The sequence below is a fragment of the Myxocyprinus asiaticus genome, chromosome 35 (assembly GCF_019703515.2).
Source record: "Myxocyprinus asiaticus isolate MX2 ecotype Aquarium Trade chromosome 35, UBuf_Myxa_2, whole genome shotgun sequence".
In the NCBI taxonomy this organism is placed as follows: domain Eukaryota; kingdom Metazoa; phylum Chordata; class Actinopteri; order Cypriniformes; family Catostomidae; genus Myxocyprinus; species Myxocyprinus asiaticus.
The window spans coordinates 23,399,412-23,524,154 of record NC_059378.1 but is presented as its reverse complement, the minus strand read 5'-3'; the positions used below and the strand labels follow the sequence as shown (position 1 = coordinate 23,524,154).

Genomic DNA, 124,743 nt, shown 5'->3' with positions numbered 1-124,743 from the left:
GAGGACCAGTTGGTCTCCATATAAACAATTTAACCTTTAACATTTGTTGGAATTCAGGATTTTGTAAAAGGGATACATTATAGCACAAACTATATGATTTCCTTTTCTCCATATGTGGCAACACCTCTAAACACACCAAGGTGTGATCTGAGACTAAAATATTTCCAATTGAGCAATCAACAACAGATGAAATGAGGGACTCAGATATATATATATATATATATATATATATATATATATGTGTGTGTGTGTGTGTGTGTGTGTGTGTGTGTATATAGAGTAAATCTTATGGACTGATGAAAATAATTTATAGTCCCTACCAGATGGGTTCAAAAGTCTCCAAATATCTGTAAGACCAAGATTTTTACACATCCTGTGAAGCGACAATGTTGCTCTAGGTGGCTTGCACACTTTTGCTTCACTATGATCAAGGACTGAGTCCATCAAAAGATTAAAGTCTCCTCCCAATATTATATCATGAAGGGTGCCAGCGACTTGCAACATCCCTTCAAGATCTATAAAAAAGCCCTGATCATCAACGTTAGGTGCGTAAATATTAGCCAAAATAAGACCTTGCCCCTGAATTTCAGCTAAAACAATAATGACTCTTCCTAATTTATCATTAATATGTTTGAGACATTTTAATTGTAGATGCTTACTTATCAGTGTAATGACTCCCCTGCTGTTAATTGAGCCAGCACTAAAGAGAATATGTCCACCCCATATCTTCCCAAATTTTTCAGCTTCCTGCGAGGAAAGATGTGTTTCTTGAAAAAAACTATATCATATTTCTTATGCTTAAGAAGAGAAATAACCTTCCTTCATTCCACATGGAGAGAGACAATCCACTTGACATTTTGACATATGAGAAAAAATAGATTGTGTGTCAAAAACTAAATTATAAAGACCAACATTAGTGCAACAATCAAACCCCGAACTCCCCCCAGAACCAAACAAAAAGAAAAAAGAAAAATGTGCGCATTAAGCCCCTGCATGACAGCGCCAACTGGTGTCCATCCCTCTAAACTCAAACAGTCCATGTACACCCACAAGAGCCCCCACAACAACTTTGCTGTCAGAATGCTCAAGTCTGGTTTTTCTATTCAAATTTTGTGAGACAGAATTACACAAAAAAAGATAATCTATAAAAGAAAACTCCAGCTAATAGGCAGAATAAACACAAAGAGCATGTAGATTAATCCACAAAATTGTCCTGAAGGTGTGTTACTCCACAAAACAAACTCCAGCCACTAGGCGGAACCAGCACAAAAAGAAACAAAAAAGGCACTCAGTTTCCTGAATGTTCAGTGAGCCGGCCTACTCGGCTGCTACATGAGTGCAACAAATGACCTAATCACTTCATTGTCTTTCAAGAAATACTCCACAAAACAAACTCCAGTCGCTAGGCAGAGCCAGCACAAAAAGAAACAAAAAAGGTGCTCAGTTTTCTCAAACAGTCAAGTGAAGTTTCAGTGAGTCGGTTCACTCGGCTGCAACATGAGTACCACAAAATAACTTACTCAGTCCATTGACTTTATGAAGGACATCGCTTGCTGTGGGCATGCAAATGTTTTATGGCCATCCTTAACACCTATTCTCAATTTGGCCGGGAATATCAGTGCAAAAGTGACCTTCTGTTGATGTAAGAGTTTCTTGCATTCCTTGAATCGATCACGTTTCTCTCTTGTCGAATTCGCAAAGTCTGGGAACAAGAAAATGCTGTAGTTCTTCCAAAAAAGCCTTCCTTTACACCTCGCCTCGCGTAACACAAGATCTTTATCGGATGATCTCCCTTAGTGGATCACCGAGCCGGAACTCTGTGAGCTCACTTGATTTCCGGCTTATGGCCTGTTATGTCAAGCAGATTCGGAAAGAGCCTGTCCAGGATTTTCACCATATCCTGACCCTCTTCGGCCTCAGGAATTCCGATGATTTGGATGTTATTCTGCCGGCTACAGTTCTCCATGTCCTCCAGCTTCTCGCAGACACGCTCCAAATCCACCTTGGTCACTAGTGGATTATCGGATAATTCCCTCTCCTATGACTCCAGATAATTGATCCATTTCTCGATCCGTTAAATTGTTTAACTTGGGTCAAATGTTTTGCGTAGCCTTTTTCTGCCTCCTGCAGCAAAGCACCCCCACAACATGATACTGCCACCCCCATGCTTCTCGGTTGGGATGGTGTTCTTCGGCTTGCAAGCCTCACCCTTTTTCCTCCAAACATAACAATGGTCATTATGGCCAAACAGTTCAATTTTTGTTTCATCAGACCAGAGGACATTTCTCCAAAAAGTAAGATCTTTGTCCCCTTGTGCACTTGCAAACTGTAGTCTGGCTTTTTATGGCAGTTTTGGAGCAGTGGCTTCTTCCTTGCTGTGCAACCATAAGGTTATGTCCATGTAGGACTTGTTTTACTATGGATATAGATAATTGTCTACCTGTTTCCTCCAGCATCTTCACAAGGTCCTTTTCTGTTGTCCTGGGATTGATTTGCACTTTTCTCACTAAACTACGTTCATCTCTAGGAGACAGAATGTGTCACGTTCCTGAGCAGTATGATGGCTGCGTGGTGCCATGGTGTTTATACGTGCATACTATTGTTTGTACAGATGAACATGCTACCTTCAGGTATTTGGAAATTGCTCCCAAGGATGAACCAGTCTTGTGGAGGTCCACAATTATTTAGGTCTTAGCTGATTTATTTTGATTTTCCAATTATGTCAAGCAAAGAGGCACTGAGTTTGAAGGTAGCCTTAAAATACATCCATAGGTACACCTCCAATTCAGTACACCTCCTATCAGAAGCTAATTGGCTTATTGTCTAAAGTCTTGACATCATTTTCTGGAATTTCCCAAGCTGTTTAAAGGCATAGTAAACTTAGTGTATGTAAACATCTGACCCACTGGAATTGTGATATAGTCAGTTAAAAGTAAAACAATCTGTCTGTAAACAATTTTTAAATAAAAATTAAAAGTAAAAAAATTACTTGTGTCATGCACAAAGTAGATGTCCTAAACGACTTGCCAAAACTATAGTTTTCTAATATTAAATCTGTGGAGTGGCTAAAAAATGAGTTTTAATGACTTCAACTTAAGTGTATGTAAAGCGTATTCAGCTGTACATAAATAAAATACACATACTGAATATAATATAACGAGAAGGGCTTCTGTTAAATAGAAAACAAATTGAATGGTTTTTATAAAATCTGTTTCCTTTTCTCAGGATCATTACAAGTCTGCTCTCTTTATCTTCAATGGAATGTTCTACAATGACACACGGTTCCCAGAGTGTCGAGACATCAGCAAGTAAGACCAGGTGTTAAAGGGATAGTACACCCCAAAATGAAAATTCGCTCGTCATTTAATCACCCTCATGCCATCGCAGATGTGTATGACTTTCTTTTTTCTGCTGAACAAGGTTTTTAGAAAAATATCTCAGCTCCGTAGTTCTATGCAATGCAAGTGAATGGTGACCAGAACTTTAAATGTCTAAAAAGCACATAAATGCAGCATAAAAGTAATCCATGTGACTCCAGTGGTAAACTATATCTTCTGAAGTGATATGATCAGTATGGGTGAGAAACAGATGAATATTTGAATATTATAGTCCTTTTTTTTTACTGTAAATATCCATTTTCACATTCTGTGAACATTTGTTTTTGGTGATTTGCATTCTTCGTGCATATCGCCTTCTACTGGGCAGGGAGGAAAATTGAATAGACATAAATATTGATCTGTTTCTCACCCACACATATCATATTGCTTCTGAAATAAAATGTTTATATGAAATATACTCTTAATACTTATGAAGTGGCCAAAGTTGCTCTCTCAAATCAGCTAAATGCCATTTTCACAGATATTTAATTTGTCTATTTGCTGAAGGACCACATGCGAGTGGGCCAGAATCAGAGACTTCCCAGATTTTAAGACTACTAAGATTGTGAACACTTCTTTCTACGATCTGAAGTTGAAAGTTGGGTACCCGTATTCCTACACCCACCAAGGTGATTGTGAGCATGTCGTCATCCTCACTGACATCAGGTCAGCCCTTTTCTCATTTCATGCTTCTCTTTCAAGAGAATCGGGGATTGATGTAACAAAGTAACAGGTTTTTGAAAGTCATTGTCATGGATTTAATAGCATATGAACAGTAGAGTTAATTTGATTTGTTTCCATCCTGTATGCTGTTAGACTTGTGAATCAGGATGATTGTTTAGACAGATGGCTCTACCCACTCATTACTCACAAGCATAGAGTTGTGACCCAGACGTGCTCTGTGTGTCACCTTTATATTAGCAGGTAAACAGTAAGTTTATATTGCCTGTTATTAAATGTTCTAATATTTAATTAGCTTTGTCACATTGACAGGACTTCTTTTTTTTTTTTTTTTTATTTTTTTTGTATGGCAGATGGATATCAGCCAGTGATGCTCTTTCCCCCACGGACCCCTGTCTGTTTTTTGACCAGTGCTTTCGAATGTTCAATTATGATGAAAAAGGGGTGGCCAGGTATATTCCTTTTTCTTTAGTGATAAAACAGCACTGTAAACCCTAATAATTTAGCAGAACTAAAAAAAATGAATTTTTTTAAATTAATAAACTCCCAAGTTTAGGTTAATTTAACTTTCAGATTTTGATTTTGTACTACACATGCATGTTTATTGCTCTTGACTTGAAATATTGAGTAAGCTAACGTGAAATATTGAGTGAGCTAACTCGTACATTTTAATGGTACTGGACTTTAATTGAACTCTTTGAATTAATTTATTATTACCATGTAAGCTCAACTTAAAACAAGCAGAGGGAAACTATCTAACTAGTACTAGCTAGAACACTATGCTTTGATTAGCATAGCAATTGCTCAACAATTAAAGCAATATACTGTAGAAGAATCATATATTTAACCTGTCCTCAATCTAAGCTCAAGCTCCACTATTCACCGTAATGGTAACCCCCAAAACATTAACATAAGAGAAACTCAGGGGCCTGGGTAGCTCAGAGAGTAAAGACACTGACTACCACCCTTGGACTCATGAGTTCAAATCCAGGGTGTGCTGAGCCAGGTCTCCTAAGCCAGTGTTTCCCAACATTTTTTCTGCCATGGCACACTTTTTATGACTAAATAATTCTACAGCACGCCACTATCCCACATAGGTTAAAAATCGTCAATATTTTTCCTTTTCAAGAACTTGTCCATGTTTTCTGTCCGTCTTAGTAGCGTGTTTACTTGTAATGTTTGAAATTCGGCTATGCAAAAAAAAAAAAAAAAAAAAAAAACAAGTCACATAGGTAGGCTATGCTGTGTGAGGTCACAGGTGGCAAGAGCGCAAAGTAGGTACTGAAAAAACAACAAATTTGCTTCTTTTCTAATTTGTAGATTTGTTCTTGCAATGCCACAACAAATTACAGGGATGCAAACTCATGAGGGGCGAAAAAGGTAAGTTTCTAAGTACTGGTCTGCGAACATTTTCTGGGGATATTCTTTTTAAAGAATAAGCTAAAAGCATCAATTCCAGCTATTTTACTGATTCAAGTTTATTCAAGTTTACAATTGTGCAGAATTAGCTGCAAAACAAAGAGTATTTTGGTGAGGCTTGCTTCTGTTTCACAAATTTGTTCAGTTTTATTAACTGATTAGTTCAGTGACCCATTCTGGAAATGTCACTAGGTGGCGACAAATGAGCGTCTTATGTACAATGAGTGAGTCAGTGAATCATTTTGAGTCATTCATGACCGAAATTTACTAAGAGACTTTATAGTGTTTAAGCATTAAAAGAACAAAGCAGATCTATAGTCTTCCTTCAGTCTGAGCATTATTTTTCATCCAAAAAGACAACAATAATAGTGAGTTTCAATAACGTCCTTACCTTCTCCTTTATTAAATCTTGCATGGCTACAAATCTACTGATTTCAGTATAAGAATTATAAACACAAAGCAGATCTACGGTATCATTTTCCTACAGTAGCCTATTTAAACAGCTGAGCATGGCTTTTATCAGAAAAGACTACAATAATAATAATTCTGAGTTTCAATAATGTTCTTTCGTCATTGTAAAGCGCATTTCACATGAGTTGAGTCGAGCCGCCGCATTGCCCTCCACATGACAAAAGCTGCAGAAAGCGTCACAGAGGGGCGATTTTACGAGTTTGCCATGTAAAAAAGCGGGAGGTGTGCACAATAAACATTGAAAACATGTATTTGGAAGAGAGATAAAAAGCTTGCAGTTGCTTTGATAGCAGAAAGTAATAAAAGGTCTCGTTTATGTTTAGGTCTAAGCGTTTTCTTGGTGAATTTAAATTAGTTCAATAACTGAGGCCTCTGATATTCATAAATGATAAGGTAATATTTAATTAAAAGAAATGATGAGACATTCAATGTCTCTTCACAAATTTGGACAGTTTTTAAATATATCTTGTTGCTAAATACTCTCAAAGACATTATTGGTGAAGCAAAAACGTGTGTGTGGAAAAACACTTTGGTGTAAAGTGGCATCACTTCATAGACTTCTACGTATTCTGCCCTTAATGCGTATCAATATCAGTCACTTTTGCACATTAATCATTGCTCTTCACAATCACAAAAGCAAATTTCTCCGAAAGGTGAGGAGTTTGGATCCCTGAAATTATATATATTTTTTTCATGCATTTATTTATTTTGTGGAATTTTATAATTTTCCACGGCACAGCTGACAATCTTTGGCACAGTGGTTGGGAAACACTGTCTTAAGCAACCAAATTGGCCTGGTTGCTAGGGAGGGTAGAGTCACATGGGGTAACCTCCTCGTGGTCGTGATTAGTGGTTCTCGCTCTCAATGGGGTAAGTTGTGTGTGGATCATGGAGAGTAGCATGAGCCTCCACATGCTGTGAGTCTCCACAGTGTCATGCACAACGAGCCACGTGATAAGATGTGTGGATTGACTCTCAGAAGCGGAGGCAACTGAGACTTGCCCTCCACCACCCGGATTGAGGTGAGTAACCACGCCACCATGAGCACCTAGTAAGCAGTGCAATTTGGGCATGCCAAATTGGGGTGAAAAGGGGATAAAATAAATAAATAAATAAATAAACATAAGAGAAACTCTTCTAAATAACACAACAAAATATTAAACACTAACAAGTCTCCCCCTTTACATTAATCTTGCACAAAGACACATTATATAACACTTTATTTTAGCCTTTACTCATTTTAGGGTTGAGTGAGAAAATGAGGGAATGCTGCAAGGCTGTCTTTCATTTTCTTAAAAATACAGGATTAGATCGTAAAATATAGTTGTTGTTTTATTTTATTTTATTAAAAAATATATTATTATTATTATTATTATTATTATTATTATTATTATTATTATTATTATTTATGTAACCTGAAGTATGTAAAACCCTGATGTTACATACTCCGGTACAATAGGTGGCGGTATGCACTTATACACATTTGTTTGTGATCCGCCATTAAACGGAAAGAAGAAGAAGACACGCTCTCTCGCGATATCTCAGTTGTGTCCTTGATGCAGCGTCAGAAATGGGCTACTGGGACCTAGAAGAGGGCAAGGACTGCATCGCCAAAACATGGATCACCACGAAAATAGCCACCGCCATCGGTCAGTCTGATGAATATCTGGTCTGTCGGGTTTCTAACGGACTAAAAACTTTGGAGTTTTAAACGCCAACAACTTGTGTGCCCTCAAGGCTAAACTGGTAGCATGTACGCTATCTAGTCTTATAAATTATAATAATATAGGCTACAATAACAAATAACATTTGTATCATTAATGTCTCGTAACAGTCTCGTTATCTGCATATAACTTAACTATTAGCTGGTCTGTTGTATTATGAGCTTCTCTGGCTTCAGGCCAGGGCTGCTCTGACTTTGTTAAAAAGCGTGTGTATCTGCTTGCTCATCCGAATATTCATACTTGACACTTATTTGGTGTTGTGATCAAGAGGAGTGGGTATCGAGATATTACTAGGAAAAACAGAGCAAAGCTTGTTGGTCTTTAAAACTGTTGTTTTTTCTGCAGGGTTGGTCGGTTCTGCCTACCACATTGTGGCATATCAGCCTGAGACAGCTGTTGAAGCTTTGACCAGAGCAACATCAGGCACTGTCACCATGGGTATGAGAGAAAACATATTTTATAATGAAATACTGCTTCTCATGAAAAACTATTTTAGTCATTCCAGATGCTATTAGTTCACACTGCTATTGTGTTGTCACGTATTTGTGGTATATAAGGGATAGTTCACTCAAAAATGTAAATTCTCATAATTTACTAACCCTCAAGCCAACCCAGATGTGAACGATTTTCTGTTCTGCAGAACACAAGCAAAGATGTGTAGAAGAGTATTTAAGCTTTGTAGGTACATGCAATGCAAGTGAATGGGGGTCAAAACTTTGAAGCTCCAAAAAGAACTTAAAGGCAGCGTAAAAGTAATCCATATAACTCCAAGCACTAGTAAGTTTTTTATTTTTTAATTATATTTATTTATCACACATTAGCACATATACAGTGAAATTCTTTTTTTTTTTCACATATCCCAGCTAAGCTAAGCTGGGGTCAGAGTGCAGGGTCAGCCATGATACGGCGCCCCTGGAGCGGATAGGGTCAAGGGCCCAACAGTGGCATCTTGGCGGTGCTGGGGCTTGAACCCCCAACCTTCTGATCAGTAACCCAGAGCCTTAACCGCTGAGCCAGCACTGCCCCTGTAAGTGTAATCGAGCTTGAAATCGTGAGTGTGCCTAGAGACTGCAATGGCAAGATGTACAGTAAAGGCCCAGATATACTTTATACGAAATTGAAGAACGAAAGGGTGTGATGTCATTTAGAACATAATCTGGGCAAAAATAAGTTATAAGAGAGAAAAATAAGTCCGGAGAAGTTCATATTCATTCTTCTTTCAGAGGGAAAAAGAAGTTCTAAACAGCCGAGCAACAGTATACTGTTTGCAAACATTCTTCATACACCTGCCACACCGCTGTGGGAGGTGTTTAGAAGTACATTTAAATATAAGGATGCTACATGTAAAACCTAAACTAATGTGACATTAAAATGTGTTATCAATAACCTAGTTTCCATCCACTTTTCATGCTGTTTTGTTATCGACAAAGTGAAAATGCGTAAAAATTTTTATAGAAATTTGCCGTCTTCTGCCTGTTTCCATTCAAATAGCCTTTTATCGATTAAAAATGGTGTGCGTGATGACGTCATACTTAAACACTTTGTCGCATAAGTTTTGGTTCTTCACAGCCACCGGTTCCAACCCGAAAGCGAATCATCATGGCCCTTTTCAAGCTGGCAACCTGCACCAAGTAGTGGGGGAAACTTTCAGACTTAGTATAAGGACCATCCATCAATATATGCTGTGTGCACAGCTATTAAAGAAAAATTTATGTGGTGTAATATCAGGGTTTACATATGATACATTCCTGATATTCAATAGGCTATTTTGAACAACCATCTAATCTAAAGCATCGCCATCACAACTGCATTATGTCCCTCATATCTGTCAGGCAACAATTAATGACCAACTGAACTTGATTGTCATCTAAAATTAATTTAGTGTCATATTGCAATTTACATTTTCTGAAGAAACTCAGCAAATGCAATCCGAGGTAAAGAGGGTTAGATTTAAGATATTTAAAAGGTTTAAAATGTTCAAAAGCTAGTTTTCTGAAATTGAACTCAGTATTAAACAAATAGTTCTGATAGTTTATAGTCTTGAAAAAAATGTAGAACATTCTGAGAATGTCATTCAGCTGACTTTTTTCATCTACAGAACAGGGTAAGGCTAATTTAAATTTGTGTAAAGAAAAGGCAAGTACAGTTGAAGTCAGAAGAAAACATTCCCTGTCTTAGGTCAGTTAGGATCACTACTTTATTTTAAGAATGTGAAATGTCAGAATAATAGTAGAGAGAATGATTTATTTCAGCTTTATTTCTTTCATCACATTCCCAGTGGGTCAGAAGTTTACATACACATTGTTAGTATTTGGTAGCATTGCCTTTAAATTATTTAACTTGGGTCAAACGTTTTGGGTAGCCTTCCATAAGCTTCTCAGAATAAGTTGCTTGAATTTTTACCCATTCCTCCAGACAGAACTGGTGTAACTGAGTCAGGTTTGTAGGCCTCCTTGCTCGCACATGCTTTTTCAGTTCTGCCCACAAATTGTCTATCGTATTGAGGTCAGGGCTTTGTGATTGCCACTCCAATACCTTGACTTTGTTGTCCTTAAGCCATTTTGCCACAACTTTGGAGGTATGCTTGGGGTCATTGTCCATTTGGAAGACCCATTTGCGACCAAGCTTTAACTTCCTGGCTGATGTCTTGAGATTTTGCTTCAATATATCCACATAATTTTCTTTCCTCATGATGCCATCTATTTTGTGAAGTGCACCAGTCCCTCCTGCAGCAAAGCACCCCCACAACATGATGCTGCCACCCCTATGCTTCATGGTTGGGATGGTGTTCTTCAGCTTGCAAGCCTCACCCTTTTTCCTTCAAACATAACAATGGTCATTATGGCCAAACAGTTAAATTTTTGTTTCATCAGACCAGAGATTTCTCCAAAAAGTAAGATCTCTGTCCCCATGTGCACATGCAAACTGTAGTCTGGCTTTTTTATGGTGGTTTTGGAGCAGTGGCTTCTTCCTTGCTGAGCAGCCTTTCAGGTTATGTCGATATCCACCTTTTTTCTATGTTCCGTGATGCTTAGCGAGAAATATGGGTGTTACTTCCATTGTCAAGTTAACATACAGTTGTGCTCCAAAGATTGCATACCCTGGCAGAAATGGTGAAATTTTGGCATTGATTTTGAAAATATGACTGATCATGCTTTTATTTAAGGATAGTGATCATATGAAGCCATTTATTATCACATAGTTGTTTGGCTCCTTTTTAAATCACAGTGATAACAGAAATCACCCAAATGGCCCTGATCAAATGTTTACATACCCTTGAATGTTTGGCCTTGTTACAGACACACAAGGTGACACACACAGGTTTAAATGGCAATTAAAGGTTAATTTCCCACACCTGTGGCTTTTTAAATTGCAATTAGTGTCTGTCTGTAAATAGTCAATGAGTTTGTTAGCTCTCACGTGGATGTACTGAGCAGGCTAGATACTGAGCCATGGGGAGCAGAAAAGAACTGTCAAAAGACCAGCGTAACAAGGTAATGGAACTTTATAAAGATGGAAAAGGATATAAAAATATATCCAAAGCCTTGAAAATGCCAGTCAGTACTGTTCAATCATTTACTAAGAAGTGGAAAATTTGGGGTTCTCTTGATACCAAGCCAAGATCAGGTAGACCAAGAAAGATTTCAGCCACAACTGCCAGAAGAATTGTTCAGGATACAAAGAAAAACCCACAGGTAACCTCAGGAGAAATGCAGGCTGCTCTGGAAAAAGACGGTGTGGTTGTTTCAAGGAGCACAATACGACGATACTTGAACAAAAATGAGCGTGATGGTCGAGTTGCCAGAAAGAAGCCAATGCCACAAAAAAGCCCGGTTACAATATGCACGAAACCACCTTAACACGCCTCACAGCTTCTGGCACACTGTAATTTGGAGTGACGAGACCAAAATAGAGCTTTATGGTCACAACCATAAGCACTATGTTTGGAGAGGGGTCAACAAGTATTGTGCTCCTTGAAACAACCACACTGATTTTGTTTTTCAGTGTTTTTTTCAGTATTTTTTTAATGATGCATGGAGTTTTTCTACAGCACTTGAATAGTCAGATTCATCTGCTACACCGTTACCTATAGACGATACACTTGTGTTTAGCATGTTAAAATGATTTGATTTGATTTCCTCTTTGCTATCCTTTCAGCCGCAATGGGTGCCATCTTTGGTATGACCACCTGTTTAAGTGCACAGGCCAGAGATGCACCTGATGACCCAACTAACTATTTCATTGGTGGATGTGCTTCGGGTGTTTTCCTCGGGGCACGGAGTACGTATTTCAAACACAACACTATTCATGTTTTTATATTGACTTGAGATCATTTGGTTTTGCACAGAGTCTTTTAACAAAACGTATTTGTTTCCGAGTTAAAAAATGAAGAGCTTCTAATTAGTTTAGCTGTTTTTTATGTTTAGCACACAGTGCTATCACAGGTACCACAGCGTGTCTTGGTCTGGGAACTGTGGCTATGCTCACCAAGGTTGGAAAAATGGAGGGCTGGAGAATAACAGGACCCCCAAAGCTGTGATCTCTGATGTGTCCTTGAGTATTTTATGTGTTTATATTGTATAATGCTCCAATAAATGTATTGAGTAAAAATAAAACCGTCTCTGTATCTGTAAAAAAATTTAAAAACAAAGACTACCAGGAGTTTTTCTCAAAAAGTCTTTGCAACACACGTGGTAGTCACTGTTCCTGGATCAGTACTGATTTATTCGATATTCTCTCTTTGACCAAAGTATAACAGAAGAAATTTCCACACAACTGTATAGTGTCTCTTTAAGTCTAAGAACAATGTATCTCATAATATGCTGACAAGCACTACACCGTCAATCTCAATAATTTTGAGAAATGGTCAGATGTCTGGTGCATTTATCTTATATCCTGACAGTTATTTTATTATACAAATTCATAATTTAATTCCCTGAAATTATCCTTTTTCTATATATATATATATATATATATATATTATAAATTCCCAGGGAAACATGTCCTGGGAAAACTTCTCACTCCTCATGTGTCTGAATTTCTGATCTCAACTAGTCTGTTCTTGTCTATTATGGTAGTTTCAAAGTCTATACTGAATGATCAGGCCAATTTATTTGAAAGTTTAGTACCAGAATCATAAGAACAATCATGGTAGCTAAGTAGAGTGGGGTAGTTCCAAGCAGAATTACAAATAAAATGACTTAAGTTCTGACTGTGGAGGGTAAAGTTTTTGCAGGAAATAGTGCTTTGGCATGATCACTTATCAATGGAACGCACCCTATGGGGAATTCTTATTGCAGCCACAAGGTGGAGCTGTTCCACTTTCCTAATTTGATAACCGCTAAAACAATATTCACCAATCTAAATATGAATACGTAAATTAGATTACTCTTAGAGTTAATAAAGAGCCCGAGTTTAATTTAGTTCATCTGGGCCTCCATTAGAGATTTGTCCGTTTCCATTTGTTCTATTCAGGGAGTATGGTATAATCACGCACAAGTTTGTTTCTGGGGTGGTCTTTTTTTTGGCACAGAGATGTGTGTAAGTGAAACTCAGAGCTGTAAATTAAACAGTAGTGTCTGGGTGCCTCCTTATGTATGTGGGTTAAAGACCAGAACAGCTCCATTATCACCAGAATCAACACTGTTCCAAGGTGTTAAATTTTTATTAGAGACCCTTTGCATTCACTGGACTACATTTACAGGTGATTAGCACACCAGTTACTGGGAGGCTTTTAAATTATTAATGAGATGTGAGAAACAGCTGTTTGCAGTTTATTTGGTCTCCGCAGTTGGAATAAGCTGGGAAAACACAAGAATCTTGGAGGTTGATTTGTTTGCTTTGGCGTTTTCTCTGTTGACAGCCACAGAGACAAAAAGTGTTGATTGTAACCATGAGGCTAAAAGCCACATGGAGTAATTAGCAGACATGTCCTCATCTGGACCCTAAAAACAATCTGCGGATAATTTGATAACACAGAACTTGCGAAAACTTCTCTGTTAAGCTTAGCAAACCTACAGACCCAAATGGACTATGTCTGTATAATTATTTATTCCTGAAATAATGGCAGTTTGGAATCACGTAACAGATGTTTGGACAGTTTAAATTCGACAAAGACCTTATTCACAGTAGCGCCATCTTTGAGTTTTGACGGGATTGAAAACGAGGCTGTGAAGCCGCCTTTTCACTGCATTCGACAAACAACAGACGACAGACCGGAAGTCATTCATTTCCAATGGACAGTCACACAAGGGATGCGTGGGGTTGCGACATTTTCGGATCTGATTTGAGCTTCGGCTGCCTTGAAAAATTTCAACTTGTGCAACTAGACCATATGCGAACGCCCGACCGGATGTGAGGTATTCATTCAAAACTATCAGCGCAAAGTGAGAAATATTAATGGATTTTGACCTAAACTTTATTCTAAACGCCTGCTACTTCTGTATTTTGGACAATTATTCATGTAGAAGTCAGAAATGATTGTTTACATTGCAAATACATCACAAAAAGCTTTTGTAATTACAGTTAATGTGTGATTAAAATGTGTAAGTGTTTAATTTTTTTCTGCACACGCACGACCTACATATTTAAAATCACATCTATGAATTTCTACTTCCTATTTGCTGAATTATGGTTGTTGTTGCTGTTAATTATCATAATAATAATAACCATCAAAGTATTCATAATAAATAATACCATTAATAATAAATACTGAATGAATATTTATCATGAATTTCATTGAGTACAACCATCTGCTCAACAAAATCACACACAGTAATGTCATTGTGAGGTAAATCATTGGTAGCTTCTTCCTCAATTAATAAAATCCATTGCGTGCAAATGGACAGTTCATCATGACAGTTACTAGAGGAATATGACAGTCGTCAGAGACAGTGAAAAGGCAGCTTGAAGGATACTTTCCCCATCACTTCAATGACATGCATTGTATACAGCTTTCAAAAAGCTCGTAGTTCACATCCAATTTTTTACAACTCATGTCATCTGGAGTTTTTTGACTTTCTTGGAAATGTATTTTTTCATGTTTTGTCAGCGGACTGATCCGAAAACACTTTAAACAACTGTACAACTAATAGAAGAGACTGTAGTCTATCCCTCACAGCCTCGTTGTGATTCCTGTCAAAAATCAAAGATGGTGCTGCTGTGAATAAGTAACAACCATATGCGCCAGAAAATCTAGCATGCCGCCATCTTGAAAACTGAACTTCCAGTTTAGCATTTTCTGCATAGATGTGTATGGTGTTGATGTCAGTGTAATTACCTAAAGACATGGATTTACAGGTTATAGAGTTGCCAGAAAGAGTACTTCCTTCATAAATACACAAGATCCTACCTTAAAGGTGCAGTATGTAAGATTCAGAACCCTTGTTATTAATGACACTTGTGGCCGTTAAGTGAACTGCAGCCTGTAGCTCATGATCGCACGCACACCATAGGGAACAAAACAAAGAGACAGAACGTGATTCACTGGCTTCATGGTGACATGAGGTAGCATAATTAAATTTACACAGTTATTATTGTTTTACTACAAACTTTGAGATTGCATATTATATTTGACTCTCCAGTGCTGGAACAGGGCTAAAACAAAGTGTGGCTATAGGTCTGAATATGCGCGACTCTAGTTTTAAGTAATCACTTTTCTTTGCATGATACATTGACTGCATTTATATGATAGCCTATGTCGGCGTTAGCTAGCTAGCCAGCTTTATCAATAGCTGTTAGCTAAATTTGGTGGATGATGACAGTAGCTGTTTATAAAATAGACTGTACATCATAAATATGTTGACACAATTCAGTATTGATGTGATTCCATCACAACTGTCATTTTGATATATCAATGCACTATTGTTTTATAATAATAGAATGTATATATTTTCTGTATAACCAAGTTACGTTACACTAATGAATGGAGCTTTTTGCATTATCTTGAACATTGTCAAGCATTCATTTCATGTATTATTGTAGTTTACCTTGCTGAATAATTACAGATTAACATTATGTCAGTTACTGTGAATCAGCATACCTGACTTTTAGTATAAAGAGAAGATCGTTGAAATTATTTGAAAGTTACGAAGCAAGGTAGCTTGCAATTCATCAGCGTTAGCAGGCAAGGTCAAGTTAGCTAAAATTACACAGATCAGTCCTTATGGCACTATATTTCACATGGTTTGCAGTTATGTAAGCTTACCTGTCCAATAAGAAGAATGCCAATTCAGGGTCGGTTTTGATCCCCAAAACCTAACGAAGGTCCCTCCAGGAATAGGGCTGCAACTAATGATTATTTTGATAGTCGACTAATCTAATGATTATTAGAACAATTATTCGACTATTCTGTGATTATTGTAACGATTAATCATTAGCTCTAAACCGACTATTCAGCTTGTGCCTCGACTCATTGTATTAAATGTGCTTACTAACAATAAAGAGGACAAAATTATCTTTTAAAAATACCTCTACATGACATCGTGTATTTGTCTTTTTATCCATTTAAAATTGTCTAAAAATCCTTAAAAAAAGATACATTTACTTGAGAAGTAACATATAAGATATTTAAACTTGCTTTAAGAGAATGTATCTTAAATATAAGTGTATTGTGTATATAAGTGTAATTTTTCACTTGGTTATACTTCTGCGAGTGCAGTTAAGACAAAATATACTTATATTCAAGATCTGTTCTCTAAAAGCAAGTCTAAATATCTTATATGCTGCTTCTCAGGTGAATGCATCTTTTTTTAAAGGATTATTAGATATTTTAAAATATTTGTATTTTTAATATTATATTCAACATTCTCAGATTAAAAAAATATATATATTGTGCAGTATAGCTGCTAAAGTAAATGTATGTTGTTGTAAAGGAGTTTTAGATATTTATATTGGAAAACAAGCCAAAACAAAAACAAATAAAAAATGTATTTTGTTGCAGTGTATAATGGGGCGAAGACTACCCTCTCTCACCTTTCTGTTCACTTCAATCCATCTTTAACTCTCAAAAAAACAAACTCTCTCTTATTAATAAAGCTGCGTTTTGCCAATTTTCTTCACGATAAGAAATGCACAGTGACGTATATTATGATTCAATAAGTTGCCATCACGTTATAATCTAGCTGCATTAAGCGTGCGCACTCGAGGGATGAGCATCCCCGCAACAGAGTGTACCTCAGCCGGGTGCAGTTTCAATCTCTTCCCCCTTAGATCGGGACACTTTGCGCAACTCATAGAAGAGGCGCTGACCGCACAGAGAAATGCCAGTTTCCTTATTATTTTAACTTTAATAAAGCTATAATGCATTAAATAGAACTGCATTAAAGATGTAATGCCGGGGTGTTTCCTTTAAAGACACTCGACACGCAAATTTTGCTTAAGCTGAGCATCAGCTCTGGCTCTGCTTATTCCACAACAAGAGTGCTTCTGTATTTACTTATTTTGTATTTTTGCATTATAATTCCCTCATACTTTGCGATCTACATCACCTGAAACTGTTTGGAAAGTTTAGAGTGCGTCTGGTCTGTGAGATGTGTTTTCTTCCTCTTCTCAATCAGGCGCAAGCTGCAGTGCTGCTCTTGTTTGCAGTCATTAGAGTTTCATATGATCTTATGCTACGTTAAGATCAAACGATAATTCGACAATGAAAATTATTGTTGACGTTGTCGATAACGTCGACTAATTGTTTCAGCCCTATCCAGGAATCAAATACCCTGCTGATGTTCACTCTAGTTTTCCCAGACGGGAATGTTTTTTTTTTTTTTTTTGGCTTACTCTGAGTTTGCGTAGGAGTCGGTGTTGTGCTGGGAGCCGGACGTTTGCTGGATTCCATTTCTAATATAACATTACCTAGTGTTGCAGTTTGTTGTCGCTGTTTAATAGTGGAAGCACTGAGGCAAGGCTCTCGGGAGCACACATAAACATCACATCCTTTGGATTTTCCCGGCAAAAGCGACCCACTCCCTTCCCATGAAAATCAGTCTACAGGCTTTAATAGGCAACCTAGGAAGTCTGGGAAGGGCTCATTTTTTAAGTTGCGTTACAAGCCGTTCACACATTGGCAAAAAAAAAAGGTGAATATTACATGAAAAAAGTTACATATTGCATCTTTAATGTTGTGGACGTACTGATATGCCTCTGTGCTCATGAAACTCAAAGAAACAAAACAAAGTCAGTTAAAATATCTCTGTACGACAACTCTGACCATCTTCTTATGTCATTTACCCATCACATTATAGTTAATGTGAGCAGATATTTTGAGTGTTAAACTGGGATGGGGGAAGGGGTGCTAATATACTTACATGTGAAAGTGTAAGTTTTATTTTATATTCTGTTTTACAATTTTAATCACATTTAAGCCTTTTAAAAATGTGGGGGGACAAATAAATGTTAAAAGTACAAACGTAATTTTCTTTAATGTTATGAATTTGCATATGAAATAATACGAGCTGTCACTTTTCCAAGTTACCTACACTTTTTAACACAAATTATTAACAAGTTGAAATCTAAAAAAAATATTTTGTATTATATTGTTTGAAAGTATTATTTCTTCAATTCCATTTGGTGCCACTGTTGGCGCAAATAATATCACATTTCAGCTTTAACACAAGCAGCTGACTGTTTTATGAAGGGCCGGTCCTGCAGTTTCTTGTGTCCTCTTCCATTCTAATGAGTTTGCAGGAAAAAGAAGCTGATGTGAATTTTCATTTGCCACTCTGCTTTTATTGATTAGCTCCCTGGCTTGAATTCCCTCCTAATGAAAGCATAAGTTGAAATGGTTCATCTTCAACAGAAGTGCTGAATTTCGAATCAAAATGCTGCATGGTTTGGCTGAAAGACTGTATCCATCTCCCAGAGCATTAGGAGATGCAAGAGAGCTGCTCACTCAGCATTTTAAATGTGGAAATGCCTTCTGTCTCAGCGGAAGCCCAAAAACAGTTAGCATCGACCCAGAGCTCTTGTGCGTCATGGGCATCATTCTTTTGAGTCAAGGGTCCAATTCGGCAGTTCCTCATTGCAATAAACTGCTCTGTATAACAGCAGATCACAGGAATGAGAAAGAGAGAGTGGCATTCACTGAGAGCTCTATTCTTCATAAACTATCTGCTCAACTCTGACCCAAGATACACACACTTAGCATTAATGGAGGAGATGAACTTTGAGAAATATTTCTGATATCAGTGCGCATTAAAAGCTTCTCTACATTATGGCTGGCATGTTGATAAGCCATTCAAGGGGCCTCATAATTACAGCAAGAGTTACTCTGGGACATTTATTCAGCTGATTCATACAGTCACATTGGTCCAAGATGTGCCTTTACTGAAACATTTTTCAATAATGAATAAAGATCTATAGCTGCTTGTGTCTGGTGATGTTTTGCTGTGGGTGTGTGATAGACAGAATTATTGACGTCTTCTGTCTAGTTAGCCTAATGGACATGATAAACTAGATGCCCACTGAAATTACATCTAGCGTGTACATTTACTGAAACCATAAACTTCATTAAAATAGAGACACTGTCTGAGGTAGCATCCTTTAAAGATAGATTGCAATGATGTAAGAAAATCTGAAAAAGATTTAAACCCACAAAATGAAAATTCTGTCATTATTTACTCATCCTCATATCACTGATTTCGGTCGCTGATTTCAGTACAATAGCAGTAGATAGTGACTCATTTTAAAGCATAAACAAGCATCCAAAAGTGTCAAAAAAGTAGTCTATGAGAGAACTTAAGCTGTTTTGTGAACAAGCTTCTGTCATGCACTTATTAACATGTAAAGGAGAGCTATGGCAGAAGCCAAGATTTTCAGTGTGAAAAATCACACGTGAATCATATTCCAGACTTGGTATATGACCCATGTACAACTTTTAAGATACTTGTTGAACCTCCTGAGACCCAAGCGTGACTGCTGTGTGCATTTTTCATTTCCCTTTTTGATTTGTAACTAGTAGAACCTAATAAACATGCAAATAAATTAATTAATACATTTTAGAGCAAATAGTTTTCCTAAATATTGATGGTAACATATGTGGATAGCGGGACTAAGTTGTGAAATTTTAAATAATACCAAGCTATGGAAAGATTTTATTTTTATATTTTTTTCAGATTTTTTATTATGTTTCAAGGAGTGTTGTTTATTTTATTTTTTCTTTCTTTCTTTTTCTTTTTCACCCAATTTGGAATGCCCAATTCCCAATGCGCTTTTAAGTCCTCATGGTCATGTAGTGATTCGCCTCTATCCAGGTGGCGGAGGATGAATCCCATTTGCCTCCGCGTCTGAGACCATCAACCCGTGCATCTTATCACATGGCTTGTTGAGTGCGTTGCCACGAAGACATAGCTCGTATGGAGGCTTCACGCCATCCACCGCGGCATCCGCGCTCAACACACCCCACCGAGAACAAACCACATTATAGTGACCATGAGGAGGTTACCCCATGTGACTCTACCCTCCCTAGCAACCAGGCTAATTTGGTTGCTTAGGAGAACTAGCTGGAGTCACTCAGCACGCCCTGGGATTCGAACTAGCGAGCTCCCCAGGAGTGTTGTTTATTAAAGTTTTTGAGACGTTACAGACATTACATCAGAAATTAGCATAAATAATTCTCATTCAAAGTAATGGACAGCATCATCCAATCATTGCCAGCCATGTTTAAATAAAATGATACATTATAAATTCTGAATCTATGTACTGATTACCATTGTCCCATGTCTACCAAACATGAGTGGTCCAAACATCATCTGCAGCCTGAAACTGAACTTTTGATAGGAAGTTTGAACTGAATGCACTTAGCTGCATAGGAAAGATATAGGGTGCTTCCTTGCTCCCTATTTAGTGAATGATTAACCTCCAATGTGCTGTCTGTCTGCGCTAGTCTCAGAACAGTTTAAAATGCATCCATCTAAATCCATATAAAGCCTCTGAAAGCAACATTTTTCAGCTTTTGGATGAACCCATTGATTGTCAATGTGATAATGCACAGTTAATATAGGATTTCTAAGGAAAAAATGTGCTAAGTACACATTAGTGTACATTTTGTTTTGCAGCATGGCGTTTCGCGATAAATTACTCATATTTTTAAAATGGCATATTAGATGTAACGAGAGACTCTAATCTTTTGATTTAAACTGGTTTCAATGTATCAGCTTAATAAGGTTTTTTACCAGATGTAGTTTTGTTGGCGTTCTCCCAAATACAATCTCAGCTGTGATCGGTGCCATGTTGTTTTGTCAAATGACTCTGCATGACAAAGTTTAACCCTATACTGACAGCCCACAGTCTTCTGAACTGAGATCAGTTGGTTTAAATTAATTTAAACTATGCGTTGTGTAAAGCAAAGCCAAAATACAATGTCCACTCATGTGGACGCGGGGTCACACGAGGTTAAGCTTTAAAGTGAGTCACTATGAACAATCCCTGGAAATCAAGGATCGTAGCATTTTTTAAAACATCTCCTTTTGTGTTCCGCAGATAAAAGAAAGTCATATGGGTTTGCAACAACATCAGGGTGAGTAAATGATTGTAGAATTTTAATTTTTGGAGGAACTATTCCTTTAAATCCATTCTTGCATTATTATGTTGGTAACAAATCTCAGTACAGAAGGGTGTGATGGAGTTACCTGCAATGAGAACTTGCATTGCATTCTGATGCCAATCCCTATCTTAAAAACATTACTGACCAATCCTACCCTAGCAATTGTTGCTGTCCTCCAAATAATCTGACAAGCACTTTTCTAATCTAAGTTTATGGAAATCTATAGTCTGTTTTGACCTTTTGTAACATTTTGTAATCATGTTACTGCATAATTATTTTTAAAGAGAAAAGGCAATGCTTTGCAATGTCACACTTCATTCCAGTTAATGTAACAATATCATCCATTAAATTCTTCCTACTTTATGAACACATTTTACTGAAAATAATGCTGTTCATGGAAATCTTCAATTCATTGCTATAGGATGTTCCTTACAGCTTGTCTGAGCAAGGAACTACTACAAATCAGCAAAGGGTCAACTGCATTCTGAAACATTTTTGAATCGAACAAAGTATGGAATTGAGCTGGTGTAGCTAGAAGAGTTTACATTCTTGTGAAGAGTATGTTTCAAGCCTATGGAAACTAGAGAGCTGTAAGGTGCAAACTTTGACTTTTGGTTGGAATGTTTTATAGTGCCCCTCACAGAGGAATGAGAATGAATGGCTGTGCATCTCAAAGGGTGAAAGATAAGGAAATAGAGCACTGTTACTATAAATACCAAACTATTATGATTATGCCCATTCAGATTCACCTTTCACATTAAATTTAGAGTGTGCTGTTGACTGGAAGACAACATATTTTCACTTTAATGCAAACTTCAGTGAGTCTATGCAATGGCATTTCAGCCATTCATGTAGGGAACTTTCCAGTTGTAGTAGTAAACATAAGCATATATGTGGCATTGTTGGATTTAGCATAGCCCAAGTTGTCTTGTTTTACTTAGTTTGGGTTTTAAGTGTTATTATACAATTGATTTATTGTGCTTTTAAATACACTGTCCAAAGAACCAAAATCATCCACATCTCAGTATAAAAGAAGAAGTTTGTTTATTTTGAGATAAACTCAAGAGTGAGAAATTTATGAAGTTGGTCTTTAGCTAATAAAACTTTAAACCAAGCCAGTTCCACAGCTGAATAATTTACGGAATGCTGAGTGTAGGGAATCCAATACACTGAAACCAAACTTCTCAAATTTGACCACTCACAACCCACACCCGTCTGAACGCACATATTCTCACACACAAACATGTGGGATGCAACATCTCAACAGCAGAAAATGATGAGGCATATGTCCCTGCGGGTGAGATTATAGCTCTTTAAAGGCCTCTCTTCTCAATCATGGGCCATTTTGTAGATATATATATTCAGTACTGACAGCGGACTTCTTTTCCAGAACCCCTCAGATCAGTTTGTAATCACTGGAGAGGATACCATGTAAAACTATATTCAGTCATGCAATAAAGAGAACTCACCTTAATGTTTGACCTTATTACAATTTATGCCTTTGGTCATGCTGAGTAGATGTGCCATGCATCCATTTACCAACGACAATCACATCTGTTCTTCTTGGTCTTGTTGACGATTTCTTACCTTGAGTGTATGCAGTCTGTTTGGTGATTTTCTAGGCCAGTGTAATATTATTGTCTCCTTTGGCTGCCTGGCAGCATGAACTTGTGCTTACTTTAAAAATGCCAAGAGAATCCTTTCAGTGTATGTAAACATTACTGTGAATTCAGAAACAAAGCATAAATCTCATAAAAAATTTGTCAACTAATAGGAGGGATAATATGGTACAAAATGTTCCTAAAGCAGAACAGATATTAGATATTATTGCTGCATTGGTGTACAAATGCTTTTTAAAGATTTGGCCTTAAGGAATGCCTTATTAATAATGGCCTGTGTTAAGATAATTATAAATCTGTCATCATATTCTCATGTGGCAAAGTGATTCGACACTGATACCAAAAACATCTGTTTCATGCTGTTCACAATAGGACTAACACAGACTCTTTGACCCTTTTTGCAACACAATATCACTATAAATCTGACTTTATCTCTGAAAACGCCTAAAGACTGTTGAAGATGAATAGCCGAGGAACATCTTTAGATATAATCATGATTTCTTAAGAAGGTTCTTATGGTTTTGTGCGATAAAGCAGAAACTGAGATTATCACTGTAAGATTAGCAAACAATTCTAAGGAAACTTCTTATAAACTCTATAGAGTGTTTCTATCGTTACACAACCAGGGTCGGTGGAATTCATTTCCATGATGTGTGCAAAGTGTCACCAGGATATGATTACAGGGACAGTCCCGCTAGCGCAACCTATGGTTGTGTATTCCTGAAATGGGTCAATGATGATGGTATGTGTCTCACTCCTTAAATTAGCTGTTTTTTATTCAAGTCAAAAATATTGTGTAGTATGTCAGAATCAACCTGACTTTATAAAGTTACACCAAAGAAAGTAAGTTTAAGGGCCAAAAGATCAAACTGTCAAGATTTTGGCAGTTTTCTGTCTGTGTCTACCCCTGTGTGATTGTGAGTTGGTCTGTTCCGGTGGCATGGCAACTCATCCCTGCTGATTACATCTCACCTGCCTCTCATCATCTCGTCTCCAGTCTGCTGTACTTAAACCCTGGGTTCTCGGTCACTCTTCCCCAGATTGTTAGTCTACTGGAGTGGTGCTAATGCTGATTTGATTCTAGTTATGCTGCAAATTGCTCTTAGTATTTGGTCTTGTAGTTATTGGTTTTATCCTGTGCTCCAGGTTCACTATTCATCCAGCCAAACTGTACTCTATCTGTTACCTCATTGGTTATCCTCTGCTCCCTATCTAGCCTGCTGCTCTGCTCTGCCATTAATCTCCAGCCTGCTTTGTCTTCAGCCCTCATCCCTGTACTTTGGGTATGTTTACATGACAACAATGTACTAAAAATGGAAGTGTTTTTCCTTTTGCATTTTTGAAGTTTCACGTACTGACGACAACGTTGTCAAAATGATCCCTGTTCACGTGGATCTGTGAACACTAAAAATTCTGTAATTATGCATGCCAGGCCAGTAGTTGGTGACGTCACTTGTAAAGACATTGTGCACAAGCATTCTTCCACAGAGCAGTGAATACAAACAATGAAGATGGTGATCGCAGGTTGTAGTAGTGATTCAGTAAATCTATGCTTTGCTGGAGAAGTGTCAAACTCCATCTTGAGCAGCACAAACGCAGTCCTGTAGTCTGCCATTGTAGTCTTGAGTGTCTCACTGAACGCTCAGTACGCGTGCACATGATGTCATAGTTTTCACATTTGCGTTTTTGTGTTTACACGGAGACTATAACACTTTTCCACAATTTATTCCAACTTGTCCCTTTTCTTAAAAGCAAAAATCGAGGTAACAGTGAGGCACTTACAATGGAAGTGAATGGGGCCATTTGCTTTTATAAAAGCACTGTAAAAAAATTCCTTTATGAAAAGGACATTGTGCAAAAGGAAGTGCTTGAAAGAAAGAAAAAACTTACTGTAAGTTACTGTAACTTTCTTGTCAGTTACACAAGCTCACTCCCAGTGAAGTCCATAGAGCTAAACAAGTTTTAACAGGTCTCATTCTATACACTCTTGATCTTAAGTTAACATCAGTTTTAGGACAATGAAAGCACTTTTACTCAACATGAGCAGCACAGTGATGTTGTCAGTATGGTATTAACATTAGGAATTTGCACAGAAGCAAGATGCAATCCAGTGAGCAGTTTAGGGTAGGTTTTTCCTGTAATCTGCTCCTGAACTTACATTTACATGTTTTGTTGTAATTTTATGCAATTGATCAATTAAATGTATAATACGGTCAAAACAATAGTTTGATATTTTTATATGTACCTGTTACATTTTGGTTCCATCAATTGTTTTGTGCTTCATATCTGTTGCTTGAAAGCCTATATGCTATTTAATCACAGGTTCTCATTGTAACAACTTGTCAGTGTGACAATAATATGCCCCACTATTGACCAAACAAAAGTTCAACGTCTGTGTAATGAACTGCATCTGTTCTCTAAGGCAATGATGGTGGAAATGTTCAATAGCCAATAGAAAAAAAATGACAACTAGACCCCTATGTTGACTTGATTTTAATTCTCCAATAAAATTAGGTTTAACACTAATCCATGGAACCAGGAAGTAGACTAAAATGTTCTGAAGTGTTCATTGTTTGCCTGTATGTGTTTTTTATTTTTTTATTGCTAAACCAGCTACATTTTTTGCCATCATGGCAGCTATGAACCAGTATTTCACTCAACTGAAATTGTAAATAATATTTAGTTACTTTATTTTACAGTGATCTGGGCCAAGAACAATGTGACCCCTGAGCACAATGAAGATTTATGGGGAAATAGGCAGTAAAGTTGCTTCCCAATAACAAAGGACATAATTAGAAAATTACTGCTGTAAAGTAAATGAAAATAAGGGCTAACATCCTGGAAATTGTATGACATGCTCTTTTCCTCATATGGAATTTTCTCACCTCATTAAAGCGGAAGTGTGTAATTTTTAAATGTTAAAATTAGGGCTGTTGATCTAATGCATTAATTTAGTGTGTTTAACGCAAATAATAATGCCCCAGATGCATATGTAAATACCATAAGGAATGCTCCAAACATTGGAGCAATGCAAGCTTGATATGAAGTATGGGGCAGGCAGCTTCAGCTGAAAAGGCAGTACCTCTCGTCAGTCCAACATACCTCCCAAACCTAAAACTACTAAATCTAACCAGTAGTGTTTTAAAAGCAATGTTGACAAACACATTTACTGATGCAACCACGTCATTTTGTGTCGGGTCTATGGCACTTTCTTTTCGAGCGTTCTTGGCTGGGCTCGAGGCTGGGTCTCCGAGTCCATTGTTCAACACACTGTCGGGTGAGTTACTGTGGAAATTAAACACACTGGAATAAATGTAGCTGGGTCTGTATGACAAGCATTAAAATGTATCCTTTTTGAAAATGATGCTTTAGAGTAAAAATGTTTTTGTGTAATGAAGCAGTGTGTGAGTAAATGGAGCAAAAAATAAGTAATAAACAGCCATAGTGCCCGTGATTTGTGTGAAAGTGAATAAAAAGCACAGTTGTTGTAGCGCCTCTAGTGTTTATTTAATCAGGAAACTGCAGCAAAACGTAGAAAGCATGACGTTAGCCAAAATGTAGTCATAATAACGTTAATTCTATGAGACGAGGTTGGAATAATTAGACACTGCTAGAGTAGATTGATCTCGCAGTGATCTCTGAAACGGTAGGTTGACATTTCTTGAGATAAACTCGGACTGTGCATGCTGAAATTTGAAGCACTGCCACTTGTGGCTGAAGCGGGAAGTGTTTTTGAATGTAAAGGCAGGTGTGAGCTCCAATTTCCAGGTGAAATGCCCACAGAGAGGTGAGTTGTTTTTACCTCCAAATTGCAGTGGTCACCCATAACAATTAGTTCCTGGTTTAAACACAACACAAAAACCCAGGTCTCTTAATCTGCTGACGCAACATGCTTCTGGTCGTGCCACAGGAGAAGGTAAACATGTTTGAACCAATGCAAAATTGTCTAATGGGAGATGACACTTGTCAGTAACTTGATATGATGGAGCTAATGCCAGGGTTCTGGAACATTTGGAAGCAACTGGCCGACTTCCTGTGTGATCATTGGCTGGAGAGGTGCTGTCCATTTACATACAACTTTTGTTGTTTTCAACGCTAATGCTAGATGGTGGAGATCATTATGGGTCTAGTTGTTTTTCTGTCTCCTGTAAATGCATCTCCCAAACATTTTCAAGCTCTAATGGTAACAGTTATTTCATTAGCAGGCTATATTTGTGAAACAAACTCCTGGTTGTGGCTAAACGTTCCATTTTTCTTACTACAGATGTTAGCATCCTGCACAGCTGTGAGACCGCACTCATGGTTTACTCTAGTGTTTACACCACTTCAGCCCTCTTCCCAGCCTCACCTGCTCCCTGTTCTCTGGCCAAGCCTCAATCTGACCTCCTAACAGAGAGAGGGAGGTCTGTCTCTTCATCTTAATAATGGATGTTAAACTGATGGAGGTGATTAAGGGTGTTGGAATGTTAAAGTGTTCAGTTCCCCTTGGGCCTCCATCTACAGTGGCTCTTTAACTGTGTATGCTTTCCAAAAAAATGAAACAAAATGTTCAGCTTCTTGTGTATTTTGTTTTTCCAAATCACAACAGGTCATTGAAATGCAAGCGCACAGCGTTTCATTTGTGTTACTGCAGTAGGCAGGGGCGGACTGGGAAGAGAAATCGGCCCTGGATTTTACATAGAAACCAGCCTAAATGTTGTTGGGTGGGGGCGTTGTTGGTGGTTTGGCATTTCAGCTTATCGCCCCCAGTTCAGCCCAGTTTGGCCCTGTTTCGTGGCCGGCCCACCGGGAAAAGTCCCAGTTCTCCCTATGACCAGTCCGCCTCTGGTAGTAGGGTTATCACAATACCATAATCACATCTTACAATACTATACCAGCTAAATTATCATGATACCAAGTAGTATCACTGTACCATACGATAGTGTGTTAATTCTTAACACAGTTTGTCAGTTTCTCATAGCAAAGGTGGTTCTTGGAAAACTAGCCATTCTACTTGTTGCTCCAGAAGTGGTGAAAATAACTGATGGATGAACTGGGAGAAGGCTCAAATGGACTAACTTGTTACCTAATACATTCTTAGTTTGATGTAAAAAAACAAAACAAAAAACCTTCGCTGCATCAAAACAGCCAGTTCCAACGGCAATGTCTTTAAGCTTCAAACTTTTTTTTTCCATTATTTGAATGTTGGTAACATAAAAATACGTATATTTTAATGTTGAAAAGACTGTTTTGTGCAACTGTTTCATTATTACAATTGCTTCAGCCCCTCTCTCCTAGTAAACAGCAGTGGTTTGATGGCACGCCTCACGGACGTGATCAAACTGATCTAGGCTGCACTTCCCAAAAGCATCGCAAGATTAAGTTGATCGAAAGAACCATTGGTGCCAGTAGTTTCTACGATCTACTTAGGCTTATGATGCTTTTGGGAAATGCAGCTGAACATAATTGAGAAGTTACCACCACCATACATTTGTAATTGGGAAAAAAATAAAAAAATAAACGAATGCAATGTTCGATTTTTCAGAGAAATGGAAAATTTTAAGATAAAGAAAATGGGGAAAATGTTGAGATAATTTAGGTTAAATGAAGTGGCACTAACCCGTGTGTATTCTGCAGAGGCAGTAAAATGTGTCCGAAGGTGTTTAATAAGGTTCCCCCTTTGGCTTGAAACAGACATTCACAGCAGATGGGTTTTCCCAGTCTCATCAGGCAAAACCCAAAATAATTCCAAATCTTGATACGTGAATTGTGTGTTTTTTTTTTTTAAAAAAAAAGCTTCTCACTCTCCAAAGTTTTATTTAAATTCATATTATCCATTAGAAGACACAACCACCAAATTAGGGATTCAGACGTGTGTGTTTAAAGCATGGGAAAACCACACATTGAAAAATGAACAATACCATATAAGGGGCAAATTGTAAACCGCATTTTGCACTCTTAAAAGGGCACCGTGTGAAGGGGATGCCACTCCAAAAGACTGCATTTTTAATGTTATTGCAGACATAGGTCTGATTCAAATGAAGGTTTTAGCAAAAATATTTACTTCTGCAAATACAACATAACTTACGGTACTACAGTTTAAAAAATACTGTGGCACCAGCAGTATTTTGAAGCTTTAGTATCGCGATACTACTGTAGCACCAGTATACCGTGCAACCCTATACTGTAGTACAGTACACAAAATGGGAGTTTTCCTTGCTCCAAAGCGAGATTTTAAAGGAACTGTTCACGTAAAAATCCATACAACTTGGATGCTAAATACATTGGTTCTTGTGTATCTTGTGACAGATTATCATTGGCATCAAGCCTGACACAATCCTTCACGTGTTTAATTTTTGGTCTGTTTCTTAAACAAAGATGGCGTATGGCTTCAGAAGACTTTGAATATAGCACACAAGTCATATGGACTACTTTTATGAGACTTATGGTGCTTTAGGAAGCTTAACAGTCCCAGTCTCTATTCACTTTTATTAGATGGAAAAGGTCAGATTCCACAATACAAAAAAAAAAAAAAAAAAGCATACGGCGTTGGAACGATCTGCGGGTGAGTCAATTACAATTTCCTTTGTTGGCTGAATTATTTCTTTAACTAGAAACTTGTTTGTATTGATAATTACACAATTTTCACAGAACATCAAAAGAAAAATCAGCCTCTAAAACTTTCTAAAGGAGGGATTCATCTGTAAATTATTCAGTCTAAGAAAGGAAAACCAAAGGAAAGCATACATAGCACTCCCAATAGCAAAGTCAATATCCCTTGGCTTTAAGGGAATTTATAAATGGACCATGCTCACAATGGCCCCTGTCAACCAAAATGGTTTAACACCACTCCCCAGAGATCTGCCATAAAGTTGAATTAGCTTCCATGGGAACAGTCAAACAATCACTTTCTTTAGATGAATAATAATCTAAGCATGTTGAATCAAGACTTGTCTAGGAGAAAGTGGTCATTTAACGCTTAAATGCATGGTAATTTTCCCAAGCACTCTTACATATTCAGATCTTTAGAGACCCGGCACGTACATCTATCAAAAATGGATGTACAAAATGCCCAGATAGATAGTGTTAATTAAGAAAATATTTAAGACACTTAGAAAACAAATAGATATATTTTGATGTTCTTTCATAAATTAAAGTGATAATGCAACAAATCATAGCAAATCAAGAACAGGATTCATTATTTTCACACTGAAATTGTAAAAAAAAAAAAAAAAACTGTGTAACGACACCAACGTGGGAGCTGTGATGAACCCAGATACGGGAGTTTATTTCAAGAGAACACAGGTGAAACAGGAAAGTAGTGTATTCAGAATATCACAGGATAGGCATAAAGACAATAATCTTCAATTAAACACAGGACAATGGCAGTAGGCACAGATCCATTATAGGTAACAATACACGGCTCTTGCCAAAACAGGGGAACTTAAGCTTCAAGCTTACACTTGACATTGCGTAGTTACGCATATGGGGAGTGCCTTCATACACGACCTAGTTGAAACCTCTCTACAATAACGGCAATATTCTAATATTGGCTATTGTGTTTGAGCCCCGCCTGTTTTGGCGCGAAACTGTCCGCTATAAAAACAGGTGCAGACACCATTTCCTCAGAATTTCTTCCTTCAAGACAGCGATCATCTCGTCTAGAAGCCCTCTATCTTCGCCGTCGATATACACAAGTCAGCGGGTGGAATCTTCGCAGGAAAACATTCCGCTCCCCTGCAGTGTTCCAGCGAACATCACTCCGCCTCGCTGACTGACGCTTCGCTGGTGAATGGGCCTCAGCATCCTGATTCCCCGCAGCGCTTCGGCAGGGTTTGTGTATCCTTTCAAAGCAATTGTATATTGTGTATTGCATACTGTGTGATATAAATATAAATATATATTAATTATATATTTATATATTTATATATATAAAAGAGTCACTTACGTGTTCGCGTCTTTTTAAAGATGTCGTTCCATAAGTGTTCCTTGTGCGAGAGGCACATCCCGCCGTCAGATCAGCATGAGAGCTGCGTTTACTGTCTGGGCCGCACCCATGCAGAGTCAGCTGTCATGGAGACAGACTCCTCTCACTGTGAGGGCATGAGTCTCAAGACGCTTCGCTCGTGAATCACCCTCGTTCTGAGGGATGATTCAGCCTCAGTTGCCCTCCCACCCGCCTCTTCTGTGATACCCGAGGATTCTACGCTATACGTATACGCTATGTGCGAGACGAGCTCCAGCCTTCTGAAAGAGCGGGCGCCCTAGTCTCGTGCAGTGGTTCTGATGCTGGGGATAATAATGACGATGTCATTATGTCTCTCGCTGCATCAGGAGAGTGGTCAGGGGATGAGGCTGCCGCCCCTCCCCCCAGCGAGGGTGAGGAATGTGCATGCGTCACTGACAGGGAGATGCTCCGTGTTCTTACAAGGGCGGTCGAAGAGCTTCACATTGAGTGGTCTCCCCCAGAGGAACCCGAACAGTCTCGCCTTGATGCATGGTTCCAGCAGTCCAGACGCCGTCAAACGGCAGCGTCCCGCAAATCTGCCCCATTCTTCCCCGAGGTTCATAACGAACTATCCAAATCCTGGCGTGCGACCTTAAATGGCGCGCTCGCCAAGTGACGCCATCCTCTTTAATGTGGATCACGGGGAAGAAAACAGTTATTAAAGCGGCACACCTCTGCCCAGCGAGTAACAGCCAAACCGTGTTGACAAATGTCTGCACTGGCGGGAAAAGCTTTCTCAGCAGCAGAACAAGCTGGTTCAGCACTCCACACAATGGTGGTGCGCCAGGTATTTCAAGCCAAGCTCCTCAGGCAAATGGATGAGCCCAGCTTCGATCCAGGGATATTCAAAGAGCTAATTTATTCAAATTAGCGCTGCATACCATGAAAGTCACTGCGCAGGCCATCGGCAAGTCCATGGTCACCCTGGCAGTTCTGGATCAACGTATATGTCTGACCCTCACAGAAATGAGTGATAAGGAAAAAGCCACTCTTTTGGATGCTCTAGTGTCTCCAGCCGGCCTCTTTGGTGGCTCTGTGAATAAGTTTGCTGAGCGTTACGTCGCGATTCAGCAGCAGTCACAGGCTATGAGATACTTTATGCCCAAATGGAGTATATCACAGCCGGTTAGCCCTCGCTCTGTTTCGAGCCAGCGCCCGACTAAAAGCCCCATACCTGCTGCCTCACTGGCACCTGCGTATCAGCACGTGCAGCAAAAGAGCTCCTGATGGGCACAACCCTTTAAAGCGGAAAGCAGGGCCCGCGGTTCCCTCCGGGTCTGCTTCAAAAAAGGCTTGATTGGAGACACAAAACACTGTTCCCCATCTCCCCACTATTGTTTGTAGGGAAAGAAATATTGTTGTTCACAATATTGTTCAAAATGTTGTTTCTGTGTCTTGCACTCAAATATATGCAATAAAAAATGCAATAAGTGCAAAAAAGAATACAGCATTCGTTGCAAATGCACGAGATGCTCACACATTCTCAATAAAGAGCCCCTTTTTTCCTCTTCAAAGCACACACATGAGCGTCACATCATATCATACAGTGAGCAAACCAAATTGCCCTCTGCCCCATTACCCGGATGTGTGGCAGGCCTAATGGGTATTTCAGAATGGGTGCAAAAACGATCGAACATGGTTATACGATCCAATTTTGCACACCAGCCACCCTGTTTCAACGGCGTTCTGTCTTCCACAGTTTCGTCCGAAGACGTGCCAGTGTTACGAGCCGAAATACACAGTCTCATCGTGAAAAACGCGATAGAGATTGTGCCAAATTGTCAAGCACAAAGAGGGTTTTACAGCCGTTATTTTCTTGTTCCAAAGAAAGACGGCGGGCTTCGGCCAATCCTGGATCTGAGACATTAAAATCGCGCACTCATAAAGCGGCCATTCAAAATGATTACTCAGAAACGGATCTTACTGCATGTATGCCCACATGATTGGTTTGCGTCAATAGATCTGAAGGATGCGTACTTTCATGTCTAAATTGTACGGCATCACAGGATGTTTTTGAGATTCGCGTTTGAGGGAACAGCGTAGTCCTGCCCTTTGGACTGTCTCTGGCTCCTCACACATTCACAAAGCGCACTGATGCGGTTCTCGCCCCTCTGAGACTGAGCGGCATATGCATCTTGAACTACCTTGATGATTGGCTGTTACTGGCGCAATCAGAGGCTTTGTTATGCCAGCACAGAGACTTACTGCTTCAGCCATTCTACACTGTCCATCTCAGTTAAAACTGGGGAGAACACTTCCACTGAAACTGTTTCAGAAAGCATTGGGATTTATGGCGGCGGCATTCCATTAGGTCTCTTACACATGAGACCTCTTCAGTGCTGGCTGAAGCGCTGTGTGCCACGACGTGCTTTGCGCCACGACGTGCTTTGCACCAAGGGCGCATGCGCATCACTATATCCCGCCGCTGGGATATACAAGTTGTCACGCAGCACCTAAAGCAATCAGTTGTATTTATAGCCTTAAGGGATTTTCAATCAGAAATATAAAACTGTCATGTCCTGGTTCACTCAGAAAACATGACAGTTGTGGCATATATAAAACGCCAAGGTGGAATTCAGGAGACTTCACCCTCAAACTGTTTTGAGGATTTGGGAAATATCTGGCAAAGCAGAAATCAATCTATTTGCCTCAGTGGAGAATACCCACTATCCCCTCTTATACTCGAAGTCCCAAGTTGTCAGGTGGAAAGTGGTGACCACGGATGCTTCCAACACAGGTTGGGGGGTGGTGTGCGATGGACGCCTGACTTTCGGCATCTGGACAGGTGCGAGGAGGGTGTGGCACATCAACCGCTTAGAGCTATCGGCTGTAATTCTAGCCTTAAAGGCTTTCAGTCAGAAATAGCGAGCTGTCATGTCCTGGTTTGCTCGGACAGCATGACAGTTGTGGCATATATAAACAGCCAAAGCGGAATTCATTCACCGCTATTGTTGAGATACCAGGCGAATGGAGACTTCATCCTCAAACTGTACTGAGGATTTGGGAAATATTCTGCAAAGCAGAAATCGATCTATTTGCCTCAGTGGAGAATGCCCACTGTCCCCTCTGTTATTCGAAGTCCCAAGCCCCGCTGGGAACAGATGCAATGGCACACAAATGGCTGGCAAAATGCAAATATACATTTCCCCCAGTATGCCTTATTCACTCTGTCATATGCAAAGTCCGAGAGGACGAGGAAATGGTTCTATTTGTTGCGCCGAAATGGCCCAACCAGCCATGGTTTCTGGAAATGATGGAGATGCTGTACAGCTTGCTCATCATGGGAAATACCGCTGAGGAGGGATCTTCCCTCAGGCGCAAGGCACAATCTGGCATCCCCAGCCCCATCTGTGTAACCTGCATGTGTGGCCCCTGCGCACTACACACGCCAGAACTGATGCGTTCAGTCATGAACACCATTTTACAGGCCAGAGCACCATCCACGAGACGCCTCTATGCACTAAAATGGAAGGTGTTCACTGATCGGTCTCTTACATGGCAAGGACCCAGTAAACTGCCCTATACATGAAATTCTAATATTTCTTCAAGAGCGATTAGACGCAGGACTCGCCCTGTCAATGCTCAGAGTGCACGTGGCAACTATATCTGTGTATCAAGCACATGAAGCCAGCACCTCTATAGGCAACCATGATTTAATCATAAAGTTCTTTAAAGGCGTAAGACGATTAAACCCAACTCGGCCGGCTACAATCCCAACTTGGGACTTAACTTTAGTCCTAAAAGCTCTCGCAGGGCCCCCCTTAGAGCCTTTGGACTCTGTAGAACTGCGCATGCTCTCCGTTAAGACCACACTCCTGCTGGATCTGGCCTCAGTAAAATGGGTCTGTGACCTGCATTTACTATCAGTCAACAATTCATGTCTGGAGCTTGGCCCCGGTCTTTCAAGAGCCACTGTCAAACCCAGGAAAGGCTATGTACCCAAGGTCCTAACCACGCCCGTCAAAGCGCAGGTGGTTCACTTTCAGGCCTTCTTCCCTCCTCCATTTAATTCAGATGAGGAACAATCATTGCATTGTTATGCCCTGTACGGGCACTACATGCATATGTTGAGCATACTTGCCTGTTCAGACTGTCTGATCGTCTCTTTATATGCTATGGAGAATGCACAAAAGAAATGCCTGTCTCCAAACAAAGGCTCTCTCACTGGATTGTCGATGCAATTACACTGGTTTATGAGTCGCAGGGTAAGACTTGCCCAGTTGGTGTTAAAGCACACTCAACTAGAGGCATGGCCTCCTCATGGGCATGGACGAATGGTGTGTCCTTACAAGATATATGTTCTGCAGCAGGATGGTCCTCTCAAAACACATTAGCAAGGTTTTACAACCTAGACGTGACGTCTCTTTTTATCACAAGTCCTCTCTGTTTAGAGCACTTGCTATTCATTAGCCAAATTTATATATACTTATGCCCTTCCCTTTAAGTACGGACTCCACATCATTTGCATAACCGCCTGCATCAGGCCGTTATAATTTACCATAAAGATGTAAGCACTTTCATTATAAATATACTCCCTTCCCGACTGGGTTCATAAGGAGTTCATTCATACTATATGACTAGTTCATATATTCATTATGAGTGCTCTCCTCCTGGCCATCACGAGGATCACTCAATGCGGCATATTCATGTTGGTCGCCGTCCCACAAGACTGCGCCGCCATGTTTCTTCTCTGGGAAGTTATGTCGTGTAGTGCGGCATGATGGGATTCTGTTCCCCATATGCGTAACTACGCAATGTCAAGTGTACTTGATGTCGTAAGGGAACGTCTCTGTTACGTACGTAACCTCGGTTCACTGAGACGAAGGGAACGAGACATTGCGAACACTAGCCGCACTACAGGACTCAGAGTTCTTGAGGCACGAGTGATGCGCTCCTTGTTCTCAGTCAGAAATTCTGAGGAAATGGTGTCTGTGCACCTGTTTTTATAGCGGACAGTTTCGCGCCAAAACAGGCGGGGCTCAAACACCATAGCCAATATTAGAATATTGGCGTTACTGTAGAGAGGTTTCAACTAGGTCATGTATGAAGGCACTCCCCATATGAGTGACTACGCAATGTCTCGTTCCCTTAGTCTCAGGGAACCGAGGTTACGTATGTAACCAAGACATTTCTTCTTTCAACAGGGGAGCTTGTTTGCATCACAAGGCTAGAGGTTCACACAGTGTTAACTGTCACATATCCAGCACTGACACAGCAGGGTGAAGTATAATAAGGAAGTAACACTCTGGCAAGGAGTCATTCATAAATGTCTGTGTAGGAGTCACTCAGGCTTCACGTTAATCGTTAATCTTGTGAGAACACAGCAGTTCATCAAAACACGAGTGGGGTAAATACTAGTAAGTTGGCATGCCATACACTCGGTATATTCAAAGTCACTTATCTTGAGAATACTGAACAGAGCGTCGGTGAACAGATTGGCGACATGCAGAGGTACAGCAAGTCACATGAGCAGAGGGAGAGTCCATGGTGCCTACAACAAGGCTAGACGCTGACTGAGGTGAGAGTGCGGTTTAAGTGCGTGTCCAAACGAGGTGAAGATGAGCTGCAGGTGTGAGTGATTAGAACGCAGGCCAGTGAGAGCGAGTGACTAACGGTGAGGGAGAGCCCGGTGCCGTCGTGACAACTGGCTGTCAAACACATATTGAGCTACATATAACACATAATCTACACATGTGTAATGTATGTGTATCTTATGTGTATTTTCTTAGGCACTTGTTAAGTCTAAATAGATGCACAACTTAAGCAAATAACAATAGTCATATCATACTTTTCATGTGTTGTACTTGCTACAAGTTTACTTTGATGTTGTTTCTTCGTCAAATAGCATTGTCGAATGTAAATCAAGTCAGTCACTGAAACATCAATGCCACCTTGAGTAAGAAATAACAATAATGTATAATATGTATGTGTATATGCATATAAAATACTAATAATTCACTATTGTTTATCGTTCTTTGTTGCACAGAAAGTCAACGTGATATAGTATTTATGTAGTATGAATATAATACTCATTTCTCTTATAATACACAAAGAAATAAATATCCTGTTGTAGTCAACTTAAATAGATATGAAATAATTATAAAAAAATATAACTTAGTGAAAAAATAAAAAAAATAAATAAAAAGAAACCCTGACACTCTTTCATACTTCGGGTCTCTAGAGACCCTATACAATTTTGCTACTTAAACCATTATATATATATATATATATATATATATATATATATAAACAAAAAACAAAAAAACCTTGCAATTATGGCATTTATTTACTTTTTTTTGTGTGTGTGTGTGTCACTATTTATAAGAGATAGATTGATGAATACTAAAGAGGATTAAAATAATGGATGAGGTACAGAGGGTGGAATGAGGTCCAGGGTCTCTAAAGACCCAAGGTATGCGTTTAAGGGTTAACTGAGTTAATAAACCTTGGATATAGTGTTTTTATTTTGTAGCATTTAAATGTCTGTAGGGCTTTGAATCCCTCTTTCTCAAGGCTCAGATGTTTTTGCTCTGTTCTACGAACTACTGTCATTCACTTTGATATCCTATTGAGTTTAAGACTGGCTGCATTAATAGGCCTACAGGGACTGAATAGTGGCAGCCGAAAGCTTAGATTTCCACAGAATTGCAACACCTACACATCCTCTGGACCAGGCATGATAGTTTATTAAATATTTTGGCTAATTTGACAATGATTTCATCAACCAATAAGAGTGTAGTACTTTCAGCTCTGTTTTACACATTTTATCATATTTCTAAATTTAGGTTTTAGACTTTGGTTCTGTGTAAATGAAATTCTGCATCAGAACCGCTTTTGTCATCATGACGCACAGTACATATCTCGGCTGCACTCAGGAATCAACACATAATCACTGTGCAGTGTAGAGGATTCTATTAGTGGTTTAATATACACTCACTGTGCACTTTATTAGGAAGACCTGTACACCTACTTATTAATGCAATTATCTAATCAGCCAATCGTGTGACAGCAGTGCAATGCATAACATCATGCAGATATGGGTCAGGAGCTTCAGTTAATGTTCACACCAACCTTCAGAATTGGGATAAAAAAGCGATCTCAGTGATTTCGACCGTGGCATGATTGTTGGTGCCAGATGGGCTGGTTTGAGTATTTCTGTAACTTCTGATCTCCTGGGATTTTCACACAAAACAGTCTCTAGTGTTTACTCAGAATGGTGCCAATATTAATTTAATTTAAATCCAATATAATTTCAATATATTAATAAAAAGATTCAATGTGTTTAAAAAGATGTGTGATTAAAAGTGTGAATATTGTTGTCTCCTTTAAAGTGCTTGATATCAAATTAACAATGGACATGTATAAAAAAGGAAATAATGACAATTAAGAAAAAGATCATTAAGAAAAAACACATAATAGGATAGATCTCAGATAATCAGGCTAAAAGTAAATGAGCAGTCTGCAATGGGCAGAGGGTGGAGCTCATGTGTGTGGATATGTGTGGAGGTAATGGAGGAGTGAACCCCCCCAACCTCCCTCTAGACACTCAGCCCTCTCCTGCTCTCCAGCAAAACACAAAAATCATCTAGAGTGCCCCAGTGCTGCTCTTAGAGTCAGACACTGTCATCTTGCCGTGGAATGGAAATAAATAGTGTCTGTATGATTAGGTCCAGTTGTCAGGGCTGCTTTATTACATGCCGCACCAGGTAGCAGCTGCCGAAGGCTTCTAATCCTCTGGTGTGGAAAGGATCAAGGAGAAGGTGGCGTTCAGTCTCAGCCAGAGAAAAGGACACGTTGGACAGGTACCTGACTCTGGGATCGTAATTTCCTTTTGTAATGAGGCGTGGGGCTTGTATCATGCACTTGAAGACTCAGCTTTAGATAAAAGCAGCAAAAGTGATGGAATTCAGGTCTGGAGAGGTTTGAGAGTTCTTCTCAAAAAAGGACAATTCTGGCTTCATGGAAACGTGTACGTGCCTCTCTCAGAGAGGGCATGATGAATTTTAGCTTCTGTAGGAACTTCAGCAACACAGCTTTCCCTCACGTTTTTGAATCATTATGGAGGAATCTGCAGAATAAACATCTTTTTAAAGTGGTTTTCTCTGTGATTTCTTCTTTCAGATTTGTGTATCAGAAGCTTGCATAGTAAACATTCTTAGGGCTGGACATGTATAAGCTGCTTTTCTAAACAGGTGAAAAATCACTTCCAAATACCTCTTTATTGTTTTTTCTGTAATAGTTTGCAGGGGTTTTGATTGACAGATGGTTGGCATATCTTTTAATTGCCCGTGTTTGTGTGGAAGTGTAATGTTGGCTGGCAGAACAGTTAATGGCTTTCATATCACAGCGCTCATTATTTGAGGCTGGTTACTCTTCACAGAACAGATTATCAGGATATTCTTTCTATATTTCCCTTTATTCCCCCATTTTTGTAAAAGAAAAAGTCAAACATGACAGTTCATAACTGGTAAAAGTAAAAGGTGGGGTTTTTGCTGGACTTTGCCGATTGGCTTACATATTGGGCACAGAACAATTTGCTTTCATCATTTGAGGCTGGTTACTCTTCACAGTACAGATTGTCAGGACATTCTAAGTTTCCCATTTTTTCCCATTTTTGCGAAAGTTGTCTTTATTTTTTATTTTTCTGGTTCCATAGTTGTATAACCTGGTTGCCTGCAAATGTCTTAAAGCAAAATGGGGATTTGGAGATATTCATGCCATCAGCTTCCCTGGATATCTACAATAAGGAATGCAGTGCATCTCCGGACGAGCCCCCAATTCTTCATAAACAATCTGGAGTGCAGAATTAATCCATATTAGAGTGAAAAAGAGAAACATTCCTTCACTCTTCCAGAGGGAAAGGGCTGGAATATTGATCAATGCCATTTTTACCCAGAGGTCAGCTAAACAGACGCTGTGGAGTCTGGATAAGCCGGGCAGACGGTAAGAACAAATCCTGTTCTCTCAGCTTATCTGCAGTTTAAGAACTTAGATTTTCTCACACACAAATGGGCTAAATTGGACAAACATAATTATTACAATGAATAACACCACAGCAAATGTAATCTTGGTAATGTTTAGGTGTTTTTTTTTTCTTTTCTTCATATTTGTTATAAGTTTGTTTTTTGTAATATGATGTTAATCTTTCTTTCTTTTTTTTTTCTTTTTTTTTCAAAGAATATATTTAATTGAATCTGTGCATTTAGTATTGGCAAGAGCTACTAGCAGACAAGCTTGGTTGAGATTCTTTTGGAATCAGATGATCTGAAATGACAGATAAAATCACCATTTACGGTCTGTCATGTGTATCATTCCTGCTAAACTGGTATAGATATGAACATCCCAGAATCATCATGCATTGTCTATCTTGTCATTTCTGAAACAACTTCAAATGAGCTCTAACTCAAAGCCACTCAAACTGTAAGTGTGGTCCTATCTGTCCTTCCTGAGAGGCAGTTTCTGTAGTGTGGACTGCAATGCCAACTTAATGGCATTAGATAAAACAGCAGCCTCTCTAACACATCACTCAGTCTATCTGAGGAGTCCAGAGGAACATGTGTTGAAATCCACCCATGCAAGCCAGTAGGAAGCATCTAGGTCCCTGTTCAGACAGCTAGAAGAAAGGCATTCCTCTAGAGGACAAACTCCTGTAGCTGCTCACAGGTACTGCTCATTGCCTGCTAAATTTTGATGAGAGTTGTTGATATATGGTTCACTTTTAGGAAGGAACATCCATTATAAATCAATTCTCTTTGACAATTACAATCTCTTAGGCTATGTTTACATAGTCAGTGTTTGGGATTGAAGGCCATATTTAGTAACAGGCGTGACTCTCAAATTGTCCTGTACATACAACTGCAGAAAGGAGCTGTTTGAAGAATCCTCTTCTCTAACTTGTTTTAGCCTTGAGTAATGTTTGTCACCATAGTGACCAGCTTAATCTCATGAAAATTATATGACTGTGGTGACAGTTTTGTAAAATGACATTATGTGATTCATTACGTGTATAGCAGCAATTTTGAGGTGAAATGTCCACTGGTGTGGCACTAAAGGCGAGTTAAATGTTCTTCCAAACAGATGACGTTTATAACATTAAGGGTCTATTGAGTTTTAAAATAACAAAACCAACCTTCCTACCATAATCCTTAAACCTAAACCTAACTGATAGTTTCATAAAGCAAATGTGAGATGAAAAACGCAATTCCCGAAACAACCACGTAATTTTGTGGTGCTTCTATGACACCTTAAGCTTGTGTCTCGGTCAGTCACGTTACAAGTGCAACGCTCTATCAGCTGAGCTTTACCAGGCAACTTTATCGCACTCAAATTAGCTTGTAAATGTAGTTGGTTATGTAAAGCAAACATTAAAATGTATTGCCTTACAAGTCATATAGTGTCATAGTAAAAGTGTTTTAATGTCATAAGATGGCAATGCAGTCTCACAGAATGAACTTAACTATAACAACATTTTTGAAACTGAGTTTTATGTGCCGCTTTCTATGTTTTGCTGCAGTTTCCTAGTGAAATTAACTCTAGAGGTGCTAAAACAACTGTGTGTTTTATTTACTATCCCACAAATCACAGATACTATGGCTGTTTATGACTTTTTATAAACATTTTTTTTCACTCTATTACTTACACACTGCTATGTTATTATATCAAAACACTTTAAGAGAGTGATGGTTGCTTAGTGGGTTAAAGCACATAACTGGTAATCAGAAGGTTGCTGATTTGATCCCCACAGCCACCACCATTGTGTCCTTGAGCAAGACACTTAACTCCAGGTTGCTCCGGGGGGATTGTCCCTGTAGTAAGTGCACTGTAAGTCACTTTGGATAAAAGCGTGTGCCAAATCCATAAATGTAACTCTGATGCATCATTTGAAAGACGATACATTTGAACGCTTGTATTACAGAATCATCTGCATTTCCACACTTATTCAAACTTGATTAGCTTGCACAGTAGCTTACCTGATAGAGTGTTGGACTTTGGACTTGGAGACCGAGGTTCGATGCCAGCCAAGAATGCTCAAAACGAAAATGAAAGTGAAGCAAAAGTGCCAAAGAAGTGGCACGAAATGACTTGATTACTTCGCTAAATCTGTTTTTCGTGTCAAATTTGCTTTTTAAACACTATCTGTTAGGTTTAGGTGTTGATAAAAGGCCCAAATATACTTCATACAAAATCAAAGAATGAATGGGTATGATGTCATTTAGAACAAAATCTGGCCAAAAAGAAGGTGTTTCTATGTTTGTTTCGGTGGTTCATAACAGCTCACCTGGGTGAACATTTAGGAAAACTTCTAAGCGACTGCTAAACACCTTCTTGCTGTCATTGGTCCAGGTCATCGGTAGGTGTGACCTGGAGCTCCACCTACCTTGACGCAAACAGCTGATTCTGTTTATGTTGTTCAGTCAGTCAAAATCAGTCAACGAGAACACACCAGCGCGCAGAGTTATTAGCACGCTGGTGCAAATTTCCCTACATGTAGATACATTTCCCAAGACCATGTCATGCGATTTTTCGTTTTGTTAATTAGTCTACAAAAGGACTCAAATCTACTCAAATACTCTCAAGTGCCTATTCACACATGTGCCATCTGCAGTGAAAGCCATTTACACATCTGCCCAAAGTAAGACTATCATCATTCTTTTGTCTTTATTCTGCACATTAACATTTATGTGTCATCATAAATTACAATAACAGAGTGTAACCGTATTATAGCGTGTTAGCGCATTAGCACCCTGAATTCAAAATGTAAACAAGACAAATTAAACATTTTCTACTGCATATATATTACTTCAAATCATCATCAAGTGGTTAAAACAGCTTCTTTTACTGATCTAGTGTGAATTCTACTCATAGAATGAGGCATAAAGTCATTGACAATGCATATTAATGTCACATTAGTTAAGGTTTTACTGAGCATCCTCATATTTAAATGCTCCTCTAAACGCCTTCCACAGCAATGTGTGGGGTGTCTGAATGTTTGGAAACAGTATACTGTTGCTTGGCTGTTTAGAATTTCTTTTTACCCCTGAAAGAAGAACAAATAAGAACTTCTCTGGAAGTATATTGAGGCCTTAAGAGTAAGGATGTCTGTTTTGTTCACCTCTCATTTATCTTTTAGGACATTATTGATTAGGTTTAGACTACATTTTTAGTTTAGGGAGGTACATTTTACTCATTAAACATCCATCTAAAATTCACCTTACTAACCACATCTGATTACAACATAATTTCACTTGCTTTTGGTGCCCCCCGCTGGACATTTCACCAGGAAACTGCCACAATAGGTACGAGCCAAGTAAAAAATTATTTTGCAAAAATGAAGGTATAGTGATTCTATGGGACCAGGTTTCAGGTGACAGATAACAATAATTAATATAAAGAATTTGCATTATGTCTTTAAAGTTTTCATTTGTATTTCAAACTATTTTGGGCAGTCTACAGCTTTGATCCTCTCCGGGGTTTTTTTTCACCTTAATACTAAACAGTTTTGTCTCGCCCTCCGACCTCACAATACCGATATTTTGAAAGAGGTTGACAGTCCTAACATTAATGATTGAAAGCAAAAAACAAAACAAGAAAAAAACAGCATGTCAAGGATGCAACAGACAACAAGATGCACATCAACCAAACTTGCTCTCAAAATTCGTTTCAGAAACCTAAAAATGAAAGGATGTCACTTCAGTTATAGAATGCAGTTGCCATTCTCAAAACCAGAACTGTTTTTAGCACTTTAAACAGGAAAATTCTGCTGCTGTGTGAACACGGCCCTTGTTCGCAGATTTCATTAGTGAACAATGGAATTGAGTTCAGACTCTTATGGTTTTAATATAGGACCCATTAGATAAATCACAGAAAAGCCCAAATGAGTCATTCCTTACCTCAACACATCCATCCATCATCACCATCATTATCTAGATGAAAAAACATCTGCCCATACATGTTTATGACAGTCTGCCAATAGAAACAGAGCTTCGACTGAGCTTGTATTCTGCATGGACATCCCTTTAGAGAAGAGAACAGCATTAGAGAGCACTTCTTCAGGGTTACATCCCTCTTCAATCTCAGATAAGGTGGTGGTGTTTTTGTTGTGTTTAAAAGTTCCTCAGAGACATGGATTAGTTTTCAAACAGTCTTCACTCTACTAACGTCTGTTCAGTGATCAATGAGAGTGAATTTCAATGCATGATCAATGAAAATTGGTATTAATCCTGAATCAGTGATAGTGTTTTAGAGATGGTGAATTTTAGCTGGGCAACTTTTGTACATATTGGTAATACTTTACAATACGGTTCTATTCATTAAAATTAGTAGATGCATTAAGTATCATTAACTAACAATACAAAATATATTTTTACAGAATTTATTAATATTGGTTAATTTATAAAGATACAATTGTTCACTGTTAGTTTATGTTCATAATGCATTAACTGATGTTAATATACACAGAATTTAATTTAAAAAATGTATTAGTATTTGTAGAAATTAACATTAAACAAGATTAATAAGTGCAGAAAAAGTATTGTCCAGTGATAGTTTATTTTAACTAATGTAATTAACATATTAACAAATACAACCAAATTGTAAAGTGTTACCCACATATCTGTACATAGCAACTCTGTGTATTTCTATACATTTGTTATTTTATTACTCTGTTTAACTATTGTGTTCTGAAGCTTCTAATACTTGGCCAATAAAGCTCTTTTTGATTTCTGATGCTGACAGTGGCACAACCTACTAAGTAAATTAGATGTTTTATTCAATTTAATATCAAATTAAATTTGTGATAATTTTTTTTACATATTATTACATTATAATATAATATGATATTTTATCAAAATGTTATAATTGAAAATATTATTATTTTTTATAACTGTTCAAACATAAACTATAAAGTAGTATTTTATCAAATATACATGTAAAAATATAACTATTATAAAATATAATTAAATTACATTTTTATTTTTACATTTTTAATTAAAGTCCCCACTTACAGGTCAGGCTGGTTTTAGTTAATTGATTGATGTGTTCAGATTAAGGACAAATGATTATAAGTTATGTAAATATAATTTGCAATATAATTATTATAAAATGCATTTTTATTTAATTTTAGTTCATTTTAAACCCAACTAATCTGCAGTCGTTACTTACAGGGCAGACTGGTTTTAGTCAGCTGATTGATGTGGACAAATTCACTAATTTTTTTTTTTTTTTTTTTTTTAAGTGTGCGTTAAGGTCTGTTGAGAGTTTTCAGTTTCCCCAAATTTTTTAGATGTTTAAAAGCCTTTTGAACAATAATAAAACCAAATGGTTCGCTTGGGTGCTATTTCAGAGATTTAGTTATTTAACTGGTATCATTTAACTGGTTAAAACTGTGCAGTATGAAACATCTTGTTCATGCATGTCTTATGAATGTTTCATGCATTTGCAATTCATAAACATGATCAGAACAAAGCTCTTATGTTTCATTCCCTAACCATAAAAATAAACAATGTCCCAAAATGTAGCAATTCATCATAGAGCTGATAAACATCAGGGTAGGTTCATTTCATTTAAGAGGCATCTGTTCATTTTCAATCAGTGTTTTACTGTTGTTTAGTGTCTGTGGTAGACTGTCAACTGAACACAACCCTAGATCTGTGGAGTAACCCAACACAGTGCTGCAAATCACAGGGTGACAGAACACAAGGCCAGAGCAGCAGGACGATTGATCTTGTGCTGCTTTTAGCCCCTCAAGTTCCTCTTACTTCGCACATATAGAGAAATGCCCACCCTCAGTACAGCCATTATGAGTTTGATCTCACTGGCTGATTGCCATCAGAGACATTATAAAGGGAGAAGACAGACTTGTCTATATAGATATACAGTATATACTGTATATACACTTACTGAGCACTTTATTAGGAACACCTGTACACCTACTTATTCATGCGATTATCATAACAGCCAATCGTGTGGCAGCAGTGCAATGCATAACATCATGCATATACGGGTCAGGAGCTTCAGTTAATGTTCACATCAACCATCAGAATGGGTAAAAAGGGGCCAGAGGGGCTGGTTTGAGTATTACTGTAACTGCTGATCTCCTGGGATTTTTATGCACAACAGTCTCTAGAGATTACTCAGAATTGTGCCAAAAACAAAAAACATCCAGTGAGCGGTGGTTCTCCAGATGGAAATGCCTTGTTGATTAGAGAGGTCAACGGAGGTTGGCCAGGCTGGTACGAGCTGACAGAAAGGCTACGGTATCTCAGATAACCATTCTGTACAATTGTAGTGAGCAGAATAGCATCTCAGAATGCACAACACGTCGAACCTTGAGGCGGATGGGCTACAACAGTTTGTTTATTCGAGAACACACATATGCACATATGGTCAATTAGCTAGACCAGCCTGAGGAAAAAAAAATGTATTTGCATGATTTGAGCAAAAGAAATACAATTTATGATACCATTGTTGTCAGATTCTATTCTTTTGGAACATCATCTTGAAAACAGTATTGGAGATTTCTGTCTTTCCCCATTCAAGCTAACAGGTGCTGTAATTACATGACTGAAAATAGCTGCCTGAAGGCATTACCAATATGGCAGCAGAGTGAACTGACTTAAAGGGACTTTGTCACTATGCATTGGATGGTAGCTCATTCTTGTCGCTTAAATGGTTCGATTCACAAGGAATGCATTGACTGATAAAATGTATAACGTTAGTCACTTTATATAAAAGAGGCAGAGGTTCACAAAAATGAACATATTATGCCCCTTTTTACACAATGTAATATTAGTCTCAGGTGTCCCCAGAATGTGTCTGTCAAGTTTCAGCTCAAAATACCTCACAGATTGTTTATTCTACCATGGCTTTATACCCCTGTTTTGTAGCCCTGTTCCAAACATGCTGTTTTAGTGTCTGTAGCTTTAAATGCAAAGGAGCTGGAAGTGGGCTGTGCCTTTCCTGCTGGTGTCCCGGCGACAACAATGCAGAACTTAAACAGTTAAAAAATTATAAATAACATGGAGAACACACTCATCTTACTGTATTGTGCATAACAAATGTCGAGTTATGAAATATGAAAAATAGCTATAGTTGTCGAAAATACCACTATCATTTCATAATCGCTTTTGAAATAATGACCGGTTTTATTACACGGAAAATCTTCATTGCATCACCACTCAAGTGGGACTGTGGAGGACGCCGATAAGTTTATATCGTAACTGAAACAGAGCTACAGCATCATTGTTATGGAATAAGGTAGTTAGGGACTAGTTGCTATGTTACACAAAGCGCAATGTTTTCACAACAAGCGTTTTTCGCACAACATGCAAACAAGAAAATTCAGAAAGCCAAATTGCAAACATTAAAAAAGTATTAAGTGCGCAACTTATGACTTGCAAATCTGAAGTTGGGTCAAGGAGAGTTTGTATCGATCCATCCTTGATCCTTAGCTTGGAAGCAAATCCAGCCTTGTGTTGAACATCATTGATGAAGCAGTTAGCACATGCGGCTCTGTCAAGGAGATAAATATGGCGGACTGTGCGATGCTTGCTCAGGTTTTAATGAGGGCAGATCTAAGCTACTCGGGCGGATCTCTTCGCCAGCCGTGGGTGGTACCTTTTCCCTTTTGTCATCATAAGAGGCTGCAAACCTGAACGGCTCGTTCGGAGACACTGTTTTTTATTGATGGGGAAAGGAAAGAAATGAGGGGATGGTCTTTTACCATATTTTGTGATTGTCTACACACACTGAGGACACATAATTATGTTCAAAAAAATTGAAAAAGTGGATTTTGCATAATATGTCCCTTTTAACATGTTCCTCCAAATGCTTCAGTTGTACATAAAAGCTTTGTAATGATCATAAATTTGTGTATCAATAGTTACTAGAGTACAAACTCCTTTTCAGTGACCCTTACAGTATATAAGCTGACTACTTTTGTTAAATCTGGAGCCACTCAGATCTAAAGATGCAAAAGATGGAGATATAGTGCTGTGAAAAGTATCTGCCCCATTCTGATTTTTTCTGTGTTTGTGAATCTCTTACTAAATTGTTTCTGAAATTCAAACAAAATCTAACATAAAGCAAAGGCTATCTGAGTAAACACAAAATACAGTTTTTAAATGATAATGTTATTTATTGAAGTAAAAAAGTTATCCAATATCAACTGGGCCTGTTTGAAAAAGTATTTGCCCCCTTAGTTACTAAATCCCCAAATCTATGAAACTGCATTCATAATGGAGTTCAGCTGGACTAGACACACCCAGGACTGATTTCTGCCAACCCTGTTCAATAAAATCAACACCTAAATAGGTATGTATATTTTTCAGCTGCATGAAGTAGGCTTAAAGGTTTCACCCAGTAGCACACAATGCCAAGGTCGAAAGAAATTCCAGAAATTATGAGGAAAAAGGTGATTGAAATATATCCGTCTGGGAAGGGTTACAAAGCTATTTCAAAGGCTCTGGGACTCCAAAGGACCACAGTGAGAGCCATTATCTCCAAATGGATAAAACTTGGCACAGTAGTGAACCTTCCCAGAAATGGCTGACCTTCCAAATTTCCTCCAAGTGTACAGTCACAAAAAAGCCAAGGACAACATCCAAGGAACTGCAGGCCTCTCTTGCATCAGTAAAGGTCACTGTTCATGACTCCACTATCAAAAAGACACTGGCCAAAAATGGCATCCATGGAAGAGTGGCGAGGCGAAAACCACTGCTAACCCAGAAGAGCATTAAAGTTCGTCTGCATTTTGCCAAAACACACTTTGATGATCCTCAAACCTTTTGGGAGAATTTTCTGTGGGCTGATGAGTCGAAAGTGGAACTGTTTGGAAGACAGGGTTCCCGTCACATCTGGCATAAATCAAACACAGAATTCCACAAAAAGAACATCATACCTACGGTCAAGCATGGTGGTTTTAGTGTGATGGTGTGGGGATGCTTTGCTGCTTCAGGGCCAGGGCAACTTGCAATAACTGAGGTAAACATGAATTCTGCTCTCTACCAGAAAATCCTGAAGGAGAACGTCCGGTCATCAGTCCGTGAGTTGCAACAAGACAATGATCCAAAGCACAGGAGTAAGTCCATCTCTGAATGGCTCAAAAGAAGCTAAATAAAAGTTTTGTAGTCCTGACTTGAACCCGATTGAGATGCTGTGGCAGGACATTTAATGTGCCGTTAGTGCTCAAAAACCTTCCAGTGTGGCTGAACTAAAGCAGTTCTGCAAAGAAGAGTGGGCCAAAATTCCACCACAGCGTTGTGAAAGACTGATCTCCAGTTATCGGAAGCATTTGCTTGTAGTTGTTGCTGCTAAAGGTGGCACAACCAGGTATTAAGTTTAAGGGGGCAGTTAGTTTTTCACATGGGTGATATAGGTGTTAGATAACATTTTGCTTCAATAAAAAATATATATATTTCAAAACTGTATTTTTGTTTACTCAGGTTGCCTTTGTTTTATGTTCTATCTCGTTTGAAGATCTAAAACTATTTAGTTTTAAAAATACACAAACAATAGAAGAAATCAAGAAGGGGGCTGTAGAGGATTCCAATAATAAAGAAGGAAGCAGGAAGCGGGGTGGCAGTCCAGGTAAGTCAACCTTTAATGGCGTTTCAGTTTCACAAACTCAGTCTTTGGACTTTTCAATCTAACACACGGCACTAACTAACTCTAAATGTAACACTTTTCAGTGGTCACACACACAACGTCACTGGTCTGTCTCTCTCTGTCTCTCCGGTGTTCTCGGCAGCCTTTTCAAGCCTGTCTCCATTGTCACTGTAATGAGACACAGGTGTTTAGTGTTAACAATCACCAGGTGATTGCCCTCACCGCTTCTTCTCTCCCCGATGACAGACACACGACCACGTCCCGCACCACAGGGGCAAATACTTTTTCTCATACTTTTTCTCATCAAATATGTGCTCAGGCAATCCAATGTCTGTTCGATGGTGTTGATTTGCCATGTCGTAATTATTGACTGTCAGTCCTTGTTGAGCTCAGTCAAAACTATTTGGTTTAATAGTAGCCTAAAGTACTGTATACTAAGGTTTTTACACATGCTGTTCCAACATTTTGTCATCAGTCCCTGTGACCTGTCTATGTGCAGCCTAGTTTTCGTAACCTTGTCATATTGGTTTGGAACTACATGAGGGTGAATAATTCTCTTGCAGTTATAACTAGGGTTTTTCTTAACTTTGTTGCAACTTGGCACTGGGATGCTAATTCAAATATTGTGGGTCTGAGTTCAGGAAGGTGTAGCCCATTAACTGAGAACTCAAAGCTGACATCCCAGTCCTGCCACAAAACCCATTCCCTTGAGTGAAGCACTTGTCCCTGGGTTTCTCTAAGGGGACTGTGTCTAAAAGTAGCCTAGTGTAAGTTACTTTAGATAAAAAAGCAATTCTGGGCACTGACTTGTAGTAATGTTGAGGATCACACTCTCTATTTATACCTCCATGACCTAATTAAGCTTGCTTTGTAATGATAAAAATATTATAGAGCCTTCTAAAGCTCTAAAAGCAGTGTTAAAGTCCACCATTATAAGAGAGTAACTCCATCTCCAACTTTTTTCAGTTTAGGTCTTAAAGTTTCTTACATGTTTTAAAGTAGGGTGTAAGATATCAAAAAAGCTTCAGGTTTGCCATTTGAGATACAACAAATCACAGCACATAGAAATGCAGTTTCATTTATCTATCTATCTATCTATCTGTCTATCTGTCTGTCTGTCTGTCTGTCTGTCTAGATAGATAGCTTGATAGATAGCTGTCTGTCTGTCTGTCTGTATCTCTGTCTGTCTGACTGACTGTAAGGTCTATATAGCCTTCAAACTCCAATCATTTTAATCTATTTTAAACATTCAGGCCAGGTTTTGTCAAGCCAACATCAAAGTTTTTCTTGAAGAACTTTACATATCTAGTTATTAGCCTATTACTATGTACTTTATTACAGTGATAAATAGATCAATATTAAAAATGTCAGTTGAAGCTTGCCAGAACACCACCCTCTTTTCAAGTTCCACCCTTAATGAAACAACATCATTGGGTCCAGTGTTTTCTCTGAAGACCTTGAATTTTGTGGAGCACATGCAGTCATGAATACATCATGATGGTGCCGCGGATGGCCGTCTCAGTGTGGAGCGCTCCTATTGTTTTGTTTTTGTTTGTTTGTCCTGTGTTTAGTAATCTTTTTCCAGTCAGTTTTACCAGAGACGAACTGCTGAACATTCGACAGCTTATATCAGACAGTCTTTTCCCGGTTTTTGAATATTCAGACGTTTTGCTGGACATTTTAGTTGGAGGCGCGGTTTTGTTGTTTAGGAGACGCAGGCAAGGGAGATGAGCCGGTGCGCTGGTCAAACTCCGTCGGCACGGATTTCGAACAGCGCTGCTGAGCATTCATCTTGTGAATCTCCGCTCTCTTCCTAACAAAACGGACGAACTACATCTCCTCACCCACACAAACAAGGACATTTCAACCTCTGCTGCCTTGTGCTTCACAGAAACCTGACTGAGTGAAGCCATCCCGGACAGCGCATTGCATCTGCTGGGCTTTCAGCCATACTTTGTGAAGCTGAAAAACAAGTTTTCAGCTAACGACCCTGCATCAGTGTGGAGTGGCATGAAACAACTCACAAATTACAGGACTCCTACTCCCAACCCTGTGGTGGACCAACAACTGGCTGACGACCTGAATGTGTTCTACTGCAGATTTGAAAGGCCCAATCTCACACCCCACACCCACTCTGACCTTCACTTCACACAAACACCAACACCTCCTGCAACACCCCTCCTCCCCCCTCCTGTTACTCAACCTGCACTTAAGATCTGTGAAGATGATGTGAGGCGGGTCTTTCGGAAACAAAAGACAAGGAAAGCTTCAGGCCCAGATGGTGTCTCACTAGCATGTCTTCGATCCTGTGCTAACCAGTTGGCCCCCATCTTCACACAGATCTTCAATAGATCACTGGAGCAGTGTGAAGTCCCATGCTGCTTCAAATGCTCAATCATTATTCCTGTCCCAAAGAAACCAAAAATCACAGGACTTAATGACTACAGACCTGTCGCCCTGAAGTCTGTGGTCATGAAATCATTTGAGAGACTGGTGTTGGCCCACCTGAAGAACATCACTGGACCCTTTCTAGATCCCCTTCAATTTGCTTACTGAGCAAACAGGTCTGTGGATGATGCAGTCAACATAGGATTGGATCTGGACAGACCAGGAAAATATGCAAGGATCCTTTTTGTGGACTTCAGTTCGGCTTCCAACACCATCATCCCAGCTATACTCCAGAATAAATTACACCAACTCTCTGTTCCCATGTCTATCTGTCAGTAGATTACCAGCTTTCTGACGGACAGGCAGCAGGTTGTAAGACGGGAAACTCACTTCCAGCACCTGTACAATCAGCACTGGTGCCCCCCAGGGATGTGTGCTCTCCCCACTACTCTTCTCCCTCTACACCAAAGACTGCATCACCAAGGACCCCTCTGTCAAGCTCCTGAAGTTTGCAGACGACACCACTGTCATCGGCCTCATCCGAGATGACGATGAGTCTGCATACAGAAGGGAGGTTGAACAGCTGGCTGTCTGGTGCAGTCAAAACAACCTTGAGCTGAACACGCTCAAAACGGTGGAGATGATTGTGGACTTTAGGAGGAACACCCCAACACTGACCCCCCTCCCCATTCTAAACAGCACTGTGGCAGCAGTGGAGTCATTCAGGTTCCTGGGCACTACCATCTCACAGGACCTGAAGTGGGAGACACACATTGACTCCACTGTGAAAAAGGCCCAGCAGAGGTTGTACTTCCTTCGCCAGTTGAGGAAGTTCAACCTACCACAGGTGCTGCTGATACAGTTCTACTCAGCAGTCATTGAGTCTGTCCTCTGCACTTCAATGACTGTCTGGTTTGGTTCAGCTACGAAATCAGACATCAGAAGACTACAAAGAACAGTTCGGACTGCTGAGAGGATTATTGGTTGTCCCCTGCCCCCACTTCAAGAAGTGAGGAAAAAGGCTGGAAAAATCACTCTGGATCCCACTCACCCTGCCCACTACCTTTTTGAACTGTAGCCATTTGGCCGACGCTTCAGAGCTCTGAGCACCAGAACCGTCAGGCACAGGAACAGTTTTTTCCCTCAAGCTATCCATCTCATGAACAGTTAAATTGTCACATTGAGCAATAACTATGTGCAATACACAGATTAGTCTTTTTTATATTTATCCAACACATCCAACCTCTTCTGCCATTTCATTCCTCTGGAAAAAAAAAAACATTTGCACTGTACATAACAGATAACACATTTGTATTAGATTGCACTATGTAGGTGTATGTATGTGTGTGACTGTGTGTGTCTGTGTGTGTATGTACGTATGTGTATAACTATTTTTTATTTTTTATTATTATCTATGTCTTGCTGCTGTTTTTGTATTGTTTTTGTATTGTTGTACACTGGAAGCTCCTGTCACCAAGACAAATTCCTTGTATGTGTAAGCATACTTGGCAATAAAGCTGATTCTGATTCTGATTCTGATTCTTCTGATTCTGATTCTGATGACTTGCAAAAAGTTTAGATGACAACAAGTAAATGACATCACCAATGCCTCAACAATCCCACAATCATCCACAGCAGGGTCAGAACATCATACCTTGTGGCAGAGGATATTTTCTATTTTCTCTGATGCCTGAGAAACTTGCTTTTAGGAAAGGTGGCTCTTAGGAAACTATTGTAGCCATTTTGTAATTTCTAAGTGCCCACTTGACTAGACAATTTATTTTTGAATGTTCCATAAACACAGATCTGCTCAAGTCCACTTCCCTTGAAAAGAATACATTTAGAATGCCATTGCTTCCAAAAGGACCCTCAGAACAATCGTCTACTTCCTAATAAGGGGACAGTGTTAATAGTGTGATTTGTGTAGGGTGTATCCTGGCTGGAGTCCTCATTGTGATGCATGAGAATAAAACAAAGAGCCAGTTTTTCTTAATTTCATTTAGGGCTATTAGTTATGTTTTGTTTAGACAAGACTAAAATAATAGTTGATCTTTTACTTAGTACGTGAGTGCTTCTTTCTTCTCTCTACTCTAGCTTCCTCTGTCTTTTATGTCTATTATTGTGAGCAGTATCATGAACAAGTATCCGTGTAAACCCTTTGTAAACCCAATTCCCATTTGCCCCAGGAATAACGGCAATTAATCCTTGTGTTCCATAAATGAAATAATTTATTTATTTTTTTAAGCTCTGGTATCACTGTTTGGTCACAACATGTGAAATATACAGTGCAGTATTTAGAATTTTTTTTTAGAAGATTCCCTCCAGGGAATAAACAGAGCAGAGACTACAGGCAAAAAGGGAAAGCAACAGAGTCCATAAATAAAACCCGAATCAACATCGGCTTGGCTTTTCAGAGGTGGTGACAACTCCGAGATCTGAAAGGATTTAAAAGCAACCCTGAGATGGCTTTTTTCTTACTCAATAGGTAAGATAATTTATTGATATGCACACACACACACACACACACACATACACATCTGTGTGTGTGTAGTGAAATACAATAATTATACTGTAATCGGTGCAGAACTTTTCACTTGCTATTACACGTGTGTATTTTTCTTTATAATAGCAATAATTCACATAAATAAATCCTTTAGTCCTAGGCTTGCCAAGGACATGTGAGTCTAGAAATGATGTTGACCACTGGTTTCCAATAAGTCAAAACAACAGCATAAGATATGGCACTTATCTGCTCAGATGACATGTTTTCAGATATCCATGTATATTTCTTTAGTTATTTATTTGTCCATTCGTTCTGATAAGATGTCCTGTATCCAGTGTACACCGATGCCTCGAACCACATTAATCCGCATAGAGGAGCAGAGCTGAACCATAGCCAAAACAATGTTCTTCCACAAGACGCATGTAGTTTTATTTTTTAACCGCTAGAGGGCCACACATTACATAGTGTAGCTTTAAAATACGAACAACACAACGTATTTATTGTTGAACCACATGTTGTTCTGCAAAATTCTCACAAGATTCACATTTGCTGCTACTGAGGGCTGAGCCTGGTCAGAACCTGGATGGGAGAACTCCTGGGAAAACTAAGGTTGCTGGAAGAGGTATTAGGGATTCCAGCAGGGGGTGCTCACCCTGTGGACTGTGTAGGTCCTAATGCCCCAGTATAGTGATGGGGACACTTTACTGTAAAAAGTCACCGTCCTTCGGATGAGACGTTAAACCGAGGTCCTGACGCTCTGTGGTCATTAAAAATCCCAGGACACTTCTCGAAAAGTGTAGGGGTGTAACCCCTGTGTCCTGGCCAAATTCCCCCATTGGCCCTCATCAATCATGGCTTCCTAATAATCCCTATCCATTAATTGGCTGTATCACTCTACTCTCTCCTCTCCACCAATAGCTGGTGTGTAGTGAGCGTACTGGCGCACTATGGCTGCCGTTGCATCATCCAGGTGGATGCTGCACACTGGTGGTGGTTGAGAAGAGTCCCCTGTTCACTGTGTAAAGTGCAGTATAGTGTCAGAAAAGCGCTATATAAATGTTACGTTCATAACGTTCATACTGAGGTTGAGGTATGGGTAGGTTTAGAAGTAGGCGTTGGTTTAGGGGTTAGGTTTAGGGGTAAGGATTGGGGTATGGTTAGCTTTAGGGTTAGGGTTAAGGTTAACAGATGTAATTAAATGCAGGTACTTTAAATGTAAGTACAATGCAACAACACATATGTACATAAGTAAATTGTATCAAATACTTGAGTACAAAGTAGTTAAAAACATCAAAAGTGGGTATGAAGACGCTAATGCCCACTATAGCAATGCTGAGATACACGGCTTGTGTTGCATAACTTGTGATACTTGCGTTATAAATTGCGTTCTGACACCTTTCAATGTGCAACAATGTGTCAGAATGCCTTAACACTAGAGTTTACACTGCATCAGATAATGCTATGAATCTACTGTTTTCAATTGGGATGGTGTGTCACAAAGGTGTGGAGTAAAAATGCAGGTGATTGTGAAATGGGTGATCCTTCCTGCAATGTACTCTGACGTAGCCATCCGTTGACCACTGAAAATTTCAGAGAGGCTGGTCCAGTTGTGCTTTCGCATATCCAGTTGTCTGTTTTTCCACTTGATTTCAAACTGAACCGGCACTTTCCACACTCTCAAAATGCAGCCAACATATTGCTATCCAGCAAATGCTACGTCAGAGCTTTCTCTAGTGTGTAAGCATCCTAAAATCGAGATGTTTGGCCAAAAGTGTGTGCTTTCATGTTTGCATTTGTTTCAGGCCTAACCTTACCACCACCCCTAAACTATAGACTTTATTCACAGAAACGGCATCTTTTTGACAGAAATGAAAACGAGGCTGTGAGGGATAGACTTACCATCTCTTTAATGACATGCACTGTATAAAGCTATCAAAAGCTCCAAGATCACATACAATTTTTTTCACAAATCATATCGTCTTTAAAAACTAAACAAGTTTAGACTGTACGTCTATCCCTCACAGCCGCATTGTCATTCCCATCAAAATAAAAAATGGCGCTACTGTAAATAAGGTCTATTGGCATTGTTATGACTAGTAAACACTGACCCAAGAAACACCAAATCCCAGCAATTGTTGAGTTTTGTTGGATCAGTGTTTTGTTGTTCAGTTAATACTGTTGATGTTTGTTGAGGCAGTGTGAAAATGATAGTTATGTTCCTCAACATTTTAAATTCACCAGGCCAGCCAATACTAGAATTTTAAAAAAAAGTTGCTGCTTTTGGAAAAATGCGAACCAGTCTTTAGGTGTGCAAGTCCCTCTGATGTTGTGATATATTTGTAAGGACATTTTATAAACTTTGGCCCACAAAAAAAATACTGAGACAAGTACACATTGATACACATATTTGGTTTCCTTTTCACACTCTTCTTTCAAAAAGTTAGGTACAAGCTGCATGCTTTCTTATAATAGCACATGATATTTTAACAAACAGAACATCAAAGTATTGGCAGGAAAATCATGGCAAAGTCCAAATATAAACCTTGCAGGTCCACATATTCCTCTTTCCAAGTTCTTATGGAACAGAACCAGAGTACATTATTGCCCATTGCACTCTAGTAACGTCTGGTGAAGCGTTTGAGAGATTACAGTCTGCTGAAGTTCTTAGTCTCTTTAAGATAGGCATTTCCTGATTTCAGCTGCGGAATTGTTTAGTACCCCCAGTCCATTTTTGGACGGTCTTACAGGATCTTACAGGAACTAGATCAATAAAATCTATAACAATTCAGTATTTTAAAGGCAGAAACACCAAAGGCACATCTATTGGCCTGAGCAGTTACAAGCATATGGCATGAATGTTCCTTGTCTTGTTATGTGACAAAGCAAAAGGACCAGCTGTGTGTGTATTTATGGTACATTTTCAACACAAAGGAAAAGTCACAGATCAAGATCTCAATTTAATATGAAAAGAAGCCTTAGAAAAACCACAGATTATGTACTTACAATAAATTTGATGTGTTTAAGCAGGCTAATAATAAAATCGAGGTGAATAACGCTAACAAAAAGTAGTAAGTAACGTCTATTTTTGTACCATGGCCATACCAAATACCAAGTCAATTCCATGGTTTTTTACAGTACTATAATAGTACCATGGTATTCTTTTAAGTAGAGGTCGACAGATTTATCATTTTGACCTTTTAATCGGTGCTAATAGTTGCAGAAATCAGTGCAGATAGTTTTATTAATTATTATTATTGTAAAATAATAAATCTATCATCATTGATAATATTCATCCAATTTTTATCCTCACTTCAATGCATACTTTGTTATTTTGATAAGATAATCAAGTGTTCTAAATTAAAGGGAGGACATGCAAAAAAACAAAACAAAAAAAAAAGGGTTTTTGAATACTTTCATTTAGAGTACAGTAACAGAGTCAAGCCTCTGTCACCATTACTGTTTATGAAAGAATGCACACTATTAATATGAGATGCTATAAAAAAGACACATATGAAGCATAGACATTTTTAAACAATTATTTATATAAGCTTTATTGATTGAGTTAATTTTGATTTTGACTGACGGTGTTCTTAGAGAAAATGATAAAAAGTCCTTTTCTGCTTTTATATAATACTGGAGTACTGGAATACCAAACAATTATGACAAGCAATCGCTGATGATCTACTGCTGATAAATGACTCATATATGACAATGTTTACTTTATAGTGTTTGCATTGTAATACATTGTAGGCAGTGTTAGGTGTAATGCATTACTAAGTAATTAATTATAGTAATTAAATTACTTTTTCCTTAAAAAAATAAACTAAGGGATTATTCTTCCTTTTTTCAGTAATTTAATTACAGTTACTTATGATGTAATTGCATTAAATACTGTATAGACTATAGAACAATTCTATATAAAACAATAGTGAATTTAAAATTGAAATTTAACTTCTGATGTTAACATTTATGGTTTTTTTTATTTAAAGCTGCCCCCTTAAATTCTTTGGCCAGTTCAAGAAAAATGTATGTGATTTTATATGATTTATTTGAAAGAATTAAAAGAACAATTTCATGTCTATCCTTGTGTTGTTCATCTGGTTGTGGTTGATATGGGTTTTAAAAAGTAATTAGTAATAAGTAATGCAATTACTTTTCAGACAGAGTAATTAGTACAGTAATCTAATTACACTGTAGAAGATGTAATTTGTAGTTAGTAATTAATTACTTTTTTAGAGTAACTTACCCAACACTGATTGTAGGTGATTGTAAGAGTGTGTTTATATGTGCTTTTTAAAAAAAGGAGTCTAGTGTATTTCAGGCTTGTTTATAGTTAAAAGTCCTGTTTTATGCACCAAATCTTCATTTTACTTTTGAGATTTTGGTTTGATTTATTTTGGGCTCTTGTTGCCTCTATCACAGTAAGGACAGACTAAGACATTTTTTAATGTTCAATAAATCAATTTAAACTATCAGCCTTAGTTATCATATCTGCTAAATCCATTCTCAGTTGATCTCTACTTTGAAGTGCCATGGAAATGCCATGGAAAATTAATATGGTATTCATTATCATTCCATAGCATGAAATATGGTATTGCCATCTGATAGCATCGCCACAGAGCTGTTTTGTGTGTGTGTGTGTGTGTGTGGTGGGGGGGGGGGGGGGTCAAAGTTTTCTAGTCATGTAAGGTAACAGAGTGCTTTAACTTCCTGACAGAGGCGGACTGGCCATCGGGGAACCGGGACTTTTCCCGGTGGGTTGGCCGCGAAACAGGGCCGTGATATGCCAAAGTGGGCCGCGATATGATGAAGGGGGCAGCGAAATGCATAAGGGGACAGCAAAACACATGGCCAACCATGGTCGACAACTTAACATCATCTCAATGTTCTCTCTTTGCACTGTCAAACACACCAGTGATAGCCAGTGCTGAAGCATTTTACCAGTCAGAAATTAGCATAATTAATTCTGATACAAGTAATGGCCAGCATCATCCAATCACTGCCAACCATGTTAAAATAAAATTATACATTATAAACTCTGTATCTAATTACTGATTACCATTTTCCCATGTGTGCCAACCATGTTGAGTGGTCCAAACATCATCTGCAGCCTGAAACTGAACTGTTAATAGGCAGTTTTGTCAAGTTGCCAAAGGAGAACCTTGTGGTCAGCATTACACAATGGACTACATGCACTCTGTTTTGGTTGGAATTCCCCATTTCATCGTGATCTAATATTTTGAAATAGTAAAAGAATAATATTGAGTGTCGTGGGACTGCATGTGGCAGTTTGTGTGTTCTTGACACAGACGGTTTGGGCCATATGGCATCATGCCTCCTTGGACAATTCACACCTGTGAGCGCTCGGAGACCTGCAACCAGAATGAGATCAACAGAGGAGCAGAAAAGTTTTGGATGGCAAAACCACTTGTGCAAACATCTGTAAATGAAATCTTGGCTCTTATGTTTTTAAAGGTTCAAGAAAACACATCCAAGATGTTTTAATTTTGTTTGCCGCTCGTTAGTTGGCAGGCATTTAGGGAGCGATTGAGTCCTGTAAATGTTAGATTGCTGACCTTCAACCATTTTTGAGAATAACATGGTTTTAAACATCAGTGTCAGTTATTGGTGCAGCTGGTTGAAAACACATCCAAATAATAAAAAAGATGAAAAATACTGAATGAAAATGCACGATTTGAACAATGAATGGAATGTTACTTGTCCAAATGTGTGATTAATTTTTTTAGAACTTAATCCAGATTTCCTAAAAATAATGTTTGTTTAGGAATCATTTATTACAGTGCTAGCTAGGCAGTACTGTATATGTTCTTCAAACATTCTGGAAAGGGTTTGTTCTAAACCTTATACACTTACACTTACACATCTGCAGTTAATTCAGCTCAAATCACTTATGTGCAGACTTCATTGAAAGTTTGTTTTGTAGATAATAACAGCTTTTGGTGTGCTATATATTTGTGGTTTTTGTAAACTTTTTAAACTACTTTTTAACCTGTAAACTACTATATAAGAATTGTAAAAAAAAAAAAAAAAACTGATTTCTGCCTCTCAACTGACGTTATTGTAATATTTGCATGATGAATTGCTATTAGTCTACTTTCTTACATCTATTTATATACTGAACTGTGATTGGTGATCTTCGTTCATATATTTATCTGCTTAGCCACCTTTACACTGTACATATGCAAAAACAATATGAAAGAAACACATGGAAAGTTTAATGACAATGGCAAAGCGACTTTGATATAGCATTTCATTTACACAGAAAAGCCTGAAACCTTACCTAAAACTTTAACACTATTCTTTTGCCCCACTGGTATCTCCATTAGGGAATACAAAACTAGTACTTTTGTGATGTAGCATGGGTCTCACACATGTTTGTTTTGCAGGGGTCCAATGCTTCTCCTCATTCTAAGATGAAGGTATGGAAGGTTGCTACCATTGGCCTGATTCTCTGTGGTGCTGCACTCCCCCTCCTCCTATTTAAATCCACACACTCTTCCAGAGCCCCACCCCTTCCTCCCCACCGCAGAGATTTATCCTCATCTCTATCATCATCATCATCATCATCATCCTTATTTACACCTTCCAACTCCTCGTCCTCCACTGGGTCAGGTGGGCGGCAGCGGAGAGTCAGATCAGCTGAAGGAGGAAACTCTCTTGTCTCAGAATGTAAGTCTCAATGTTTAGACTTTTTTTGTAATACGACAGCATTGTCCTCTTGTGTTGTAGTTTTTACAAAAACAGTTGAACCCCATGAGAGAACATGTTTAGAGTTGGTCAATGTTTCCATCTTAATTTTATCATTAGCTACTGTAAGCAATTTCTGCACCACCAAACGGAATTGCAAAAAAAATTTTCAAACATTCCCCCCATCTCCCATTGTTTGGACAAACCCTCCCCAAACTCTGGGCATTGGCTGAGAGCTGTATTCAAGTTTCCTGATAGATTAACATGCAATTTTCTTTCTTGTGTTAAAGGAACAGTTCATCCAAAAATGATAATTCTCTCATCATTTACTCACACTCATGCCATCCCAGATGTGTATGACTTTCTCTCTTCTGCTAAAAACAAACAAGATTTTTAGAAGAATTTCTCAGCTCTGTAAGTCCATACAATGCAAGTGAATGGTGGCCAGACCTTGGAAGCTCCAAAAACACATAAAGGCTGCATAAAATAAATACATAAGCCTCCAGTGGTTAAATCCATATTTTCAGAAGCAATATAATAGGTGTGGATGAGAAACAGATCAATATTTGAGTCCTTGTTTACTATCAATCTCCACTTTCACTTTCAAATTTTTTTGTGTTTTTGGCGATTACCGTTTTTACCGTATTACCATTTTATCAATGTATGATGATGATCCAGTCACCAGTACACTGATCCGATGACAGCAGCTCTCGAGTAAACAGTACACTGAGTCGATCACAACAGTTCTCGAGTTAACAGTACACTGAACTGAGAGTCGCCGCTTTCGGTTTGAAAACTGAGAACTGATGAGTGAGCTGCTGTTGAGCTTGCGTGAACCGAGGGCTTGAATGAGGGGGCAACGAAACGTATCAGTTGAGAGATATTTGAAGTTGTTATTGAGCTGGATAATGGTTTCTGTAAAAAGGGTGAGTTAATTAAGACTAATTTATTCACTTTATATGCTTTAGACACGTAGAACATCTGCGTTTGTATATCAGTGTCAGTACAGGGTGCTTTAGGTGCAAAACTTTAATGTAGGAAACATATCCAAGATGTAAGATCACTGAATGAAACACTGATGACAATTGTAAGAAGGGCAAGCCAAACTATTGGTTCAGTGTCAGATTCCAATAAAATGGCTGAAAGTCTCCTGCTCGTTCTGTCTTATCGTGCGCATTTAGTTTAAGTTATTTCGTTCCAATTAAATAACAATATTATTCATTTTATGATCCCCGTTTATTTTATCTGACTCCAATTATAAAAGTTTCCAAGGATATATTAATGTTCCAATCTTAATTATTATTATTAAATTTAGTTTAACATTTGATCATCGTATTTAACTCTATTTTATATTGTACTCGTTCATTCGGATTCCTGTCGCTTAGAGAGTCTTGCGCCAGCCATGTACGCGGATCTCACAGTCACAAATACACCAGTATTGGTCATTAAAACATGAATTGACTAAATACTAATTAGATGGCTGCTCATGCATGCCCTTTTATCTAAAAGTATTTTGTTTAGTCCCCTTAGATAGTAAACACTTAATTAGAGTAACGTTATTTCTACCCAGAGGTCATGACCACTAAATTTACAAAGACAGACCAACAATACCCAAGTTAAAATAGCTTTATATAATCATGCCATAGCTTCCTATGTACACTTAGCTAGAAAATATTACAATAATCAGAGGTTTAGACTTCACCCTATTTAGGCTTGGTCGACAAATTCTAGTTGTCCTAAACAGAAATTCCATATCGAGCCTGTACCCTCTAAGTACACTTGAACAAATGCCAGTTTGTTAGTAGGAGCTCTAAAGTTTCAGTCGGTGTGCCCCATGCTCCACACAGAACTGAGCTTTAGTGCACTATACTAACCTGGTCGTAGATTTGCGGAAACATGGACTTAACGTAACCTACTAAAGACAATGATTTCAGAGTAAATCAAAATAAACTCAAATGTAAATTTATTTACCAGGTAAAATAATACATTCATCAATTACAATTAGACAATAATAAGTCAAAATTAAACATTTATCAAAACATAAGGAATAAGAATTGCATACCTGGTAGCGAAACTACACAGCAATTGTGCAGGAGATCTGACTACAGATTCCCCGAGCTCTTGCCAACCTTCTTTAAATACCCATCGATTCTATTGTTATTTCAGATGTGTTTGTTTGATGTTATTCAGGATTTGATTACAATTTAGGGCGTTGTAAGTACATTTGTGCTCAAAAGTTTGCATACCCTTGGAGAACTGGTAATATATGTACCATTTTTAAAGAAAACATGAGTGAGCAGGCAAAACACATTTCTTTTATTTCTTATGGGATTCATATTCAACTGCAGGTTATAACAGAATGGCACAATCATAAAACAAAACATGGCAACAAAGAAAAATGTGAAATGGCCCCTGTTCAAAAGTTTGCATATCACTGGCATTTTCAAGGCTTTGGATATCTTTTTATATCCTTTTCCATCTTTATATAGTTCCATTACCTTGTTACGCAGGTCTTTTGACAGTTCTTTTCTGCTCCCCATGGTTTCAGTATCTAGCCTGCTCAGTGCATCCACGTGAGAGCTAACAAACTCATTGACTATTTACAGACAGACACTAATTGCAATTTAAAAAGCCACAGGTGTGGGAAATTAACCTTTAATTGCCATTTAAACCTGTGTGTGTCATCTTGTGTGTCTGTAACAAGGCCAAACATTCAAGGGTATGTAAACTTTTGATCAGGGCCATTTGGGTGATTTCTGTTATAATTGTGATTTAAAAAGGAGCCAAACAACTATGTGATAATAAATGTCTTCATATGATCACTATCCTTAAATAAAAGACAGTTTATTTGCATGATCAGTCATATTTTCAAAATCAATGCCAAAATTTCACAATTTCTGCTAGGGTATGCAAACTTTTGAGCACAACTGTAGACCTTTGAAACTTGTGATTGAGTAGGTTGTTGATGTTTACAAAGAATGCACCTAATCTGATGGTTCTTGTGAGAGATCTGGGAGGGGCATACCCCTGATAGAATACAGTATTTTAAGTTTAAGTTCTTAAATCTTACTTGTGATTTGACCTTGCTGAAAGGGAATGAGACCATTTTACCAGTTGCACTGAGACCTCTTGAATGATATCAAACATGTATGATCAGAAAACCGTTTACATTACAGAACAGGATAAGTCATAACTTAGTTTTTGGTGAGCCTAAATTGAACTGAGGCGAGGTATGGAAGAGAGGGGGCAGATGTGAGTGTAATTTGCATTTTAGGGCCCTTACTCAGTAGGGTGTGTTGTCTCAGGTGGAGATGCTCTTCTGTGTGAGAGTTTTATGACGTTTGTTCTCGCAGAGTTCTTTGGCTTTTACCGGAAATGGCGCCTTTTGGGCGTAGACATCCTGGTGCCAGCCTTACACTATAAACACCTTATATTATTATAACTTAATTGAATAAAAATGTATAATCAGCAATATGCACTTCCATATGGCTTTATTGAATGTGTTTGAGCGTATAGTCCACGACGCCGGGTTATTATCATTATGTACAGTGACGTCATTACGCGATGACGTAAAAGAACTGGTGAATCGGTTTTTGAACTGGTTCATTGAAAAGAACCAGTTCGTGGAAAAGAATTGGACTTCCCATCACTAACACCTATCAAATAACTTCTGAAGGTATAGATAACCACTGGAGTCTTATGGATTACTTTTATGCTGCCTTTATTTAAATTTTGGTACACATTCACTTGTATTGTAAGAACCTACAGAGCTGAAATATTCTTCTAAAAACCTTTGTTTGTGTTTAGCGGAAGAAAGAAAGTCATACACATCTGGGATAGCATGAGGGTGAGTAAATGAAGCCTGTGTTGGCAAGTGCTGTAACTACACCATTATTCGTTTGTAAGTTGCTTTGGATAAAAGTGTCTGCTAAGTAACTTAATGTAAATTTAAATGTATTCAGACAAAAATTATTTCTCCACTGGCGGCTATGTCCACTAAGGTACAGCAGAAATCAGTAGGGTCGTGGAATAGAGGTTCAGTTCAGCAACACTGATACTTCAGTTTACATCAAATTACATTTAGCATGCAGGTCACCCAGAACTTGCAATTTTCATCAGATTAGACTCGGTCTGAGGGAAAATCTACCTAAATTTTGTTGCATCATTAAATGAATGCAGGATTGCGTGTGATTTTAACTGTAAACTTAATCTGAAAAGCAGAACATTCTCTTCAGATCTTCCTTAAACTCCATAAAACCTTATCAAAACTTGATCACAGTTATGCTGAGTTTTTACTCTCTTTAAAGGTGAAATGTGAAATTTTTTTCGATGTTGAATTACTTTCTCCTATCCATCTTAATATGCAGAGACTAGTAATCCATTGGTAGGTTGACTTCTCCAAAAGTGTAAACAACACTGTGGCTCTGTGGCACTATTTCTTTGAGCATCTTGACAAGCCCAACACACCAACACTCTGCTCAACCAATAGTGTGAATTTGGGGCAGGATTATCTTTTGTTTGACCAAAGAGAAATGGTAACAATACTTATTTTTGCAATTCCATTTATTGGCACAGAAATTGAATGCACATCTCTCCTTCAGAGAAGGGAATGAAAACAATTAAATATCCATCCAAAAATATGCAAGTGCTCCATATCAGAATAAATATTAATAATTGAAATCATCATATTTGATTAATCTTGTCTATATGTGTATGAAAGTGCCAGTGGTGCAAGAATCAATTTAACAGTTTTCGTGTTTTGAGATTCTAAAATTGGTTCAATCTTTCTTTTTCTTTTCATCTCAGTCATGGAGATGTTCCAGAGCTTCACAGAGGGCGAGCTGAAGCAGATAATTGGGACGCTGGTGGAGAGAAAAGCCCGTAGAGATGCCCAGCAAAGCAAAAGGACTAAGCGTGCAAAAAAGCGGATCAAACCGTGCTCGCTTCGGGAAGTGGAAGTGACGGTCAGTCAACTTGGGCTGGGCTATGTCAGTGACGAGACTATAGTGTTCCATTACTGCAGCGGGAAATGTACCGCTAGCCGCAGAAACTATGATCTGACGTTAGCGTTTATGAAACGCTCGCGGCTGCTCACCAGGGAACAGAGGGAGAAGGCTCGCCACAGCCCCTGCTGTCGGCCCACTGCGTACGAGGAGGACATCTCCTTCCTCGATAACTCTAATCGATACCACACAATCCACGAGTTTTCAGCCCAGGAGTGTGGATGTGTCTGAGCGTCACTGAGAGTCACAAATCAACAAGGACCCAAAACATTTAGGAGTCATAAAAGGACAAGCTTTAATATTTTCAAACAGATTTAAAGGTGAAGTGTGCAATTTCCGAGCCACAAAATGGAATGGCAAAATTATTATCAAATACTGTTTTCAAACCTGAACACTCCCCTGTCTGTCATTGGGTGGCAAAACAGATATTCCCGTCTCAAACTCCTGCCATTGGTTGAGCAAAAGTTGCTCCGCTAGGGCTCAGGATGCTCAAACAAATAGAGCCACTTTTCAGGGAATCATCTCTGCACATTCAGCTGGGTAAGGAGTATTTTATTATAAAAAAATGAAATACTTCACCTTTAAAAGACAAATTACCTGAATGTTGAAACAGAAACCTAGCTGCATCTGGAAGTCTTTCACTTGTGCTTTAGCACAAAGAGCTGAGAGTGTATCTTTGCCTTCATGAGAAATATTGAGAAACAAATATGGAATTAGGGCTGTCAGATTCTCCACAGACACTTCAACCAGTCCTGATGAAGAAAGACTGAAAAATATAATAAGCAAACAGTAATTTTTATTCATGTTCAGTTGTTGCTAATGAGATGCTGCTGTATTGTATTGTTTATATTGCCTTCGTAGGTCTATTTCAAATAGCTTGAAATGTTGGATGGATGTTGTGTTGTGTAAGCATACAAACACATCATCAGGACATCAGTAAACAAAGACAATACACAATGTCACACCCAGTCCTAAACAACAAGTAAACATCCTAATTCCCCTTTAAAAGGAAGTAACTGATCCCAGCTGTCCTGAAAGGGTTCAGCTCTGAATTTCTCACATTTCAAAATCAAATTATTCCAAATCAGATTGCATACTCAGCCTCTGTTATATTGAACATCTACCTCAGCATTTATAGCTTTCCTGAAGAAAGCCTTGTATTTAACATTTAAAAATGAACCTTTACATATGTTACAGATGGGTGAAAAACTGCTAATATCGCAATTCAAAAATTATGAATGAATGCTTATGAAATTTCTATCATACCCTATCAACCCTAAAGGAATCAAATAAGAATCCACAATGGAAAAAAAAAAAACGTTTTTCCACTGGGATCTTATTTGATCCCTTTAGGAATGGTTCCAAATTATGATAGAAATGTTTTGGACATCAGTTCTTTACGGCACAAAACTACAGTGTCAAGGTTCTCCATGTCTTCCAGCCAGGTTTTTATTTAGTGGGAAATTTGTCTGCTCTTAAAGGGACAGTTCACCCAAAAATTCTAATTCTCTCATCATTTACTCACCCTCATGCCATCCCAGATGCATATGACTTTCTTTCTGCTGCTGAACACAAATGAACACAAATAGAAGAATATTTCAGCTCTGTATGTTCAGCCAATGAAAGTGAATAGCAGCCAGAACTTTGAAGGTCCAAAAAGCATATAAAGGCAGCATAACAGTAATCCATATGACTCCAGTGTTTAAGTTAGATTAATCCATATCAACAGTTTAATTAAATTTTATCATCAAAATGGTGTTTAAATAAATAAATTCATTTAAACTTTAATCAAATGAAAGTATAACAATTAATTTTCAACATTATATTGTATTATTTTTATTAAATAAAGTGCTTTTATTCAGAACGTCACAGCACAATCTAAAATACATTGGAGTTATTTTTGTCAAATAAAGTACTGCATAAAAGAGCATTACAAATGTGAGATATTGCTTAAAAATAATACAATTACTACTGACTTATTATTATTTCTGTCGTACTTTTTTAATTAAAATTTAGTTTTATTTCGGCATAGCTTTTATTTTGAAGTATTTTTGTATTGTTAAGACCAAGGAGCTCACATAAGATGCCAGCTTCCCACTCTGGAAAAGCCAGTAGCTACATGACTCAAAGTAATAATTAAATGACAAAAGGCTGCTATTTAAATAAATAAATAAATATGTACTCTGTTAGTGCCTTATGCTACAAAGTGAATTTGCACTCTGTTCGCTGTCATCTGCTACAAAAAGAGCGCTTGATGCTTATGCGGTGTTATCCCTTTATACGCCAAAGTGGAGCTTTACAAGGTACTTGCAGCCGGAGTCTTCACACATTCACAAGTGCTCATATTTGCAGCATGCCGCTCATGCAAACTATATATTTATATCATTAAATTGCAGCTTTCGCTGTAAAATAATCTCACTAGGACATGATTTGAATTTGTGCGCTGAATGTTTACGTAATGACATTCGTACTTCAGATGGTATCGGTTTTTGGTACTGGAGCATTTTTATGAATACGAGTACATGAGCGCGGTATCGGACCTGATACCAGTATTGGGACATCCCTAGTTTAAATCCATATCTTCAGAAGTGAAATGTAAGGTGTGGGTTAGAAACATCTAATTTTAAGTCCTTTTTTACTATAAATTTCTCCTTCCTGCCCAGTAGGTGGCAATATGTACAAAGAATGCGAATTGCCAAAAATAAAAGAAGAATGTGAAAGTGAAAGTGGAGATTTATAGTAAAAAAAGGACATAAATATTGATCTGTTTCTCACCAACATCAGTTCAGATAATATGGATTTAACCTCAGGAGTCTTATGGATTACTTTTATGCTGCCTTTATATGCTTTATGGACTTTCAAAGTTCTGGCCACCATTCACTTCCATATGGACCTACAGAGCTTTTATTCTTCCAAAAAATCTTCGTTTTTGTTTTGCAGAAGAAAAAAAGTAATTTTCATTTTTGGGTAAACTATCCCTTTAATGCGTTGGAAATGTCTGAATTGTCCTTTGCCAAATCTTTTGAAACATGATTTTGCAACAACAGGCCTGTCTTGCCTTCAAAAAGGCACTGAGATCTTTGAACTGTTCCCCAGAGGAAAGAAAATCATCAGCTCTCATTGCATCCCCTCCAGATGCAAAAGTTTCCTCTTTGTAAGAGGGCTTTCATCCCTACAAATCTTTAATTTCAGTCATGTCTATGTTCTTCACAGAAAACAACAAGGGAATTTAAATGAACACAGTTGAATATTCACACCAATCACGTTAAAAATGAAATGTCTGTCTCTTTTCACAGGACGTAAGCTGTTGTACAGAACAGAAACGGTTGTATTAGTGTTTAAATGTAACCTCTCAGGAGTAGGTGTAGGTAAAAATCTCAGAGCTGTGGCAGGAAATCCCTGCCCGAGGTCTTCCCTTATTTAACCTGACTAAATCCACTTTATTTGTGTAAATCCAATTCCAGAGGAGCCTAATCCACTTAGGTTCTGTCAATCCCACATGGCCAAAAATATTGAGAACTATATGGGAAGAACAATACCATTTGCAACAAAAATATCGAATGAGGTTAGAGCCTTTAAATATGACTGTGTCTTGTTTTTAGCCATACACTGGGCTGAAATAGTCACCTGTAATCAGGCATTAGACAAGCACAGTTTAGGGTGACTTCATGATGTCAAGTTTTAGCTTTCTGTGGCCAATCAACTTTACATTGACTTAAACACAATTCTATATAATAATACTAATAACACTATAGAAAATACACTACATTGGAATTACAACTTCACTAAGATTTTTATAGGCATGATGACAACTTTCAAACTGTAACTATGATCAAATGACAGGGACCAGTAATTATCTTTTTTGGACCATGATAATAATTTGGTTTATTAATGAACTCACTTACATGTATGGCAGACCGATTAGTCTAAATGGGAGTTAAAATAGTTTTCTTGCACTCAGGAAGCAGATGAGTGACCCTTTAAGCCACATGTAAGTCTGATCAGTTCATTAGAACACTGAGGTAATTACAGGAGAGGACTTAAGCCCTAGCAAGCACCCGGCCTTAAAACTCTACAACCCATGTGCTTATAAATATGTTTAACAATTTGTTCTACTATAACAAATGTAATAAGACATTTTATATATATATATATATATATATATATATATATATATATATATATATATATATATATATATATATATATATAGTTTTTTTATATATCTTTTGTTTTTAACTATATAAAATACAAAACAAAATCTGAATTTTATGCAATACACTAATGTAGTTTGATGTAGTGCATGTACAGTATATGGTTTGCATGCTAAAATAGAAATACTGCTATGAAATGGTCATCTGATTTCACCCCAGAACATATACAACACCCTCTTGTATCAATGTTCATAGTGAAAAGGACAACTAAATAGATTTATTTAGTTCTCAAAAATGTTCAAGCAATATCTCATGAGCAAGAGTGCTGTTGTGCTTAATATCAGCACGATTGCAAGCATAATATTGCTGTTTTGCAATAGGTTTTTAAACAAGAAGTTAACACTGGGTGATGAACATTTCAAACACAATATGGTCAGCTATTTATCTTTACTCGGCCAACAAAATAGTTTTTGCCACAATGTTGCGAACCAAAGAAGTGGAATTCTACAGTATGTACACAGAGAAGCAAAGTGATACCAACAATAAAATGTTTTGAAATATTGTCAAATCCATTTATATCTAATAATCTTTTACTCCACGGTTAATCTTATTTTTTCTTTTACTTTCTTTGGAGTGACTGTAGTCACCAAAGAGTTTATCTGTCCATTCATATGGCATCAGTCTCCACCCACAACCTAACACATAGCCTTTCATTTTGAGCATTGTTGGACCCTATTGACCAACTGCAATAAACATTGATGCAATGCATCTATATAACAATTTATGTATATTTATTAAAGATTAAGTTATTGTTTGTTAATTTATTTAGATGTAGAATCACTGACTTAACAAGAACATATTATTTATTGTTTTGTTTTTTTTGTTTTTTGTGCCAAAAAAGATCTCGTATGTATTATATTCGATATATAACTGTTTAATAAACTGTACCAGCTTTAAAAGCAACCCTGTGTAATTTACAATTCTTTCATGGTTTCACTTTTTGAGTTGTTTAATTGAAAAGTACAAATTCAATTAAACTACAATTCAGTCAAAAGCTACCCATTATTGAAGTGGTTTATGCAATAATGTAATAAGAGAAGATAGGGGAATATGCCCCTTTAAGAAAAATGTACTGATAAATTCTAACATATTTACTGTAGATATAAGTTTAGCATGTACAGGATGATGATGCGTCATCCAATATATTATTATGGGGAAATAAAATAAAACATCTGCTAATTTAGCTTAGTACAAAATTGAAAATAATGAAAAGAGTCTTGCCCTACTACTAAGATGTCCTCCTAAGGTAAACTTGTCCCACCTGTCATCTAATGCATTGATTTTTTAGTTTAAAATAAAATAAATAAGTTAAATCTGATTTTCTTTTATATTTTTAAAAATGTGTCATAAATGTACATATTACGGTAGTCACAATACTGAAATTTTAATAGTTGGTACCGATACCAGTACAATTTCACGATTCTCGATAGCAATTTCTCGATACTTAAGCAAAAATGGGTAATATGCTAAACACTCCTTTAGCTTTTTAAAAAAAGTTAAATATCAAAGGTAAATAATAAATTAAAACAAATGCATGTTTCCCTCAGGTGTTTTTCAACCAAGTTTTTTTTTTTTTTTTTTTTTTTTTTATATAAAGTAGAGCCCTACAGAAATCTTTCTTTCTTTTTTTTTTTTACCAAATGATGTGCTTCTGTAAAGATCTTTATGGCATAATCTAAAACACAACATTGGTCTTATTTATTTATTTATTCAAATAAAGTGCTATGCAACAGAGCATTGCAGTGCAAATTAAAACATTTTTGAATATTTTAATTCAGTACAACAGCACTATTGCTTGTGATATATTGCTTAAACATTATTAATATTATTAATTTGTAATTATTATCATTGTTGTTGTTCTTACAGTAAATTATAAATTTTTCCATAAAGTAATATATTTCTATTGTAATTTCTTTAATTTCATGCATCTAGCTTTTATTTTGAATCAAGCTTTTATTTTGAAATGTGTTATTGACGGAAGCATCACATCTCCGGATAATGTACTAGGCTGTTTCTCTGTGGGTGCTTCTCAAACGGAAGGCTGTGGCCTAGTAAGGCTGTGTCCCTCCTAGACCAGTACCTCCTAAGCATTCAGCGCTAGATTGAGACGGTCTGGTAAGTGTGCATGGCGAACCATAAGCTTAGAACCATGTGATATTTTACTTTGTTCAGAAAACCCATATACTGGAGTCTTATTTTTTGTATCCCCGTGCCGTGCACATGTTGAAGATTAGCAGATGCATCGTACAGTGACTTGTGGGCAAGAACCCGGTACTGTTGTTTATTTCCTTAAGAGTTTTCCGCTGTAAGCTCGTGAAAGTCTGACAGCTCATAAGAGTCGTTATACTCCGTCAACATTTGTTGTTTTGTTGGGTATCATTTTAATATAGTAATAAACACATAGAAGAAACAAGTTTTTACAGACTTTATTCTTTTAACATATCACTAGTCCTGAAAAACATCTGGTGTGAAAAAAAAAAACTGGTATGATGATAATAATGCTGTGACTGTTGTGATAATGTCAGCAGTTCTCTCACTGGTTACAAATGTGTTGTGACGGTTAATTAAGCAACAGGAAGATTGCAGCACATCTCAATGATTGCAATAGATGTGCTCTACGTCCTCCTGTCTTTCCAAGTTTGCTCTTCCAAAGTGACTTGGCAAGACTTGGCAAGACATGTCTGTTGTCTGCGTTCTCTTCATGGAGAAACAGCCCCAGGGTAATTATGCTGGGATTTAATTATATATATAGTCTGCTTGTGCTGCACACTTCACTGTGATTAAGCACCCTGTTCTGTCATCTCCTACAACAGAACGCATGATGTACATAATATGTTTTCAGAGTATGAGCGGTCAGCTTCACACATTCACTTTGAAGTGTGCAGCACACGCAGACTAAAAGCTCAAACATACTCGTAAGCTCGATTTCACGTGTTGTTGCGTAGTGAAATGTGTCAGCGCTCAATTCATAACCCAACGCAAGTACGCACTGCATTCTCAGCATTGCTGCAAGGGCCGCTAGAGTGGATTTTCAACTGTCATGCTGGACTCGGGCAGCAATTTGAGTTGAATCTTTTCTAAAAAATATATACGACTTTTTGTCCCCAGTCCATTCAAACGATCTTATATTTGCTCTGTGTTTCTCCCCACTCCTCAACTATTGACTCATCTACCACATCCGGGCTGCATCCAAAAACGCAGCTGACTTGCTGCCTAATCAGTTAATGGCTTAACTGACAGCTGTTTTGAATGAATGGAACTCTTAAGGAACTGGTCTCTAAACAGTTTGAAAAGCACTTTATTTTCATCCTGCCTCCAAAGGCAGCATTTTCCTGGTTTTGGTTGTGGATCTTTAAAATACCGGTTTCAGACGAAGCACCGGTTTCGTGGTCACACCTAGAAAATCTGTTGCCCTCTTGTGGTCTGAGGTTTGTAACCGCCAGAGCAACGCAAGAGCGCACGTAACGGGACCAAGCGTTGGCCATGCGTATTTGCGTGAAATATGTTTCGACCTTAAGATTGCAACCTTTCGCAATTATATAATCACACTAGGACATATCACGATTTTTATTAATTAATTGTGCATTATTTTTTTCCCAAATATTATACATTTGTGTATAAGCATTTTAAAGCAGTCATGTGTCAGTCAGACCTATATCGAACTTGGTACTACCACTACTGCAGAAACACTGGTATCTTTTTTTTTTTTTATTTCAATAACGACTTGTTACCGAAGTACTGGTTCTTTTAGCCCCTTTCCCACATACAGTCCCGGTACTTTCCCAGTACATTAGGAACTTTCTAAATGAAGAACTACAAACCCGAGGAGACTTTTCCCTCTTGCATTTGCACACATAAAGGGAACCTCCTTAGTGACGTCATCACGTGTCAACCCTTTTTCATCTGACGTTGTTTGCATGTGCGATTCAATAGCAACAACAAAATAAACAAAACCGATGGAGGATGCCAAGACCAGAGCTACATTTTTGTTGGGGCTGTTTTACACTAACTGTGTTTGCAGGTTACAGTCTTTACAATTGGGCATGTGACGTGCATGCATCCCTGAAGCTGCAGTGAGAGGAGAGATTAGGCACTCAGCCTATTTTAACCACGCAGCACATGCTGAATTCAGTGAGAACCATTTTGAAAATGCTCTAATACGCCTATTTATCAGTACATTCTTTTACATTAAATGACTTAAAATGATATAATTTATGACTTAACGTAAAATACTGTACTGAACTACTCACCCACTGACTTAAAAAATTTAATTTAGAAATCCAAAAATCACTTTATTTTCCATACAGTCACACAGTATACAGAGTCACACAGTACAGATGCGATGCCTCCACTCATCTCCCGCTGAAGTCATGCAGCAGCCCTGCTCACCCCTCGCACATGCATAATATGTGAAACAGGCAATACCCTTTGGATACTTTGTTGGTTTTATATTATTTCTGTTAGGGAACTGGAAAATTAGTACAATACTCTGAGTAGCAGGCTAGCAGCAACAAGTTTGTTTACTCATGGCGGCTGCTAAATCGTCTCGTTTCTATTGCTTTGTATGGAAGGCCAAATGATCTTTTAAGGTTTCCAGTGTTACTCATTATAATTTAATTTTTACTAGTAAGAATTCCAATTACAGAGCTCTACAGTTAACTTTTTACTAGTAAAAATTACACTTAGAGAGTTCTCTAATTGAATATTTACTAGTAAGAATTTCAATTACAGAGCTCTACAATTAAATTTTTACCAGTAAAAAATCAGTTTACAGATTTGTTTAATTGCATAGCTCTGTAATTGGAGTTATTACTATTAAAATATAGAAAATCTATTGTAGAGTGCTCTAATTGAAATACTATTACTAAAAATGCAGTTACAATGAGTAATGCTGGGAGCATTAAAATTTAAATCGGCTTGCCATAAGGATACAATTGAAGCGCTCTGTAATTGAAAATCTAACTAGTAAAAATTGAATGAGAAAGGTCTGTGATTGATTTTATTTACTAGTTAGAATCGAATTGCAGAGCTCTTTATTTTGAATTTTTATTAGTAAGAAATGCAATTACAGAGCTATATAATTCAATTGTAGAGCGTTGCAATTGCATTCTTGCTAGTAAAAATCCAGTTGCAGAGCTCTGTAATTAAATTGTAGAGTTCTGCAACTGTATTCTTACTAGTGAAAAAAAAAGTATAAAAAAAGCTAACTAAATAAATAAATTAAATTAAATTAAATTAATTAATTTAAAAAAAAAGTCCATCTGAAGTTCCTCGTGCAAAAACGACAAAAAGTAGTAATTCCAAGTGGTGGACCTTTTTGACATCCCTAGTTCATACTAAATCAAATAGGTATTCATATAGATATGAGGTTGAGTGCTTGTAGCATGCTATAGCCTACTTGTTCAGTCAGGCAAATCAATGTTATGAACCTCATAAAAATGCAAAGAGAAACCCAGGGTTTACAAATGTACAGTGTAAAAACTTGACATCTGACTATCCAGGATTATATAAATAACCAAGTTTTAAAAATGACAAAAGTTTGTGTGAGAGGAATAATAGATTAAATTAACATGGTTTCCCAGCTTTCTATCGCAGTTTGTCCTGAGCAATGGGCATTATGCCAGACCTATCAACAATAACCCAACAATTTCACAGAGCAGGAAACATGACTTTCAACAATGTGATTTTACAAAATGTTTGTATTATTTGCAAGGCACATGGTCAACGAATGCAAGATGTAGCAACAACAGAGCACTCCAAAAGGGAAAGTGACATTTCCATTAACTGGCCCAAATCTCCCTCACGTTGGCCTGGGGCATAAGGCCATCCTTATTGTTGAGCCCTGTTGGGAGAGCCTTTTAACAAACTGGGTCTCATTTATGACTGGAAAAACTTTTCTATTTTAATATTGCTTATCTAAAGGTAAGGTTAGACTTATGTGGTTCTTGCTGTGTGCTGGGGCAGCCTAATGCAGCATAGCCTGTAATCTGTAATATAAATTAAACAATCCAGGCCTTATTTCCAAACATTTCAAACACAAGAGTTAATGTAGGCTACATAAAGTGCTGTACTGATTGGCCATGTGCTGAGTGCCCTCTGCTGTGCATTCAGAGATGTACAAAATAATTGGTGGTTGCAGACCTGGTTTAATGAGGATCCATGATACATGTACCATATCCTGACAAGCTTAACGGGTGATCACACTAAGTAAACAAAACTCTGCTTCCAGGAACAGATTTAGATAATTTAGATGCTAAACTATTTTGACCTGTGAGTGTGTTACGTTATCTCCTTAACACAAACATAATCTATCACTGTCTGTTTGCCTTGACTCTATTCTACCATTATACAAAGTCTGAATCAATCTGGTCACTCGGGTGAACACAGAGAGACTAAACAGTAAACATGCTGTGAGTCATTTCCTGTAACACAGCAAGTTTAGGGTACCTGCAATTAAGAGTTCTTTGTGCTTTGATGGTGTCTCATTTTAAAGCAATGCTCTTCAACAGGGGGTCCACGGACCCGCAGGGGGTCCGCAAATTATTGTTTGATCCACCATTGGCTTTAGTAATAATCATTCACTTGCACGCGAGTGACAGCGAGAGAGAGGGGTATGAATTTTAGTCTGTCAACATGTTGAAGTCCTTCGCAGCTACACGCCAGATCTTAAAGTGTGAATAAACAGCACTTGTCAGCAGAAGCGCGCAGCCCGGACAAACTCTTCATGCGCCCGTGCTCATCACAAGCTGCTCAATGCTCGACACACATCAGGTTTAGCAGTGCTGCAGTGGAGGGCTGCGTGAGTAAACGTGCCTGCTTTGTGTTGGTTGCGCTGTGCGGTTGAGCATATTACAGCCTACAGTTTATTTTATTATTAGTTGCTTTTTGCTTTTAGAACAATAGCTTACTTGCCTGGTGCTGAGATTATCAAGATGGCATACACAGTCCTTAACATTCCACACACACAAGACGGTGACTCTCAAATCAACATAATTAAAGGTGCACTCAGTCATGGTTTTCCTCATTACAAATTTTTACACAATGAAATGAACAGTCATTTTGAAATATATGTATAAAATGATATGTATAAAATTGTATTAACTTTATAAAAGTTGTTTTATTCTGCATGGACAGGGTCTGCCTGTTTTTCTGTCTGTCTTTTTGTCTGTCTGTCTGTCTATCTCTCTGTCTTTTTCTTTCTTTTTGGAGGAGGTTTGGCACAGGGATTAACAATGAAAATTAAAAATGTCACTTCATGTCAAAAATGTTGCAGACCCATGCTGAACACCCTGCTGAAAAGACCAACTAAAACCAGCCTAAGCTGGTTGGCTGGTTTTAGCTGGTTGCGCAGCCTAGCCAGGCTGGTCAGTTAGCTGGTTTCAGATGGGGTTTGAATACTTTTTAGCTGGCCAGGCTGGGAGACTAGCTAAGACCAGCCAAGACAACCCTGACCAGCTAAGACCACCCTGACCAGCTAAGATCAGCATGACCAACCTGACCAGCTAAGACCAGCCTGACCAACTAAAAAAAGTGTCCAAAACCACTTTAAAACCAACCTGACCAGCTATGACCAGGCTGGGTGACCAGCTAAAACCAGCCAACCAGCTTATGCTGGTTTTAGCTGGTCCTTTCAGCAGGGCAGCATTTAATGATTATTTCAATGGCTTTGCAATGTAAATATCATGAAGTATGCGCATACAATAATATTGTAGCCTACCATTAACGTTTTTAAAGGTGTAAAATGCAACACTCAATTTTATACAGTATGTAACTGGGGTTCCGGCACCGTCTCTCTTTCCACCAAGGGGTCCTTGGCCTGAAAATGGTTGAAGACCCCTGATTTAAAGCATTCTGTGTGACTTCTCTACATAAAGATGTTTTCAATCAGAACATTGAGCTAAAAATGATCAAATTTCTCCTCAATTCTGAAACAAGAGTCCCTCCTGAGTTTTATTTGCAATATCAAACGCTATGTTTTTTTGGTTACCAATTCCATTTGAAGAAATGTGCTATTCACAATCAGCCGAGGTTAATTTTTTCCATGAGCAAAGATGTCCGATAATAGGAGGATTACTGAGATAAAGCAAGAAGTATTCAGCTGGTCATGTGATCTCAACATGGCAACCCCCATGAGGTAGTTTTTTATTAGGTTACTGTGTAAGTGTAAGTGTAGTTGACTTTCAACATATTTTTCAAAAGTACTATTAAATACTTTAGACGTAAAACTTTTTTTAAGTACTGAGTGGACCTCTACATTTACACATCATGCCTATGTAGTGTTTTGAAACTTAGCCTGTCCAGTCACGGGGAGGATAAAGTCAGATTTCTAGATTCCTTTATTTGTAAACACCAAATGATCTAACAATAGGGGTATGATGAAACAATGTTGGACATGACAGCAAACCCACAGCCTGCGTGCGAGTGTAGCACAGCACTGTTATTTATTTCATATGCGAAGAGGGTGTACAGAAGTCTTCTTTTCCTTCTTTACCTTACAATTGTTGTTTTATCTCAGAAAAAGCACCTGCAAATATTAAATCTCAGCTTTTCCCATTTCTGCTAATGATTAGTTAATTGGAAATGACTCACTGAAACATTGCAGCTGAGCATATAAATCAAGGTTGAGACCATGATGGTATGTGAGCAACAGTCTTCCAACCCAGATTAATGGAAAAAGAGCCAAATCTCATCAAAGTTTAGACATACTATCTAAAACAGTGGTTGGTTAAAAAAAAAAAAAAAAAAAAAAAAAAAGACCTCTGATACATTATGTACAGTAATCTGACTGTATATGGAACATGTTTTTTTTCTTAAATGTCCTTAATTTATAATATTCAGAGGTGTGCAGTTAAATAATATTCCTCTAAAAAAATTAAAAATGCTTTAAAAAATTGAACTGATTCCATGGTTACACCACAATCCTACAGGGTGGTAATTATCATGACCAATACTGGTGATTCATCCAGAGAACATTTTCTGTGGTTTACCAGATTTATTACATGGGGACCCTGAAGAAAGCCACAATCAGTGGTTAGAGATGCCGCACATGTACCTACTATGGACATGACTGAGTCAGTGTTTAAACTATCTGAATCCATAAATATTTGAAAGAAGCTAAATATGGCACGGAGGCTTCACCCACCTTGTTGTGTCTGGAAGAGCATAAATAAGGAGCTAACATGTTATGGGAAACACATTTGGATCTAAAGTCCTAATTTTCAGCTTTTTGAAAACCAATAGTTCCTGGACTAAAAAATTTGCATTTTAAAAAGTATTTTTGAAGGACAAGCTAAAGAAGATTTTGCTTGTTTGCATTAATATGTTAATCAGTAACAACAACAAAAATAAGATTACAGTTACAAATGTTCACTTTAAGCTCAGCTCCATGTTTAAAGAGGTAGTTCACCCAAAAATTAAAATGATTTACTCACCCTCATGTTGTTCCAAACCCATATGACTTTCTTTCTTCTGTGGAATGCAAAGGAGAAATTAAACAGAATCAAAGCCTAAGTCACCATTCACTTTCACTGCATCTTTTTTTTCTCCATACAATGGAAGTGAATGGTGACTGGGGCTGTCATTCTGCCTAAGATGTCCTTTCATGTTCCACGGAATAAAAGAAAGTGTGTGTAAAAAGGATGCAGTAAATGATGACAGAATTTCAGTTTTGGGGTGAACTACAGTATCTCTTTAAAGGGATAGTTCACCCAAAATTGAAAATTCTCTCATAACACTATGTAACAATTTTTGTTCCTGGGTAGTAAGTGTTATTGCCTAATTGCTTATGCCTCAAAAGTATAGAAAATGGCTATTATTCCCTACAAACACTGCTTTTGTGACCAGGACAGTGATATTTTGAAATGTACCTATTTCCAATGAGAAAACGGGCGAATTTGTGTCTTTTCATTAACATAAAGTCAGAAAAAAACAACATATGAATCCAAAATCCTTCTTTATCTGTGGTCCGACGAAGACACTGGCTTTGACCTTTGCCTCAGACAGCTTAGGGAAGAAGTCTTGAAGGTACTTGAAGGCTGCCGACTCATCTAAAGATCTGACAAATTGTTTCCTAAGGCCCAATTTGATGTGCAGTGGTGGCAACAGCACCTTCCGGGGGTCCACCAGTGGCTCCCACTTGAAGTTGTTCCTCCCCACAGAGAACTCGGTCCGCTGTGGCCCCTGTGGTAGTGCGCCTTGGTGTCCCTGCTGTCCCAAAGGCAAAGATAGCAGGGAAACTTATTAAAACCACCTTGGAGAACCATCAGGAATGCCACCATTTTGAAGTCTCCTATGACCTCCCAGCCGTACTCATCATACTTAAAGGCGTCCAGCAATGTCTTGATGCTGTTGTAATCCTCTTTGAGGTGCACCGAGTGAGCCAGGGGAAGAGATGGGTACTTGTTACCATTATGGACCAGCACGGCTTTGAATATTACTTTAGTATAAATACATGTTTATTTGGATTCATATGTTGTTTTTTTCTGAATTTATGTGAATGAAAAGACACAAATTCGCCCGTTTTCTCATTGGAAATAGGTACATTTCAAAATATCACTGTCCTGGTCACAAAAACAAAGTTTGTGGGGAATAATAGCCATTTTCTATACTTTTGAGGCATAAGCAATTAGGAAATAACACTTACTACCCAGAAAAAAAAAGAAAAAAAAATTGTTACACAGTGACTCGCTTTCATGCCATTGCAGATGTGTATTACTTTCTGCTACTGAACACAAACAACATTTTTAGAAGAATATTTCAGCTCTGTAGATCCATACAATGCAATTGAATGGTGACCAAACCTTTCAAGCTCCAAAAATTACATAAAGGCAGCATAAAAGTAATCCAAACTCCAGTGTTTAAATCTATTTCTTCAGAAGCCCTCTAGCAGTTTATCATGTCTTTTGAAGCAACGCAATCCCTTTGGGTGAGAAACAGATCAATATTTCAATCCTTTTTATAATGAATCTCCACTTTCACAATGTGAAAGTAAAAGTGGAGATTTATAGCAAAAAACAAACAAAAAATTACTTAAATATTAATCTGTTTCTCACCCAAAGGGATTGCATTGCTTCAAAAGAGTAGTATTCGGTTGGTCATGTGATTCTAAAATGGCAGCCCCCATGTGCGGACCCTCTCCATATAGAATAAACAGCTTTTATAAGGTTACTGATATGACTGGAGTCATGTGAGTAGTCATGACTACTTACATTTATTTCAAAATTAAAATTCATGTCTTTAGGAGTTAAACTTTTTTTTAATGAGGAAAAAATTACTGAGTGCACATTTAAAGGAATAGTTCACACAAAAATGTAAATTCTCTCATCATTTACTCACCCTTATGCCATCCCAGATATGTATGACTTTCTTTCTTCAGCAGATCACAAATTAAGATTTTTAGAAGTAAATGGATGCCAAAAATTTGAAGCTACAAACGTCACATAGGTCAGCATAAAAGTAATCCATATGACTCCAGTGGTTCAATCTGTTTTCGGGATTTGAAAGGTGTGGATGAGAAACAGATAATTATTTAAGTCCTTTTTACTGTAGATCTCCCATTTTCATCTTCTTTTGATTTTGGCAATTCCCATTCTTTGTGCATATCGCCACCTACTGGGCAGGAAGAATTTACAGTAAAAAGAATTTAAATATTGATCTGTTTCTTACTGATTCTGTCACACTAGTCTCATGGTAACATGTATAATGTTTAAGTCTTGTGGCTATAGTGTGCATTTTAACATTTATTCTGGTACAGTGCCTTGCCCAATAACCTTCCATTGTAAGTGCCTTACTGTACACACTAGTCAAAATGATTTACTGAAGTATTTGACAGCATGTCCATAGAGCTGAAGTTGAATTGAACTTGAAACGCTCCGAAACATACAGGGCACAAAAATATAGTGTATATGTGTAGAATGAAATCTTCACATTTCAGTAACCATTAAAAAAAGAGTCTAGAGAGTGCAGACAAATGCGAAAGGAAACTTTATGAAACAGTATGATTTAAATGCAAAGGCTATGTAGGCTTTCACGTGGCAGGAGAATTTGACTTTTAAAAGCAGCAACAGGTTTCAGTGTAAAACCATTATACAGTATGTGAGGGGTGGAATAGTAAGAAGTGTTTAAACCATTTGTATCTGCAAACATAAACACAGTATAGACTTCGGAGAGAGATCCTTCAAAACTAAATACAACTGAGATGCTGGATAGGTAAAGTTGGGGAGAAACGTACAAGATTATGTGCATATTCCAGGTTTTGGTTTTACAATGGTTAAACTTGCCACATGGTTCATGGAAAACCACACTGGTAACAACATTTTACAATCATTAAACTTTTCCAAATTATGATTAGAAAAAAAAAAAAAAACAGTAATTATCCAAGTGAAGTCAACAGATGCTTGAGTCCAATAGCAGCCTAGCCCTTCTGAATCATCTCTAAAACACTTCCATCAGAATGAAATTGTATATTAAAACCACAAGACTAGTGCAATTGAGTGGGTTTGGACCAGAAATAGCACCGATGTGTTCACAGTCTCTCTGAGGTCTATACAAACAACCCAAAAAAAAAAAAGACCAGGAGTGTCCCCTACAGTACACGTGCTGCAACACACTGAATGTAAACATTTACAGCAATCAACTCTTACTAAGCAAACATCCATTTTGTAAACCTTTAGCCCTGCTAGTTTACATGCTTTCATACTGATGGGAAACATCTAACTATAGAAACCCTTTATGGGCATAAAGTGGCCCTCAAAAATGTGACCCACAAAACAACAATAATTAGGTGCTGTTGTTGGTTTAAAAAATAAAACAAAACACTAAAATCAATGGAAAATGGAATAGAAATATTATTTTGTTTATGAGCTCCTTGCTAAATCTGTGACAAATCTATTAGCATATCTACATATATCTCTAATTTTATTTATTTTACAATATTTTAATTAAAATATATGTTTTCACATGAACAGTTTTTTAGAGAGTATACAACTATAAAACTACTAAGGTAACCTGTTCCACTGGTTTGAACACATTTAGGTGAAAAACAGCTACACGTGACTGAAGCATATTCATTTCAACTCTTTCTTCTTTAGTCTTTTTCACATGGTCAGATGCTGCACATCCTGCTCTTCAGCTTTACAAAGTATCCCTCAATCTACATTGAGTATTCATCTGCTTTAAACACATTTCCGGTTGCATGAATAGAAACAGTCGCACAAAGCTAACCATCTACAAAGCATTGTTTTCCAATGTCACATTTTGTATTATTAAAATATGCTACAAATGAGTACCAATCACTGCCAGTGTATTGGGCATATACAGCAGCATTCATAGTCAGTGGGGGAAAGCCCTTTTTTGACTTCATTGCGCGAGTCACAGAGTTTTTAAATGTGTTAGTTGTTTGGCAGTAATGTGCCTCACGAGTGATGTCTGATTCCTTCAATAAATGAAGATGAACTTGGTTTAGTTTCTTCCGAGAAATCTTGAAACAGTATAATGGGTGATTCTCACAAAGAAATTGTGTATGTTAATAATCACGAAATTGTGAATTTTTAAAAGAATCTTTGAACAAAAATAGGCTGATTTACATATTATTTCCTTTCAAATAATTAAAGTAACACTAATAAAACTTAAAAAAAATAATAATTTCATTTTGGGGTGAAATATGAGATTTATCCTAATAGACCAATTGTAAAACTGCATAATCACAACTGTGATTCAGCTCTTTTCCAGAAAATATTGCTCAACCTAAAAATCTGTAATGTTGTTCACAAAATTCCTGTCAATACAGTGAGAAACAAGCATAGAGTCTACATTTTGCTGATCTAATGACAAAAGCTCCTGGATTAAAAAACCACATGTCCACCACACAAACAAACCTGTAATGCAAACATAGTACTAAAATAGTAACACAATATGGAAGCTATTTTTTTTACGATAAGAATAAATGTCTATAATAAGACATTTTGCTATAAAAGCTTGTATCCTAAACTATGTACAATAATAACTCTGATATACAGAACAATGTTAATAAAAATATTGTGTGTGAGAAAAGGTACTATTGCATTTACCGTGTTTCAAGAGTGGACGATAATTCACAGTACTGTAAGCTTACAACATTGTACAACTGTTCCTTTTGTCTAGAGATGAGGCCTTCACATGAGGTTCACTGCTCAAATAATCACCATTTACACTAAGAGTCCAAGTTAGAGGTACAAGCGCAAAAATATCAGACGTGCAGCGGAAGTTAAAGAGACTGAACAAATGTGAACTAAATGAGTTCTACCTCAATTTAGAGCTGCATTGTGAAGGTTTCTGTTTCAGAACTATTTATAGAGCTCAAGGAAAGAGCAGTTTCATGTGTATGATATACGTTTAAATTCGTACTATTCTACAGTGCCACACAAGTAAGCTACAGAGTAATATAAACGTGACTTACGGATCTTATGATTTATACGAAGTAGTTCTGAGATATTATGTGTAAGATCTAATGCAGTGCAGCTTTAGCTTGATGAGGTGTAAGGAAGGATTTTAACGGTGCAGGTGGAACTGAACAGAACATTGATGAAAGATTAGATGGATAAATACACATCCATATTTTTTTCATGAATAATCAAACCTCACATAGACTGCTCGCATTTCGAATGATAACTGTTCACTTGAACTAAAACTAAGAGCCTCTTGTTCTCATCAATATGATGACGTTGAGAGTGTTACGTGTCCAGTTCTTAAAATAAATAAAATGTATAAACTAAAAAGCACATGACTACAGTATACCCAAGGACTGAGTTTAGAGAGAAACATCTGCATAGTAATTAGAGGACTGCAGTGAGGCATTGTGAGCTTGATATCAGCAGCAGGTTCAGCACTATGTGTCCCCTGTGGATGGATACACACCTGCCTCTGGATTACCTGATGAAAAATAAACACACAACAGATTAGACAGACAACTGGGTAGTTGACAAATGGACTGGGACATGAACTTTTTTTAACATCAAGATTTTTGGTTAAACTTTATATATTTGTAAAGGGAAAGTCTATGTTTTTATTTCAATTAAAACTTAAATTTGGTCCTGCGGTGTGACAAATGATTCTTTTTTAAAGTACAAATATTCCCTTTAGTCTTTCTATTAATGGGGACATAATATGGAAGCATATCAATGACAAATGTCTTTGAAACAATAAGCTCACTTAATTGCACTAATTGAAAAATAAAACCATTGCATTAACAGTACATACATATTTTGGGAATGCAATTTCATAAGGCTGTATATTTAAGCTGTGTATATTTTAATAAAATAAAAAATAAAAAAGCCACACAAATTTTCATTATTAAAAATTAAATAAATTATTACCTTCCAAAGTTGTTCCAAAATATATAGGTAATATTTGGTCAATTATATTTTGCTTTGCAAATTTACCTCTAACATTTCAGTGGTTCATATTCGGTTGGAAATTCAACCTTGAACATCCTGTTACTGCTATAGGAGGTTGAACTCCCAACTGAATTTAAACCACGCAAATTTGTTAAAATATAAAGAACTAATGTAGCCTGTTGAATAATAAAGATGAAATTTCAAATATATATACCCCGTTCAGTCACAACATTAAAATCACCTGCCTAATATTGTGTAGGTCCCCCTCGTGCCGCCAAAACAGCACCAAACCACATCTCAGAATAGCATTCTGAGATTATATTCTTCTCATCACAATTGTACAGAGCGGTTATCTGAGTCACCATAGACTTTGTCAGTTTGAACCAGTCTGGCCATTCTCTGTTGACCTCTCTCATCAACAAGGCGTTTCCATCCACAGAACTGCTGCTCAATGGATGTTTTTTGTTTTTGGCACCATTCTTTGTAAACTCTAGAGACTGTTGTGCGTGAAAATCCCAGGAGATCAGCAGTTACAGAAATACTCAAACCAGCCCACCTGGCACCAACAGACCGAGCTCAAATTTTTTTTCCCCCATCCTGATGGTTGATGTGAACATTAACTGAAGCTCCTGACCCATATCTGCATGATTTTATGCACTGCACTACTGCCACACGACTGGCTGTTTAGATAATCGCATGGATGATTGTTGGTGCCAGACGGGCTGGTTTGAGTATTTCTGTAACTGCTGATTTGCTGGGATTTTCACACACAAAAATTTTTCTGTACAATTGTGATGAGAAGAATATAATCTCAGAATGCTATTCTGAGATGCGGGTTGGCACTGTTTTGGCGGCACGAGGGGGACCTACACAATATTAGGCAGGTGGTTTTAATGTTGTGCCTGATCGGTGTATTTTAGAACTGAAATTTGGAAGGTGAAAATGTATTATTGAATATTTACTAAATGTTTTCAATTGAAATATTCAGCTTTAATATACAACCATATAAAATTGCATACCCCAAAATGCAAGCACTGTTAATGCAATGCATGTATTTTTCAATTTCTGCAATTCAGTGTGCTAAAGACATTTGTCATTAATATACTTCCATATCATAAAAGCAACATGCATAACAATTATAAAAGAATTTGCTGAATGCTGTTTAAAATAGTTTAGATGAAGTAGGACTTAACATGGCATTAGGCTATACAGTTACAGTAAGACATCCATATTCTAGCATCCTCACAAATAAGTAAAGTTTAAAGTTATTTTATGCTTATTACTTCTGAAAATAAATCAATATTTTATATTTTTATCTATTTTATCTCTTCTCAACTAAAAAGCTTGAAAATATCTTATTTACTTACATTTTTAAACATCTATAAACGATTACCCAATTAGAAATGGACTTGTGAGTCACTCCACAAGACTTAATAATTGGTGACAAAATTGAAGACTTTTTATTTTAATTTTTAGGGCAAAATGTAAATTCACATCTGATATTTTGTTTTTAAATATATCCCAATTGGATAATACAAATGTATTTAAAAACAATTTCTTTCTACATACGTTTCTGTATTTCACAGTTCATGGTGAATTTAGTAACACCGCTAAACAATTTTCACATAATACTTTAAATACAAAAAATTAAAAACATTTTAAACACATTCTGGAAAAAAAAAAAAATGTAGTAGTAGTAGTTGTAAATATAAGAATCCATGCATATTTCTGTAAATGTGCACACTTTTGGACTAAATGTTCAATTGGATTTTGTTCACTGAAGCCTGCTAGGGACAAATCAATGGGAGTTTACATCGTTCACTAAGTATGTACATCTTTTTAACGGTTTCATTTTCATAACTCTCGCTTTGATATTTTGACATATTGACATAAATTAATAAATCACTCTGTCAGTAACACTTCTAGTGTAAAACATCCATGCCTGAGGCTTAGATCTTTCAAATGATATATGGTCTGTCAAAATGAATTACGTTCTTGTACAACTATAAAGTATCTTGAACAAACGTAAACAAAGAAAGCTTCAGAGTGTGGATGCTCTGGAATGTTAACAGGTTGTTAATAATCGCACAAGGTTATATACCGATTTAAATTTTATTTTGATTCATTGTGCAGCCCTACTACAAACAATACACTGAAAGCACTTATTTCTTGCTTTGGGATGAAAGATTACCTGATGCAAGTGTAACTACTGCAGGAGGTGTGCGGGACTCGTCATCATCGCTGAAGTGGATGATCTCTCCCCAAGGAAGAGCTGGCGGGGTGTCAGACTCCTGCACACCGATGTTCCGCAGTGCCAGGATACGATGATGCAGGGCTGCAAACAACTGGGCAGCATCCTTAGAGCTGGACTGAGACAAGAGATTAGACCACATAAGACTAAAACAAGAACAATGTTCACAGTCCGTCTTTACGACTCAGGTCTGTGGCAGGGAAGTAGTTAACTGTGACAACAAGCTCAACCAATCAGTTCAGTGCAATCTTACAGAAATGTGGAAGACTTTGACCCCCTGCTCCTCTGTGTCCATAGCTGTTATTCTGAGACTCTTCTCACTGGCTTTATCCACCTGCATCTGAGGCCAAAGTTTTGTGTTGAGGATCACTCGAAGACTTCCCTGAGTCCTCATGACTGCAACACACAAACCAACACCAGGGTCAGCTCGCAGTTAACAGAAACTCTTAAAACAAAAACTCTATGTTCGATTTAAATGAAATTAAAACTGGTGTTTTGTGGCTTTTAATCCATGTCTGTTAACTTTGAAGACATTTACATGCTAGCCTACTCGTAAAAGTTGGCAAAATAAACTTCTGTCTTCTGGGAAATGTACCAAAAATATCAATGCCTCTTCTTGCACTCATGGGCATATAATGTATATATATTTTGGTCTAACAAAATGCTCTCTAAAATGAGAATGCCCCTCCTCCTTATACCACCTGCAACCCACTAGCAATAGTAAGTAAAATATAATGGTTCACACCTGTGATGTAAAATAAAGGCTAATGGCTCTTAACAAAGGGGATGATCCCTTTGATATGTCTCACCCAAATTTCCTGTTTAAATATATAGGAAATATGTCAACACAGATAAGAAAAATGTCAAGTCATTTTCATGGGGACCCATATCTGAAAAGCATGTTTCACAGATTGATACACAAAATGCCTTGCAAATATTTGTAAAATAAAGAATTTACGTGATGAAAGACGTATACCAGTCATGAAATGAGTACTATATTCATAAAAATAAATACTATATATATATATATATATATATATATATATATATATTGTTTTTCTCTGCAACAATGGTGAATTATCAGTATCCCATATGTGTGTACACATACATATTACATATGGTACTTGTTACTCAAGGTGGCGTTGTTGTTTCACAGATTGATTTACATTTGACATTGCTGTTGATGAAGAAACAACATGGAAGTGATCTATACAGTGACAAAAAAAAGTATGTGAACCCTTTGGAATTAGCTGGTTTTTGGTCATAAAAAGTGATCTCATCTTCATCAAAGTCACAAGTATAGACAAACACCATGTGCTTAAGCCAACAACACACAAACAATTATGTCCGTATTGAACAAATCCCATTAAACATTCACAGTGCTGTGAAAACAGTAAGTGAACCCCTAGGCTAATGATGTCAACAAAAGCTAATTAGAGTCACGAGTTGGCAAACCTGGCATCCAGTTAATGAAATGAGATTGGAGGTGTGGGTTAGATTGGAGCTTTGACTTATAAAAAGCACTCAAATATTTTGAGTTTGCTATTCACAAGAAGCATCTGCTGATGTGGACCATGCCTCACAAAAAAAGAGAGCCCAGAAGCCCTAGAATCAAGACTTGTTGCTTTGCATAAAACTGGATAGGGTTACAAAGTTATCTCGAAAACCTTAGATTTTCACCTGTTGACAGTTAGACAAATACTCTCCCTAGAAGTGGCCGTCCAGCCAAGATGACTCAAAGGGCACACCGCAGAATGCTCAATGAGGTAAAAAAGAACCCTAGAGTGACAGCTAAAAGCTTGAAGGAGTCAATGGAACTGGTTAACATCTCTGTTCATGAGTCTAATATACAGAAAACATTAAACAGGCATGAAGTTTGCCTGAAGTTTGCCAAAGACCCTCTTGACACTCCACAAAGCTACTGGGAAACTGTTTTGTAGACTGATGAAACGAAGGTTGAATTGTTTGGGAAGAACATGTACCACAATGAATGGCGTAAAAAGGGCATCACATACCAACATGAAAACATCATCCCAACGGAGGGAGCATCATGATTTGGGGCTGCTTTGCTGCTTCGGGGCATTGTGTTTGTCTATAGTTGTGACTTTGATGAAGATGAGATCACATTTTGTATCCAATTCAGAAAACAAACTAATTCCAAAGGGTTTACATACTTTTTCTTGCCACTGTAGCAAGTACAACTAATGAACAGTATGGTATGGCTATTGTCATTTGGGTGTACTACTGAAATAATGTAAGTTGTGCATCTATTTAGACTCATTAAATGCCTTGTGTAGCTCAATATGTGTTTGACATAAAACATCAAAATATGTTTTATTCTATTATTTTTATTATTATCTTGAAAATAGTTTGAAAATTCTACACACTATCTGGGCATTTTATTTCATTTGTGATAGGTATACGTGTCGGGCCTCTTAAGACCTGACTAAGTAAGAGTGTTTGGTTAAATTCCAATGCATTTAAGGGTCAACAGGAGTATTAGCTCCCCCTTGTGACATTTTCAAAACTGTTTTTGTTTTGTTTTTTGTGAATGTTCAGTAAATATTGAGTAAAATAAGTGTTTACATTTAATTTCAGCAAATTTGCGTACATTTTATTTGTTATAATTGAATTACATTAAATATATAATGGTCATTCGCCAACCCTTCTTTAATTTGCCACACCAATAATTCTATAATATTAATAGCCAATGAAAAACCTATATGGGTTGACCACTGGTCCATGTTACTAAATAATGCAAAATGACTTCTTCATGAAGACATGAAAACCACAGTTATGAGTGACTTTGAGCAAGCATAGATAACCCAGGCCTGTTACAGATCAGTACTACATTACCCAGTCTGGACTGTAAGGTGCCGTCATCACCAGATGCCATATCATTCAGCCTTAGCACTCCACATCCTCTCTCCACCCATGACTGGGAGACCATATCAAACACAAACAACTTGCACTGCATCTGAAAACAACACAAACACAACACCACAGCATCAATATCTCATGTTTCTTTATCATGCTCATATGTATTGATCTGAGGGCTGCACTTACCTGTAGCACATTGCTCTCAGACTCCTCTCCTGTCCTGACCTCCACTTGTTCTAATAAACACTTCTGGGTTTTGTGCGCTTCATGTCGTGCCGCAGACTCCTCCAGAGATTCTTTTGTGCTGTCACCTGCAGCACATTAGAGAATAATTTACAAACTGCAGTGCAAACTTTACGTATGTCTTAAAGGATAGTTTACCCAAAATTATATCAAGCCTCACAACTGAATATTAAACATGAAATGTCTTCTGTTTGGCTGTAATTCTGTTGCTTTGTGCGTTATGTCACTTGAAGTGAGGACAGAAAAATTACATGGCACTGGAAACTCATCGCTTCGTAGCTCAATCTTAGGTTTGTTTTTGTTTACAAGGTTTAAAATACGTACTCTTCTCCAGGTTGTGATCTTGTGAGGAGGAAAGCTGGCTGAACAAGCCGATCTCTGGCTGTGAATCGCAGCTGTCGCCGGCTGGTTCAGTACTACATTTCGGCAGTGCCTGTAGTCATTAGATGAAGGTGGGATTGAGCTTATAGTCAAGGTCTGGAACTGTGATCTATAATTTGCTTGAGCTGGCCAAATTCTGGCAAACACTTTAAGTAAGGTTTAGTAAAGAATTTACTGTTTTACCAAGACACGTTCTGACATGTTCTGTCCAAACACAAACTTCGCACTGTTGGCATTGCTGTTGTCAGCTTTCTGTTCGCTACAAGAAACAATATTTGTGCCAAGAATTGTTACAGGTTTATGCCTGAGGAGACCTATAAAAATGTCTTTAAACAAACATAAACATTTGAACTGCATTACCTGGAACTGATGTACTGTAAGAAGTAATTTGTTTCCTCTGAATTTTCTGCATTTTCACTCTCAGTCGAGTCACAAGGTTTACCCACCTGCAGAACAAAAACAAATCTCATTTCAAATAGGAAAACTACTACAATATATGATTTACTTTTAAGTAATTACAGAGATTCGCAATAAGAATAATAAAATATACCATGAAATCATTTGTATAACTCGAGTCTGAAAGACTATAAAGACATCTTTATGGATCTAGACTCCTAAAGAGAAATAGTCCAGCATCTCATAGCAGTCGCAGCATGCAAGAATCAACCGCCTGAGTATGCACACGCAGTCAACTGGAGTATACTTTCAAAGGCTGAGCGTTAGACTGTACGCATATGCTTGCATTCGTGTCAAAACCGAAGTATAATTTGGGCTTTATGGGTAGTGACATTCTTATTCCAGAAAGTATTTTATGTCGTATTTTAGTCCATTACATCGACTAAAAGCTACACAATTTGAATGTGCAACCCCGCGTACACAAGCGTGGATGTTGTATTTTGGCTTCGCTATAAGCAACGCATAATTTAAATTCATTTAAACCGACTGATCTCAGTTCGGAAGACTCTGGGTTGTTAGTACATTTTCGATGTACGGCGTCATGTGACAAAACAACATGGTGCGGATCAGAGCGGAGTTTGTCTTTGGGAGAAATGGCAAAAAAAACTACATCTGGTAAGAAACCTAAATACGTTTTTACTTTGAAACCTGACTGAGTCAAAAGATTAGTGTCTAGTTTCATCCAATAAGCCATTTTTTTAAATTTGAGCGATTTATCGCGAAACACCACGCTGCTGAACACAATGTACACTATTGTGTACTTTAGTGCTATTTTTCCTTTGAAATCCTATATTTATCACACTGAGAATCAATGGGTTCATCCAAAAGCTGAATAATGTTTCAAAAACATAAAAAAAACAATACTCCTGGAAACATACTAAACATTTGATTAAAAAAAAAAAAACTTTCTATAGCATAGTATTATTCAAATTTTCACAACTTTGTCCCGCTTTCCACATATGTTGACATATATTTTCAGGAAAACTGTTTTTTTTCTTCTTTTTTTTTGCATGTTTATAAGGAGTTACTAGTTACAAATCAAAAAGGGGAATGGAAAATGCACACAGCAGTCACGCTCGGGTCTCAGGAGGTTCAAACAAAATGTCAGATTTGCGGAAATTTCAAGGAATTAAACAATCACATGAATCAAACCTTTGCTCTGTCCTTCATATTCTGTCCAAATACAAATGTGGCCTCAATTGGTGCACCATGTTCTTTGGGTTCATCACAGGTTTTTCTGCATTTCTTCACCTCAAGAGACAGAACAAAAGGCAATTCAATCCTAAATGTGTTGCCAGATTGCATGTATTCTCAACACTCCCATCACATTTACTGGGTCAGCCAAAAACAATACAAGATGTTTAGATGTCAGGTTTTCTGGAAGCCAAAGCCTTGTAAAATAACACTAGACACATTTGCCCTTTGGACCGTAGCATATGCTGAGTTCAAGTATGCTGACGCTGGCATAATGTAGATCAGTAGTTCTCAACTGATGATTTGCGGCCCAAAATAGGTTGCAGGCCTGTTTTGATAAGGTCCCGAAAAGCAGTGAAAAACAATCCTAAATGCAATAAATAAAATGCAACCATACAACTGTGCAAAATAAATAGGCTTTTCAACCTTTAAAATGGGGGTTAAATTTAAATTAACAGTTAAGGCATATAGCAGACACACTTAAACAGAGCGACTTAAAGGCTTTAGGATGGGCCCCACCAAAATGACCTGCCGGTTAAACTGCGATGCACCTCATTGATCTCTGCCTGCATCACCTTTGTCTATTGATGGACTACACTCTTGAAATGCAATACATAGACTATCAATTAATTGCCAACAAAAGCCTTCATAAGCCAACTATGAAACAATCAAGGAATGATATTTAAACCGTTGGATCCATAGTCATCCAGGATAAGCAATCTATCTACAGGAGTCTGCAGTTGCGTGTAAGTGTGTTTATTTCATTGTTTTACTTTGTTGAAGAGTGGTATTCATTGCTAGACTTGTGCCGTTTGTTCACTGTCTTGAACCCGCGTCGCTTATACGAAGGTTGGTGTGTGTGTGTGTGTGCTATATTGTTTTTGACTTGTCCCAGGTTATTCACTGCTAGATTTAGCGTTGATTGGCCAGTGTGTGTGTGTAAAACTATCATGGTTTTTAGTGTTTATAAACAGTGCTTCACTTGTTTAAGGGTATTATTTATTGCTAAAGTGCAGCATAATTTATTTGCAGTGCACGGAAGTCGCACTTGTCACCTCGCGCGACCCTTAGTTTCGGCCGACCACGTGACTAGCTTTGTTGTGCTAAGTAGCATTAAGCGTGTCCTGCCTTTTTCATTGAAAGGCTCATTATCATCGCGTATCTATTTGACTCGAATGCTGACGCGGAAGCGGCAGCGGAAGTGGTAGCCCTCGTGTAAAGCCCTCCTCGTGTGAAGACCTACTTGTGTAAAGACCAGCGAGTCTACCTGTGCGAGTCCACAGAGCAAAGACACCGACAAGGCGCCACTCACCATAGCACTTAAGTATCTTGTTATTGTATCTCTTTTCCTTCTATATACTAACATGTCTACTTCACGAATAACACATGCCTTCAAGCACATCCCTGTTATCTGTTACAGACAGTTTACATGATATCGATGCAAGACCAAACCTAACCCACACAACCTACGGCCACTTTGCACTTCAGCACCTGCTCCGCTCTCTTTCTCAGTGGGACTCTGGAACTGCCAGTCAGCTGTGAACAAAGCTGACTTCATTCCAGCCTTTGCCACACAGTCCACCCTCAGCATCCTGGCACTGACAGAAACATGGATGCATCCAGAGGATACAGCAACACCTGCTGCTCTCTCCAACAACTTCTCCTTCTCTCACACCCCTCGACACACTGGTAGGGGTGAGGGAACAGGTTTGCTCATTCATAACAACTGGACTTTTTCACCACACTCTTCACTATGTAACAATACTAGTTTTGAATTCCATGCCATTACTACAATGCAACCCACAAAAATCCATGTTGTTGTAATCTATCGCCCTCCAGGTCAGCTGACAAACTTTCTTGAGGAGTTGGATGTCCTGCTGTCCTCCTTGCCGGAGGATGGTAGGCCACTTGTGGTTCTTGGTGATTTCAACATACACCAAGACAAGCCCCAGGCCACTGAATTGAATACTCTCCTGGCCTCATTTGACTTGGAAAAACTACACACCACAGCAACTCACAGATCGGACAACCAGCTGGACCTCATCTTTACACGTAACTGTACCAACTCAAATATTCTTGTTACTCCTTTACATGTCTCTGATTACTACTTTGTTCAATTCAACATGACACTCCCATCTACATTAAAACAGACTCCACCATCGGTTTCCTTTCACCGTAACCTCCGTTCTCTCTCACCCTCTCGCCTTTCCACTGCTGTCTCTACATCTCTTCCTACACAAAATGTATTTACCACGCTTAATGTAAACACTGCCACAGACACACTAAGCTCTACTTTAACAACCTGTCTAGACAACATCTGTCCTATCCCCACTAGGCCAGCACGTGCTACACCACCCAGCCCCTGGCTGTCTGACGTCCTTCGTGAACATCGGACTGACCTCAGGGCAGCTGAGAGGAGATGGCGGAAATCTAAAGATCCAGCAGATCTAGGTAAATATCAGTCCCTGCTTGCAACTTTTTCAGATAATGTTAAATCTGCAAAAACCTCCTATTACCAGAACAAGATCAACAGCACCATAGACACTCGCAGCTTGTTTAGAACATTCAACACCCTTCTCTGCCCTCCCCCTCCACCGCCTGACACATCACTGACAGCAGATGTCTTCGCCACATTTTTCACTAATAAGGTTGCAGCCATCAGCAATACATTCTCAGCACCACACCTTGTCAAACACCTGTCTCCTGTATGCAACTCTTCTGTCTCTATGTTCTCTCCTCTGACTGACACTGAGGTCTCTAAACTCCTCCTCTCCAACCACCCCACCACCTGTTCCCTTGACCCCATTCCTTCTCACCTTCTCCAGGCCATTTCTCCATCCATCCTACCTGCACTCACACACATAATTAACTTCTCTACTTACAGGCACTTTTCCCACTACATTTAAGCAGGATCGAGTAACCCCGCTGCTGAAGAAACCTGCACTTAATCCCACACAAATAGAACACTACAGACCAGTCTCTCTCATACCATTCATGGCAAAAACACTTGAAAGGGCAGTTTTCAATCAAATCTCTACCTATCTCTCACAGAACAAGCTGCTGGATGACAATCAGTCAGGCTTTAAAAGTGGAAACTCCACCGAGACCGCCCTGCTGTCTGTCACCGAGTCGCTGAGAAGGGCGAAAGCTGAATCCAGATCATCAGTCCTGATTCTGCTGGACCTTTCTGCAGCCTTTGACACAGTCAACCATCAGATCTTACTCTCTACCCTCTCCTCGCTGGGCATCACAGGAACTGTGCTTGACTGGTTTAATTCCTATCTCTCAGGAAGGTCCTTCAAGGTAGCCTGGAGAAGTGAGGTATCCAAACCACATCAGCTACTTACTGGGGTACCTCAGGGATCAGTGCTTGGGCCACTTCTCTTCTCTATATACACAACATCACTGGGACCCTTCATTCAGGCACATGGTTTCTCTTACCACTGTTACGCTGATGACACGCAACTCTACTTGTCTTTCCAGCCCAATGACACCACAGTGACTGCTCGAATTTCTGCCTGCCTGGCGGACATCTCGGCCTGGATGAAGGAGCACCACCTGCAACTAAACCCAGCCAAGACTGAACTCCTTGTCTTTCCAGCCAACCCTGATGTTGAACACAACATCACCACGCAGCTGGGTGCAACTACAGTAACGCCTTCCAAATCGGTCAGAAATCTAGGGGTAACCATCGACAACAGACTAAATTTCACAGACCACATCTCAAAGACCGCAAGATCATGTAGATTTACACTCTACAATATCAGGAAGATAAGACCCTTCCTCTCTGAACATGCCACACAACTGCTTGTCCAGTCACTTGTCATAACTAGACTGGACTACTGTTGTACCAACACAAAGAGGCACCAAAACACTTTCCCGGACCTTCAGCTTCATCATACCACGTTGGTGGAACGACCTTCCCAACTCCATCCGTGAAGCTGACTCACTCTCTGTCTTCAAAAAACGACTAAAAACACATCTTTTCCATGAGCACTTAACCAGTCATTAAAAAATAAATAAATTAAAAAAAATTTCTGTTGCACTTTATTCTATTTTGAATACTATTATGATGCTAGTGATACTTTGTAATACAGCACTTTTCATACCACTGTCTCCTAAGATGATTCGCTTATGTTTTCCTCTCTTGTAAGTCGCTTTGGATAAAAGCGTCTGCCAAATGAATAAATGTAAATGTAAATGTAAATGCAACTAACAAAGGACAATGCATCTATGTGAACTTCTGCAGTTAATCCAGGATGAACTTCAAAAACATTAGTCATTAATCTTACAGTTCATACAAAATCTTTGTTTAAATACTGGCCCTTAACACTTCCTTAGTTTACTCATTTTAAACCATGACTTACACTGCACATAAATAACTAATATTGGCATTATATTCATGCTGTTTAGCCAGAGGGGAACTGGCCCCCACAGTGAGCCTGGTTTCTCCCAAGGTTATTTTTCTCCATTAACCAACATTTTTTGGAGTTTTGTGTTCCTGGCCACAGTCACCTTCGGCTTGATCACTGGGGTTCTAAATACAATTACTATTTAACGATTTAATTATTTATTTTTATACACAATTTACAATTACAAAATGATGAATCTAAGACTTTATAGATATTACAGTTTCATTTTCTGTTAAAGCATGCTTTTCTGTAAAGCTGCTTTGAAACAATGTGTGTTGTGAAAAGCACTATACAAATAAAAATGACTTGAGTTTAACAACACATATGAGAATGTTGTAATCAACAGACATGCATTGCTATCTGCTAGAAAAATACAAAAAAGTGCTACAAGTAATCAAACCTAATATGGATCAAATACATCCAGATGTTTCCCACATCATTTGTTGTTGATGTCACAGGCTGTGTGTCCAATCGGACTACAACATTTTGTAGCAAATTTATTTTATAGAAGCTAGTAAAATTAGGCCAATGCCAATGTGGACGGATGACAGCCTTCATCTATTTTGATAATCAATGAATATGTTAATTTGGTAAACCTAAATTTAACATCAAACAACAAATATTTTATAAAACTGCTTATTTTAGTCAAAATTATTTTGTTCCCCTTTTCTTCATCAGGCTGACAAGCATGTGCTCAGGACTTTCCAATAAGTGTGTGGCGGTGCTGAGAATCGCACTCGCACAATTACCAACACCTGTCTTTAATTAACTTGATGTGGAGACCGAAAGAGTGGAAGAGGATAAAAGGTGGCAGATTGTTAAGATCAGTGGAGAGGGGGGCCTGGGTAGCTCAGTGGTAAAGTACGCTGGCTACCACCCCTGGAGTTCGCTAGCTCGAATCCCAGGGCGTGCTGAGTGACTCAGGCCAGGTCTCCTAAGCAACCAAATTGGCCCGGTTGCTAGGGAGGGTAGAGTCACATGGGGTAAACTCCTCGTGGTCGCTATAATGTGGTTTGTTTTCGGTGGGGCTTGCGGTGAGTTGAGCACGGTTGCCGCGGTGGATGGCGTGAAGCCTCCACATGCGCTATATCTCCGTGGCAACGCGCTCAACAAGCCACGTGATAAGATGCGCGGGTTGATGGTCTCAGATGCGGAAGCAACTGCGATTCGTCCTCCGACACCCGGACTGAGGCGAATCACTTCGCGATCACGAGGACTTAAAAGCACATTGGGAACTGGGCATTCCAAAACTGGGAGAAAAAGGGGAAGAAGAAAAAAAGATCAGTGGAGAGAACAGGAGAAGATCAAGGAGCTTGTTTTCTATTGCTTGTGCACTGGAAGTTTCTGTCACCAAGACAAAATCCTTGTATGTACAGTGCATCCAGAAAGTATTCACAGCGCTTCACTTTTTCCACATTTTGTTATGTTACAGCCTTATTCCAAAATTGATTAAATTCATTTTTTTCCTCAAAATTCTACAAACAATACCCCATAATGACAACGTGAAAGTAGTTTTTGAAATCTTTGCAAATTTATTAAAAATAAAAAAACAAAAACAAAAATCACATGTACATAGGTATTCACAGCCTTTGCTCAATACTTTGTTGAAGCACCTTTGGCACCAATTACAGCCTCAAGTCTTTTTGAGTATGATGCTACAAGCTTGGCACACCTATTTTTGGGCAGTTTCTCCCATTCTTCTTTGCAGGACCTCTTAAGCTCCATCAGGTTGGATGGGGAGTGTCGGTGCACAGCCATTTACAGATCTCTCCAGAGATGCTGTGAATACTTTCCGGATGCACTGTATAAGCATACTTTGCAATAAAACTCATTCTGATTCACATTGTCTTACAACTTTTGTGATTGTTTCAGTTTACTTTAAGCCTGTTATTTTCACTGTTTAATGGTTTATTCCTCCATACTTTTGTAACTGGTGGTTTTTAGTCACTATCTGGGATAAGACTATATATTTTGATGGTTAAACCATAAACCACCATTTTTTTTTTTTTTTCAGTTAAATTGAAAAATGTATTTAAATTGTAGTTTGGGTACACCACTGTTACAAGTGTTTGATATAAAATACATATATAGTATGACTTGGACAACTTGGGTCATGCACTTTTTTTGCTACAGCTTGCCCTGTGGCCTCTATTTTAGTAGAAATGCATTTTTCAATACTGTAAAGTGATGTCACTAATGGAGGCTTTTCTAGTCACAGCCAACATTTTCAACTTATTGCTAATAAAATTTGTTCATCTTAATTACAGATTTTTGATTAGCAGTTGCAGCCCTAGTAACATTAACAAACTTCCATGTTTCACAAAAACATTTGTTCAATAAACTAGCAACTAGGAACTGTGTTTGGTCACAACTTGATGTCTAATGTCAAATCTGTGTCCTCAAAACCAGTTAAGAAAAATTGATGTAGCCTCTATAGGGCGCAGACATTTAATTTTTTATTTAATTTTAATTTGTATTAATTTATCACACATTATACATATGCACATCTTTTTTTCCCCACATATCCCAGCTAAGCTGGGGTCAGAGTGCAGGGTCAGCCATGATATGGCACCCCTGGAACAGATAGGGTCAAGGGCCTTGCTCAAGGGCTCAACAGTGGCATCTTGGCAGTGCTGGGGCTTGAACTCCCAACCTTCTGATCAGTAACCCAGAGCCTTAACTGCTGAGTCACCACTGCCCCCCAATGATATATTATCATTACATTGGTCATAGTGCTTGACACCAATTATTTTAAGAACGTCTTGCTAAAAAGTGTCAATGGGAGTACAGCACTAGTCAGTCATGCCTTACCAATAACACATCATTATCCTCTGATCCAGCAGGCAAGTCCTCGGAGTTACTGTCCCATTCTGCTCCTGAGGTGTTTTTCAATCCATTTGATCTGCTGTTGCTTGTGTCTATGGGGAGATTAAACAACAGATTTTAGCTGTTTCAGCTTTTGAAGTGTAATTCAAGCACTTTTCCAGCACTTTCAAGGTACCTGAATTCTATTATCCAGTTCTAAATGTTACTTAACAAAAATGCAATGATGAAAAATATCCTCTGTACGGTAATTTCAAACATTGCCCAAACTATAAAAATTTACGTTTCAAGAATTCCTTTAAACCCAGAACTAAGACGGGAATCCTTAATATGATTACAACCCAAGTTTTGCATTAAAACACAGATACAGTCTGCAACATTGGTTGTCTTTAAGGAGTCGTTTATCGTGGGGGAAAGCAAATCATGGTTACTGTACCATTCAATTCAATGTGGAAAATGAAAATAAATATCAATTTTTTATTTTTTAAAGAAAGTTGGTGTGTGGCTTTTTGCACTTCTCGTAGCAATTTTTCTCAATGCACATTATTAAAAAAACGCACTGTGCACTTATAGCAAACCAAACTCAAAACACCCCGAGATGGATGGAGTTTGTGTGGGTAGTTCACTGTTTGCGAGCCACTGAGACAGTTAAAAACACCGGTGTATCAAGACCCCTGGGTGTTGTGGGATAGCAAATTTAAGTGTCACTGTAAGATCAGGTGGTCTACTGTCTTTCATAAAACATCACATGAAAAACTAAAGTGGTGCACATTGCACTGGGCTTTCAAGGTATTTGGTATCGTGATTCTGTGAGATCGTCTACACATGGCTGCATCCTGTTTGTCAACTTGAACAACAGTGTATGTGAATGAAACTTGTTTCTCATGCTATCTAAGGCTATCACATTTTGTCTTTGATGTCTCTAGGTGCCACAGCCCCATTCTGTGAATTGGTGGCCATTGTTCATGATTCAATCAAGTCTGAGACAAATGTAAATGCATTGCTATAAGTGTGGACCCTTCCTTATTTGTATGAAAATTAAGTCATCTGAGTGATATAGTTACACTGATTGGATTAGGGCTGGAGAAACCCCAGTCTGTGGCAGGTTCAACTGCATTCTTTGTTTAAGGTTCACCTGAATACTTTGTTACCACCTGGAAGGACTGCCCACTGAATGCCAATAAAATACAATGTATGCCTCCCTAAATTAGACTTGATGACTGCAGCGCGAGACAGCACCTTCTGACATGTAGACTGATCCTCCCGATCTTCTACAATAAAGAATCCTGCCGAAGCTTTACCCGAGTCTCCTGGTCCTCTCTGAGAGCTTCCAACAGTTTTGGTGTCATGACCCGGATAGAGTTTGACACCTGACATCGATCCTGACTGAACTTACTCAGCTCTACTACGATTTGAGTTGATGACTGCAGTGAAAGACAGCACGTTCTGAAGTGTAGACTGATGCTCCTGATCTTCTACAATAAACAATCCTGCTGAAGCTTTACCCGAGTCTCCTGGTCCTCTCTGAGAGTTTCCAACAGTTTTGGTGCCGTGACCCGGATAGAGTTTGATGCCTGACATCGATCCTGGCTGAACTTACTCAGCTCTACTACAATTTGACTTGATGACTGCAGCTCAAGACAGCACATTCTGACATGTAGTCTGATGCTCCTGATCTTCTACAATAAAGAATCTTAAATCACACTAGGCCATATCGCAATTTAAATTTGGTTTTGGTTAACTGTGTAGCATTGAACTGAACGTATTTTATTTATCACATGTTAACTTTCTTCTCTACTTATAAGTATCCATGCGATGTAACATATGGATTGTTAAGTAATTCCAAGGTTTTAACAAAATCTTTGTCTCAGCTTATACCTTCAGAATGGCCAATGAGAACTGATAAGTGCAAACATTCATCAATGTCTTTTTTGCATACTTCAGGCCTTTGAACACCAAACACAAATTTTCAGCATGATTTCTCACCGCGATCAATATTTTGAATCAAAACAACAGATTCCTAACACGCCATACTCACCCAGAGCGAACATTCGCGCCGAATCGTGCATGACAAAGCGAAGCTTTTTTTTTTTCACCTGGCGAAGAAATGCCCTGACCAATAATATTTAAGCTTTAGATCGCGTGTCGGAAGCTGTTGCAGTTAATAGAACCAGAGCAACTGGTGGCAGAAAGCAAGGAAAGCGGTTTTGGCCACTGACATTAAACGCTGAAGACACTCGAGAAAGAAATCCTGAACCAGCAGTGAGGTTGTGTAGTTAATTTGCTTCAAATGTCAAAAAATTCTCATGGGTTCTTTAAACATGAAATGATATTGCTGCATTACTGCCTTGCATCCCCTTTAAAAGGGATCTGATCTTATGTGGATTTTCTTCATAATTTACTCCATATTGCTGCATTGTTTTGCCTTTGCATTTAATCTTCCGTGAGTTCTTTTCTATCTTTAATATATCGTGGCATCTTTGCCTTTGTATAACCTTTTTTAATAAACAACTTTACGGATAAGTGTTTTTCTTCGCCAAATATTAATACTATTGATGTGAGTTGCAGAGCACTCTGTATGCCTTTGAATACCAAAAACTAAATCGCTATTGCTGTGCTATTTTTATTAGTCATTAGCATTAAAGTATTTAATAACATGTCAGACTGAAGATGGGTTTTGTTGGGTGAGATCTGTTTTATTGCTTGCACTCTTGGAGCATTTAAATATAACAGATGTACATGGCAATAAGATACACTCAAACACTTGTTTTAAGCATTTCATTATGAGTGTGCATTAGAACCAGAAGAATGAGCTTTATTGCCAAGTATGCTTACACATACAAGGAATTTGTCTTGGTGACAGAAGCTTCCAGTGCACAGACAATACAACAACAAGACAGAGATAATTTAAAAAGTATAAAAATTAAAAAGCGAATAGAAAAAAATTACTAAACACAGGACAAAAAAAATAAATAAAAGAATTGGAGAGCTGCCATCTGCAGCCTCGTTGTGGACATCTTGTATCACGCAGTGATTTTAAGCATATGCACTTAACACAAGTATATACAGTATGCATTACAGTGGCATATAATTAATATTGTTCTAAATGATAACATTTTTTAACTGTTATTATTATTCTTTACACTCAGTTCTTTCTAATAACCCCTCAGACTGTGTATACATGATGATACTATCAGTCAACTTGTCCAGCAGATAAACTGAAATAGTTTGTGAAGTGTCTCGGAAGTTTTCTTTCTCACTGAGCAAATCAACAACACACTTCGCTGCTGTAGCTTGTAGAAAATTCTTGTTTGTTTTGCAAACTTGTCAATGGTTTTTTCTTCTCATTCAGTGATGGACGGAGGGTGGACCAGCCCAAAGGTGCACTGAGCCACCTACCGTACCGGAGTAAAATTGCTTGTCAATTAGCTGAATATGCTAACGGCGAACATTCACTTCATTTTCTGGGGGAAAGGGCCATTAGAGGGCAAATCACCTCTCATAATCACATCGTGTTTGGTGTAAAAAGGCCTTTAGAGTATGAACTCCTTGTTGTTAAACTCTCCTTGGCATAGCCATATTTTATGTCTCCTTTCAGGCCAGCTGTCATTGAAAGGGCACCCTGGCATGTTGATGTCTACCACAGTGAGACATGCAGTACTTCTGTGTGCATTTGACATCAAAGCAAGATTCGGAGCAGCACAGGTGTGCTCACATAATGCCATGAACATAACAATTGGATAATAGAGCTGTTCAGGTTGTAGTTCAAAGACCCACAAGAGAATTAGCCATTTTCGAGCCTATGATTTTTTTTAGAATGGCAGTTTTAGATTTATGAATAAAATAAGGTCTGTGGTAAACATTACTTGAAGATATTTGGACGTTTTGTTCTACAACATAAATTATGCACAGTCATACCCCAAACGTGAATTTTGAAGCTGCTGTGTTTTTAAAAAAATATGTTGCTAACAAGTTGCTTGATAAGAACTACTACAGTTTTTCATTTGGTCAGGCACGTTCCCCCACATGAGTGTGGTATTTGTAGTCCTTATGTAGTAACACGTTAACATAAATTGTTTCAAAACACTGCAGCCTTAAAATTCACATTTGAGGTATGACTGTAATTTATGTTGTAGAAAAAGAGAGAACCCATGGCAAATTAGACTTCTGGGTTTGCCTACAAATTGAGCTGAAGAGCTCAATATCTAATTCAAATTCGAAATAATTTGGGATCTTTTGTAACACTAGACCTAAGGAAAATTGAAGATTATTACCAACCTTATTTGAACTTATTGATCTCTTTCACATGATCTACAGTATTTGAGTTGATATTCATCATGAACTCACCACTCTGAGGGAGAGTCAGTGGGGCCTGCAGCACTGAAGGTCGCAGGATGCTGCGCTGAGCTTCTTTGGGTTTAGGGCTCGGGACACCTGAAATAATCAATCAAACATGATTGCTAAAAACACAGCAGGACTGGTCAACAGAAATGAATCCCTCTGGTTGTAACTATCAGGCCCTGACAGTTCAGATGGTGGCCTCATGATAACATAACACTTGGACATTAATCAACAGTCTGTCCAAAACAGCAGATGTTTGAAGACTGACTCACCAGCACTTGGAGCCTGGCCATGGATCAAAGTCGGGGGCTTCAGACGAAACCCCACCGTCTTCTCCTCTGATCAAGAGAACAAATACAGAGAGGCAAAGCCACGAAAACAAGATTATTTATGATAAAAGCAGCAGGACATGCACAAGTAACTTCCAATTACAATTGAAAATCTGAGTCTTACCAGGTTCCGAGTCTGAGTTTGCAGTTGGTGACTGACAGAAACTGGATGTCATGAAAACATTATTCTTAGAAACTACAACGAAAAGAAAGTGTGTCACAAAACAGGGGTAAATGGAAGAAGCCCTTAATATACCATACAGGGGTGCATTTCCCGTACAATGCCGTAACTCACTGTTTAATCACGCATCGCTGGAGAAATTAACTAGCTAAGTCATGACTGTTTCCTGAAACCGTAGTAATTATGTCGCACATCCACGTTGGTTGAACCACGTTGGTTCAACAATATGGAGCTGTCGTTAAAGACGTTACGCAGCGGGTGGAGTAATAACTTCTACTGAGGTCAAATGGACATCAAATTAAAATAGCTCACTTATACATACACCAGAATGACGTTTAATGCGAGAAAGCTTCTGAAGACACAAAATCGGTGCGCACCGTGTAATGAGACAGATGCATTGCGCTGCAATAGTTGGGTTTCCCTCTACATCAAGGTTCCCCCGACCTGCTTGAGCACATATTCACATGGGCACTCTGCAAATGGGTGCGTTCCATTCAGTTGGGGCTGCGGACAGTTATTCCATCAACGTGCACTACCCCGACGACTCACACTGTTGTACACTGTCTCCGTGTATATATTTGCGTCTCCCGCTGAACGCGTTTAGATGCGCTTTACAATATGGAACAGCCTTTCCCCCTCTGGGCCCCATTCAAGCCTGGGACAAAAGGTCCAGCTTTCCCCCCTTATTAGCGGCCCTGCTTGCAAAGATAGTTGGCTAATGATGCTTTTGGGAAAACGCACACCAGATCTGTGATTACATGGTGCTCTAGAATGGTTGGTCTAGTTGGTCAATTATGGCATTCTGCAGTCAAATATTTTTATATAATGACCACTAAACTGCATAACTGCAGTTCCAGGTAACCAATCTCCAAACTTAAATCAATATTTCCTGTCCTTTAATTTATTTATTTGGTAAGCAGTCATGTAAGAAAGGGGATAATGTACAGTTAGTTGGTCATTATCTCCCTTGACGCGAAGTGGAATTACATTATACCACACTTATTTTATAGATGTAAATCTCTGGATTACCAGAGTAAGCCGGTGGAAACTGTGTTAAAGGTGATGTTCTTCCTCTCTTGGCAGCAGGGCAGGAAATGCCATCTTCTTTATCAGAGTCTGGGACAAAAAAATAAATAAACAGAGAGAGCAACCTAGATTGTATTTTGAAGATGCTGAAAGTGACATAGAAATATCTCACACTTTAAATCAATGTTTTCCGTAGACAGCAAAAACACTCAAAGCTCACCCTCTTCATCCTCTGTACTGGATCCCTCTGCTGACCTCTGGGGAGAGAATCAGTATTTAAGTGCCAATACAGGACTGAATCATGCAGTAAGCACAGATGTACTGGTCTTACTCTTACCTTTTGTGCTGTATCTTTCTGGAAAACAAACACCAGAGGAGCAACAGCAGGTTTCTCTGAAAGTTCAAAGATTTTGATTTGTCATCACACTGAGCGGACACAATACTATATAATGTATGATGCATTTCAAAACAAGAGCAATGCAAAACTTTTCTTTCTAATGGTTCTTGTTATGAATCGACCGGAGAAATGGGTGTATAAAGATGTTAGTTTAATCCTTCAGAATAATTAATCCTCTGCCCAGGCACTGTTGTGTCATGTACAAAAGACACATTGTTTTAGTAAACAAAGGCCTGAAACTGAAAGTAATAAGAGCAGAACAACTGATTATACATCCTCACAGATGGATTCAAAAACTTCAGCTTTAATTTGCCTGTGTCTATTTTAATCTCACCATGAGGACAGCTCGGCTTGCAGAGATGTGTGACTGTCTTTCTATAATTTACACTCCACAGATATCTACTAGTTACAGGCTTTGATGCTCGCAATGTCCCATTTAAACAAAACGCTCATCCGATTATCACTGACTGAATGATTCTGAGAGAGCAAATCAGACTTTAACCATCGCCAATACCATCCCATTAACATCACCAAAGTTGATGCAGATGATTTGTTTAGCCAAAACAACTCACCATTCTCATCTGCCATGCTGCTGTCTGAGTCCCACTTCAGGATGAAATCAACCTTCTTTGTCCTCGTCCATCAGAGAGAAAACACTAAACAAAATATGGTGGCAAAGTAAGACATTTTTAAATGTATTCAGTGATGATAACCATAAAAAACAGTATCAAATAGGGATGCATCGATGTGACAAGTTTTGGCCGACTACAGCCTAGTCAGATAGCGATAACGATACCAATATTTTGCCACTTAATTTTGTCATTAGCTCAATGTTTTACTTAGGAATGGTTAAAAATATATAAAGAGGTACAAAAGATTTTTTACTGTTCTTACAATAAATAATTTCCAATATACTGCATACACTGTAAAAAATGTCAGTTTTAACAGTAAAAGATGGTAAAAATGCTACAGAAAAAAAATGTTTATTGATTAAACAGTATTAACTGTAAAATATACAGTACATTTTTTTATATATTTTAAGACAATACAGTAGCTTTTACAATAAAATGTAAAAATTATATTTTTTAGATGTAAAAAGTATGATTGTCCTGTATAATGGTAAAAATGTACATTGTTTAACAAGAGAACATTTACTTTTTACAGTAGATTATTGTTAAAATTACAGTAAAAAACATAATCAGGCGTTCCCACAATTCCCTGCATGACCCATCATATTTCATTATATTTAATGGGAATAGTTATGTTTCTTCTTTTTAATATCAGTTACGTACATTGGGATGTACTGTTTTATATTTAATGTAGTTTACTTAATGTTTACTGCATTATTTATATTTCACATGTGTTACCCTGATGGTGTTTAGTGTTTGTGTGAGTGACACTGAGCACTGTCTCTACATGTTTATTGGTCATTGCTCCTGGAAGAGCCACTATTGGTGAACTTCATGTCATCATGTGCTCTTCTGTCATTTTTACGGTGATTAACAATACCTTATAAAGTAAAAAAGCAGATTTTTACAGTTTCAGAGGGTTAATATCAAGTTTATGACGTTTGTTTACTGTAAATATAACAGAATTACAGTGCCAGTGTGGTCATGTAAATTAAAACAGTTTTAAACTGTTAAATTTACAGGTTGCTCTGTAAAGTTGTTTACATTTTTACTGTATTTTTTCATAATTATTCTGGCAACCACAACTGCCAGTTGTAATAGTATATAATTTCCAATATCTCAAAGTCAAAGTCTGCTGGTTTCAAAAAGTTTTGGATGGGTTCCCTCATCATGTTGCAAATAGTTAAGCGCCACGTTCATAACCGTAACATCCGTTTATGGTGTTTTTTCCGCATTAATGTGAAAACGAGAAAGAATAAAAATGAAATATTACATGTTTTCAGGAGTGCCAACCCTTCTAAATATTATGACTTTTATTATTTCTGGATTGTGCAGTAAAATTCACAGAGTTTTTACAAAGTGTGTTACCAAATAATTATAAATAAACCATCAGTTCTTCATATCAGTGTTTTCATGCTTATTACCGATATGCTGATGATTGTAATTTGGTCAATAATTGGCCGATAAATATCGGCAGCCGATATATCAATGCATCCCTAGTATCAAATCATTCTCAGTAGCAATTTATAATAACTTTTATATATCATTAACAAACATTAAATAATACTTAACAGATCAGTTGGTCATGTACACATGAAAATTTCATACGAATGTTTTATGATAATTTAATTTATTGAGTTCACTGTCTGATTGCACATTTACTAATGATCTGTTATGCACTGTATAACACAATGATGTTCGTTAATATGTTATTAATTAACTTTATACGTGTTCCACTGCCAGTAAAGATCAAGAGGAAGGTATTTTAAATGAATGTATAATGTCAGAGTGTATTTCCTGTGTATTGGGTAAGGTTTACAGGTATAAGACTCTGATAATCCCTAAATCCTTAACTCGCTGTAAATATCAGAGCTGACTGTCTGAGATGAAAGAACAGATTATAGCAAAAAGTTACCTCTGAGCTCTGCTGTTCTCTAAAGCGTATGGGATTTATAAATGTGTTAAATATGGGGAGAGACCACCCACTCCTGCCACAAAACCACCTGAATGAAACCTTCCAATAAACAGACATAAACTTCCTACAAACAGCTACAGTTAAAATACATATGCCACTATAATCATTCATATACGTCGATCAGTATATGCACATAAAAAGAGCTGACACTTACACAATTGCATGTAAACATTAGTTATATCTCTGAGGCCGGTGCGTTTAGATGCTCCGCTAATACTGCATCATTAAACCCACCAACATAAATAAACACAGTCCTTCAACTCCAACCACTCATATTTATCATAACATCATTCATTCCACATATTAACCACGTCTGTGAGAAGTTACACTGGTATTTCAGACACAAACGGCACTTACCTTTTTCGGACAACCCCGCCATCTTACTTCCGCTGTCTACCCACAATCCTCCTGAGATCCGACGCGACGTCAAAACCCTTTCAGATTATGGAAAGGCCATACCAATAATTTTCTTTTCAATCCGATACCAAGTACTTTTAGGCCAATATTGCCGATACCAAAACCGATACCTCTTTTAAACTGATTTTGTATGAATTCTTTGGATAAAATGTCTTAAATTGGCTGCTTTGTTTACCCTTTAAAAATGAATTAGTATAAGCCACAATAAAACCGCAAAATTAACCATAGATATTGTTATATGGTTACTATTACAAAAACCAAGTTACTATATGGATACTAAAGTAATGCTGTAGTAAAACCATGGTTAACTGTATCAAAACCTTGGTTACTGCCAAAAAACAAAACAAAACAAACAAAAAAAAAAAAACATGGTTACTACAGTCGTGGTTACTATAGTCATGGTTAATACAATATTACTACAGTAATTCCATGGTAAGTTTTCATAAGGATTAAGGAGTTTTTCTGTCATTACATCAGGAAAGCACTGCTCCCTCTTTGAACGAGCGCTATGACTGAAAGGGTGAGTGCTGTCTGACTGCTAGTGTATTTTAACATTTCTGGCCCATCAAGATGAGTGGAAGAAAAAAACTGATCCAGTGCCATGCAACTATTCGCTAATATCATAATTTATTTCCACTTCGAAGATTATGAGATGCATTAATATTCATGTTATCTAAATAATAAGATCACTAGTTTAAAAAAACAACAACTTCAGAATCTATATTTTTATGTGAGGATCGATATTCTTGATACCACATCAGTATCGGAAGGATGGATACTTTAGTATGGATCCGCACATCCCTATTTCAGAACCCTTCTACATATCAGAACCTTCTAAACTCCCTGTGAAACTCTCTGCTTTTCACCAAGTACTATTATACTGGAAATTATTTTTCAAACATAAATTTAGCCTACATGACATGTCAATCTGGAATAACAGATGTCTGTTAGTAAACAGAAAATCTTTGTTTATTGTTGAATGGTGGCAGAAAGGCATATGGTCAGTAACACGTTATGAATAAATTTGGTAATATATTGAGTCCAACACACACTCACGGCGAAAAAACTCTCATGGCGAAATCGTAAGGATTCGTACGACTTTTCTAAATTGGCAAATTTGTATGACATCATGCGACTGCACTCGTTTGAAAACCTACGATTTTCACTACAGCCAATGACATCGCTGGACATCGTTTCCATCTAATATGCTACAGTTACTTGCTGTGCACACAACAGCTTCCTATCATGTTTACACACTCTACTGATTTGTTAAGTTTAGATAAGGGGTTTGGGTAAGGGCATAATATTAATAAGTATGTCCTTAACGCCTGGTGCGCGAAACTCGCGCTTACTTCCTTATTAGACATCCGGGAATTTGCACGTGATGAAGTCGTAGGCGTTTATGCAAAGGACTTCATGCAAGACCATATGAAATAGCCAACTCATAAATTATGTATGACTTTTCATATTTGGAGACATTGAGAGGGATGAAAAGTCCCAAAGCAAAATATTTGTATTCTCTATTGAAGGATTTTGTAAAGTAAAACCCCCTACACCCCTATTTTATTTTAATTTAATTTCTTTTTTAATTATTTATTTCCTTAATTTATTGTTTTGATGGTATGTCGTGGAGAAAGCAATGTGAAAATTGAGCTGTATTCTCAGTCTTTGTCAGCAAATCTTTCAGTTATGACTGCCTTTCTGATGTTGTTGAAGCAATAATAATAAAAAATATATTGGAGCCTGACAAGCTTAGCATAAAAATAGCATAACGTGGCAGTCCCATAGACATTTCTTTTTTACTTTAATAAATGCTTTATTGTAACAGTTCACATAACAGAAGAATTAAAAGGGAAAAAAGATAAACAAGCAAAGAAACATAAAAACATAAATATTATATACAAAGGGGTATTAGAACATTCAGAAGCCACAGATGCAGGGGTGTCTAATATGGGTAAAAGTTCAAGGCTCTACAACAGTCCAGAGTCTTTGTTGCCTTGGTGTTCCTTACACCCTCCAAAGTTTCAAGGTACTGATAGAGCTCAAACTTAAATTGTCCAAAATGTGGGATTTTCTTAGACCATCTACATTTATGGATATAATATTTACCTAAAATAATAAATAGGTTAATGATGTAACATATTTTCTTTTCTATGGGTTTATCATAAAAAATAAAATAAATAAAAAACATCTTTTACTTCCAAAATCCCATAGACATGAGCTGTACACTGGCGATGAGACAAGAGGCTGTTTTTTTAATGGATGTCTAAGGAAGAGATGCTTCAGCGTGCTGAATAAACTGCTTTTGTGAAGAAACAGCTCACCATTTGTTGAACTGACTGCCTGTCCACTAATCTTCAACATGTTTTACACTAAGCAGTCCTTATGAGATAAACTATGTGTGGAGTTTACTATGATAACATTTCTGTTTATAAGAGTTTTACAGTCTCCAGCTCGCATAAATTGCATCGATTAATTAAAATGAGTGTTTAGTATTAAAATATGATACATTTTGTACAATATTGTATATTATCTAATAAAAACTAAAAATAAACTGATATATATCTGTTTTTTTCAACAGTTCAGTTAGACTTGTAATGATTAATATATTATATATGTATTTATATTATTGTAATGACTATTATGACTGCTGTTTGCGCCCAATGATACTGATATAAAATTATATATATATATATATATATGTTATTATTATTATTATTATTATTATTATTATTATTATTTTTATCTAAAATAGATTAAGACTCTCATGCCTAAATCTGCAGCAGCAAAAGCGCTCTCTTTTTACCACTCACTTAAACATATTCCATAAACATTACATTCCCAAAACACGTTAACTACCGGATATATCTCAAAATCTACCACAAGAAAAAGTGCAAAAAACGGTCGTAAAACTCTAAACGCGGTCCATTGACGTCAGCCGTTATATGATTGGCCATAGGAGACTCACGTGATCCAAGTTGACCGTTATGCTCTCTACAGTGTTAAAAACGCTGAGGTTGTTAGATCTCTGCCATTATAACAAACACGCGATAGAAGATCTCTGGCGATGTTCTAGTTGCGTCGCGTCCCGCGCTTGTATTCTAGACGGGATATAATATTTTATTACAGAATTAAACCATTTTAATCATGTAAATTTAAAAATAGTAAATGAGAAAAATATAAACTTGGGGTTAGTTGTCTAGTATCAGGAAATACAATGAATAATTATCGTGGATTTGTCAGTTGTAGTTCATCTTACTGCAACCAGATGGGAGTAGAAAAATATTTTTAACACATTGACAGTTGAAGTCAGAAGTTTACATACGCCGTAGCCAAATACTTTTAAACTCAGTTCTTCACAATTCCTGACATTTAATCGTAGAAAACATTCCCTGTCTTAGGTCAGTTAGGATCATTATTTTAAGAATGTGAAATGTCAGAATAAAAGCAGAGAGAATGATTTATTTCAGCTTTTATTCCTTTCATCACATTCCCAGTGGGTCAGAAGTGTACATACACTTTGGTAGTATTTGGTAGCATTGCCTTTAAATTATTTAACTTGGGTCAAACGTTTTGGGTAGCCTTCCACAAGCTTCTCAGAATAAGTTGCTGGAATTTTGGCCCATTCCTCCAGACAGAACTGGTGTAACTGAGTCAGGTTTGTAGGCCTCCTTGTTCACACACACTTTTTCAGTTCTGCCCACAAATTTTCTATTGGATTGAGGTCAGGGCTTTGTGATGGCCACTCCAATACCTTGACTTTGTTGTCCTCAAGCCATTTTGCCACAACTTTGGCGGTATGCTTGGGGTCATTTGGAAGACCCATTTGCGACTGAGCTTTAACGTCCTGGCTTATGTCTTGAGATGTTGCTTCAATATATCCACATAATTTCCTTCCTCATGATGCCATCTATTTTGTGAAGTGCACCAGTCCCTCCTGCAGCAAAGCACACCCACAACATGATGCTGCCACCCCCATGCTTCAGGGTTGATATGGTATTCTTCGGCTTGCAAGCCTCACCTCTTTTCCTCCAAACATAATGATGGTCATTATGGCCAAACAGTTAAATTTTTGTTTCACCAGACCAGAGGAAATTTCTCCAAAAAGTAAGATCTTTGTCCCCATGTGCACTTGCAAAATGTAGTCTGGCTTTTTTATGGCGGTTTTGGAGCAGTGGCTTCTTCCTTGCTGAGCAGCCTTTCAGTTTATGTTAATATAGGATTCATTTTACTGTGGATATAGATACTTGTCTACCTGTTTCCTCCAGTATCTTCACAAGGTCCTTTGCTGTTGTTCTGGAATTGATTTGCACTTTTCGCACCAAACTACGTTCATTTTTAGGAGACTGAATGTGTCTCTTTCCTGATCGGTATGATGGCTGCGTGGTCCCATGGTGTATATACTTGCGTACTATTGTTTGTATAGATGAACGTGGTATCTTCAAGCATTTAGAAATTGCTCCCAAGGATGAACCTGACTTGTGGAGATTCACAATTTTTTTTCTATGGTCTTGGCTGATTTATTTTGATTTTCTCATGATGTCAAGCAAAGAGGCACTGGGTTTGAAGGTAGGCCTTAAAATACATCCACAGGAACACCACCAACTGACGGCAATTAGCCTAACAGAAGCTAATTGCCTAATGGCTTTACATCATTTTCTGGAATTTTCCAAGCTGCTTAAAGGCACAGTTAACTTAGTGTATGTAAACTTCTGGAATTGTGATATAGTCAATTAAAAGTGAAACAATCTGTCTGTAAACAATTGTTGGAAAAATTACTCATGTCATGCACAAAGTTGATGGCCTAAACAACTTGCCAAAACTATAGTTTGCCAACACGAAATCTGTGGAGTGGTTAAAAATATGTTTTAGTGACTTCAACCTAAGCGTATGTAAACTTCTGACTTCAACTGTACATGTGTACATGTGCTATGCATGTGCTGACGCTTTTATCCATAGCAATTTACAGTGCATTGAAGGTATATATTCTTATGAGTAGCCTATTTGTGTTCCATGGAAATCTTAGACACAACCTTTTCCAGTGCGCCATGCTACAGGAAATATAGACAATAAATTCACACAAATCCGCTTATTCAGTAACAGTGTTTAATTCAACACTTTATTCATTAATTTAGTAGCCTACTATTCAGCCAAGAGACAGTATCAATTTAAGGCAATCTACCATACAAATTTACAAAAATATAGACTAACATAAAATTAGATATGCATATAAAAGATGAAGGCTTTGGTGTAAGATATACATATTTCCCATATACATATTCATCAAAACTTTACTAAGACACTACATTTCAAACCAGAATCTCTATTAACATGTTCCATGTCATGTTTTAAGGCCAGTGGTGAGGTGATCATACTCTATTTTTGATCATCTAAATCATGGTATTGTGGTTTTCTGTTTCTGTACAGACAATAATGTTGTATGAAGAACACAACATCAAAAAAGATGGAAAGCACACCCAATCCAAACTTTGTTGGATCCCCAAATATAAACTTCCATTTATCTGTGAAAAAACAAACAAAAAAACACATTCAAATTAAAACAGAACCAGATTTAGTGTAAAAATGTAAGTATTATGAGATGCTTGTGTGGTCTCACCATTGTTATAGGCCTGAAGGAACATCTGAAGCAAACTAAAACTGCCCCCTGTGAAGTCGAGCAGCACATTACCAATGCTCCACCCCTCTGTGCTCTGCCTGCGGTAATTCATATAAGCCTGCAAAATATGTCATATTAATGAACATTATGAAATAGTATGCCGCACAAAGCTGTACATAGCAATGTTTAAAATATATCTTCTCCCCTCTCTGAAAATATCCATACTTTAAAATCTTCTTCCGAACATGCATTTTAAGTGGAGTTTCGGGAGCTTGGCAACTACAGCACATTGTAAACACATATAATTGGAAACTAATGAGTCGCTTTATTTCAATGTGGAAGAACGTCATGACTCTCAGTGCAAGCAGTCCATTCTGTACTCTGTCTGATTCGTTGGAAGCTCTTGATCAACCTTGTGTTACAAGCCGCAAGTACATGTATCTGCACAAATTTGTTACCACAATATGGGAAGTGTGAAATCACTATTTTTAGCACCGCACCAAAGTCTACTGCTCTGGTCTATGACTAGCTATCATTCTTAAAGGAGTAGATTACACAACTATGAAAATTCTGTCCTACATTATATCTCACTACAAATTGTTTAATTCTGAAATACATAAAATTATAAGGCCAATTCACGCTGCCCCAACAAATGCCAACACTTCAATCTCTCTAAAGTTGGCTGTTGTATTCAGAATGTTGAGAATCATTACTGTTGTGTTCATACTGATCCAACAAACACCAACAAACTTACGTGTTGTTGTTTGCCCTTGAAGAAGATGATTGACAAGGAAGAGGTTGCGTATGAAGCCAAACATGATTTAAAATATAATTTTTATATAGATTTAAACACATCTAGCATATAGTGACATTAAGCTAGTTGTAAAAACATTTTGTATTTGTTGGGAACTTATTCATTCTGAAAGTTCCATCGGAGGAAAAATATTTCACACATGAGATTATGTCCATAAAATGTGGGAAAAGTTGATATTTTTAATTACTGCAGATCTGCAATGAGTTCGGTGTTTGCATTTTCTGTGTGAATTGACGCCATTTGAGGAATAAAGAAACTTCATGCTTCAGCAAAAATCTATCAATCTCTGTCTGAGATACGGACTCCGTGTCTTGCAAATTTGTGTATTTCCTCACGAGTGTCATCCACACAAACTGCTGAACCCATATAATTTTGTTTTCTTTTATTTAGAAGGGGACGGAAAGCTCAAACAAATTCGCTACAAAATGTTATTAATCGGGACTGACTGCATTTCTCCTGATCTTCTAATGCAGTTGCGGCTGCGCGCATTCATTTTCTATGAGCTGACAGGGACACTTACCTCATTGTCATGGCAACGGTTTGCGCTGAAGTTAGATTATGTCAGAGTCTGTTTGAGTTTGTTGAAAAATCATACCAGACTGCTCAAACTTTCAAAGACCCGACAAACAGCGATTAAACATGTTAAATCTGTGAAAACAGACGCCAACAAATGCCAACAAAGGCCAATAGGGTAAACACACTGATCCGACAAAGATAGCCTTTGTTGGGGCAGTGTGAATTGGCCTATAGAGGTTAAATGCATTGCGGAAGCTGTTTCTTGTTCTCTTTATAATTAAACCATTTTTGTGCTGTTGTGATTGGAGATGGAAGAGTTGTACCTGAGGAATGTACTTTACAAGTGTGACACCCAGTTTAATATAAGAGAAGTAGTAAAGATACTCCAGCCAGGAGATCTTCCGTGCCACTGCAACAAACAGGGAGACAAACGCAAAGGTCCAGCCAATCACTAATAAGCCAATGGCCACTTTGGAAACCTTTTGCCCACCTCTCTAAACAACAAAAAAGCAGAAAAACAACAGTTAAAGAAGCAATAACATTTTCTTATCTACAAAATTGCATTTTCATTTCTCCCTCAAAACAGGATAATCACTCAAATTTTAAATACTAAGGAGATATTGTTCCACAATCCTAAATCATGACATGTTAATGTTTACCTCATAGATGGCACACTGGCAGATATAGACGAGAGTGAGAACTACAGCATGAAGACTGAAGAAGACATCATTGGAGTCGACAGGATTGACTCCATTCGGATCATTACTCAAAAACTCCTCCTGTAGGAACACCATTTATATAGATCTATTAAAGGGATAGTTCACCCAAAAATGAAAATTCCCTCATCATTTACTCACCCTCATCCCATCCCAGATAAGTATGACTTTCTGCTGCTGAACACAAATGAAGATTTGTAGAAGAATATCTCAGCTCTGTAGGTCCATACAATGCAAGTGAATGGTGGCAAGAACTTTGAAGGTCCAAAAAAACACATATATGTAGCATAAAAGTAATCCATACAACTCTAGTGGCTAAAGGTGCTGCAAGCAATTTTTTCATTGAAAGGTATGCAAAACTTTTTCCTACTCCCTTAAAGTTATTAATGAAATAAGTGTCTTGAGATATCTCACCGGTCTCTGTGCCAGCTGTAGACTTTGTAAACACCAAGCAAAAATGGGAACAATGTGAACACACCTGTCAATCATTTTGCTCGTTCTCATAGTATTGTAGTTGCAGCGAGGTTTATTGCCATTTTTAAGCCATGTTGTTCATAACAGTTGTCTGTTGAGGGCGCTATTTTGCTGCTGTTGTTTTGAACAACAAAAAAACAGTTTCTGCATAATGTTGGTCTCAATAAAGCTAATTTGTTATCTTTGGAGTGTGGGTTTTGGAAAGAGTGGCCGTGGATAATTCAACGGCTCAGTCTTGTGAATGTAGAAAGGATGAAATAGCTTACAGCACCTTTAAATACATGTGTTCAGAAGCAATATGATAGGTATGGGTGAGAAACAGATCAATATTGAATTCCTTTTTACTATAAATTCTCCTCCCTACCCAGTAGAAGAATAAAAGATGAGGAATGTGAAAGTGAAAGTGGAGATTTATAGTAAAAAAGGACTTAAATCTTGATCTGTTTTTCACCCACACCTATCATGTCGCTTTCTGAAAATATGGATTTAACCACTGGAGCCTTATGGATTACTTTTATGCTGCATTTATGTGCTTTTTGGACCTTTCAAAAGTTCCAGCCACCATTCACTTGCATTGTATGGACCTACAGAGCTGAGAATTTATTAAAAAATTCTTTGTTTGTGTTCAGCAGAGGAAAGTAAATCATACATGAGGGTGAGTAAATAATGAGTGAATTTTAATTTTGGGTGAACTATCCCTTTAAAAAAAATTGTCAACAAACAATGGCAAGTCTACTACTTAAATACACCTAGAGCTAAATTAGTCTTTAGGCTAGTAATAAATTGCATATAAATATAAATAAATGAGTTTAAAGTCTTAACACGCTTCATTTGGCAGTCTTTGAGACCTATTTTAGACCAGTATAGGTTTTTCTTGAAAACCTTTTGTAAACAGCAGGATATTTCATGACAAAAAAAATAAAAATAGGACAGGGCTTGATTTTATCCACTGGAAACTGATTGGATCATGAAAAGTCTCTATAAGAGGACTTGGTGACATCAGCCAAAAAGTAAAGTCGATTCAAAGCCGGAGCATCTGGAATGTACATTACAAAATTAAATAGGGTCAATATTGATTTCATGTTGACTTGAACTTTTGATATTAGTGAATAATTTTGCAATATCCAGCCATTAATTAACATGAATACCAAAATAATCAACAGATCTACAACAAATGAATGTGACATTACAACTGCAGCTGTGTCAAGTGTTCTCACCTGTATATACGGCACCCAGAACAAGCCAACATTGAACACACTGTAAGCAATGAATCCAGTTAGATTGAGAGCGAGGAAATCAAAGCTGAGGCCTACCACACTGTATGACACAAAACATACACATTACTCATCAAATCAGCACTTCATTCACTATAAATACTCGATTCTCAAGGAAAATAATCTTTACCTGCGTCGTTTCCAGTTCTCAAATGCTTGTGGGTAGAACGACACAGACCAGGCCAGGAAGTAAATCCAGCCAATGATTTGGTTGATAATAAAAAGAACATTGCTTCTGACTATCAAGAATCTGATTCGAGTTGTATAGCTGGAAAAAAGAGATTTTGCTTAAAAATATTAGTTACAAATCTACAAATCAAAGACAGATTTATTGTTACAAAATGCTACAATGCCACTGACCGGAGAATATGTTTCATTTAGTAGGGCTGGGTATTGATACAGATTTCATGATTCGATTTGATTCCAATTCACAAGCTCTCGAGTAGATTCTGATTTCGTTTAGATTCAAAATCGATTCATATGGGTATATTTCAGTTATAATGTACCTTTTGCTTACATATGAAAGACATTTTCACACAGCTAATGCCGTTAATTATACAGGGGACCTTCTAAGTAGGTACATTATTATATATTATACTACTCATATATTTATCCATTCATCATTTTGGTCACATTTTGGCTTTTTAAAAATGAACAAATACATGTTTTCAATCAATAAATAACATATTATATTTCATATATTATTTTTTGTTACATGATTATTATTTAATTGCATAATTTGTACTACTTACATGTATTTACATTGATTTGTTGAACATGTGCTAAAAATCGTTACTGTCTCTTTAACAATACCGGCATTTCTGTAAAGAGCATCTGAAGATGAGCACATATTAATGAGAGTGACTCGATTGGCTTTATCTCATCTGTGCCATGCGTGATTAGAATTAAATGTTTATTTTTTTAACAACAACTGACTGTAGAGAAAAGAAAGGGTTTTAAAAGAGACATTATTCAATGACAAATGGGTTGCGTGGATTTCGTCTTTGGACACGCATTACACGGAACAACTTTTACTCTCAACATAAAGTGAAAGGATCTCGCTGCTGAATACTCCACCACCACTATACTACTCAATTACTGGTGAGTGAAATGCAAACATTTACCGGCCAGTTGCCATATTTATACATTTTAGTCACATAGCTTAAAAATGTGTATTGCAAATGCGAGTGATTCCTCTCATTGTTGTGGAGGCTTGCGCATAGAGTAAAGGATCTTGTCGATCTTGGGATTTAAGAATCAATAGAGAACGTTCAAATGAAGCATCGGAAAATCAATATTTTTACCCACCCCTACCATTGAGCATATAGAGATGTCCCCTCTAGGTGTTGTTTTTAGAATATTGCATATATCTCTTCTGTTAACGCACATGTTAGACTTACAGTTAATTAAGAAATCAAACAGCGAGTGATTCCAGCCAGGTCTCCTAAGCAACCAAATTGGCCCGGTTGCTAGGGAGGGAAGAGTCACATGGGGTAACCTCCTCGTGGTCACTATAATGTGGTTCTCACTCCGGTGGGGCACATGGTGAGTTGTGTGTGGATGCCGTGGAGAACAGCATGAAGCCCGCACATGCACTATGTCTCCGCGGTAACGTGCTCAACAAGATTAATAAGATGCGCGGATTGACGGTCTCAGACACGGAGGCAACTGAGATTTGTCCTCCACCACCCGGATTGAGGCGAGACACTACGCCACCACGAGGACTTAGAATTGGGCATTCCAAATTGGGGAGAAAAGGGGAGAAAATAAAATAAATAAATAAATAAATAAACAGAACTGGTTTTGCAAGATGATGATTCAAATGTCTCCATGCCTGGCTGTAATGCATTTACACATGTGGCTTAATGCCATAACTGACAACAAAAAATAACAACAAGGAAATGTGAAATAGATACCATATCTTATTTATAAAGTATGCAAATGAGTTGAACAAAATGTGGGCTGAGGACTAATAGAAACCTACAGGAGAACATCACTTATGCAATATTTATCCAATAATGTTTTCAATTGGTGACAGTTAACAAAATCTGGTTTACAACACACCTTTTTATGCGAGTGTCATTGCTGTAAAGGTAAATGGTCACCTGACCAACCCCCTCTGCACGCATTTCAAAAGATACAGATGTGTTTTCTGCTGGCACAACAACCTGTGCAGGTATAAACAGTAGGTATATTTTAGCTTGTATGCCAATGCAGAACTTGAATGTTTCCTTAATTCAAAGAAAACTGTTTATTAAAACCAAATATTATTATACCAGTATAATGCGGTTAATGAATATTTTTTATGTTAAGGCTGATGAAAACAGATATGATGTCCAGTATTATAAAAAGTCATGCTTGTATAATTTAATCTAGAATTTTACATATTGCAATATACAAGACCAAAAGTGTAATCATTATTTGTATTTAGACAAAGCAAGTTATAGTCATCCCTAGTGATAAGTGTACATACCTCATCAGGAAGTTGAATTATTAAAGAGACATTTCTTGATTTATATGTGATGTTGAAATAAACTGTTATAGCTGTGTTCAACGGTGTACTGTAAAATAAAACAAATGAAAGACCAGGTAAATTATTTCTCTGAACCCATTACCATCAGTAGGCCTACATTAGATTTGATATTAACTTAGTGACTGCCTAGTACACTAGACTTGATGCAAGGTGACCCAGCAGATAGAAATAACTCCAATAAATCAGATGGTTTGTAGAAAGAATAACAATTTTAATTGGTAATATTTAATAAAGGAAGTAAAGTCGATTGTAACGAACACTGAATAAATGCAAAATAATAAAGAAATACATCTGGAATATTGAGTAAATACAGTTGAAGTCAGAAGTTTACATACACTTTAGCCAAATACATTTAAACTCGGTTTTTCACAATTCCTGACATTTAATCGTAGAAAATATTCCCTGTCTTAGGTCAGTTAGGATCACTACTTTATTTTAAGAATGTGACATGTCATAATAATAGTACAGAGAATTATTTATTTCAGCTTTTATTCCTTTCATCAAATTCCAATGGGTCAGAAGTTTACATACACTTTGTTAGTATTTGGTAGCATTGCCTTTAAATTGTTTAACTTGGGTCAAACGTTTTGGGTAGCCTTCCACAAGCTTCTCACAATAAGTTGCTGGAATTTTGGCCCATTCCTCCAGACAGAACTGGTGTAACTGAGTCAGGTTTGTAGGCCTCCATGCTCACACACGCTTTTTCAGTTCTGCCCACAAATTTTCTATCAGATTGAGGTCAGGGCTTTGTGATGGCCACTCCAATACCTTGACTTTGCTGTCCTTAAGCCATTTTGCCACAACTTTGGAGGTATGCTTGGGGTCACTGTCCACTTGGAAGACCCATTTGCGACCAAGCTTTAACTTCCTGGCTTATGTCTTGAGATTCTGCTTCAATATATCAACATAATTTTCCTTCCTCATGATGCCATCTATTTTGTGAAGTGCACCAGTCCCTCCTGCAGCAAGGCACCCTCACAACATGATGCTGCCACCCCCATGCTTCATGGTTGGGATGGAGTTCTTCGGCTTGCAAGCCTTACCCTTTTTCCTCCAAACATAACCATGGTCATTATGGTCAAACAGTTCAAATTTAGTTTCATCAGACCAGAGCACATTTCTCAAAGCTTCATTCTCAAAGATTCACAAGATCTTTGTCCCCATGTGCACTTGCAAACTGTAGTCTGGCTTTTTTATGGTGGTTTTGGAGCAGTGGCTTCTTCCTTGCTGAGCAGCCTTTCAGGTTATGTTGATATAGGACTCATTTTAATGTGGATATAGATACTTGTACACAGTGGCGAATTCTCAGGGCCAGCAAAGCCTTCTCTGCTGGCGAAACATGCCAAATAAATATATATTTTTCATCTTTTCATTCTCAATCACCTTTTTGCCTATGTATTTTTAATCCTTTCCACTCTTAATCTACAAACAAATAGAGAAAAATGAAAAGTTTATCCAGTGTGACAACTGTTTCACAAATCATATGCACGAAGCCGAAGCAGCGTGTGAGTCTGAGCTCCACCCCTCAGGCCTTCAGAATTTCTTCAGAATCCCTCAACAGTGCAAATGAATGAGCAACTAAAGTCAGATTTTCAGATTCATCAGCCAATCAGATTGATTTATTTGTTCTTGGTGGGTGTGATCTTTAGGATATGTCCTTCTAGCTGGCCTTGAGTGATGCAATCACGAATTAAGTGATGTACGTAATTCAAGAGCGAAAAGCGTAAGATCAAGCTGTCTGACGAGTCGGCTGCCATCACTAAAAACACGAGATGTTCTGCAAGACCGTGTGATTGCTTAATTTATTAAACAGGAAAACAGGGCTGATTTTCACTTCAAGTAAATTTGTAAGTGCTTTTTGCATTGTTATAGCAACATCAGGAGGTTTCTAAGTGCAAATTAGGCTGCTTGAGCATTCGGTGTCAGATCAAGATTTGAAAAGTAGTGCTGCGTTCCATTCAAATCAGAAAGTCGGATTTTACAACTTCCTACTAGGAAAAGTGCAATGAAATGCATCTTGAAGTCAAAATTACAACTACAAGGCTTGTGCAGAAATTCTCAACTCCGATTTTGGTGAGATGCAGGGGCATAATGTCACACAAATATGTCCACACTCAGGGAGATATACAAAGTAAGTGATAAACATTCACTTTATTAAGTAATATCGATAAATTAGTTCATTTCCACATTACATGATATAAAAGCTTGTTTAACAAATGCCTGCAGAAACAGGTGTATAAAACATGATAATCTCTTTTGATAATCCTACACCTGTAGCACAAATGCTAGCGCTGCAGCATTGTTTACCAGTTGGGTTGCTAGGAGACATCTCTAATGAGAGTCAAACCCCTGCTAAGCTAATGGGAGCGGGAATGGGATGCATTTATGGTCGGAGATATCAAGTAGGAACATCCCTCATCCAGCTTGAATGGAACGCAGCATAACTGTGTACCCTGACGAAACTAAATTTATTGCAAGCAACATTTAAATCGCAAATATTATTAGATAGATTTTTCCAGGTATTATAGACCTCCTTGGTAGATTCATATGAAAAATTATGATTTTTGAATGTCTGTTTGGGAGACGTTCATTTCACAAACAGTCATGCTGCAGTTGAAATTAGGCTTGCTTGAGTATTAAGTGTCGTTTCAAGTTCTGGCTTTCGTGCATGGACGTGTTTTTAAAATGTCAATTGGTATTACTAGTTAGCTGTGACATAATGTATGATGCCCAAAGGCACAGGGTGCCTTATTCATTGTGAAACTGTGTTTTCTTAATGGCATGAATCACACTGAAGGCCTAGACTTTAAATGCACGGCCCGCCACTGCTTGTATACCTGTTTCCTCCAGCATTTAAAAAGGTCCTTTGCTGTTGTTCTGGGATTGATTTGCACTTTTCGCACCAAACTGCGTTCATCTCTAGGAGACAGAATTAGTCTCCTACTGCAGCGGTATGGTGGCTGCATGGCCCCATGGTGTTTATACTTGCGTGCTATTGTTTGTACAGATGGACGTGATACCTTCAGGCATTTGGAAATTGCTCCCAAGGATGAACAAGTATTGTGGAAGTCCACAATTGTTTTTGCCTGAGGTCTTGGCTGATTTCTTTTCATTTTCCCATGATGTCAACCAAAGAGACACTGAGTTTGAAGGTAGGCCTTAAAATACATCCACAGGTACACCTCCAATTCAGTACACCTCCTATCAGAAGCTAATTGGATAATTGTCTAAAGGCTTGAAATCATTTTCTGGAATTTTC

At 37.8% G+C, this 124,743-nt stretch overlaps 4 protein-coding genes and 1 long non-coding RNA gene across 9 annotated transcripts in view; 3 read left to right on the top strand and 2 right to left on the bottom strand.

Moving 5' to 3' along the window:
- The first annotated feature begins 7,449 nt into the window (after positions 1 to 7,449).
- LOC127425787 (NADH dehydrogenase [ubiquinone] 1 alpha subcomplex subunit 11-like) lies at positions 7,450 to 12,288 on the top strand. Its single transcript, XM_051672038.1, has 4 exons — positions 7,450 to 7,597; positions 8,018 to 8,110; positions 11,831 to 11,953; positions 12,100 to 12,288. Exons 1-4 carry the CDS (start codon positions 7,519 to 7,521, stop codon positions 12,210 to 12,212), a joined length of 408 nt encoding a protein of 135 aa, XP_051527998.1. The 5' UTR covers positions 7,450 to 7,518; the 3' UTR covers positions 12,213 to 12,288.
- Positions 12,289 to 21,145: 8,857 nt separating this feature from the next.
- Positions 21,146 to 27,329, top strand: LOC127425790 (uncharacterized). Its single transcript, XR_007894697.1, has 3 exons — positions 21,146 to 21,182; positions 24,045 to 24,111; positions 27,093 to 27,329. It is a non-coding gene; the product is annotated as an uncharacterized LOC127425790 (long non-coding RNA).
- An 8,713-nt stretch (positions 27,330 to 36,042) lies between these two features.
- On the top strand, positions 36,043 to 67,623 carry LOC127425783 (neurturin-like). 2 transcript variants are annotated; one of them, XM_051672033.1, is made up of 3 exons: positions 36,043 to 36,172; positions 60,717 to 60,999; positions 65,824 to 67,623. In XM_051672033.1, exons 2-3 carry the CDS (start codon positions 60,744 to 60,746, stop codon positions 66,249 to 66,251), a joined length of 684 nt encoding a protein of 227 aa, XP_051527993.1. In that variant the 5' UTR covers positions 36,043 to 36,172; positions 60,717 to 60,743; the 3' UTR covers positions 66,252 to 67,623. The 2 variants fall into 2 exon arrangements, with proteins under 2 accessions (XP_051527993.1, XP_051527992.1); XM_051672032.1 differs by lacking the exon at positions 36,043 to 36,172 and having other exon boundaries at positions 60,656 to 60,999.
- A 14,574-nt stretch (positions 67,624 to 82,197) lies between these two features.
- LOC127425782 (ran-binding protein 3-like) lies at positions 82,198 to 109,545 on the bottom strand. Of its 2 annotated transcripts, XM_051672030.1 has the most exons (18): positions 109,481 to 109,545; positions 107,092 to 107,175; positions 106,460 to 106,515; positions 106,343 to 106,379; positions 106,126 to 106,212; positions 105,040 to 105,111; positions 104,859 to 104,924; positions 104,593 to 104,679; positions 100,234 to 100,340; positions 92,969 to 93,067; positions 91,721 to 91,806; positions 91,544 to 91,619; positions 91,304 to 91,412; positions 90,923 to 91,047; positions 90,713 to 90,833; positions 88,110 to 88,252; positions 87,797 to 87,974; positions 82,198 to 85,141 (listed from the first exon to the last, which is right to left on the bottom strand). In XM_051672030.1, the coding sequence occupies exons 2-18, from the start codon at positions 107,105 to 107,107 to the stop codon at positions 85,098 to 85,100; spliced, it is 1,509 nt and encodes a 502-aa protein (XP_051527990.1). In that variant the 5' UTR covers positions 107,108 to 107,175; positions 109,481 to 109,545; the 3' UTR covers positions 82,198 to 85,097. The 2 variants fall into 2 exon arrangements, with proteins under 2 accessions (XP_051527990.1, XP_051527991.1); XM_051672031.1 differs by lacking the exon at positions 92,969 to 93,067.
- Positions 109,546 to 114,630: 5,085 nt separating this feature from the next.
- ctns (cystinosin, lysosomal cystine transporter) overlaps positions 114,631 to 124,743 on the bottom strand; it is a 13,147-nt gene continuing 3,034 nt past the window's right edge. For all 3 annotated transcript variants that reach the window (XM_051673088.1, XM_051673090.1, XM_051673089.1), the window contains exons 3-10: positions 121,425 to 121,512; positions 121,016 to 121,119; positions 119,082 to 119,219; positions 118,895 to 118,994; positions 117,147 to 117,266; positions 116,811 to 116,981; positions 115,158 to 115,275; positions 114,631 to 115,062 (exon numbers count right to left, since the gene is read on the bottom strand). In XM_051673088.1, coding sequence (XP_051529048.1) covers positions 114,917 to 115,062; positions 115,158 to 115,275; positions 116,811 to 116,981; positions 117,147 to 117,266; positions 118,895 to 118,994; positions 119,082 to 119,219; positions 121,016 to 121,119; positions 121,425 to 121,512 — 985 coding nt within the window. In that variant the 3' untranslated portion in view covers positions 114,631 to 114,916. The remainder of the gene's footprint in view (positions 115,063 to 115,157; positions 115,276 to 116,810; positions 116,982 to 117,146; positions 117,267 to 118,894; positions 118,995 to 119,081; positions 119,220 to 121,015; positions 121,120 to 121,424; positions 121,513 to 124,743) is intronic.

What these genes read in the sequence shown, in the direction of transcription:
- LOC127425787 (XM_051672038.1), top strand. Translation starts at nt 7,519, where the DNA reads ATGGGCTACTGGGACCTAGAAGAGGGCAAGGACTGCATCGCCAAAACA. An exon ending in GAAAATAGCCACCGCCATCG is followed by an intron (nt 7,598 to 8,017) that starts GTCAGTCTGATG and finishes TTTTTTCTGCAG; the next exon opens with GGTTGGTCGGTTCTGCCTAC. An exon ending in ATCAGGCACTGTCACCATGG is followed by an intron (nt 8,111 to 11,830) that starts GTATGAGAGAAA and finishes CTATCCTTTCAG; the next exon opens with CCGCAATGGGTGCCATCTTT.
- LOC127425783 (XM_051672032.1), top strand. Translation starts at nt 60,702, where the DNA reads ATGTTTGTTTTGCAGGGGTCCAATGCTTCTCCTCATTCTAAGATGAAG. An exon ending in AAACTCTCTTGTCTCAGAAT is followed by an intron (nt 61,000 to 65,823) that starts GTAAGTCTCAAT and finishes TTTTCATCTCAG; the next exon opens with TCATGGAGATGTTCCAGAGC.
- LOC127425782 (XM_051672030.1), bottom strand. An exon ending in GTTTCCACCGGCTTACTCTG is followed by an intron (nt 105,112 to 106,125) that starts GTAATCCAGAGA and finishes TTTTCGTTGTAG; the next exon opens with TTTCTAAGAATAATGTTTTC. An exon ending in AGATCACAACCTGGAGAAGA is followed by an intron (nt 91,048 to 91,303) that starts GTACGTATTTTA and finishes AATGTGCTGCAG; the next exon opens with GTGACAGCACAAAAGAATCT.